The following is a 144,179-nucleotide window of genomic DNA, read 5'->3' as shown; positions in this document are numbered from 1 at the left end:
CAGGGATTCAACTTCAGATGGATTCACAGCCGAATTCTACCAGAGGTACAAGGAGGAGCTGGTACCATTCCTTCTGAAACTATTCCAAACAACTGAAAAAGAGGGACTCCTCCCTAATGCATTTTGTGAAGCCAGCATCATTCTGATACTAAAACCTGGCACAGACACAACAAAGAGAGAAAACTTCAGGCCAATATCCCTGATGAACATCGACGCAAAAATCCTCAATAAAATACTGGCAAACTGAAACCAGCAGCACATCAAAATACGTATTCTCCATGATCATGTCAGCTTCATCCCGAGGATGCAAGGCTGGTTCAACATATGCAAATCAATAAACCTAATCCATAACATAAACAGAACCAAAGACAAAAACCACTATTATCTCAATAGATTCTGAAAAAGCCTTCAATAAAATTCAACATTGCTTCACGTTAAAAATTCTCAATAAACTAGGTATTGATGAACATATCTCAAAATAATAAGAGCTATTTATGACAAACCCACAGCCAATATCATATTGAATGGACAAAAGCTGGAAGCATTCCCTTTGAAAACCGGTATGAGACAAGAATGCCCTCCCTCACCACTCCTATTCAACATAGTATTGGGAGTCCTGGCCAGGGTGATCAGGCAAGAGAAGGAAATAAAAGGTATTCAAATAGGAAGACAGGAAGTCAAATTGTCTTTGTTTGCAGATGACATGATTCTATTTTAGAAAACCCCATAGTCTCAGCGCTAAAACTCCTTAAGCTGATAAGCAACTTCAGCAAAGTCAGGATACAAAATCAATGTGCAAGAATCACAAGCATTCCTTTACACCAACAATAGACAAGCAGAGAGTCAAATCATGAATGAACTCCCATTCACAATTACTACAAAGATAATAAAATACCTAGGAATACAGCTAACAAGGGATGTAAAGGACCTCTTCCAGGAGTACTACAAAGCACTGCTGAAGGAAATAAGAGAGGACACAAACAAATGGAAAAACATTCCATCCTCATGGATAGGAGAATCAGTATCGTGACAATGGCCATCTGCCCAAAGAAATTTATAGATTCAATGCTATTTGCATCAAAATACCATTGACATTCTTCACAGAATTAGGAAAAACTACTTTAAATTTCATATGGAATCAAAGAAGACGCCATATAGCCAAGACAATCCTAAGTAAAAAGAACAAAGCTGGAGGCATCATGCTACCTGACTTCAAACTATACTACAAGGCTACAGTAACCAAAACAGCATGGTACTGGTACCAAAACAGATGTATAGACCAATGGAACAGAACAGGGACCTCAGAAATAACACCACGCATCTACAGCCATCTGATCTTTGACAAACCAAACAAAAACAAGCAATGAGGAAAGGATCTTCTATTCAATAAATGGTGCTGGGAAGACTGGCTAGCCATGTGCAGAAAATTGAAACTGGACCCCATCCTTATACCTTGTATAAAAGTTAACTCAAGATGGATTAAAGACTTAAATGCAAAACCCAAAACCATAACAACCCTAGAAGAAAACCCAGGTAATACCATTCAAGACATAGGCATGGGCAAAGACTTCATGATGAAAATGCCAAAAGCAATTGCAACAAAAGCCAAAATGGACAAATGGAATCTAATTAAACTAAAGAGCTTCTGCACAGCAAAAGAAACTATCATTAGAGTGAACAGGCAATCTACAGAATGGGAGAAAATTTTCCCAATCTACCCATCTGACAAAGGTCTAATATCCAGAATTTACAAGAAACTTAAACAAATTTACAATAAAAAAGGAAAAGACCCTATCAAAAAAGTGAGCAAGGGATATGAACAGCCACTTCTCAAAATAAGACATTTATGTGGCCAACAAACATGAAAAAAAGCTCGGGCTGGGCATGGTGGCTCATGCCTGTGATCTCAGCACTTTGGGATGCCGAGGCGGGCGAATCACGAGGTCAGGAGTTCAAGACCAGCCTGGCCAATATAGTGAACCCCATCTCTACTAAAAATACAAAAATTAGCTGGGTATGGTGGTGTGTGCCTTTAGTCCCAGCTACTCGGGAGACTGAGGCAGGAGAATCGTTTGAACGCAGGAGGTGGAGGTTGTGGTGAGCTGAGCTCAACACCACTGATCATTAGAAAAATGCAAATCAAAACCACAAGGAGATACTATCTCATGCCAATCAGAATGGTGATTATTAAAAAGTCAAGAAACAATAGATGTTGGTGAGACTGTGGAGAAATAGGAATGCCTTTATGCTGTTGGTGGGAATGCAAATTAGTTCAACCATTGTGGAAGACAGTGTAGCAATTCCTCAAGGATCTAGAACAAGAAATGCCATTTGACCCAGCAATCCCATTACTGGGCAGATACCCCAAATAATAGAAATCATTCTACTATAAAGATACATGCACATGTATGTTTATTGCAGCACTATTTACAATAGCAAAGACATGGAACCAACCCAAATGCCCATCAGTGATAGACTGGATATAGAAAATGTGGCACATATACACCATGGATTACCATGCAGCCATGAAAAGAACAAGATCATGTCCTTTGCAGGGACATAGATGAAGCTGGAAGTCATCATACTCAGCAAACTAACACAGGAACAGAAAACCAAATACAGCGTGTTCTTACTTATAAGTGAGAGCTGAACATTGAGAAAACATGGACACAGGGAGGGAACATCACACATTGGGGCCTGTTGGGGGGTGGTGGGTGAGGGGAGGGAACTTAGAGGACAAGTCAGTAGGTGCAGCAAACCACCATGGCACACGTATACCTATGTAACAAACCTGCATGTTCTGCACATGTATCCCGGAAATTAAAGTAAAATTTTTAAAAAACATAATTGCAACTGAAATATTAAAATATATTGTTTCTATATACTGAATACATATATTTCACATATATTTTGTATTTTAATATATATTGAAATATAGTACTCATGGAAATTAAAATAAAAACAAAAACAAATTTGGCCATGCTTTTCAAGAAATGATTCTCAGCCTCACAGTTACATCCAAAAATCAGTTCAAGATTTACTGTGGATCTAACTATGCAAGATAGAACAATCAACTTTCAGAATAAAATAAAGGAGAATTTTTCATGACTTTAGGGGTAGGCAAAGATTATATAACTGGGTCAAAGGTGCTAACCATGGAGGAAAAATAATAAACTCCTTTAAAACAAAGACTCTTCATCAATAGACACCATTATGAATGTGAAAAGAGAAGCCACAGAGTGGAAAATGCTTCCCATAATACACATAGCCAACAAATATCTTGTATCTAGAAAAAAAAAACCAAGAGGAAATGGGCAAAAGACGTGAATAGGCACTTTGCAAAAGAGGATATCCACATTGCAAAAAAAAAAAAAAAAAAAAAAAGAAAAAAATGAAAATGTACATAGCTTCATTAGTTTGCAGTAAAATACAACTGAAAACCCAACAGGATACTAACACATTTTCACTGGAAAGACTAAAAAGAAAATTCTCAATACCTAGTGTCACTGAGGACATGGGGGCGCTGAAAATCCATTCATTGCTGATGTTTGGGTAAGTAGATACAAAACTCTGAAAAATTATATACTAAAATCTCTTAAAACTGAATACATCCACACCCTTAGACTTTATAGTGACCCCTCTGTATTCTCCCAACACCGATATGTACTTGCGTCCATAAATACACATGATTTGGAATGTTCATAGCATCACTATGCATAGCAGCTGCAGGCCTGAAACTATTCAAGTGCCCATCAGCAATAGAACAAAGTGTGGTACAGTCGTTCTCTCTCAGTTTTGCTTTCTGAGGTTTCACTTACCTATGGTCAACCTTGGTCTGAAAATAAGTGAGTATATCACAATAAGATATTTTGAGAAAAAGAGAAACCACATTCACATAACTTTTATGACAGTATACTATTATATTTGTTCTGTTTTATTATTGGTTCTTGTTGCTAACCTCCTACGGTGCCTAATTTCTAAATTAATGTTATTTTAGTTTTATATGTATAGAAAAAATAATATACATAGAGTTTGGTGCTATATTGGTTTCAGGGATCCCTTGGGGGCCTTGGGATGTATTCTCTCATGGAAAAGGGAGAACTACCGTATATTTACGTGGTGAAATATTACACCACTTTGAGAATGAGCAAATGATAACTGCATGAAAGAATGCGGACTAACCTCACATGGAGGGAAAGAAACCAGACACAAAAGAGTGCCTAGTATTTGTCAGATAATGTGATAAGCAAATCATACACATTACTGAATTCATTCCTTACCATGACACCCTTAGTTACTATATTTATTCCATTTTACAGATGAGGAGGCTGAGGCCCAGAGAAGTTAGGTCTCTTGTCTATGTGCATAGCCAATAAGCTTGAGTAGTTCTGAGACTTGGAGTTGCACCAAGAGATGGAACACAATGTCCTGCCCCTACCCACTGAGGTCCTCGTCCCAGGGCTGGGAGGCATTTCCGAACTCCAGGGGGTCCCCACTTCCTTGCCTCTAAAGTGGGAAGACAGACTTCACTGTCCCAGGGTTCAGAGGATAAATGAGGTTACCCACACGAAAGGGTACATTTGCTTATGGCTAAAGAACAGTGCTGTTTGCAACAGCCAGGGGAGAAAATTCTGTTCTCCAAGTATCATTCTTTTTCTGATTTCTCTTTGCTTTCTAATATTCTGGAAGGAAATCTAGACTTGAACATGGAGTGATTTAATGTCTGATGAAAGGGATTTTTTCATTCAGGATGGGTAGATGCAATTGCAATGCATAATTTTTCATCAATGTGCTGTGGGTACTGAAGACTTGTGTGGTTCCAGAGGAGTGTTTCAAGGCTGGTAGCCCTTCTCCCTAATTCATTGATTATTCATCTTTTGGCCTCCAGACCTCTAATCCAGCACTGTTCCATAGACAATTAACATAACCCACAAATGGAAGGCACATACAGAATTCTAAAATTTTTTTTTTTTGAGACGGAGTCTCACTCTGTCACCCAGGCTGGAGTGCAGTGGCCGGATCTCAGCTCACTGCAAGCTCTGTCTCCCGGGTTCACACCATTCTCCTGCCTCAGCCTCCCGAGTAGCTGGGACTACAGGTGCCCGCCACCGCACCCGGCTAGTTTTTTGTATTTTTTAGTAGAGACGGGGTTTCACCGTGTTAGCCAGGATGGTCTCGATCTCCTGACCTCGGAATCCGCCTGTCTCGGCCTCCCAAAGTGCTGGGATTACAGGCTTGAGCCACCGCACCCGGCCAATTCTAAAATTTTTAATAACCATATTAAAAAACAGACAACACTAATTTTAATAATTTTAATTTTATTATACTCAAAATGTTATTATTTTGATATGGAATCAATATATAACATATTAGCAAGGAGGTATTTTATATTCTCTTTTCTTTTTTTTTTTTTTTTTTTTTTTTTTTTTTTGAGACGGAGTCTTGCTCTGCCGCCCAGGCTGGAGTGCAGTGGCCGGCTCTCAGCTCACTGCAAGCTCCGCCTCCCGGGTTCACGCCATTCTCCTGTCTCAGCCTCCCGAGTAGCTGGGACTACAGGCGCCCGCCTCGTCGCCCGGCTAGTTTTTTGTATTTTTTAGTAGAAACGGGGTTTCACCGTATTAGCCAGGATGGTCTCGATCTCCTGACCTCGTGATCCGCCCGTCTCGCCTCCCAAAGTGCTGGGATTACAGGCTTGAGCCACCGCGCCCGGCCCTCTTTTTCTTAAGAAATCTTTACGGAGTGTTTTACAGTATATAGCACATCTCAATTGAGACTTTCAGGTGGTCAATAACTGCATGCCAGTAGGGGCTACTGAACAGGGAAGCTCTAGTGTAATCAATTTCATACAATTCCCTAGATAAGATCCCTTAATCTACACCTAGAGGTAACATTTATGGAACATCTGGTGTGTGCCCATGCCTTCTCTCATCATAACTTTAAGAAGTAAATGTTATTATTCTTTCTATTTTACATACGAGGAAACTGAGACACAGACAGGCCAAGATGAGTGCAAGGTCTTGGAGGTTGTAAATGACAGAGCCATAATTTAAACCCAGGCAGTCTGGCATTGCAGCTCAAGCACTGCTTGCCAAGTACATTTTCATTGTAATATTAATTTGGTCCAAATACTTTTTTGCACCAGATGGTGCCTCTCTTCCCACTTTAGAGGCAAGGAAGTGGGGACCCCCTGGAGTTTGGAAATGCCTCCCAGCCATGGGATGAGGATCTCAGTGGGTAGGGGCAGGACATTTTGTTCCATTTCTTGGTGCAACTGCAAGTCTCAGAGCTATTCAAGCTTATCAGCTACGGACATAGACAAGAGAGCTAACTTCTCTGGTACAAAAATATTGTACTGGCAAAAACCTGCTGGCAAAAACCTGCAAATACTTTTGCACCAACCTAATAGAGTAATATATAGGATTCCTTTATAATAATTATATAAATATTATTCAGAATTTTTTACTATTTCAAGAATCCATTTCCTGGGTTATTGAATAGCATTTTGGCAACAAGGCATCTTTCTCCTGAGACCACTTATCCCAGTCACTACAAGGAGAATATATTTTAATACATACTGCAGGACACAATCAAGGCAAAATTCTCAAGTTCAGGCCCCGAGGGTCACCTGGCACATTCTAATGAAATGCTAAATGGAGCAAGGTACAGATATACCCTGACTGATACAGCAGACCTGGTACTGAAATTAGGGTGACCAACCCTCCAGTTTTCCCAGGATGGCATTTTCCCTGGCATGGGACTTTCAGTGGTAAAGGTCCCAGACAAACTGGGACAACAAGTTGGCTTCCCTACTTGAAATGGTGCAGGTGGGTAAGGCCCTTGCAAAAGGCATTGCACTTGTTCACCAGCTCACCAGAGCACTATGCTTGAGAACTGATTCTTTTCCATTCTGCTTGGCAGGACCCTGAACACCCTGGCTTTCAGTTCAAATATTGGCCTTTGTCCATGTGACTGACGGTCAGATTGGTACCATCCAGTGGACTCCTAATCTGTCTCCTCTCACTGACTGTAGCCCCTCTGACTTCCTCTCTCTCACTGCAGCAAGGGAATCTTTTTTTTTTTTTTTAAGGGTATAGCTTCTTTTTTTAATTTTTATACTTTAAATATTAACCTTAAATGTAAAGGGAATCTTTAAAAATGCAAGCACATTTGATCAATGGACCTCCTCAAGTGCCTGGGGCTGAAAACCTTTCAGTGGTTCCCCAGCGTTCCCGAGATAAACAGCAAGTCCCTGAATGAGTCCCACAGGACAAGGCCTAGCTCCTGTCTGCTGCTGGAACTTCGCCTTATGCTGTGTCCCCTCTGCTTACTCTGCTCCAGCCCCACTGGCTTTTGCTCTGGTCTCAGACGTGTTCGTCTCCCTTCAGCCATGGGAACTTCGCTCATGCTCTTCCTAATGCCTAGAAGATTCTTCCTGCCTCTGTCCTACTAACTGATGCCTATTTATCCTTCAGATCTCAGCTCACAAGTGACTTTCTTGGGGAAAGCTTCCCTGACCTCCCAGTCCACATAACAGCCACCTCACAGCATGCCCTCCACCTCCCCTTCATAGCTCACAAGTTCACATGTATATGTGTGTATGTATGTGTGTGTGTATTTGATCCATTCTCATCTCCGCCAGTAGAGTGTAAACTCATTGAGGGAGTAGCTCTGCCTCTTTTGCTTGACCTTGTATTTCTAGCACCTAGCACCAGGCTTTGCAGAAAGTAGATGTTCAATAAGCATTTGTTATTGGAATAAATGATGCATAGTTAAGTGTTCAATGTATGTTTGGATTTTCTTTTTTTTTTTTTGGAGTAGAGCAAAAACATTGCTAAGAATAGAAAGTTACCAACCTAATTCTTGTTGGATTGGAGTGAATTTCCTCCAAGCTCAGCACTATATCTTGATCATCAGGAGAAATGCTCTAGATCTTGGATTTTGAGGGCTTAGAGAGTGGGAGGAAAGACAGAGGATGGCAATTTTTAAATGTTGCTGTTATTATTATTATTATTACTTGAGACAGGTCTCACTCTGTTACCCAGGCTGGAGTACAGTGGCACTGTCACAGCTCACTGCCACCTCAACCTTCTGGGCTGAAGTGATTCTCCTTCCTCAGCTTCCCGAAGAACTGGGACTACAGGCACCTGCCACCATGCCAGGTTATTATTATTTTTTTATGGTTAGTAGACAAGGTCTTGCTATGTTGCTCAGGCTGGTCTTAAACTCCTGAGCTCAAGTGACCCTCCCACTTTGGCCTCCCAAAGTGCTGGGATTATAGGCGTGAGCCACCATGTCTGGCTCTTTTAAAAAATTATTGGCTGGGCGCGGTGGCTCATGCCTGTAATCCCAGCACTTTGGGAGGCTGAGGCGGGCGGATCACCTGAGGTCAGGAGTTTGAGACCAGCCTGACCAACATGGAGAAACCCTGTCTCTACTAAAAATACAAAAAAATCAAACACGCATGGTGGCGCATGCCTGTAATCCCAGTTACTTGGGAGGCTGAGGCAGGAGAATCGCTTAAACCCAGGAGGGGGAATTGTGGTGAACCGCGATCGTGCCATTGCACTCTAGCCAGGGCAACAAGAGTGAAACTCCGTCTCAAAAAACACATACACAAAAATATTATTAAGGGCTAGAAACAACCACAACAAACACATCCACTTTCTCCATCATGTAATAAAAGAAATACCATTTTAATCCCAAAGAGTAGGAAGGCTATAACTTCAGAAAACAAACAAACAAAAACAAAAACAAAATTATCCCTGGGCAGACAGAGATAGTTGGTATCTTTGCACTTTTGCAGTGACAACTTCTGACACTAGTTTATGGATTTGAATCTTGTCTCCATTACTTCCTAGCTTATGACCTTGGATAATCAACTTCCCCTCTCAGCAACTCTCTGCCTCCGTCTTGGGGTTGTCGTTAGAACGAAATGATTGGATGTATATGAAGCACTATCTGACTCCACAAATCACAGTGGTTAATACACATAGCAATAGCACCATCGTTTCTAACTAGAGACAACAGCGCCACTTAGTGGTTTGTTTGCCCCGGCTACAGACAAGCTGAGCCCGCGGAGCCATAACGAGGCATCTACAGGCGGTGAATGGGAATCTTGTATCGTAGCCAAAACTGAGACCAGAGCAGAGAGAAAAGTCATAAATATTCATGGAAACATTCAAGGTTCAGGCACGTCCGTCCCCCTGAGAATAAAGTTTGTTTCTGGGAAGCAACTATCCAAGCTGTCAGTCCCATAAGAGAGAGAAAAAATAAAATCTCTCTCCCTGGGCCTCCCAGCAACTGAGGAGCCGCTTTACTGGGGGTGGCGGAACGCTGTCTTTTCACAGTGGCTGGCAGGACAGTGGGGCTTTGGCACCGTCCCCGTGGGGGTGGGTGCTGAGAAAGGGGTCGCTGTCAGCCAGAGCCCTCCCTGCCTCCTGCTTTCCTTCGAGGTCTGAAGAATGAAAAAGGATAAACAAACGGAATGTGTTTTGTACTGGTCACAAAACAGCAACAAATGTAAGCTCTGTGCAATCCCTGATAAGGGTTTTGCACGGATGGAGCCATTAACCCTAGGAAATAACACTGTCCTCGGAAAAGCAGTTGCAGGAGAGTCTATGAGACCTGAAAGTAGACGTGAGCACTGTTTTAACCTTCCTTCCCCAGTGTGAGAGATGGACAGGGATTTTTTGTTTCCTCCCTCTGCTTGCAGGCTTTTTCGCCTGTGATAGGGAAGGAACCTCAGTGAAGGGCAGAGGAGATTGGCTCTGGATGTAGGTAGGCTGACGTTCAGATTCCAGTTCTGTCACGTGCTGTGTGACCTTAAGCAAGTCACATCTTCCTGACCCTATTTCTGTATCTGCTGGGGATGATCATAGTATATCCCTCAGTTTGATTTGATGAGATGATTTGATGTTGAGTGGCCTAACCTCTTCTACAACCTCAGATGCCTATAGGGGCCAGGCAGACGTCATGAATGAGAGAAGTGGGTCAGATACAGGGTAGTAGGGAGTGGTGGGAACTGCAGTAAACCAGGGAGCACAAGCCCCATGTAACGGGTGCAGCTGGTCAGCATGATCTGACCCAGGCACTCTGGCATTTGATCCAGGGTGTTACAGATATCCTCAAAATCTTGGAGTCTGTTTCTTTGTTCAAGAGTTTCTTGGTGGGTTTTGGCATTGTTGGGCTCAGCTGAGCTAAGAGACTAGATTTGGTTAGCAGTGAGTATGGTAGAAGGAAATGTGAGCTCAGTGCTGCCAGGGTTTTTAAATGCTCAAGAGAAGCAGGAAATCAGTTCCATTTTAAAATGCTGCCACTTCAGCAACATTTTTTTTTTAAAGAGACAAGGTCTTGCTCTGTCACCTAGGCTGGAGTTCAGTGGTGTGATCATAGCTCACTGCAGCCTGGAACTCCTGGGCTGAAGCGATCCTCCCACCTCAGCCTCCTGAGTATCTGGGACTATAGGCACTCATCACCACCCCTGGCTAATATTTTAAAGTTTTTGTAGAGATGGGGTTCTTGCTATGTTGTCCAGGCTGGTCTTGCATTCCTGGCCTCAAGCAATCTTCCTGCCTTGGCTTCTCAAAGTGCTGGGGTTACAGGATAAGCCACCGCACCCAGCTCAACATTTAAAAATTAATCCACTACAATCCAGACAAAAACCCTGTGCCAGCTGTGTAACCTTGGGCAAGCCCCTTAACATCTCTGAGTTTCTGATTCTTCATGAGTAATGAGGACAAGAATACATCTAGCTCCTGATCTTAGCAGTTTATATTTAACTTTTACCTTTTTATAATGAAGTAGTTTTACAATTACCTCTTATTTCACAGATGAGAAAACAGAGGCACAGGAAAGCTAAGGATTTACTTGCACAGGACCCTACAGCTAGTAAGTGACAGGGTTATCGTGAGGCTTTAGAAGGAGATAATGCATGCAAAGTGGTCAGTGAATATTAGCTATTGCTGTGTTGTCATCAGGTCATTATTACTGTTATTAATAACAAAAATGGTTCAAGGCCAGTTCTCTCACTTAATTCAGTGGTCGAAGGAAGCTGCAGAACTTCGATCTGTCAGACAAAGATGAAGGTTTGAAATTATGTGGTATGTACTTTTGCAGGTAGCTCTTGGCCATTTTAATAGTTTCTTTCCACATAGGCATTGGACAGCCTTGCCAATGGGTTTCCTGGGACAATAATTAAATTTAGGCCTGTGATCCAGTCAATAGATTCTCATCTCGGGATGACCAAGCTGATCATGACCAGTAATTGACAGCTCGAGTTGTTCTGAAATCAATATGAATTTGCTTTTCATCAAGAGGGCTGTAAAACATGGGCGACAGGCAGCCCCCAAAAGCAGTTGACATGGGAGTGGAGAGCTAACAGAGCCTGGAGAGAGGCCAATTTAGAGGGAGATAAAGCAGAGGGTAGAGGAGGCTGACCTCTGTCCAATGGGCCGTGGTCACAGCCGGCCAGAGTTCCCAGTGGGACCTGCTCAGGATAGTCTTGGTGAGAAAGCAGATTTGATTGACAGTGAGGTGTGGTAGAAAGGGAGTAAGTTTTGGAGTCAGATAAAACTGGATTTATATTTCAGCTGTACAGTTTTCTACTCTAGGGAGTTGGGCTCAATTCTTCGAGACTATTTTTCTAATCTGCAAGATGAGCAGATAACTGAACCTGTTGTACAGATGAAGGTGAAATGAAGCTATGTTTGCAAGGTGCTTATTTTACTGCATGTGAGGCTGTCAAATGCACTTGTTAAGAGGAAAGGACTGCAGAGTTGGGTGGACCTGGGGGCAAATCCTGCCTCTTTTACATACTAGCTGAGTAAACCTTGGGTAAGTCATTCCACCATTTTGAGCTTCAGTTTCCTTATATTGGAATAGTAATAGGAATGTCTGTCCAGGGTGGTTGTTATAATTAAATTAGATTACATGATGCACATAAAGTTATATTAGCACACTGCATGTAACATGATGTGAATTCAGCAAGAAGAGGGCATCATTTTTGTCAACCTGTTTCTCATCTATCCCAAACAGGGCACAGAGGAAGCTTTCTGTTAACGCAGGCTCAATTGCATGATAAATTAATGTTTTTAACACCCTTAAATTGGGTAATTTGAGGAGAGTTTAATACAAAAATTAATGACAGCAAAACATATTTAAATAATAAAACAACCATTAAAATTATACTTGCATGGTCTATTTACAAATATGTGGATGGAGCTCTGGAAAAACAAGATGCATGCTGAATGCCAGGAATACACCAGTGGGGAGCCATTGCCACTGTGAAGCCAATAAGAGGATTGTTCTAGCACTTTCTTTCTGAGCCATTGCAATGCCTCCCAGTAGAATAGGAAGAATGAACCTGCCCATCCCATTTGTTGTGAGCTTGACCGTATGACTTGCCTGGGTCAATAGAATATAAAGTAGGAAGCGATTAGAGCAGAGGCTAGAAATATGCTTGCATGATTTGGCTCACCCTCTTGTGCTTCTATCATTTGCCATGAGAAGAACATGCTCCTGGTATCTGATGGCCTTGGATTGAGGAGACCCATGGAGCAGATCTGAGCCCAGCTAGCAGCCTGACCAAGATCAGCTGAATCCAATAGCACCAAAGACCTCCTACGAATCCTTGAGCAAAGAAATGAATGCTTGCTCCTGTAGCCACTGAGATTTTGAGGTTGTAATGCAGTAAAATCTATCACCTGCCCCCAGATGATAATGGGTGCAGGGAGGTGAAGTTACTGGATTGGGTTGCCTGAGAGGAGCTGTGGCCTTCAAGAGGGGAAGTCAACAGCTCCCCCACACTCCTTTCCCTCCCTTCCGTCTCCTCCTGGTGCTTCCCATTGGCTGAACTCAACTAGAAGTGGAGAATAAGGGAATCAATGAGAGAACCGCTGAAGACCAGCTCCCTGGGGCACAGCATGTGGTAGAGAAGGATGGAGAGTGGATGTGGAAGGGCAAATGGGAATTATCTTGTATTAGTTCATTCTTGCGTTGCTCTAAAGAAATACCTGATACTGGGTAATTTATTAAAAAATTATTATAATTTAATTGGCTCACGGTTCCATAGGCTGTACAGGAATCATGGTGGCATCTGCTTCTGTGGTGGCTCCAGGAAATAATCATAGCAGAAGGTGAAGGGGAAGCAGGCGAGAGGGAGAGCGGGGAGGTGCCACATACTTTTAAGCAACCAGATCTCGTGAGAACTCCCTCACTCATTATCACGAGAACAGCATTGAGCAGATGGTGCTAACTCATTCATAAGAACTCTGCCCTCATGATCCAGTCACCTCTCCCTAGGTCCTACCTCCAACACTGGGGATTACAATTTGATATGAGATTTGGGCAGGGACACAGATGCAAACCATATCATATCCAGTGCAATTAGGGAGAAGGAGGGTATGTGGGGCTCACATATTAACAAATAACTGTGCTAAGACCTTTGCCCAGGGGCTCCATCTATGGCCCTTTGGGCATCTTCTTCCCAACTCTTTCTTGGCCTCCTGGATTTCCCTTGTTCTGCTTGGTCACCAGGAACATTCTTTGGGAAGTGAAGCTCAGTGAAGTTAGCCAAGAGGGCTCCCTTGAAGAACCCAATTATTTCAGAATTTTTGCCCTTCTTAATCCATCAGCCACACAGGAAGTGTTTCCAAAATTGTCATGGCTGAGAGATTCGGGGAATATTTTCTTCTGTCTGTTCCCGTTATTTTTTCCTCCTGTTGGCTCCCAACATCTTTAGCAAAACCATATGTTCTAGGGTATCATTCACAGGAGTCCTCGCTCCATCCTGTGCACTCCAGTTTTTTTGCTAGTCAAAAAAAAAAAATTGACTTTGACAGGAGCACTTTAGCACAAAAGTGCAGAGAAAGATTTTGAAATCAGATCTAAGTTGTAGAGGCCAACTTATCTTCTTAGCAGCTGTGTGACCTTGAACAGAGGAACCTGACCTTATTCCTGAGCCAGCAGAGATTATTTCAGCACCAGATCCTAGAGTCACTTATGAGAATTAAATGGGATATCCATGAATGCTTTTAGCACTTTACTTTGTTAATGCTTAATAAATTCGTTACTATACACTTCCTAAGTGAGGCCAGAGGTAAGACTGACTCTAGAATAGAGTGGCACCGAATGCTTTAGCTGATGCCACAGCACTCAGCTACCCACTCCTGGTATTGGGCAGGCTATGCACAGTTCTTCTGTCAGTGAAATTCCATTAGCTCTTGAAAAAACAAAATTCTTCTTTACAGGCAGGTAGAAGCTGTGGCATCTCTCAGTCTTCCAGGGCTCCTGGCTGTACTGGGAAGGGGATTTCTCCGAGGATCACCCTGCTGGTGGTCCCTCTTCTGATGCCATCCACCAATTAAGCAGCCATTCATTTCACTCCATTCTGGAGAAACAAGTGTTTGCCAAACCCTATAATATCCTGGGATTTGTGAATTATTAAATATAAATATAGATTTATATGTATCAATTCAATGGTGAATTTGGGTCAGCCTGACTCTTGTAGATAAGTGATATATGTACAATACATGATGATTGCAGAAGAAAAGTAGAGATGATTCTAGGAAGCTATTCAAATGCGAGAGAAGCCATTATCTGTTTCCACTGTCACCTACCTCACGACCAACCCTATCCATCACCAATCTAGCTGCTCATTCATCCTTCCCCCCACCACCTTCCTCATTTTTCACCTACTACACAGACCATCCTCCATCCTTCCATTCCTCCATCTACCCGATTCCCCTTCAAGCCCATATGCCCACCTATCCACCCACCCATCAACTATGAAACCTTTATTCCATTGACTCCTCTACCTGCTCCATCTGCCACCTTCCCATTCACTACCCACCACCCAGTCTCACAGCCACCCATGCATCCATTGCACATTCATCTATCCATTCCCTCACTATGCACCCACCCAATCTATCACCCTGTGTCATCCATCTTTCCACTAACCACCCATCCTAGCCCCAATCCCATCCATTCACCATCCACCAACCTTTTCCTACACAGGCACCCACCCTATCCATCCATCCATCTAAACATTCACCACCCACCCAGTTCATCCATCCACTTAGCAAATATTTATTAATTACCCATTATGTGCCAGGGATCATGCTATGGACCTGGTACACACATGCCTAAGAAATGACTTTTTTCCCCAAGAACTTCTACACCAAGTGTGAATGATACACTCTGAAATAAAAAAGACAAAATAAAATGCAGCTAAGTTTTAATAAGACATGACAAACATGAGGCAGCATCTTGTAGTGATTATGTGCGTATGCTTTGAAGCCAGACCTATTTGACTTTGATTTGGGCTTTGCCATTTGATAGATGGATTTCCTCATATCAATCACAGCACTTCGTTAAACCTGTTTCCCCACCTGCTAAACAGGAATAATAATTGCATTTACTTCAGAAGATCATGGTGAACCCTAAACAAGTTAGTGTTAAGTAAGTTAATGCATTGTGAGAAGGGGCCATTCGCAAGGAACAGTGGACGTCCTCTACCAACCTAGAGTGGCCCAGCTGACAACTGACAAGACAATGGGAACCTCAGTCTGAATTCTGCCAGCAAACACGTGGCCTTGGAAGGGGACCCTGGGCTCAGAAAAGAGCTTGCTAACACTTCAATTGCAGTGTCGTGGGATCTTGAGAAGAAGACCCAGCAAAACCACACCTAGACTTCTGACTCATGGAAACTGTGAGATAATAATTGTGTGTTGTTTTAAGCTACTTAGTTTGAAGTAACTTGTTATGTGGCAATAGATAACTAAGACATGGAGTTACTCACCCAAGGCTGCATAACTCCTCAGTGATAGAACCTGGATTCAGAACAAGAGTGAACCACCATACCTCCTGAAAGATAACCAGCCAGAGGGGCTAAAAAGCCAAAGATTTTCTGATTAGCCCTCAGCTGACCAGAAAATTAATTAATCAGAATCTCTAATTCCTTTGACCTTATGATTAATCAGGGATTTTTGGCATTTGAAATCAAGTTTTCCATGGCAATTGCACCAAATACCATGGCTGCCCTGATGCTGCTGTACAAGTGCAGCAACTGTAGCATTGGGGGAAGAAAGTTCCACTTTGGATATAATCCAAAGGTCTGATTCAGAACACCTAAGTGTTTCCATTTTGAAAATGTGATGAGCGTTGCTTCCTGAGAAGTAGCCATCTGGTTTCATGCCTCCGCTGCATTCCTCCCTATTGGGCTACATGGGCTGAAGAAATTAGATCTGTGGACATAAGACTTACTCCTTTTTAAGTATAGAGAATGATTCCGTGGGGGCAGTGGTCTACCAATCAGACAGCCACGACCACCACTACTACCAAAATGACAATAGCAGCTCCCAGTCATTCAGAGCTTTCCTGAGCCTGATGCAGAGCCCAGCTGTGAGACCAATGGGTTACCCAGGCAGGCTCATAATTAGGCACCCTTTGTATCATTCTGTTTTAATATTTATTCATCATCTATGTGTTGGGTGTCAGGAAAACTCAGTTTCTATGAACGAAATCGCCTGCTTTTTTCTAACTCCAAATGTGGGTCAGATGTTTCACTCAGAGTAGGAATGGAGAAAAAGTCACGTGTACTCATTCACACCCTGGGGCCAGCATGGAATAAATGAACTGAAAACATTGGACAACATGTTTCTGCCTTGTCTATCTTACCTTTTCTCACTTCAGTTTTCCTTTTAGCTTCTTAGGAGACATATTAAAGTGATCAACATTTAGATCATGAAATAAATCTCCTTTCTAGCAAAGAGCTCTGTGGGCTGCACAAGCGCAATGCTAAATTCTCAACAGACCAGAGTTGATGCCAGTGACCAGACTTTTAAAGTTTTTTCACTTGTTCATGCTGTCTGCTCCAGAGCGAGGGCTCTGGTTTGCATTTGGCCAGTTATGAGGATATGTAGCCCTGCATTGACTGGGCCCACATTCTAGATCTAATCCAAGGGTGCTTTGGCACACACTACATGACTGGTTTGTCCCTCAACCTCATCAGTCTCTGCTGAACACGTTGAAGAAATCATCTCGTCTTTTCTTCCCTATCACGTTGTGGGACAAGTACTATAATTGGCCCCCTTTTCCTGATGAAAAAATGGAAGCTTAGAGAGGTCAAGAAGCTTTCCCGAGCTTAGACAGCCATTAAATGGCAGAACTGGGATTCAACTCCAAGACAGGCTGCCCCCAGAGTTTTTATTCATTATATTTGATGCTCAAATCCAGCACTTTGCAGGTGCACCTTTGTTTTTATGGAGAAGTGACTGTATCAAGGATAAGTCCCATTGTAGCCAGCATGAGCTGCTTTGTTGGGGGAAACAATGCAAGGGAAAGGCGTGTGGAGGTGCACACTCACCTGAGCCTCTAGCACAGGTGTCAGAAGTACTGTGAGGTTGAAGACTCTCAGCTGTAGCACACCTCAGATTTGGTCAGTATTCATTTTATTCATACATGCAATTCAATTCAATTCAATTATTCATTCATTCATTTGAGATTCATTGAGAACTCACAATGACAAACAGTGTTTCATGAACTAGCCGGTGAATTAGACAATGTTCCTGCACTTATGGCTTGCATTCTAATATGGAGGTAAAAGAAATAAGAAAACCAAGAAATAAAATACTTTTAGAAAATAATAAGCAACATGAAGGAAACAAGGGGGATCAGACAGAGCAGCAGTGGGATCTGCGTAGAGAAAACAGTCAGGGAAGACCTATCTGAGGAGGTGACAGCAGAGCTGAGATATGAATGGTGAGAAGGAGGCAGTGAGGAGAGAACCTGGAGGAGGAGCATTCCAGGCACATGGAAGAGCAGATACAGTGACCCTGGGCTGGGAGTGAGCATTGCTTAGATGAAGGAGAGAAAGGATGCAGTTGAGGCAAAAGCACAGTGCATGTGGTAATACACAGGGAAGCCTGGTGTGGCTTGAGGCCGGAGAGGTGGGTAGGGGTCCCTAGGGCATTTTAGGACCAAAAAAAAAAAAAGAAAGAACTTGGACTTTGGCCTGGTGTCGGCAGGGAGCCATAAAAATGAACAGCAGGACCCCAGTGATACTTTTTTCAATGATTTCTCTGAATGTCATGGGAAACATGGAAACAGAGGTCCAAGAGTGATAATAAGAACAAGTGGGAGACTACTGCAGAAGTCCTACTCCGTACAGAAGGCACATCTGAGGGATTTCATGTTTCACTTCACTCCAGCCAGACTGGAACCCTTGCCAGTTCCTTTAACTCACCAAGCTCTTTCATACCTCAGGGTTTCTCCCTCCTTTCAGCCCCTTTCTTTAGCTAAGTCCAGTTCCTTTTTAGGCCTAAAAAAGGCCCTCTTATCCAATGTCTTTTCATCTATGAAGCCTTCTCTGACCGCAAGTGCAGGTGAGCGCTCCTTGCTTCTTATTCCCATGGCAACCAGCTCTTCCTCTTAATGGCACCCATCTGCCTTGCAATTACTTAAGCAAGTCCACCTTCCCCTGCTTTCCCCTTTATGAGCCCCATGAAGGCAATAATTACATCACTGCAGTCGCAAATAGAATGCACGAAGAAGGCTCTTGGCAAATATTTATTTCATGAAGTACTATTTGTTGAAGTTCGTGGCAACTTGAGATTTATGCTACTGATCCTAAATGATTTTTTTTTTTTTTGAGACAGAGTCTCACTCTGTCACCCAGGCTGGAGTGCAGTGGCTGGATCTCAGTTCTCTGCAAGCTCCGCCTCCCAGGTTTATGCCATTCTCCTGCCTCAGCCTCCTGAGTAGCTGGGACTAAAGGCGCCTGCCACCTCGCCCGGCTAGTTTTTTGTATTTTTTAGTAGAGACGGGGTTTCACCGTGTTACCCAGGATGGTCTCGATCTCCTGACCTTGTGATCTGCCTGTCTCGGCCTCCCAAAGTGCTGGGATTACAGGCTTGAGCCACCGCGCCCAGCCGATCCTAAATGATTTTTAAACAATTAAGTAGGGCCTGTCTTTCAAACAATTTTTTTGTGTGTGTGATGGAGTCTTGCTCTGTTGCCAGGCTGGAGTGCAGTGGTGCGATCCCAGCTCACTGCAACCTCTGCCTCCCAAGTTCAAGGGATTCTCCCGCCTCAGCCTCCTGAGTAGCTGGGACTACTGGTGCGTGCCATCATGCCCAGTTAATTTTTTTTTGTATTTTTAGTAGAGACGGGGTTTCACCCCATTGGCCAGGATGGTCTCAATCTCTTGACCTCGTGACCCGCCCTCCTTGGCCTCCCAAAGTGCTGGGATTACAGGCGTGAACCACAGCACCCAGCCCTCAAATTTTTTTAGAGCAATAACTATGATTGGCTACATGCCTTATACGTGCCAGGAACAATATTAAGCACATTACGCTCACTTACTCATTTAATCATCTCAATAGCCATATAGTACAAGAAAGTTCACCACTGTTTTTCAGATGGGAAGCTGAAGATAAGCATGGTTACTTAAGTAACTTACCCAAGAAGACATTCTGATTATGTGATGGAGATAACAATTCAAATTCATGTCCATTTAGATGCAAAGCCCATGCTTTTTAAACTAATCACCCCTGAAGACAGGCCCAATCATACCCTCAGCATGTATTTGAGTGTCAGCTTCAGTGCAGGGGAAGATATGATGTTGAATTAGCCACAGTTCCTGCTTTCTAGGAGATGAGCATCTGGTAAGAGAGCTGAGGCCTGGAATGAAGAATCTATGTAATGTTCGTAATATGGGAATCCATATGGCCCAGTCTAGTGAACTGTTAGGATCAAGAGAATTCAGTCTAAAAATCTTGAAAATAATTTCAAAGTAACCCACATTCACTTATTGTAATTCTCTAACAGGATGAAGAGGACTCATAGTCTATAGAAATATTTCCTAAATCTTTTCCCTTTACCACAGCTTCCCTCACATACTATAGCTTTTCCCAAGCCCCTCAATCCCAAATCCCAAAGCCTCACCCCAAATCTCTTTCTCCAGTTAACTGATGCACCTCTTTCCCTTATTCCTACTGTTTTTTTTTTTTATCTCCTTAAGATTCTGTATCATTGAATCTCAAAACAGTTGACAAAACCCAAGCTAGCCCTTTTGCCAATCCTGTGAAAACCATGGAGTTTATGCTAGAGAAATACTCAAGTGCATATACATGCAGACCGCCCCCTCCTGCCCCACACACAGACATACACTGATTTTACTGGTTCATCTGTAATTTCAAGGGTTCCACCGACCTTCTAAATCTTACCCACAGTTTCTGGATGATAAACCTTGGCATTGGTAGTCTGAAAAGCCATTAGCTACTTAGCATTTGCCAAAGCAGGATAGCTCTTCCTCTTTCCATGTGCATGAGAGGACTTCAGAAATTTGTATAAAAATAGATGCCACCCCACCCAACCAAACCCCATGCCTGCTGCTTCAGATGCATGTCTTTCTTCACAGTTTCCAGCTGTAAGTGACTTTATCTTGCAGGGAGAAGGAAACTCTGTAATTAAGATAGCCAGACAACAAAGGACTTAGCAGCTCTCTAGCTGCTGACATTCTAATTAAAAGAGCTGGACCCAACTCTCTCCTTTTTAAGTCTGGGTTCAGGCTAAAACCTGAACCCTGATACCGAGTTATTTTAATTAGCCCATGGTATGGTTCTGAAAACCAACTGTTCTTAGCCACTGCATTGTGTCACTAGTGGATGGCCATCACTTATCAGAAATGTTGGAAAATAATTGGAACTATTGGTTAAATCCTAGAGTTGGAACATTATTTGCTTAAAAAGTAAATTTGTAGAGACTTCTGGTTCCAAAATGGCAGTGTAGAAGCAAGCTGGCTTCACTACCCCACACAGAAAACCAAAAACATATTTACAGTCCTGAGATTATTACCAGCAAGACCCCAGTACTCAAATATGAGAATGAGACATCTCCCAGGGCCACAAAGAAGTGAAAAAATTCTGAGCAGATGGTTAGAGAATTGGATTTCTATATCTGCAATGTTCCTACACCCCATCTGCCTGGCATGAAGTACATGGAAAATTTCCCCCCAACTCATGATTTCTACATTGAAAAAAGTGAGACCAAGGGGACAACTAACTTCCCCACTATCTTACATTCCCTGGCAGGACACCTGTCCCTGCCTCAACCTACAGGAAGCATCAGGAGTGCCTGAGGAAGAAATATTTCTGAGGACAGACAGAGACAAAGCAGGGAGGCAGGAGTACCATCCGCAGTTCTGAAAGCTCTACTCTATAACTTAGCCAAAGGAGATGCTAAATCAGAGTGGCTGTTCAGCTGCACCATGCAGAAGGAGGTTTGTTCCACAGGTCTCCTGGGCATGAACCCCTAGCCAGCCTTTTCACACTACTAGAATATTCCCTTTGAGACCTCATCCATTCAGGACAGGCAGCACTCTGATTGTTTACCAGAGCTTGGCGTGGACACCATCTAGTGCTGAAATGGAGGCAGCAACTTAGCAGAAAAAAAATAAACAAATAAATTGCAAAGACTGTCTAAGCAAACATACCCAGTAAAAATGAAAACAGGCCACACAGAGAAGACTGGCATAAATAACTAATCATTCAATGCAAGCACACACACACATCCACAAAAACAATAAGAAACAAGGACCAATGCTCTCCCCATACAAACCAAGGAAACAGTGATGAACCCTAATGAGACAGTGATATGTGAGCTCTCTAACCAATAACTGAAAACAGCAGTTTTAAGGAAACTCAGTGATCTGCAGATAACAGAGAAAAGCAATTCAGAAAATTATTGAAGGAATTTAACAAAGAGATTGAAATAATAATAAACAAATCTTGGAACTGAGAAATACATTTACAGAACTGAAAAAATTATTGGAAGGTCTCAACAGTAAAGCGATCAAGCAGAGGAATCAGTGAGCTCAAAGACAGCTATTTGAAAATACACAGAGGAGAAGAAAGAGAAAAGAATGAAAAGAAACAAAGATCATTTACAAGATACAGAAAATTACTACAAAAGTCCAAATCTAAGAATTATTGGTGTTCAAGAAGGAGTTGAGCAAGAGCAAGGGGTAGAAAGCTTATTCAAAGAAATAATAACAGAAAAATTTCCAAAACTTGAGAAAGATACAAATATCCAAGTACAGGAAGGTCAGAGAACACCAAATAGATTTGATCCAAATAAGACTACCCCCAGGTGTATAATAATCAAACTCTCAAATATCAAGGACAAAGAAAGAATCCTAAAAGCAGCAAGAGAAAAGAAACACATAGCATGTAAAGGAACTATAATTCATCTGGCACAGACTTCTCAGTGGAAACCATACAGGCCAGGAAGAGTGGGACGACACTTTCAAACTGCTAAAATAAAAGACCTGCTGTTTAAGAATACTATATCCAGCAAGGCTATACTTCAAACATAAAGGAAAGGTAAAGTCTTTCCCAGATGAAGAAAAGCTGAGAGAATTCACCACCACCAGGCCCATCTTATAAGAAATACTGAAGGGATTTCTTTAATCTGAAAGAAAAAAGAAAATACTAATGTCCAAAAAGAAAACATGTGAAGATACAAAACCTATTGGTAAAATTAACTATATGGACAGACCTAGAATACTCTAATACTGCCATTGTAGTATGCAATATAATAATAACTCTAGTATGAAGCCCAAAAGACAAATTATCAAAAAGCAATAATAGTTACAGCAACTTGTTAAGATAGACAATACAAAAATATGTAAATTCAGGCAACAAAGAATTTAAAATGTGAGAGAGATAGAGTTAAAATGTTAGAGGGTTTTTTCATTTTTTCTTTGTTTTTATTATTTTCTTTGTGATCTAAGTTGTCATCTCTTTAAAATATCTTGTATCTACAAGATACAGATCTTTTTGTAAGCCTCATAGTAACAGCAATGCAAAAATTTTGTAATTGAATCACTAAAGATAAAAACCAATGAACTAAAACATACTATTAATAATAGATAAAATCACTTAACAAAGGAAGGCCATAAGAAAGGAAGAGAGGAGCTACAAAATGATTAGAAAACAAGCAACGGAATGACAGTGGTAAGTTATTGCTTACCAATAATAACATTGAATGTAAACTGACTCAATTCTCTAATTAAAAGGCATACAGTGACTGAAGAGATAAGAAACAAGACCCAAATATATGCTGCCTACAAGAAACCCACTTCACCTATAAAGAGACAGATAGACTGAGAATACAGGAGGTGGAAAAATATATTCCATGCAACTGGAAACTAAAAGAAAGCAGGAATAGCTATTCTTGTATCACATAAAATAGACTATAAATTAAAGACTTTAGAAAAAGACAAAGAAGGTCAGTAAATAACAATAAAGGGGTCAATTCAGCAAGAGTATATAACAATTACAAATATCTATGCACCCAGCACCAGAGCTTCCAAGTGTATATAGCAAACATAAATTGATCTAAAGGGATAGGTACACTGCAATACAATAATAGCAGGGGATTTCAACACCCAACTTTCAGTAATGAATAGATCATCCAGACAGAAAAAATACAAAAGAACATAGGAGTTAAACTATATACTAGTTAAAATAAGCCTACCTGACATTTACTGAACATTTCACTCAACTGATGCAGAATACAGATTATTTTCATCATCATATGGAACATTGTTCGGAGTAGACCATTTACTAGACCACAAAATAAATTTCAACAAATCCAAATAGTATAAATCAAATCAAGTACTTTTTCTGACCACAGTGGAATAAAACTAGAAATAAATAAAAAGAGGAACAAACTAGAAATGAATAAAAAGAGGAACCTCAGAAACTACACAAACACATGGAAATTTAAAAATATGCTCCTGAACAACCGATGAGTCAATGAAGAAATTAAGAAAGAAATAAAAAAAAAAAAGAAACAAATGAAAATGGAAATACAACATACCAAAATCTATGAGATACAGCAAACACAGCATGTAGAGGGAGATTTATAGCAATAAACTCACAGGGCAAAAAGTAGAAAGACTTCAAATTAACAGTCTAAGGACGTACCTCAAGGAACTAAAAAAGCAAGAACAAATCAAACCCCAAATTCAAAGAACAAAAGAAATAATTAAGATCAGATAAAAAATAAGTGAAACTGAGATTTTTTAAAAAAAATATGGAAGATACAGAAGAGCAACAAAACAAAAAGTTGGGGTTTTGAAAAGATAAAATCAACCAACCATTAACTAACCAAGAAAAAAAGAAAGAAGACTCAAATAACTAAAATAAGGAATGAAAAAAGAGACATGACAACTGAGAACACAGAAATAAAAAGAACCATTAAAGACTATTATGAACAACTATACAACAACAAATTGGGAGACTAAAAAGAAATTGATAAATTTCTGAATTAATATCCTTGGTAGATATTAATCTACCAAAATTGAATCATGAGGAAATAGAAAATCTCAACAAGCCAGTAATGAGTAACAAGACTGAAGCTGTAATAAAATGTCTTCCATCAAAGAAAAGTCTAAGACCTGATGGCTTCACCACAAAATTTTGCCAAACCTTTGAAGAAGAACTCATATCAATTCTACTCAAATTCTTTAAAAAAAAAAGTGAATAGGAAGGATCACATCTGAACTAATTCTATGAGGCCAGCATTACTCTGATATCCAAACCAGACAAGAACACAATGAAAAAAGAAAACTAGGCCGGGCGCGGTGGCTCAAGCCTGTAATCCCAGCACTTTGGGAGGCCGAGACGGGCAGATCACAAGGTCAGGAGATCGAGACCATCCTGGCGAACACAGTGAAACCCCGTCTCTACTAAAAATACAAAAAACTAGCCGGGCGAGGTGGCGGGCGCCTGTAGTCCCAGCTACTCAGGAGGCTGAGGCAGGAGAATGGCGGGAACCCGGGGGGCGGAGCTTGCAGCGAGCTGAGATCTGGCCACTGCACTCCAGCCTGGGTGACAGAGCAAGACTCTGCCTCCAAAAAAAAAAAAAAAAAAAGAAAACTATAGACCAGTATTACTGATAAGCATAGATGCAACAATCCTCAACAAAATACTAGCAAATTGAACTTAATAACACGTGAAAAAGAACATTCACCATGATCAAGTGGGATTCATCACAGGGATGCAAGGATGGTTCAATGTATGCAAGTCAATAATATGATACATCATATTAACAGAACCAAAAATAAAAGCAATATAATTATTTCAATAGATGCTGAAAAAATATTTGATAAAATTCAACATCCCTTTATGATAAAATCTTCAACAAACTGGGTGTAGAGAAACATACCTAAAAATAAGAAAAGACATATGAAAACCTATAGCTAACATTGTATTAAACTGGGAACAATTGAAAGTCTTTCCTGTAAGACCTGGAACAAGAAAACAACATAATACTGGAAGTGCTGGGCAGAGCACTTAAGCAAGAGAAAGAAATAAAATCCATTCAAACTGGAAAGAGGAAAAACCCAAATGCTCCATCAAAAATTACTTAGAACTGATAAATGAATTCAGGAAAGTTACAGGATACAAAATTAGCATACAAAAATCAGTAGCATTTATATATACCAACAGCAAGCAGTCTGAAGAAGAAATCAAGAAAGCAATCCCATTTACAATAGCGACAAATAATACAAAATACCTGGGCATCAATTTAACCAAAAAAGATAAAGATCTACACAAGAGAAACTATCCAACACTGAGGAAAGAATTTGTAGAGAACACACGAAAAATGAAATTGTCATTTTAACAATATTAATTCTTCCAATCCATGAACATATATCTCATGCTTATAGATTGGAAGAATTAATATTGTTAAAATGACAATATGACCCAAAGCAATTTACAGATTCAATGCAGTACTACAGAAATATCAATGACATTCTTCACAGAAATAGAAAAAACAGTCCTAAAATGTATGTGGAATCACAAAAGACTCTGACTAGGCAAAGCAATCCTGAGAAAAAGAATAAAGCTGGTGACACTATACTACCTTACTTTAAAATATACTACAAAGCTATAGTAACCAAATCAGCATGATACTGGCATAATAGACACATAGAACAATGGAACAGAATGGAGAACCCATATGTAAATCCACACATTTATAGTCACCTCATTTTTGACAAAGTCTCCAATAACATACAATGGGGGAAAGACTGTCTTTTTAATAAGTGATGCTGGAAAATAAGATACTCCATTTCAGAAGGATGAAACTTGATGCTTTTCTCTCATAGTATAAAAAATCAAATCACAATGGATTAAAGACTTAAACGTAAGACCTAAAACTATGAAACCAATAGGAGAAAACATTGGGGAAATGCTCCAGGATGTTGCTCTGGGCAAAGATCTTTTGTGTAAGACCTCAAAAGCATAGGCAACCAAAGCAAAAATGGACAAATGGGATTATATCAAGCTGAAAAGTTCCTGCACAGCCAAGAAAACATTCAACAAAGTGAAGAGACGACTCACAGAATGTAAGAAAATATTTGCAAACTATTTATCTGACAAAGGATTAATAATCAGAATTTATAAGGAGCTCAAGCAAATCAATAGCAAAAAACCAGCAATCTTGATTGAAAAAACAAATAACCTGATTAAAAAATGGGCAAGAGATCTGAATAAACATTTCTCAAAGGAAGATATGCAAATGGCCAATAGGGATACGAAAAAAATGTCAACACTGCTAATCGTCAGAGAAATGCAAATCAAAACCACAATATGGTATTATCCCAGTTAAAATGGCTTTTATCAAAAAGACAGGCAATAACAGATGCTGGTGAGGATGTGGAGAACAGAGAACCCTCGAACACTGTTGTTGGGAAGGTAAATTAGTATAGCCACTATGGAAAACAGTATGGAGGTTTCTCAAAAAATTAAAAATACAACTATCATATGATCCATCAATGCCACTATTGGGTATATATCCAGAAGAAAGGAAATTAATATATTTAAAGAATATCTCCATTCCCATGTTTATTGGAGCACTATTCAAAACAGCCAAGATATGAAATCAAGCTAAGTGCTTATCAGTGGATGAATGAATAGAGAAAATGTGGTATATATACACAATGGAATACTATTCAGCCATAATAAGAATGAAATCTTTCTTTTGCAGCAATATGGATGGAACTGGAGGCCATTATGTTAAGTGAAATAAGCCAAGCACAGACAGACAAATATCACATGTTCTTACTCATATGTGGTAACTAAAAAAGTGGATCTCATGAAGATAGAGAGTGGATTAGTGGTTATCAGAGGCTGGGAAGGGTAGGGAGTCGGGGGGATGAATAGATACAAATACATGGTTTGATAGAAGAAATAAGACCTAGTGTTTGATACATCGGTAGGGTGACTATAGTTTGCAATAATCTACTGTACATTTCAAAATAGCTAGAAGAGAATAGTTGGAATGTTTCTAGCATAAAGAAAAGACAAATATTTACGGTGATGGGTATCTCATCTTTACAAATTTTATGAATGTGTAAAATTATTACACGTTTGCCAAAAATTGTCCATTATGTATCAATTAAAAGTATTTAAAAAAATACATTTGAGAACATTAAAGTTTATCTTTGTAATGATACTGCTTTCAATGCCTTGTTATCAGATGTGCTTTCCTGTAGGTAGGGGATGGGAGGGAATGGGCGGTGGGTGCCATCCGGTGAATTCTGAATAACCCTGGGATTCCTGCATGACTCAATCTTGCCCTTCGTGGTTTCTGATTTTAAAAATGTTAAAAAAGGCCTTTGGTAGCCCCCCAGTTTTTATGTTGTTTTTCTCCTCCCAGAATGGTGCTTACCAAACCCTAGTTATTTTAACGTTATCTTCAAGATTTTTTTTGTATCTTGACTTATGCCTCTTTAATTTTCAATTTAAGATTTGTTCCAATAGTCAATCCTCTTTAGCCATATCCTAAGCAATAATAATCATGAAATCATGGGATTGATGTGTTTGTTATTTCCACACATTAAAATAAGTACATAATTTTAAAAATAAAAATCATGGTTCATGTACCAACAAAAATAATTCCCTTCACCCCCAGTGGTGTGGTTACCACACTTTGAAGACACACTGTTTCAGTAAGTGCTCTCATGAGTTGAAAACTTTGTCTTTGATCCACTTATTCATTTATAAATTCCATTTTTTCTTTTAAAATCATCTATTAGGTGCTTACTGTGTGCCAGGCGCTGGTCTAGGTGTGTGCGTTGCTTATTATTTTATTTAATTATTTGAACAAAACTTCAAGATTGTTATTGCTATTCCCGTTTCTCAAATGGAGAAAAGGAGGCTCAGAGATGTGTCTGCGGGTCTTGCCTAAGCTCACACAGCCTGCGCTTTTTCCAGGAGGACAGAATCAGGTATCTACCTTGTGAGAAACATTAGCAGTGATGGGGAGGCTTGTTGACCTCCTCAAGAATGCAGGCACTGCGTTTCTAAGATGGCCTCAGCTCCTCTAAACAGTCAAATCGCAGAGGGGACATTTGTTTGTGAAATATGTCGCAATGTTCCAGCAGCCTAGGTTCTTTCCAAGAGTTTCTCAAAATCCAGCAGAATAAATATCAGATTTTTTATTGCCTACCACATAATAGGAATATAACTTATTACCGTTGGAGCGCCAGGCTTTCGGCAGCCTCCATAAATCTGGCGCTCCAATTGACTCCATATGCGTTTAAGCAAAACTCAGCCCATGTAGGGGAGCAGTGGATGTAATTGGAATATGGAATGGGGCTTTTGGATTAATCACATTCTGAATATTAACTGTGTATTATGCTGATTTCCTTGCGAATATATTCAGAAGTCCCAGCATGTGTACCTGACTCAGGCTTATACAATCAGAATAGCAAATGTCCTGATTGTGAGGTTGGAAACAGTTCCAACTGCAGTGTATGAGGCCGAATTTCATTTCCCCTAAGAAAAAGAATATTTCAACACTCTCCGGGAGGCCTCGAAGCACAATGTATGGTTTTTCGACATCAGGGAAAGAAGCAGTGTTTGTTTTCAACTGCCTAGTTCAGAATGGATTTTGCCAAGGAACAAGACCACGTTTTGTAGTGAATTCTTGGAGGATTTTTCTGACCCAGTAACTATTTTATTTTTAAAGGAATAAGCACTCTATGATTGTCTTTACTGGGTGGAGGAGGCAGTGGGGTCAGAAAGTGGTAGAGGAGGGAACAGGAAGAGGCACAGTGTGACCAAGGATTAAAGTTTAGAGGGGAAAATTGGGACAGCCTTGCTGCATGACTACAGAAAACATCCTATGTTCGTTACACAATTCATCATTCACAAAGCAAGACTATACCTGTAGAATCTCATCTAGCACTCACAGCAATTCTGAGAGGTAGGTAGTATGATTCCCATTTCACAGATGTAGACACTGAGGCTTGGACAGTTTCTGCCTTGAGCAAATGTGAATGAAAAAGTCATGGGAGGCCGGGTGCGGTGGCTCACGCCTGTAATCCTAGCATTTTGGGAGGTTGAGGCGGGCGGATTGCCTGAGCTCAGGACTTCAAGAGCAGCCTGGGCAACATGGTGAAACCCCGTCTGTCCTAAAATACAAAGCATTAGCTGGGTGTGGCAGCGTGCGCCTGTAGTTCCAGCTACTTGGGAGGCTGAGGCAGTATAATCGCTTGAACCCAGGAGGCGGAGGTTGCAGTGAGCCGAGATTGCGCCGCAGCACTCCAGCCTGGGCTGCAGAGCGAGACTCTGTCTCCAAAAAAAAAAAAAAAAAAAGCCATGGGAGAAGGACCTGAACTGGGCGGGAAGCGGGATGGCAAGTGAGGCCCTTACTTCAGGCACAATGTGAAGGGGCACCCCAAACCTCAATAATTGAGAAAAATTATATTTTAATACAATAATGTTTTAAATTACTACAAAAAATCTATGGGGAGCAAAACATCAAAATTCTAAATAAGGACAGGAGTAGTAATAGTGCTCTGATGAACCATATTGGAGTCTAAGGCAAAAGGAAAAATCAGCAATTCTGGTCCAGTCTTCATTTATTTTGATGACGTAGTTTTCTTTTTCTTTCTTTCTGTTTTTTTCTTTTTTTTTTGGCTTCCCTTTCAATTTTGTGCCTGAGGCCAGCGCCTCACTAGCTTCACCCAAGTCCTAGCCATGCAGGGAAGCCAAAATTATCTCCCTAAAGCCTACATCTGCTCAGGCCAGGCCTCTGATCAAAACCTTCCAGGGGCTTCCTGTCACCTAAAGGAAAGAGTCCAGATGCCCAAGCTTGACTCTGGGAGCTTCTGAAATTGAAGGTGCACAGATGGCAGGCTCTGAACTGGGCTCTGCGGTTTACATACATAAAGTGGCTGAACAGTTCAGGCCTTAGACTTAGGGACTTAGACTGCCTGGGTTTGGATCCTGCTCTGTAAATGTACTAACAGTGTGACCTTGAATAGTGAACTTAAAGTCCCCAAGCCTCAGTTTTCTCACCTGAAAACGGAGATAGCAATGACATCCGGCTTATAGAGTTGCTGGGAAGATTTAACAGTAAAAACAACAAGAATAATGAAAACAAGAACAATAGCGTCTAGCACTTAGTAAGTGTTCAGTTAATCCACTCAACAAACATTTATTGAGCACCTACTATATTCCAGGTTCTGGAGCTTTTGAGACTCAATAAACTCTAATTGTTATTACTATTGTTTAATCTTTACAACAGTCTCATGGAATAGGAACTACTATTTTCATCCTTATTTTACAGATAGGGAAACTGAGGATCAAAGGGATTAAGCAGTATACTGGAGGTAAGCCAACAGTTAAATTGAACAGCCAGGGGTGGAGTCCTATTAATTTTGGCTCCAAAGTCAACAGAATTATTTGTGAGGTCTAACGAAGCCTTTCAGAATGTGTTTGTCTTTTCCACAGGATTGTAGGCTTCCAGAGGGCAGACTTCGTGGTGTATTCGTCCTTGTGTTTGTCTCAGGCCTTGCAAAGAGTTTTGTACACAGCAAGTGCTCAACAAATGGCTAACAAAATAAACTGAATACTGTCTTAAAGCTTTCTTGAAGGTGATTTGTAGTTTGTGTCTGAGTATTTACCCCCACCACGTCGAGTGCATATGGTGCTTTTCTAGTTCTTTGCAAGGAAAGATAACTTGGCTTGGTGGTAGAGACAGATGGGTGTCCAAAGTGAAACTTATCTTCTTCCTCCACCCACCTGCTCCTGCTCAAGGTTCCTATCTCTGTGAACATAGCACAGTCAACCCACTGCTCATACAAGATACCAGGGATCTTTCCTCCCCTGGTCTTCTCTCTCCCTCTTTGTTGATAGGCACTCAACTGCCATGTGCTGGGGATCCCTCCTCCTAAATCTTTCGTCTTCAGCCATATCTCTTCATCTCTGTCCACCCCCAACTTAGTTTAGGCTGCCACCAACTCTGGTTTGGATCCCTTCTCACTTGTCTGCCTGCTTCTAGCCTGGGCCCCCATCCCCTCGTCTCATTCCATTCTCTACTGGGCAACCAGAACCATCTTTTTCAACCACAGACAGATCAGACCAGCCTCCTTCCTGCTTCAAACTCTGCATGGTTCTGTTTACCTAGAGCAGTGGCCTCCAAAATAAAGGACTGACAAACTGGGGGCAGTGAAGAATGATCCCCTTAAGTATGAGAAGAAGGTACTGGAATTCCTTTTTCTGTTCATTTTCTACTTTATCCTTTAAAAATTATATTTCTGTACATGTTTTATATATTTCATTATATTTCTGTGCTTAGTTTACGTTCAGTAGAGTCTGAGGCAGTGATTTGGATGCATGGGGCTTACTGCGAGACTGCGCTCAGGAGAAACCTATCAGAGAATAAGAGAAGTAGGATGGAATCTCATGCCTGTAATCCCAGCACTTTGGGAGGCCAAGGGGGGTGGATCGCTTGAGCCCAAAAGTTTGAGATGAGCCTGGGCAACATAGTGAGACCCTATCTCTGCAAAAAATTACAAAAATTAGCCAGGCGTGCCAGCACATGCTTGTAGTCCCAGCTACTCAGGAGGCTGAGGTGAGAGGATCACTTGAGCCGGGAAGGCAGAGGTTGCAGTGAGTCAAGATCATGACAGTGCCACTGCACTCCAGCCTAGGCCACAGAACGAGACCCTGTCTCAAAAAAAAAAAAAAAAAAAAAAAATGGAGTAGAGGAAAATAGGTAAGCAAGGGTGTGGCCTCAGCTGGAGTTCTAGTTTCAGCCTGAACCCAGGGGGAGCTCTGGAGGGTAAATTACATTACAAGGAGTTGAGTTGACTTTTTGCATACCTATGTCAGCCACCTGACCTTACGGTGGTGAGGGGTGTCAATTTCCAAGTGAGGCCATTCTCCTTGGCCAAAGGAATTTCATTGGATAGGAGGACGTCTGTGAGCCGTGAGCAGTAACACTCCTGCTATGTCCACAGGTATGAGGGACAGATGGGACCCATTTGTTAGTTTCATATGTTCTTTATTTGAGAAAAGACCTTCAAACTATAGGTGTAAATATTTGTTTTATACCATTACTTTATTTATCTTTTTTGGAATAGTAATATTGTGTATGTTGGATTTTATTGTTTCTCTTCCATATCTGTTATTTTTCTTTTATTCTTTTTCACTTCAGTTTCTTTTGTTTTTCTCAAATTTTTTCTATGTCTCTTGTATTTTAATCATGTCAGTTTGACTCTGTTTACTTCTATTTTTACAGTACTTTTCATGTTCACACTGAACTTTGTGAGAACCCATTTCATCCCCCTCTGTTGCCTTCGAATTTCTTCCCTGAATGCTTTTTGCTCTGAGTTAGACCCCAGCTGAGGAGTCTACACCTTTGCTTAGCTTTCTTCCTCAACTCCATCCTCTTCCCTTATTCTCCCATAGGGTTTTCCTGAGTGCATGCCCTCGGTAAGCCCCATGTATCCAAATCCTTGCCTCAGTCTCCACTGAACTTGAAAACTAAGACAGTAACATGCAAAGAAATATAACTTTAAAAGGACAAAATAGAACTAGATATTGTCTCTTGTTTCTTAGAGGCAATGGTTTTTTGTTGTTGTTGTTTTGTTTTGTTTTTTTGAGATGGAGTCTCGCTCTGTCACTCAGGCTGAAGTGCAGTGGCGCATCTCGGCTCACTGCAAGCTCCGCCTCCTGGGTTCATGCCATTCTGCTGCCTCACCCTCCTGAGTAGCTGGGACTACAGGCACCTGCCACCACGCCCAGCTAATTTTTTGTATTTTTTTTTTAGTAGAGATGGGGTTTTGCCGTGTTAGCCAGGATGGTCTCGATCTCCTGATCTCGTGATCCGCCTGCCTTGGCCTCCCAAAGTGCTGGGATTACAGGCATGAGCCACCATAACTGGTCAGCAGTGGTCTTATTAAGCATTTTAAACAATCATCGTGATGTAGTTTGCCTTAATTATTTTAACTTTTTATTATAGAAATATCTGGATATACACAAAAGTGGGCAGACTTGCATGCTAAACACCCAGGTATGCATCATGCAGCTTGAACACGCAGTCTGTCTGTTCAGGCCAAGTCTAGAAGCTGGAGCTATGGCCTGGGAGGGTGGTGGAATCAGAGTGGACACCTTTGCAGTCTGTTAACAGCAGTGATGTTGCGAGACATTTGATAGGGGATTGATATGTCATTCCTAGAACAAGGGCCCCAGAATGACCTTGTCTGTTTCGCATCCTGCTAAGTATTCAAAGCCCAGCCAAAGTCCAGCACAACATGGGCATCCAAACATTTGTTAAGAGAATAACCATTCTCAGTCTTTTGTTCCTGGTCTATCATTATTACTATTTTTATCATTATTATTGACAAAATCATATATAGCACTTAGTGCATGCCAGGCACTATTCTCAGTGCTTGACATGTATTAATAATTTACCCTCAGAACAACCCCGTGAAGTAGATATTATTATTGTCCCCAGGAAACTAAGGTACGGAGAGGCTAAGTCTCTTGTCGGAGGCCACCCAACTGGTAACAGAGCCAGGATTCTCACCCAAGCCTGCTGGCATCTGCGATCTTGCCTGAGAATGCCCTTGAATTTCCTTGTCTGAGGGCAGCAGTCAGCAGAAGGAGGTTGGGCGGTCCCTGTGGATGGCGTCGGGATGCAGGCTGGAGGAGAAGGGTCAGGGGACTCAGAAGCAGGGCTAAAGAGGGGCTGAGGGGCAAGGAGGGTATGGCAAGGGGGAGGAAGGCCTAGCAGAGTGGTAAGGGTGGGATATTGAAGGAGACAGACCAGGGGTGAAGTCCAGCTGCCCTCTCATCGGCTGCATGTCCTTTGTCAAGTCACCTCTTTCTTGGGAACTTCATTCTCTTGATTTATAAAACAGGCTTCATAATCTGACCTCGGGGTTATTACTTTGTCACTGTCTTGTCTCTGATACCCCTAGGTGGCTCCTGTTGCTCACCCACCCATTCACTGAACAAATGAACCAGCACAGCCTTTGATAGCTGTTTAAATCTCTTGCTGTAGTATTACTTGGTGCTGGCTACTGCTTGAAATCTGCAGATTTTGTCAGGATCTGGTGGATATTTTGGTTTGAGAGAGGTTTTCTCAGGGATTCTGGGGGTGCAATGACATGTATTTTGGGGGCTCATCTCTCAGCATGTGGAAGGGACATAAGACTTGCTTCTCTTCAGCTTCCTCTGAGGTTGGCAGACACGTTGGTTCACACTGGGCAAAGCAGAGTGTATTGGTTGACAGTGGCAGCTCTGGGTTCAATCAGACAGGTTCAAATTTCAGGCCACTTCCTACACACATGATCTTGGTTAGCTGATTTAACCTCCCAGGGCCTCAGTTTCCTCATCTGTAAAGTGAGGATAAAGAAACATATTCCAGCCCTGGTTTAAGGATTAAATGAGGAAATACAGGTGAACACAGCTTGGACAGTTCCCAGCACATGGTGGTGCCTGGTAAATGCACACACACCGAATTCCTGTATACATCAAGGAAGGGGTGATTGTGAATATTTTCAGATGTGTCCTTACCCACACCTGAGTAGACGCAGATCATTACAGGGCTTTGTCCACAACTGAGGAACTGCCTTCTTGTCATATAGAGTATGACTAAACACCTATAAAACAATTGCCGTATACCAGGCACTCTTCCAGATACTTTATATTACTTAATTTAATCTTCACAAAAATCCCAGGAAGTAGATACTATATTACCCTATTTTTCAATAAAGAAGCAGAGGATCAGAAATGTTAAGTGACTTTCCTGAAGTCACACAGCTAGTATGTGACGCAGATGGGTTTTAAACCCAAAGCCAGTACACTGAACCAAAATGCTATCCTGCCTCTCTGAAGCCAGCGAAACTCAGTGGGTGAGAGATACAGTAGCTTTCTGGCTGTTCCCTGTTGTTTTATCTTCTTCAGACAGCAGCTGTTCACCTGCAGTCTCAGAGGGAGGAAAGGGCCCATTAAGGGAGTGAGGACAGCATCATTTCTGAGCAGACTCTCCAAGTCTCAGATGATGAGCTACTGCACTTCTGGACTGAGTTGATACCTCTGGAGCAAGGCACAGAGAAAGTGAAATGGGCAGAGCTGGCGAGATGTGCAGAGCACATCTTGTGTCATCCACAGAGCTGGGAGTGCTTGGCTGGTTCAACTCAGAGAATAAAATTTCCCATTGCTTAGTTCTCAGTACATAAATATTTTTAAGTGAGCAGTATGAAAGAACAGCAGAAGGATTGTTGAATATGAGGGTGGAGGGTGGGTGAAGACAACCAGTGGAAAATGGGCAGGAGGCTGAAGGTGAGACCCATCAGGGTGGCCGTGGTGGGGAAGACAGGTGGGGTAAACTGGCCAGAGAAACAGCGGTCAGTCAAACTCTTGAGAGACCTGGTAACATGACTCAGAGGAAGAAACTGGGCTTGGAATTGGAAAGTTTTTAACTTGCCACTTCCTGGGTAGGTAATCTTGGGTCAATGACTTCCTCTTTCTGACCTCAGTTTTCCTATCTGTAGTGTGGCGAAGAGGGTGGCTTGATAATCTCTGTGCTCCCTGACCCAACGCTCTTGTTTTCTGAGTGTCACCATATTTTGGGGCATGTTAAAGATGTGAGGAATGGCAAGAGTGGCTTCCCTCAAGCCCTCCAGGGATAGAACCGGTCATTCTGCCTCTGTTAAAGTTCCTCGCTTCATTTGGCACATGAGGCTGCTGAAATGCAGGCCTGAAACTGGCACTATTGCCTGCCAGGAGCCGGAAGCTTTTGCAACCAAAGGGAGGAGCCTCATTAGATCTTGCCAGAGAGCAGTGTCCCTGGAATAAGTCGAGGGCCCCAAATTGCCCTAGAATCTTGAGCCTCGAGAAATGTGGACAATGGATAGGCTATGGGAGGAGCCCAGGACGCTGCATGCCCTAGCACTCCACACGAGGTGCTGTGGAAGGTGCCCAAGTACAGGGAGGGCAGCCTGATCTGAGGCCCCAGCGACAGCTGATAGGGTCAGACAAAGGCACCATGGAGAGCTCCTCAGGGAGCCATGGTCTACGGGGTGACTTGGCCAGAAGCTTTGCCCAAGTGGACCGTACCAGACTGAATGGTATCAGACTGGGCCAATCAGGGTCTCTGTTTATAAACGTAAAAGTTCTAGGTGAATAAAGAGAAAATGAATATCTCGGGTCAGGCTGTGACCCATGATGTTGACACCACGCTGTCAAGATGGAGGTTCACCAATGTTTTGGAAGCTCTGGGACCAACTGCAGTGTATGAGGCTGAATTTCCTTTCCCGGAGAAAAAGAATATTTCATCACTCCCCAGGAGGCCTCGAAACACAATGCATGGTTTTCTGACACCAGGGGAAGAAGCAGTGTTTGTTTTCAGCTGCCTAGGTCAGAATGGGTTTTGCCAAAGAACAAGACCACATTTTGAGTGAATTCTTGGAGTGTTTCTCTGGCCCAAGAACAACAACAACAGCAACTTCTTCTTCTTCTCCTTCTTTTCTTCTTCTTCTCCTCCTCCTCCTCCTCCTCCTCCTCCTCCTCCTCCCCCTCCTCCTCCTTCTTCTTCTTCTGACTAATCACTCTGTGATTGTCTCTACTGGGTGGAAGAGGCAGTGGTGTCAGACAGTGGCAGAGGAGGGAATAAGAAGAGGCACAGTGTGACCAAGAATTAAGATTTAGAGGAGAAAATACTGAATGACTCCGTGCTATGCCAAGGGCATTGCTGGGACGGCCTTGCTGCATGACTACAGAAAACATCCTATGCTAGTTACACAATGCATCATTCACAAAGCAAGGCTATACCTGCAGAATCTCATCTAGCACTCACAGCAATTCTGAGAGGTAGGTGGTATGATTCCCATTTCACAGATGTAGACACCGAGGCTTGGACAGTTTCTGCCTTGAATAAATGTGAATTAATGAGTCATGGGAGAGGTGTTGTCTGCCCATGGGTCCTACAATGAAAACCTTCACCAACTGCAAAGAATCTGAGGCCCAGAGAGGTTAAGTGACTTGTCTGTAGTCACACAGCTAGTAAATGGCAGAGATGGGGTTTAAACTGAAAACAGTCACCTCCAAAGCCTGTGCATTTAACTATTATGTTACATTGTGTTCTGGTTGATCCATCCATCCATCCATCCATCCATGCATCCATCTATTTTTAAATTTATTGAACACCTCACTGTGTGTGTCCAAAACGTGATTTTTCCTTGACTGCCAAGAGCTAGCTCTCTTGTATCATTCTCTTCCATCCACCCATCCATCCATTTATCTATCCATCCATCCTCACACTTACTGAGTTCTCTACTAGGTTGCAGGCACTGTGCTAGGCTTTGAGGGTATAATGATAAGCATCACAGGCATGGCCTGCCCCGAAGGGTTAACAGTCTATAGGGGAAGACAACAAACAAGGCAACAAATGATCACAAGCCATGATAACCCACAAAGGAATGAATTTGAGGATAAGAATCTCTCTGATCCTCAAATTAGGGAACATTCATTTAAATGAAGAACAGGTAGGAGTTAGCAGAGCAACACAGTAGGAAGAGGGTTCCAGGCAGGGAAAGCATGTTCCCAGCCTTGAGGTGGGAAAGACCATGGAGGCCAGTGTGGCTGGAGCAGAGTGGCTATAGGAGAGAGTGTCCAGGGATGACATCAGAGAAATATGCAGGACCAGATGTGCAGGGCCTGGTGACTACAGTACGTGTGATAGAAAGCCAGGAAACGTTTTATCCAGGCAGAATGACATGAATGGACTTGAAGGCTACTGTACCACTCTCATCCCACCTCCACCTGGTTTCACTTAGGTGTTGGACACATTTCAATTGCCTTCGGGGATGGTGCTGGAAAAAAATATTAGCTGTCATTTATTAAGTGCTTACTGCATGTTTTATGTGTTTTTCCTGTATTATTACATTTATCCTTACAACATCCTATGGAGTAGGTACTATTATTATTTCCTTTTACAGGGAGAAACTGAGGCTCAGAGAAGTTTAGACATGTGCTCAAGGTCAGCTTAAGGGGGATTAGAATAAAGGCTCATGTTTGTTTGACTTCCTTATGGGTATACATGAACTTGCATCCATGTCTCAGTCCCAAGCCACATGGCTAGAATCAAATCATTCAGAAAAGCCAGGGCTGGTATGAGAAGGAATGTATCTCAAGTAGCTGAAATTTGGCATTAGAGGAGACCAAGCTTATTCAGCTTGGAATCCAGCATTAGAACACCTTGACCCTGTGTCTTCTGTGTGCCTCATCATTCACTGGGAGTGTGAGAAGGGAATAATTGCACCAAGGGGAGTTGCTTCAGCTGTTGTTAGAAGACCTGATGTTTCTGACCTTTTCCTACCTCTTCCTATGCCTCAGCCCTTAGTGGTTCCTCCAGATGCTATGAAATCCACAATTCATCTCATCCTTGGCCAAGAACAGCAGCCAGAGTGGAAAGCCCCATGGGACCAGAGCGCCAACGATACAAAAGTGATCTGCTTTGTCATAGCAGGAGCTCTTGCTCTGTGCCTGGCTGGCCCTCGACGCAAATTACTCTGATCTGAGCAGCTGGGCCTCGTTCTGGGCGATCTGAATTCAGACAAATCTGCAATAGAGTGCAGTGAAAAAGGAGAGACTCAAAAGTCAGATATAGCTGGGACCCAACCTCACCTTGGCCAAGTACCAAACCTTCTAGCTGTGTGATCTTGGATAACTTAGATAATTTCTCTGAAGTTAAAGTCTTTACAACATCTAGATCAGTTTCCCAAAGCCAAAATCAGTACAGTGAGCTGTAAGCAGAATACTCATAACTAATAATAACTGAGCACTTGTTATATGCCCAGGACTGTGCCAAATGAGATGTGTATATATTTGAGTATATATGTAATGAGTGTGTATGCATATGCATATATATGTATATATTCTAATTTAATAATCTTGAAAACTCTATTCACTGCACATACTGTACTTATTTTATAGATGAGGAACTGAGGCTCAGAGAGGTTGAGTATTCATCACAGTTTAGTAAGTGGCAAAGCCGAGATTTGAACCAGGGCAGCTTAACTCTTCATCACCCCCTTTCGATGCCTTAAATATCCTCCCTTTTCTAAGTTATTAGCACTTCAAGTACAAACTCCAAAGCCTTCAGAGACAGCAAAGGCCTTATTTATAGGCATCTGGAAGTCATAATTAGAAAGTGGAAGTCATCTTTACTAAATTCCACGTCATAGTCAGTTGACTGTGGAAACTACACAATTCCAATGGTTTGAATGTCTTCTTTATCCCAGTTGGTGCCCGCCCTAAATTAAAATCCCCTGAAGGTACTGCTCTCTTAATTAACTGTTTGCCTTGTTAGGATTGTAAACATTTTCCTTGTTGTGGAGTGGGTCACACCAATTAAAGGCAGAGTCCATGTTGAGCATGAGGGCAGTGCATCCAAGCCTGCTGGGAAGCGAAGTCTTCTCTTGCCTGCTGCAGTCCTTGCATTTCTGCTGGGAGGTCACAGAGACATAGAACCCTGGCATGACTGCTTCTCTCATACAGCAAGCAGCTACTGCATGTTATGGGCTACGTACAGAGGTTGGAAACGGGTTTGGAGCCACTGAGACCTGGGTGTGAGTTCTGGGATCTTCCTGTGCTTCAGTTTTCTTAGCAGTGACATGGAATGGGACGGTATTTGCCTCACGGGTGGAGATGTGGCTTGAATGAAGAGATATGTGCACTTAGTATAGGGATGATGCTTAACCATGAAAGCTTTTCTACCCTCCTCCTTCCATCTGCTCCAGTTCACATTTCTTATGCTTTTTGACCAGCCAGCAACATTATAATGTTCTCCCTGTGTGTGGGTATTTCCCCTTGTTAAGAGTCCTACCTTCCCAAGGAAAAAAGCCAGAAACTCACTTTGCCATCTCTTTTTCAATCTTGTGACCCTGTGACCCAACCCTATGACCCAATTCAGATGACCTGAATTTTTTTTTTAAAGTCTTATTAAATAATAACAGATATGCAGAAAATCACACAAAGCATTAATATATTGCTTGTTAAATATTTATAAAGTGATTATATTTTGGTAATCAGTGTCTAAAACAAAAAAAGAGAACACTACCAGCTTCCCAGAAGACCTCGTTGAGCCCTTTCCAGTCCTTATTCCATGTAAGTATCTACTATCTCGACTTTTGAAGCATAGGCTAATTTTGCTAATTTTTTTTTCATTTTTTTCTAAAACAAAAACAAAAATGGGATACATGTGTAGAATGTGCAGGTTTGTTACATAGGCATATATGTGCCATGGTGGTTTGCTGCAGCTAATGACCCATCCTCTAAGTTCCCTGCCCTCACTCCCCACCCACCAACAGGCCCCGGTGTGTGTTGTCCCCTCTCTGTGTCCATATGTTCTCATTGTTCAGCTCCTACTTATGAGCGAGAACATGCAGTGTTTGGTTTTCTGTTACTGTGTTAGTTTGCTGAGGACGATGGCTTCCAGCTTCTTCCATGTTCCTGCAAAGGACATGATCTCATTCCTTTTTATGGCTGCATAGTATTCCATGGTGTATAAGTACCAAATTTTTGAACTTTATATAGATGGGATTAAACAGCATGTGTTAGTATGTATCATTTTGCATCTGGCTTTTTCAATAACCATTTTTGTTGTTGCTGGAATTTTTGTTTGTTTGTTTGTTTTTGAGACGAGGTCTCATTCTGTTGCCCAGGCTGGAGTACAATGGCACAATCTTGGCTCACTACATCCTTGAGCTCCTGGGCTCAAGTGATCCTCACACCTCAGCCTCCTGAGTAGCTTGGACTACAGGCATGTGCCACCATGCCCAGCTAATTTTTGTATTTTCTGTAGAGACAGTGTTTTGCCATGTTGCCCAGGCTAGTTTCAAACTCCTGGGCTCAAGTGATCCTCCTACCTCAGCCTCCCAAGTGCTGGGATTGTAAGTGTGAGCCACCACGCTGGGCCTCACTCAACACTTTGTAAGATTTATCTATATTGTTGCATGTGGTTTATTCATCCTCATTGCAGTGTAGTACATATTCCACTGTGTGAATATACCTGTTTATTCTTCTATTCAACTGTTAGTGGACATTTGGGTTATTTCTAGTTTTCAGCTAATACAAGTAGGGCTGGTATGAATGTTGTTATACATGTTTATTGGTGAACACATAAGCATTTCTTTGGGGCATATAATATATATGAATAGAATTGTTGAGTCATAGGTTATGTATGTGATGGCTTTAGCAGATACTGTGAAACCATTTTATAAGTGTTTATAGCAATTTATACTGCCACCAATAATATATGAGAATTCCAATTGCTCCACCACTCAGTGTTAACTGTCTTTTTAACTTTAGCCTATTATGGTAGTGATAGGTATTGCATTGTGGTTTTAATTTGCATTTCCCTGATATCCAAAGACCTTCTCATGTATTTATTGGCCAGTTGGATACTGACTTTTATGAACTTCCTATTTATGTCTTTTGCCCATTTTTTCTCTTGGGTTGTCTGGCTCTTTCTTATTAATTTGTAGGAGTTCTTTTTATACTTTGGATAAAAGTCCTTTTTGATTTTGCAAAACATTAATCTTCATTCTACTTGTTGTCTTTTCATCGCTAGTAGATTATAGCTTTTGATTAATATTAAGAGTTGTAGTTGCAGTCTAATGTGATATTTCCCCTTGGTTAGAACTTTTGTGATCTATTTAAGAAACATTTGCCAGTGTCAAGGTCATGAGAATATTCTCACATGTTTTTGCCTAAACGCTTTATTGTTTTACCTGTCACATTTATGCATAATCCATCTGGCATTGATCTTTGTGTATGCTGTGAAGTAGGGTTCAGAATGAATCTTTTCCTCATATGAATGTCCAATTAACTTAGCACCAGTATTTGAAAATAACACCCTCTCTCTTCTGCTTGCGGTGATACTTTTGCTATAAATCAGATGATTATGTATGTATGAGTTTGCTTCTGGACTCTATATTTTGTTCCATTGGTCTCTATATGTAACCTTCAGGAAACTTTCACTTGGAAGAGAGATTTGTGAAGAAGGAGGTGCCCCGAGGAACCCATTTTTTTGGTGATGATTGTGGGAGAATCATAGAGAAATGTATTCAGCTTCTAAAGGTAGCTGTGCCACAGTCCTCAAGCCTTAGTAATTTGAGTTACAGTGTGTAGGGCCTCTGTGGCACTGACCATAGTGTCTCCTTGGAGCAGTCCATGGGTATAATGTGGGCATTGCCCTTGGCTGTGTAGGCTTTAAGCTTAGTTCTTGGTTCCTTCCATTAAGGATGAACACAAAAAATTTGAAACCTCTGTGCTTGCCTTCCCCTGAAACCAATTTGCCACTGCATGCTCCTTTCCCAGTAAGCTGTGAAATACAAGGTCTCCTTGTAATGCTTTTATACACTGCTCACTGCAGTTTAATATATGAGACACTGCATCATAGTCTGGAGGTTCAAAATTACCTCGAAGTAATCATTTCCTAGAGGGCAGGTAGTAAACATTCTGTCACATAGCTATAGATTGTTGCCTGTCGCCATCAATCAGCCCCCCAGGGAGATATTAGGGAGACTGATACAGGAGCGAACTGAGAACTGGTGAGTGTCTGACGTGGCTGCCAGGTCTCTGCAAAGGGAGACAGGCTTGGTGGTCTGTGGCAAACTGGCTTTGTTGGGGGCAGCTCCTTCAGCACTAAGGAGCTGGAGGTGTGGGTCTGGGCCCTGAGTGGCCTGTTGGTCTAACTCAGCTTCAGGGTCATGGGATCCTTTATCCCTAACCTTGGCTCTCTGATACCTTCCCTAGTGATTTGGACCAAACCCATCACCTGTGTTTGCAAAGTAATAATGGTTGCCATTAATGAGCACTCACTCTGCCCCAGGAAATTTTCTAATCATTCTCATGCATCATCTCAATCTTCAAAGTAACCCAAGGATAGAGTTACAATATTAGCCCTATTTTAAATCTGAGGAGACCAAGGCTTGGAGATCTTGTCTAACTTGCAAGATCATGGCAAAGTCAGGATTTGAACCTGGGGTGTTCTGCTTCCAGAGGCCGGGTGCTGAGTCACTGCGTACTCACTCTCTTACACATCCAGCTCTGCGCTGGGCCCATTAGCCTGTGATCTCACTAAATATTTAAGGATGCTGCTTTTGTCCTCATTGTATAGATAAAGAAACCGAGGCCATCAGAAGTGCAGCTGTTCATCCAAGTTCAGTGAGTAGATGGCATTACTGAGATTCCACTCCAGGGCTCTCAGGCTATACATCTAAAACTTGCTTCTTGGGTAGGCAGATAAAACATCTCTGTTTGCAGAGGGAAGAATGCTTGCAGGTTCATCTCATGGACCTAATGTCTTGGTGAACTTAGGCTTATGTCCCCAAAAGGGGCAGATCAGGTTTTGGCAAACTGACATATAAACAACTTAAATGACCCTCTTAAAACACAAATTATTAATAAAACTTAGGTATGGACATATGTATTTATTTAGTAGGTGCATTCAAGTAAGGGGCCCTGAAACTTATACTTCATAAATGTCATGGTAAATCCACTCTAGTCTCCAGTCTTCTGTGGACTCCCACCTTGGAGCAAATCTCTAAAACTCAGAAGACTCTTCCTGCCTCTGTTGGACTTTTAGAAATCTGAGCACGGAAAAAAGCACTGTGTGGATCATTTGGAAGTGTTCAGCATCTCAGTGTAATCTGTGGTCCCAAACCAGGACTGGAGTTGCAAGGGGTGAGGATTCTGACTGACTCTAAGCTAATGTCACTCAAAGTGTGGTCTCTGAGCTGCGGGTCTATGAGATGTTTGTTACCAGTCCAGGACAAGATCAGTCAGACACCAAAAACTGCCATTTGGGGACTTTTATAGCAATTCAGTACTGCAGACAGTCCAAGTGTCCTGTTAAACAGGGTGTAGACAAGTTTGCATCTGACTTTTTAAAACACTGACGAGTTGCTTGTGGTGCCAGCTGGTACTAGTCATGCACAGTAGAACCATGTATCAGGCCATAATATATTGGGAGAAAACCAAAGCTGGTCCTTTACCATAGACAGTTTGAGAAGCACTGGTCTAAACCTTATTGGGGATGTCATTGTTTTGAATACACCCAGTCATCAATCATTTCATTTCACAAACAAGCAAACCTCAAACCAGACCACACCAAGGCAATGATAACAGCAACAACAAAATCCCAAATCTGACCCATTCATAATTTGTTGGTGGTCTGGTTTAGTTTTGATCTGGGTAATCTCATTGGCCTCCATTTTTGTGCAGGCTTAGAAGAAAGTAGTTCTAGTCTCTTTCAAAGTGTAGCCCAAGGACAACTGCCTTTATCCAAATTGCCTAAGAAGCTGTGTTAGTTCCTATTGTTTTGTAAGAAATCACCATGTACTTAGCTTAAAACAACACAAATTCATCTTGCCATTTCAACAGGGACAGAAGTCTGAGTCCTATGCTCAGGATCTCATCAGGCTAAGATCAACATATTGGCCAGAGATGGGGCTTGAGGTCCTTTTCCAAGCTTACTAGTAGGTAGCAGAACTCAGTTCCTTGAGGTTGTAGGACTGAGGTCCTCAATCCCTAGTGGCTGCCCACTGTTCTCAGCCATGTGGTCATCTTCATAGTATGAAAGTTTGCTTCTTCAAGGCTGGTAAGAGTGTCTCTGTTACTTTGACCTCCCCAATGTCTTCCATCTCTGACTTCTACATCCTCTTCTAAAGGACTCACCTGATTAGGTCAGGCCTGCCAAGGATAATCTCCCCTTTGATTTGCTTGTTAACTGGTTAGGGGCCTTAATTACATCTACAAATCCCTTCACCTTGGCCACATAATGTAAGCTCATCAGAAGAGTGACAACCATCATATTGACAAATCTCAGCTACACTCAAGGTGAGGGAATTATACGGGGACAGAAAGGGGCAGCGATCTTGGAGGCCATTTCAGAATTCTGCCTATACAGAAGTCGATTTAAAAAGTAAGTTCTTGGTTCCAAACCCAAGAGAATTGATTTTGTAGGCATTGTGGGGCTCCAGAACGCACATTTTAGCAAACTTCCCAGCTACTCTGAGACTCTACGTTACACAAATCTGGGCTTGAGTGTCAGATTTGCCACTTACTAGCTGGGAGGCCTCTAGATAATCACTCGCTGTCTATGACATTCAGTTTCTTCACCTGCAAGGTGGAGTGGGCAAGCCCTACCTCGCAGGATTGTAGAGAGGATTAAATGTGATGCGGATTGGTGTGATATGGATTGGTGTGATGTGGATTGGTGGATTTTTCATCCCGATTGCACATTAGAATCACTGGGAAGTTGCCGTGAGTCATCTCAGACCAACTTAGTCAGAATCTCTAGGATGGGGTCTAGGCATCAACATTTTTTAAAGCTCCCCAAATTATTATTATTATTATTTGGGACAGGGTCTCCCTCTGTCACCCAGGCTGGAGTGCAGTGGTACAATCACAGCTCACTGCAGCCTCGATCTCCTGGACTCAAGCAATCCTCTCGCCTCAGCCTCTTGAGTAGCTGAGACTATAGCATAACCACACCTGGTTAATTTCTTTTTAAGTTTTAGTACAAATAAGGTCTTACTATGTTGCCCAGGCTGGTCTCAAACTTCTGGGATCAAGCAATCCTCCTGCCTCAGCTTCCTTCAATGCTAGGATTACAGGCATGAGCCACCACATATCTGGCCTCCCAAGTGATTCTGGTACACAGTTGATATATTGGTCAGCTACTGCTACAATAATGCTATGAAATGAATAACTCTGAAATCTCAGTGGCTTACAATAACAAGCATTTTTCTTACTCTTTTTTCTGCAGATGGGCTAGGGTTTGTTTAGTCAGGCTTTGCTCCAGGCAGTGTGTGTCTGCTTGGTTTCTCATCCTGAGACCAGGAGCTCTGTGGGACATGCCCTTATTATGGTGTTGATGGCAGGAGTGTTAGAGATTGGAAACATGTGCCACCTCTCAAAGCTCAGCTTAGGACTGTCCTCTGATCACATCCTCTTACATTACATTGGCCAAGGCAAGTCACATGACTAAATTCAACAACAGCAGGGCAAGGAAGTAGACTCTACCCACAATGGGAAACACTGCCAAGTCACGTGACAAAGAACTCAGATGGATGAGTCTGTTGAGAGCGGATGTGGAGTTGGGAACAGTAACCCAATTTACTGCGGCTGATAACCATGGATGCTAGGAAAAGCACTTTGCAAGATACCTGACCAGTACCTGCTCAGTAAACATCATGTACTCCCCTAGAGCATATACTCCCACAGCTTCCTCTGAGTCTCTTAGGTGGGAGTGATTCTCCTTCTGTGACTGGTTCCAGGGATGAGGCGCTTTCCCTCACTGGCGTGAAGTCCGTCTGCAGGAAGAGGGGAGCTCGCCATAATGCACCAAGTGCTTTGAGTTCCTAGGAAGAAAGATCCCTATTGGAGGCTGCAAGAACTATGATTATCTACTTAAATATCCATTTTCCCATCCACCACTCACAAAGTGCTCTATTTATTTGCACACTCTCCGTAATATAGCAGCGGAGGGAGAATTCATTAAGGCAAATTGTGAGGATAGCTTTCAAAAAAAATTTCATTGCTCTGTTTTATGCAGTACATAGTTCCCTGTTTAATGAGAACTCGGCAACTCCATTTTCCTTAAGGGTTTAATAAAAGTATAATTTAAAAAATTAAGACAGAGGCGGAAAGTGCCGAGAGAAGCTATTTTCCCCATTAACTTGCAGAGTAGACCTTCTTGATACTGCAAGATGGGTGGGGAGAAGAAAAACTCCAGGAGCTATCAAGAGTTCTTTAAGGTTACATAAAACTCCGGCTGGGGTTTATGTCGCCTAGGGATTCTTGCTGAACAGATAGGAATTAGATTTATCGGTTGAGTAATGGGGCTGTTACTCGCTGGCAGTTTAATTAATGCTGATATAGGAGCTTTGCTTTCTCTTAGAATTTGAACTACAGAGCACTGGAGGAGGAGACATTTACATTTCTAAAATTTTCTGAATATTCTTGATTGCCTTTGGATGAAAGAGGGAGGGATATTCTTGGGGTGGCAGTGGCCAATGTCCAGGTGATTCTCAGCTCTCTGCATGTAGCATGTCAGGGGAAAATTGTTAACCACAATTTGGTTTCCTTCCATCCTGCTGCTGATATTGGCTTCTTGAAGCAGGGAAGAACCTGAGAGAGAGTCATTTTAATAATAATGTTATTAAAGAAGCTAACACTTAGTATTGCTGCCAGTTTTGAGTGCTTATTTTGTTAATTTTCACTGGGAAGCTAGTGTTATCATCATCAGGAAACCAAGGCTCAGTCACACAGACGAAAAAATACAGAGCTGGGATTTGAACACTGTGTCCACATCTCAAATTCTCTGCTGCCCCATCCTATATGACAAATGGTCCAACCGAGGCTCAACGAAGTGGGGTAAAATTCTCAAGGCTGAATAGCAAGTGAATGCAGAGTGGGAACTAGATTTCTACCTAGCAGCTTTCCCTGGTACAGCTCTTAAATTTAATATGGGGATTCTGACTCACTGTGATGTTAGTCTGCATGACTCTCATTGAGAAATATAAATATGCTCTCCTTCCTCATCTAGAACACATTAAGCAGAACTCACATTGATGGAGGGCTTACTATGTTGCAGGCACTCTGCTGAGTGCTTTATGTTTATTATTACATTTAATTCTCACATTAAAGGGTAGGGGGAAGGTATGTTACTACCTCCACCTTAGAGATGAGGAATTTGAGGCTCTGAGAGGTGAAATGACTTGCCCAAGATCACAAATCAGGAAACGGACCAGACAAGATTCTGACCCAGATCTGTCTGACACTCCCCAGTCTTTGAACTGGCCCCCAAGAAAACATTGCTTGGGTTTTCCACTACTTCATTTTACCAGTGTTCCAGGCTGGCTTCATCCATGATCACTGGGAGTTGACTAATGCAATTCAGACGGACACTTTTGGGAATTAGTTTCAGTAACTTCCCATGCAAATCCTTTTTCTCAAAAGATAGAAGGGGTCTGCTTTCCTTCCCTGCATTCCCTTGTTGGCATGTGGTTTTATGGCCTCCTTGATGTGCTGTGTTGTAAATCAGGAGGCTCTTGGACCTTGAAGAGATGAATGGGTCCTTGAGTATGGAGTAAGTGGGTCAGCAGTTTGGGAAACACGCTCTTCTCTGTCTCTCTTGGGCTGCTATTTATTACATGATCCTTAAGAGAACCACATTCCTTTCCAACCAAGAAAATGTGTATGGTTTTCCTTTATGTTTCATTCAAAAGTAGTTAAAAACTTTTTCTTGACCATGTTAAAGACATTTCGGTTGATGACTAAAGGTCAAGAAGTAGATAATATCCAGAGAATGGAGAGAATGCTTCCTAAATTTATGTTCACATTATCAGGGTTGGTAATTGGCTCTAAGTATGTTAAGTTGCTTTTTACATTGACCAAATAAAGTAAGTTTTGATTTTGCGGGGTTGTTTGGCTTTCCCATTTAGGACCAGCAGAAGTGACTTTTACACCACACAGACCCCTACTCTCCATGTCCTTATCCATGCCAGACATCACTAATAGATCATGGCACTATTGCCTGCTCAGACCAGCTGTGATATTAAAATCCTTCCCAGTAGAGGGCTTCAGGCAGCCACTGCCACTGATCAAAATTGGATTATTGGTCAAGTTTGACTGGATGTTATTTTATGTCCCTTTTGAGTTTTCCTGCCAGACAGCCTCAGCTACAGGCCAAACTGGATTGAATTAAGATGCTAATCAAGGCATCGTATGGGAAATTAAATGATGCTCCAATTCTTAAATGATTATAAATGAAGGCTTAGAAAAGTGACTCGTTGACGATCACATAGCCAATAAGCCAGGGAAGAAGTTTAGTAGATTGGGAGTCAGATAGACCCAGGTTCAGGTCCTGTCTATACGTGACTTCCTAATTTAGTGATGTTGGGAAAATCACTTCAACTCCCTGAGCCTCAGTTTTCTTATCTGTAAAATGGGAGTATAATCTACTGACCTTGTTGAGCTATGGTGAGAATTAAATAAGATAATGCATATGAAATGCCTAGGGGAGGACACAGTAGATAGAAGAGGTGCCTAATAAATATCAGAAGTTACTTAACAGTGTTCCTAAAAGTATCTTGTGAACAAAAAGCTTAATACACATTATTACAAGATCTGAAAACTTTATGAAGTGGGTACAACTATCCTCATTTACAGATCATGAAATGGAGACTCAGAGAAATAAGATGGCTTTCCCAACATTATACAGAAAGTAAAATAGCAAAACAAGAATTCAAATCCCAGATCTGGCAAGGCACAAGTTTTTATCTGCTTAGCCTTATTTAGGTATCCTCATTTCCATGAAACTTACTCTGACCATCCTTTATAAATTTCTTTCTTCTTCCTTCCTTTCTTTTTCTTTTCTCTCTCTTTTTTTTAGATAGAGTCTTGCTCTGTCACACAGGCTGGAGTGCAGTGGTGCAATTTTGGCTCACTGCAACCTCTGCCTCTTGGATTGAAGCCATCCTGTCACCTCAGCCTCTCAAGTAGCTGGAAATACAGGTTCAAACCATTATGCCTAGCTAATCTTTGTATTTTTTGTAGAGACGGGGTTTCATGATGTTGCCCGGGCTGGTCTCAAACTCTTGAGCTCAAGCAAACTGCCCGCCCCGAACTCCCAAAGTGCTGGAATTACAAGCATGGACCACCGTGCCTGGCCATCCTTTATAAATTTCAACACCTCTCTCTGCATGACTATTTTCCCTTACTCTTCTTTATTTTTCTCTGCAAAGCACTTTTTAACTGTCCAGCCTACTATCTTACTAAATAATTTACTTATTTGTTACGCATATATTTTACTCTCTGTCTGTCTCCTACTTGATTATAAACCCCACAGGGTAGGGAATTTTATTTTGTTAACTGCTATGTTTACTGCTCCTAGTACAGAGCCTAACACACAGTAATAAATATTTGTTGAATAAATGGATGAAGTATACCTGGCTCAAAAGCTTCCATTGTACCACACCATGTCCTAAATAATTTATAATCAGAACTATCATTAGTTGAATGCCCGCCATATTCTAGGCATCATGGAGGCATCAAAAATATATTGTTGCAAAGTTTGACCATAACCTTTAGTGGAAGAGATGATTTTCTAGGCTTCGCAGTTGAGGAAACTGACATTCAGCATGGTTATGTGATTTGGTTTCATCAGACAGCTATTGAACAGTGAGTGAGGAGCCAGGTCTAGGTCAGCTGGTCAGCAAGACCTATTCTCCTTCCCTGGCTCACATACTATAGGAGACTTGCTTCACTCACAGGGAAAAGGAGTGTGCCTCAACACCTGCAAGTGTATGTAAGTATGAATAAATTATATGCAGGTACCACTCTACTAAAGTAATATGGGTTGTCCTAGTTTTCTAGGGTGGCAGTGACAAAGTCCCACAAACTGGGTGGTTTAAAAGCAGAAATCTAGGCCAGACACTGTGCCTCATGCCTGTAATACCAGCACTTTGGGAGGCTGAGGCAGGAGGGCTGTGTGAGCTCAGGAGTTTGAGACTAGCCTGGGCAACATAGGGAGACTTTGTCTACTACTAAATTAACAAAACAAAACCAGAAATTTATTGTCTCACAATTTTGGAGGTTAGAAATCCAAAATCAAGGTGTTAGCAGGGCTAGTTTCTTCCAAGATCTGTGAGGGAAGGGTCTGCTCCACGACCTTTTCCTTGACTTGCAGATAGCCATCTTCTCTCTATGTCTTGTTCCACTGTCTTCTCTGTATGCCTGTTTGCCTTCAAGTTTTCTTTCTTTTTTTTTTTTTATAAAGACACTGGTCATATTGGATATAGGGCCCACTCTACACCAGTATAACCTCATCTTAACTAAATATATCTGCAATGACCCTATTTCTAAATAAGATCATATTCTAAGGTACTGGGAGTAAGGACTTCAACATATAAATTTTGGGGAAGGCATAATTCACCCATAACACAGATTTTTATATATAAACTTATATATAGAATATATATATATAATTTTAAAATGATAAGATACATAGAAAGATTCTAGTATTTTTTTCCTGGTGAATTAAAAAGTTAGCTTTATTGACACATCATTCCCATACTACACAATTCACCTATTTAAAGTGTACATTTCAATGATTTTTAGTTTATTTACACAGTTCTGCTACCATTACAGGAATCAATTTTAGAACATTCTATCACCCCATAAAGAAATTCCATGCTGTTAACAGTCACTCCCCAACTTCCAACTTCTTGCATCCCCTGGCAACCACTAATCTACTTTCTGTCTCTATAGATTTGCCTGTTCTGAATATTTTGTGTAAATGGGATCTTATAATATGCAGTCTTTTGTCTTTTTTCTTTCACTTAGCATAATATTTTCAAGGTTCATCCATATTATAGCATTTATCGGTTCTTCATTCCTTTTGATGACTGAATAATATTCCATTGCATGGACATACCACATTTTATTTATCTGTTAATCAGTTAATAAGTATTTGGATTGTTCCCACTTTTTGATATTTGAATGGTGCTGTTATGATCTTTTGTGCACAGATTTTTATGTGGACATATATTTTATTTCACTTGGTAAAATAACTGTAAGTGTAGTTGTTAAGTGATACAGTCATTCTACATTTAACCTTTGGAAGCAAAATACCTTCCAGACTAGCTGCCCCATTTTACATTTCTACCAACAATGTATAAGGGTTTTAATATATCCATGTCCTACCCAACACATATTATTATCTGCCTTTTAAATTAAAGCCACTCTTGTGTGTGTAAATGTGTCCTAGTATGGTTTTAATTTGCATGTCCCTGATGACTAACATTGTTGAGCATAATTTCATTTGCTTATTTCATATCTTCTTTGGAGAAATGTCTATTCAGATTCTTTGCCCATTTTTAATTGGCTTATTTATCTTTTCATTATTGAATTCTAAGAGTTCTTTACATATTTTGGAAGTAAGTCCCTTATCAGATACAAGATTTGCAAATATTTTCTCCTATTCTGTGGTTTGTCTTTTCAGTTTCTTGATGGCATTCTTCAAAGCAAAAATATTTTAATTTGATAAAGTCCAATTAATTTACATTTTTTATAACTTCTGCTTTGGGTAATGTATTTAAGACATCAAATCTGAGGTTGTGAAGATTGTTTTCTTCTTCTAAGACTTGTATAGTTTTAGTCCTTACATCTAGATCTGTAAAACATTGTGAGTTAGCTTTTGTGTTTAGTATAGTGTAGGGGACCAATCTCATTCTTTTGTATGTGAACATCCATTTGTCTCAGCACTATCTGTAGAAAATATTATTGTTTTTTCATTGAATGGCCTTGGCACTCATGTCAAAAATCAATCAGCCATTTTCAAGTATACAATACATTAACTAGAGTCACCATTATGATGCAGGACAAATGAGCCCCAAAATTGGGGCTTAGCCCAGGAAGGTTTCTGGCTTTGCCCAAGCAAGAATTCAAGGGTGAGCTGGTGGTGTTGGATGGCAACTTTGATTAAAGCAGCAGTGCACAGCAGCAGCAGAGGGACTGCTCCTTGTGTAAGAGGGTTACCCCGTAGGCAGTGTGCCCAGAGCAGCAGCTCAGAGGCAGGTCTGCAGTCACATTTACACCCATTTTAATTATATGCAAATTAATGGGTGGATTATGCAGAAATTTCTAGAAAAAGAGTGGTATCTTCCTGATTGCTGGGTTGTTGCCATGGGCAGGGGTGATAACTTCCAGCTGCTGCCCTGGCAATGGTAAACTGACATGGCAATGGTGGGCATGTCTTATGGAGAGGTGTTTTTTTTTTTGAGACAGGGTCTCATTCTGTTGTCCAGGCTGGAGTGCAATGGTGTGAACTTGGCTCACTTGAGCCTGCACTTCCCAGGTTCAAGCAATCCTCCCATCTCAGCCTCCTGAGTAGCTGGGACTACAGGTGTGCACCATCACACCTGGCTAATTTTTGTATTTTTTTGTAGAGATGGGTTTTTGCTATGTTGCCCCGGCTGGTCTCAAACTCCTGGGCTCAAGTAATCCACCTGCCTTGCCCTCCCAAAGTGCTGGGATTACAGATGTGAGCCACCGTGCCCAGCCTGGAGAGATACTTTCACTGCCCTATTTCAGCTAGTCTTCAATCTGGTCCAGAGTCCAAACTCCACCTCCAGAGTCAGTTGGGTCCCGCCTCCTAACTCAATTATGTACAATAAATCTCTTGAACTTATTCCAATCAATCAGACAATCAATAAACAATCACTTGGCCAAAATATAAGAGTTTATTTCTGGATTCTCAATTTTATTCCATTGATCTGTATGTCTATCTTCTACTGCTACCCTGTCTCAGTTTCTGTAGCTTTATAGTAAGTTTTGATTGAAACTTGTGAGTCCTCCAATATTGTTCTTTTTTAAGATCATTCTCCCTATTCTGATTTCCTTGCATTTCCATGGGAAATTTAGTATCAGCCTGCCAATTTCTGCAAGGAAAAAGTCAGCTGAGATTTTGATAGGTATTGCATTGAATCTGTAAATCAATTTGAGGATTATTGCCATCTTAAAAATCATAAATCAACATGAGATATCTTTCCATTTATTTAGGTTCTCTTTAGTTTCTTTCAACAATATCTTACAGTTAATGAACTGTCTTTTGCATCCTGGGGTAGAGGCTACCTGCTTTGATCATCTCTGGTTCAGAGATTTAGGCACATTCATGAGGCTAATTCTATTACTTGCTATACAGTATTTTCTTTAGCCACCCTTTACTTGACAGCAACTAAGATGGCTCTCAGTGTGACTCTTGGCAGGTAGGAGGATGAGCTGGGTCCTCTGCTGAGTGTGCTATATTTCTTATCTATCACTACTGATGATGATGATGACGAGGTGAGTACTGTCCTAGGTGTTCGTTTTTTTTTTTTTTTTTAATCCATGATCTCATTTTATCTTCAAACCATCCCAATGAGGTAGGAATGATTACCTCTGTTTTGCAAATGGAAAAGTTGAACTTCAGGGAAGCACACATCTAAAAAGGAGCAGAGCACATAGTTGAATCAGGTGTCTTGATATCCAACTTTGGCCACTTCTAGGCCACCCCACTACGCCATCTCCCAGATGGGTGTCAAATTTTGCCAATGAACTGTCTTTCCATTCCCTTTCGCTTCTACTGAAGACATAATAGTTATGGAGTACAGTACATATAGCTTGGCCCTGACTTGCTAGAGTCTCCTCTTCAAATTACCAAAACAGAAGCTGGTTTTATTCTCAGCAGCTGCTTCTGATTTCCATTCTTAGACCAAAGTTTTTGTTTAAGAACCGGAAACTTGTTCAACTCATAAAACTCATCAGACCTCATGGGAGGATTGGACTATATGTATGTTTCAGGATGGAGCCCACCAGAATTACTGAAACAGAATTGCTGGGACAAGCAGGAGTTAAAGGGAGTCTAGGATTTTGAATTTTAATAAGAACGTCAGGTAATTTATGATCCAGCTAATCTGGAAAACATGAGTAATGGAATCCACCCACCCATCCATCATTTTATTCCTTCATCCATCCATCCATCTCCTCATCTTTAAGACTGGGGTAGTATTAGTACCCAGCTTATATGGTACATAAGTTAAATGAAGATATATGTGGGACATGCTTAAGAATGCCTGGTATGTTGTGAGAGCTGATTAAGACTTACACGGGGGCATCTCCTATTGTCCTGGCTTTTTTCTGGTTATTAAAGATACATTAGAAACAGGCAAGGCCTTGTCCTCCTGGTGATGACCATCTAGCTGGAATGAGGACAAATTTGGGCATCAAATCAAACTGGGTTCAACTCTTGCCTCTGCCACCCACACTGAACATGGACACACTACTGGTACTTCCCTGGATCCATTTTCTCAAATGTAAAATGAGAATAATGATAGAGTTATTATTTAATAATAATCAGAATTAAATAAGATAATATATATAAACTGTTTCACTACATATTAAGGATATTAAGGATACTTTATTTATTTTTCCTTCTTCACTGATAAATTTTTAAAAAAGCAGGTAACAGTAATAGTGATAATGATGTCTGCCATGGATTGAATACTTACTATGTGCCAAGTGCTTTACATTCATTCTCAATTTATAAGAATAAGGAAGCAAGTACTTATATGGGGCTTATCACACACCAGGCATTGTTCTAAGCACCTTATGCTATTAATTAACTCATTGCATGTTCACAACTACCTTATGAAGTAGGTATAATTATTATCCCTATTTTATAATAAAGGAGGCTGAGGCTCAGAGAGGCAAACCAACTTGCCTAAGGTCACACAGCTAGTAAGTGGCAGAGCTGGGATTTAAATCCATATCTCTTTTTAATCTGTGGATGTTAATGTTTAACTGCCATGTTATGTGACTTCCCACAGAAGGGTGGTTAAATACCCACAAGAAATTTGTGGAAAGGATTCCAAACTAACTGAGGGCTTCAATCACCACACCTGCAAATTGAAGCATGTTCCACGGAGCCCCTGTGGAAATTCTCTTGTGACAAAAAGATATGTCCAGAGGTGCCTAATTTCCCCTCAACTTTGCACAGAGCCAGCTTTGCCAAGTTCTGCCACGCAGGAATCTAGAGAGTCCCTTGGAGAGATTCGATTTCCCTAATCTCGCCAAGCACAAGGAGAGTGTGGGAGACATGAAAGGCAGCAATTATTTATTTCATGAATAGATAACGGCAAGCCATTTAGAGGGAGCAGTGGCAGGAAGATGAAAAAGCTATTAATGCAGTCGGAAGCTCATTTCTTTCAGAGTGGTCAGCAGCGGCGGAGAGGACAAAAACGAGAAAATATTGCAATGGCTGCTCAAGACAACACAAATTATTCAGGAGATATTAAAGTGCATTGTTCACCATTGTAAACATTTTTTAAATGTTTATGAGCTCTGTTCAAAGGCATCTTGATGGATGAAACCCAATAACCTTTATGGGGGGTGTGCATGCACGAGTGTGTGTGTGTGTGTACTTGCATTTCTTTTGTTCTAGTATCGTAGTATTCTTTGTAAATCCTTTCTTTGAGCTGATCCACTCAGCAGTGGATAGACTGGGTCTACATAATGCAAAGAGTCCATGCTCCCTAGTTCCCTGAGCAATTGTCCTGTTCTTGGTGTCTGCTGTGTTACAGATGAGGCTCTGGGAAGCTGGGAGCTGATTTGAAGCAGACTAATAGAAGCAAAAAAAAAAAAAAATTGCTCTGATTCCGGGAGGAGGGAAAAGAGGCAGAGTGTAGAGATGAGATGTGGCTATATTTCCTTGCATGTGTTGGGAATTGTATGTTCCTATCCAAAGAGAGGCCTACCAGGACAGGATTTGGGGAATCCTTGCACCACTGAGCCCTGTGAGAGATTCACAGCATATGGGATCTTGTTCGAGGCTGTGTGATTCTTGAAGAAAAATGATCCCTTTAACAAAGCTTAGTCCACTTTTTCCAGTCATTGACCATAGCACAGCACCTGTAAAACTAATTCCATAGAGAATTCTTTCTGAAACACTACAACTTTTTAAGTGAAAAAAATGAGCAAAGCTGCTAAGCATGGCAATTAAGCCATGCTATCATTTCCATACACAATTATCAGCTGAATTATTTTGAATAAAATGACTTGTCAATTTAGGTTAAGTAACTGACCAAATTAGACAACTTACTGATTTGATAGCTTTTTCCCCCATACTTGAATTAGTTTACTTTTGATCTGGGACTCATGCACATAACCAACTGAATTGTTAAGGGTGGATTAATTTTTGAATCCATTAACCAGTTTTGTAGACTGGTTGAAAACACCACTGTGGGAGTCCAGTGCACCAGGGTTAAGTCCTGGCACTTTCATTTTCTAGAGGTGTGACTTTGGGAAAGTTACTAAACCTCTCTATTGAAGCTTCAGTTTCCTCATTTGAAAAATAAACAGTAATAATTAGACTTGTTTGATTGGATTGTGGGGTCTCATGGAAGTAATTCAGATTAAAAGCTTAGCATGGGGTTGGCACATAATGAGTTTTCAGTAAGTATTGGTTATCATTATAATTATTTATTGTCATATAATTAGAAGGAAGGGGCTGAGGATAGCAGGTGAACTGTAAGTTTTTCTTTCAGTCTCAGGAATGCTTGAGGAAAGTTGGACTCTTGGTGGTATCAATAAAAGGAATGTGACCATTAGAGATAAATGATGGTCTTGCTGGGATGGCTATCTGCTCATCAGTGACCCAGAGATGTCCTGAGCACACTTTGTTGTTGGGTTCTTATTTGTTGGTTGTAATTACAGATGATGTAATTATGGGCTGCAGGTGCACCGAAAAATGGGAGTGTGACATGCACCCTTCCCATTTTCTATAGAATATCCTAGGTTCTATATCACTAGCAAGATATTCAAGCTGAGGGACCTGAGATCCTGCAGCTTCCCTGCACTGAAGTGACCCACAGTCACACCAGTGCCCATCCCTAAAGACCAAAATGGTGACTGGGACGTTGGACATTGGGTCTAGTTGTCCATGTCCTTCATGATACTGTTAGGCTAACATGCTACACTGCTTCTTATTCCATATTCCTTTTTTCTTTTTCTTTCTTTCTTTTTTTTTTTTTTGAGACAGGATGTTGTTCTATAGACCACACCAGAGTGCAGTGGCATGATCATGGCTCCCTGTAGCCCCAACCTCTTGAACGGAAGTGATCCTCCTGTCACAGCTTCCATAGTAAGTGGGACTACAGATGTGCACCACTATATCCAGCTTTTTTTAAAAGTTTTTATAGAGATAGGGTCTCACTTTGTTGCCCAGGCTGGTCTCAAACTCCCGGACTTTTAAAATGAAGGAAACCTCATGACTGGTAAGCCTATCGTGTCTTGTGAGTTTCAGTGACAATCCAAATCTGAAACTTGCTCCAGTGGCCTTGAAAGCATTATGTGATTTGCAGTTAAAAATATCTGGACTTGAATTAGCATTGTCATTTATTCACTGCATAACTTTGAGCAAGTTACTTATCTCCCTAAACCTCAGGTTCTTCTTCTGTAAAATGGGAATACAAATACACATTATAGAGCTGTGACTAATTAAACGAGATAATATATGGCAATGCCCAGAACAATGTCTGGCTCAAAAATTGAACAATAATTATATAAAATGCCCACTATAATGCTCTGAGCTGAGTCTGGCCAAGGGGGATTTTCTGCAGGCTTCTCTTCTGCTCATCAGGGACCATCCTGAGCCAGGCATCACATCTCTGATGAGTTATAAAGTTGCCCCCTGCCTAGCATTTAGCCTTCTGTGGACATTGACTAGGGGTGTTTTAATCTACAAACAGAGCTTGAGTTCTATGAGGCCAGAACATCTAATCCATGTCTAGTTCCCTCCCCTAGCCTTTGGCAAAATACTGTAAATACCTATATTATTTTATGGCTGAAATGTAAGACACATGTTAGAGGGCTGAGGACATTAAACCTGGACTGACTTGATGATGTCATGTAGTAAAGGCCAAGCTAAGGAGTTTGAACTCTATCCTGTAGGCAGTGGGGTGCCATGGAAGGCTTTTGAGCAGGCGAGTGCTAGGATAAGATTCATACAATATTAATAATAACGATGATATTAATAATGACATTGGTGCTGATGATGAGAAAATTTGAGCGTCTCCTTTGTATCAAGAACTGTGCTAAATATTTTACACGTATCATGGCACTTAGTCCTGACAATCACCCTATGAGCTTAGAATATTGGATATTTTGGTTGTGTGCTGGACAGATTGAGGGCAGAATGACTGGAGTCTTTTGAGACTTGATATAGGCTTCCATTAAGGAAGGACAGTGAAAACGGAATTGACAAGCCCTCAAACACATAACACACATTTGTCAATTTTACTGGTCAGCCAAATATTCCCTTAGTTCAGTAAAATGTTCAACCAAATCAATTTAATCCTTTATGTCAGAACAGCCAAAGTAGTCATGGCTTGTATAGAAAGAACCTTATTAGGTTTAAAGGGATGTTGTGACTCATTTGTAGCTAGGTCACAATGTCCCCCAAGAGGATATTCTAGGGAATGTCTGTGGCAGAGGTTTTCATGGTCTAATGCATGAAGTCACTGATTTGGGGCAATTTCTCTTAGCTAGAGGCTGTGCTCTCCTGATATGAGACTTTCCTATCTCTTTAGTGAAAAGCTCTTCTGGGACTATTCTGAGAATTCTGATTGGCCACTGGTTATGTTGTTTGTCTTTCACAATTCCATTCTGCATGTCGCCACTGTTCCCTCACTTACTTAAGTCAGAAACTAGTGTCATCCTAGCAGCCCTCTCTGTCCAGTCTTGTTAATCACCAAGGTTGCCAAAATAAATTCCCCAAGAGCTCTTACATCCATTTCCATCTCCCCATTCCCTTTGCCACCTTCATCCAGGGCACCATTATTACTCATCCCAGGACTGAAACAGCCTCCTAACTGGTCTTCCTGCCCCCAGTCTTGCCTCTCCAACCTGTTCTTCACATTGCAGCTGGAATGCTATTTCCAATATTCAAATCTGATATGCCATTCTTTTGCTTCAGAACCCAAACCCTGAAGGTTCTGAATGACATGTTCTGTCATTCCAGGCTAGTAAAAACCTGGCCGATTCCCAGCTGGCCCCTTCCCAGCTTCCTGTTCTCAAGCAACAATACTATGTATGCCCCAGCCCTGCCACACCTTCATGCAGGTCCCCAAAACACCAGGCACTCTCAAACTCTTCCAGGGAATCTAGTTCTTAATCTGACACTGAGAAGCCACAGTAGGTGACCCCATTTCCCCTGCCGCTCACTCCCTTTTTCATGCCTCCATCAGCATGGGGGTGGGGGAGCTGGTAAACGAGTGCTGTATTTCCTTGGGAGGTTCCTCTAGGGCTGTATCTACAGTTTCAGTGGAGATTGATGAACTTTCAAATGATGAGATTTCTGGGGGCATTTATTGACATATAAATCAAAATCCAATTTTTGTGAAGGAAAATCCCAGCTGGTTTACATGGCAGGATTATGAAACAGTTTTTGCTTTGTGCACAGCCTCCTATATGATGTAAAATGATTTTATCTTCCACAAAGGAAGCCTGGCTTTTTAACTTCTGGCATTTTCCTGGGGTAATCCTGGCACTGGGTTCAGTTTGAATATTTCCCATATGATTGGCATCCTGAGATTGCCAACTTATGAGGAGAGGAAGATAAGTGAAATTTATCAAGTGCCTGCTATGTACCAGGCATGTCCCTACAATATCCTATTTTAACCCTTACAGCAATTAATGGGGCCTTACTGTCAATCGTGTGACCATCTTTCCATCTTCTTCCTAAGAAAGTGTGTTCATTACCTATCATTACATATCAAATTGACACATACTTAGCTGCTTCCAACAAACTCACACTTACTTCCTCACAGTTTCTGTGATCAAGAGTCTGGATGGAGTTTAAGTAGGTTTACTGCTCAGGGATTTCCAAGTTTTCAATCCAAGTCTTGGCCAAGGCTGTGGTCTCATCTGAGCCTCAGCCGGGGGAAGGATCTGCTTCCAAGCTCCCATGGCTGTTTTTAGTGGTCCATTCCTAATAGGCTGTAGAACTGAGGACTTCAGTTTCTTGATGCTTCTTGGCCAGAAACCCTCAGTTCCTTGACACATGGCCCTTCCCAACACAGTCGTCTACTTCTTCTGATCCAGTGGGAGAGAGAGAGTCTTTAAGCAAGATCGTTGTTACAATCTTATGTAACATTATCCCAGAAGTGACATCGTTCCACAATCTTTGTCAAATTTTTCAGTTGGAAGCCAGACACCGGTCTCACCCACACTCAAGGGGAGGGTATCACACGCAGCATGAGTACAATGAGGTGGGAATCATGGGGGCCACCCTAGAGTCTGTCTGCCACATAAAGATTAGGACATAAAGTAGGACTCAGCTACTAAGACTCATGTTGTACCACTATGCTCTCCTGTCAACTGATTCTATAGACTGTGAAAGCCGAAGTCAAGCACTGCCTAGGGGCTTTACCCTGAATGCTGATGCCAAAGTCATTTATTCATCCCTGGAGCTGCTGTGTTTATTTTAAACCTGAATCATTAAAACAGTGACGGGAAGTGAAGCAATTCTTCAAAAGACAACTGGGGTATTGTTACCCCAAATGGAGAAAGGATCCTGAGTGTGTCCACTCTTGCTGGAAACAGGCCTGTAAAGGCAAAGATTCTGTGATGAAGCCCAAGTGACCACGATGCACTGTGGCCTTTGGAGAAAGCACACAGGGGTCTTGTGTGCTTTCAAACCCCTGAGAAAGCTCAAATGCCAAACACAGACTCTTTCCTTCTGGTCACACTTCACAACAGAGGTCCATGCCATCTGGCTTATTTAACTAAGTCTTGCTGCTCTGTTTTTATTTTCCCACCAACACTCACAGCCACCAGTTTGATGTTTGGAGTTCTTCCAACTCTTGAATTCTGACCAAGACTTGTAAATCCTACATAGCTGTCATATGTAGTTGTATGGGTTGTGCACTGCATAAGAGATGTCTGGATGAGAGGGTGAATCATATGGAAAATCAGCATATTGAGATCTTGTTTCCAAAAGCAATGAACACACACATCATCATTTCCCCTTCTTTTTGTGATAACACCCCAGTATTGTTTTGTTTTGTTTAAGATGCCTTCTCCCTCCATTCTCCAGATTTTGTACTACTCATTAAGCCAGGGAATGCTTTCTGCCTGAGGGAAGAGTCACCTTTTTCCAATTCACATACACAGACCCATCTAGGCTTGCAGCAACCTTGATGACTATTTTCAGGATAGTGAGCCTTCTGCTGGAGTAGGTAGTGACATAATCTACCTAAGCTGACTTTGAAAGCAAGTGACTCACAGTTTCTAAAACCAACTGATAGCTACCCAATCACGGTGGAAATTCTGCTTTCAACACACTGCACCTAAACTCCTAAGTCCATATGTAGAATCAATTAAGCTGAAGAACGTGCAGCTCCAGCTGTCATGTGCCTTTAAATAAGCCTTAAAATCGACAGCCAAGATTGGACTCAATGCTGATTTTCAGACATAAAGGCTGTGCTAGGGGTGTGAGTATTGAAAAGCCACATTAAAAAATATACAATCAACACCAGCTGTGGTCCAATTAAATTCAACCGATGACAGGTGTTTATAGAGATTACACAGATACATTTTACCCAACAAATCACTTCCTTCGAAATGTGAAGTTTGGTAAACACAGCAGTGGTTCTCATAGTGAGGTCCATGGATCATTCACACCAGAATGAAGTCCTTAATAAAAATGCAGATTTTCGGTCCCCAGCTCAGACCTACTGAGTCCAAATATTTTAGGAGAGGGAGGTTCAAGAATCTGATTTCTAACAAGCACTATGCAAAACGAGGCACTATTTTAAGGCTTCCAGGAATACTGAGATACATTGCTCTTAACTCTCAAGCCAGAATAAACTGTTTTAATTGGATTAAGGTTTTGGTCTCCAGGAGAAACCTCTGGAGATGCCCTTAGCCGAGTAAATCTCCTCCATTTTGGGCCTTTGAAACTTTATAAGAACGTATTCCTCTAAGCCTTTGCTCCTGTCAGTTCGCCCAATTCCCTGACATCTCCAAATGACTGCATCAGGAACTTTAAAATTCACCAAGTATCAGGACCTGGGAGGGAACATTTAAAAGTGACACCTACCTGGGCCCCAGATTTGCAATCAGTTGATGCATCCATCTGGATATATTTGGCCTTAAGTAATAGAAAGCCTAACAGTGGTGGAAGCTGTAAGCACATTTACTTCCATTAAGAAGAGATCTGGCTGGGCGTGGTGACTCACACCTGTAATCCCAGCACTTTGGAAGGCCAGGAGGTCAGGAGTTTGAGACCAGCCTGGCCAACATGGTGAAACGCTGTCTCTACTAAAAATACAAAAATTAGCCAGACATGGTGGTACACGCCTGTAATCCTGGCTACTTGGGAGGCTGAGGCAGGAGAATTGCCTGAACCCAAGAGGCAGAGGTTGCAGTGAGCCGAGATCATGCCACTGCACTCCAGCTTGGGTGACAGAGCAAGACTTCATCTCAGGAAAAAAAAAGAGATCTGTAGCAATCCCATTACTAGAGTGTACACTCAAAGGAAAACAGATCATTATACTAAAAAGACACATGAACTCATTCATCACCATGCTATTCACAATAACAAAGACATGGAATCAACCTAGGTGCCCATCAGTGATGGACTGGATAAAGAAAATGTGATATATGTATACCACAGAATACTACATAATCATAAAAGAAGAATGAAATCATGTCCTTTCCTGCAACGTGGATGGAGCTGGAGGCCATAATTCTAAGTGAATTAATGCAAGAACATAAAACCAAATACTGCATATTCTCATTTATAAGTGGGAGCTAAATATTGAGCACTCACAAACATAAATGTGGGAATACTAGACACTGTAAACTACTAGAGGTGGGCAGAAGGGAAGAGGTCATGGGTCAAAAAACTACCTATTGGGTACTGTGTTCACTACCTGAGTGCAATATACCCATGTAACAAGCCTGCACATGTACCCCCTGTAACTAAAATAAAGGTTGAGAAAAATAAGTAGGGAGGTTCCAGGATTCATTTGGGACTTTGGGCTTCAAGATGGCTCTATAATTCTTCTGCCATTCCCCAGCCCCCTACCACATGGTCGTGAGCTGACTGCAACGGCACCAAACCTCATAGCCTCACACAACTGCTTTCAAAAGGTAGAAAGTAGGGGTTGAAGAAGCAACAGGGATTTGGAAGCCATGGTGGTAAGACAGCTCTCCTGAAATCCTCTGTCTTTTGACCATGGAGCATCTAGAAAACTTCACTCTATGTTTCACTGGCAGAACTGTGTCACATGACTCCCCTAGCTGCAAGGGAGTCCGAGAGAATGAGGATCTATTGAAGAGAAATGTTTGGCTTACCAAACATGCTTTATCTCCTAGGGCATATACAAACAAAATTGGGATTCTGCTAACATGCTTTATCTCTTAGGGCATATCCAAACAAAATTGGGATTCACTAGTAATAAAGAAGAGGGAATGCTCCAGATGAAATGGAGCAGGCCAAGCTCTCTAGGTGAGTCTAATAACACACCAGAGAAGGCAGAGGAACGCAGCATTAAATGCCATTCATTATTCGCGGCCAAGGTTAGATTATCATCTCTTCTGTGAAGTTTCTACTAGATCATTTAAGCTCGAAGTAACCTTTCTCTTTGCCATTCCCCTACCACAGTTGGTCACAATTCTGACTGCATATTAGATTCACTTTTTTAAAAACCACCAATGCTTCAGCCTTACCCAAGACTAGTTGAATTGGAGTCTTTAGGGATGAGGTTTGGAGCATTTGTTCTTGGAAATATCCTCAAGAGATTGGAATGTAAAGCAAGAATTGAGAGCCACTGTCCTAAAATATTCTACCTTACCTCTTTAAAAACATGGATACACTAGTTGGCAAAATTAGGTTATGCTGCAACAAGAAATATCTCCTAAACTCAGTGACTTAATACTCAGATATTTATTTCTTGCTCGTGCTACTTGGGAACATGGGTTGGCTGGTATCCGGTGCTCTGCTGATCACTCAGTACCTCAGCTGCCAGAATAGTTATTGCCATGTATGCTTCTCCAACCACCTCAGCCAAGGGAAGGGAAGGTTGATGTTGAGCACTGGTCATTAAGTTATTTCACTTGGAAGTGATGGATCACCTCTGTCACCATTTCATCGGCCAAAGCAAGTCTTATGGCCACCTCTAACTAACTTCAAGGAGATAGGGAAATGCAACTTTACCAGGAAGCTGGAAGGTAGAAAGCTGGAATTTTTCATGACCAGCACTAAGGACTATCAAAATAAAGTTCATGGGGCTGCATGTGGTAGCTCACCCCTCTAATCCCAGTAGTTTTGGAGGCCAAGGTGGGAGGATCACTGAGCCCAGGAGTTCGAGACCAGCCAGGGCAACATGGTGAAGCCTTGTCTCTACAAAAAATACAAAGATTAGCCGGCTGTGGTGGTGTGCACCTGTAATCCCAGCTACTTGGGAAGCTGAGGCAGGAGGATTACCTGAGCCCTGGAGGTTGAGGATGCAGTGAGCTGTGATGGGGCCATACATGCAGCCTGAGTTACAGAGAGACCCTGTCTCAATAAATAAAGTTCATGAAGTATAAATAGGTATTTTATGGTTCTTTCACAAGAATGTGCTAATATATAGTAAATACAAAATCTAAAGAAAAACAAGTAATATGGACTGATTATGGAAATTCAGTTGTGCAGAAATGTGGAAAGTAAAAAATGTATTTTCTATTTCCTGCTATTGTCCTAATCTTCTGATTCTCCTTTTCTCGATGATTATGACTTCTTCCAGTGTTTGGTATGTGTTCAAACATACCATTTCAGAGATTTTCTATGCATTATAAACACACACACATACACACAAACATACAGAGAGAGTTTTCTCTTTCCCCAGATGTGGGATTTTCTATGACTGCTCCATAGAGTTTTTTTTTTTTTTTTTTTTTTTTGGAGGCAGAATCTCGCTCTTTTGCCCAGGCTGGAGTGCAGTGGCGAGATCTCAGCTCACTGCAAGCTGCGCCTCTCGGGTTCACGCTATTCTCCTGCCTCAGCCTCCCGAGTAGCTGGGACTACAGGCACCTGCCACCATGCCCGGTTAATTTTTTGTATTTTTAGTAGAGATGGGGTTTCACCGTGGTAGCCAGGATAATCTCGATCTCCTGACCTCGTGATCCACCCGCCTTGGCCTCCCAAAGTGCTGGGATTACAGACATGAGCCACCACGCCCGGCCGACTGCACCATAGTTTTTTTTTAACAATGTCCAGGTGATTCTAATGTGGAATCCTGTGAGATTCATAATGAACATGGAGATGAACCCCAGTTTGTTCCTGCCACAAACATTCTAGTAAGTGAGCTTCTCCAGACACATGTAATTGAGTTTGTAGTAAAATGAAAAGCTCTTGTAGCTGGCTAAGCATTGGATGTACTTAATGAGCAGGAGCTACTGGGCACCTTCTCAAAGGGTTGTTTTAAGAACTGAAATTAATAAACATAAAGTAACTGGTAACCAGTAAGAGCGTATAGAGACATATACAACTAACTGGGATAAAACAATCCAAATGTCAAGACCATTAATGGTATGTGTATCTTACGCAGATAGTGACACGTGGTAAGTGCCCCAAATATGTACATGGAAGAAAGGAAGGGAGGAAAGGAGGAGGGAAAGAAGGAGGGAAGGAAAGGATAGGGAAAGAAAAAGAAAGAAAGAATTACTCCAGAGAGCAGGATAAATGTAAATGCTGACTGGTGTGAGTTGTAAGATTTTAAGATTTCCTACAATGGGAATGTGTGACAAGACAAAGGGAGGTGGGTCATGAACTGAATGAAGGAGAGGAGAGGGGTGGATGCCAGGAATGACTCCAGGTAACTGGGCAGATGGTGGGTAGAACACTTTTGTATGGTAAAGATGTTTGTTACCTGGCTCTTCTTGACTTGAGTAACATACTTAGATGGGGGTGGCTTTCAGGCAAGGGAAACTACATGTATGAGGGCGCAGGAGATGGTGGAATTTCTAGGATTGCAGAAAAAGTACCTAGTTTTTAGTGGAGGCCGGTTAACATGAGGGAAAATGGGAAAACAACATTAATCTTATATGTAGAAACAAGTAGAGAAGGATTGTACTAATTAGCCATATTAAACGCATATAAAATGTTCACTTCTTCATTCTTATGAGCCTAGTGGCAGAAAACAGAATGTGTGTGTTTTGGCAAGAAATGTGCACTGCAGATCATAATCTCAGAAAGAAAGATAAAACTTTGTTTATTAATTGGGATGCTGTTTACTCTTGTATTGACCAGGCTAATCATTTAAATATGATGCTTTATCTTGATCTGAACCCATAACTAAACAAAATATGTTTACATTGTGTAATTGTATCACATATGCCATATTCTACATTTTGTAGTGGGGGATCAGGTAAGGACTATGTAACCTGCACTCAAGCAAAATGATTTTACTTAACCAAACTCACTGGCTGAATGACCTTGAATGAGTTATTGACCTCTCTGTACTTCTGCATTCTCATCTGAAAGGGGGGATAGTGATAGAAGCTACTTTATTGGGTGGCTAAGATAAATAAGTGAGCTAAGTTTAACGCCCTTAGTGCAGTACCTGGAACAGAGTAAAGTGTTTAATAAACACTGGTGCTTATTGATTCTCAGCAAATTTCACCATTCACAACTTTAGTCTATTGAGAATGACCAATTCATGAATTTGTTCCACGTCTGTGCCTGATGCAGATATTAGTTACTGTTCACTTCTAATCCACTTCCAAGAAAATCCTGTAACTGGAAATAGTTACTTTAGTTACTTCTTTACCTAACCTGGAAATGGGAACTGGTTCTTCCAGCTCTCTCTCTGATTCATTATCAGGAGGTGCTGCTCAAAGTCTCTTGGTTAGTTTGCCTCATTCATTCCCTCAACCACTTACCCTAAGTCAGAGTCTGTAGTACACACAGAGATGAAAGAAATAGCCCCTGCCTCCCAGAGCTCATTGTCTAGTGGTGGAGGGAGGGAAGAGAAAAACAGTGACACCTCTGAGATCAGGGAAATGGGCAGGAAGCTGAGATCAGGGAAGGAAACTATGCCATCTAAGGGAAGACCTAAAAAGAAAAGAAATAGCCAAGCAGTAGAATAGGGAGTGGAGAGACTGCTTCAGCTCAAGAATGTCCCAAGCCTGGGAACTGCAAATAGTTCAGTATTACAGGAAAGGTGTGTTAAAAGAAAAATCTTAGCTGAATTAAACTTAACAGAGTATAATTGAGCAAAGAATGATTTGTGAATGGGGTAGCCTCTTGAGCCAGAGGAGGCTCAGAGAGACTCCGGTGCAGCCATGTAGTGGAAGATTTACAGACAGAAAAAGGAAACTGATGTAAAGAAAATGGAAGTGAGGTACAGAAACAGCCAGATTGATTAAAGCTTGGCGTCTACCTAATATGAACACGATTTGAACAGTTGGCCACCTTTGATTGGCCAAAAACTCGGTGATTGACACAAGAGTAGGCTACAGTCTGTTTACAACTCCATTTAGGTTATAGTTCGCAATGTATAGAGAAATCTTTAGGACAAACTTAAAATATGTAAGGAGGCAGCTTTAGGCTAAACTTGATCTAACAGATGTATTTTGGTGAAAACATACAGGGAGAGGTGAAGTAGGAAAGCCAGCAGGGGGCACACACAGACCAAGAAAACCTGTCGAGCAGCCTGGTCCCAAGGGCAATGGGGAGCCACTGAAGGCTAGCAAGGGAGGGGTGATCAGACTCATTCTTTGGAAAGATGACACTGGCTGCTCTAGGGAGAATAAATTGGAGGTTATGAGATTAGTTAGGAGACTAGTTTAGGAAGCTGAACTGGTCATTCGATTCTAAAGTAGGGCAGTGGCATGAAGTGAATAGATTGAGATATATTCAAGGAGCATAAGCAACAGGACATGGGGACTGAGTGAGGGAGAGGAGCAGCATGGTTGCTAAGAATGACCCTGGGGTAACTGAGTAGACAGTGGATGGAGCATTTTTGTAGGGCAATGGAGTATGTGTGGTAGAGATGTTTGTAACTATTAGCTGGCTCTTCTCCACCAGGCCACACATCTCTTTAAGTCAAATTTAAGAAGTGCTATTGATCTTGCCAGTAATTCTTACTGAAACTTGAACCAGGGTGATAATTATCTGAAGAAGTAAGTTGGGCAAATTCCCCTGAAAGTATACTCCTGAAAGATAAGAAATAAGTCCACTGCCATTACCTACTCTTAGAGCTCTGTTTTATGATTACTTTTATATCTGGTAACAATTAGGAGCAGATGAGTCCTTGGAGTATACATTCAGAAGATGTTCAACTTTCCGCATAATCTTGACACTCAATACAACAAGATGTATTCATCCCCTGCTCTGTATCACCTGCTTCGCTCAGTGGGTTGAACCAGGTAAACATGGCTCTTGCCCTCATGAAACTTACATTCTAACATAGAGTTCTGGTATCTTCTCATTGAAGTATAAATCCTCCTTTCCTATAGGGGTGCCTGAACAAGAATAAGAGTGTGTCATTTAGGTATCACTGTATAACAAAATGTCCTCAAAACCTAGTGGCTTAAATTAACAACCATTTCATTGGCTTAAAATTTTGCCATTGACAATTTAAGCTGGGCTCAGCTGGGTGGTTCTTCTGATCTTGGCTGGGTATGTTCTTGCATCTATGTTCAGCTATGTTGGGTAGGCCACTTTACTGATCCTGACTAGGATGTCACACATTTGAGGGCCTCAGCTGGGATAGCTGTTCTGAATGGACTCTGGTCCACATGTGTCTCATCCTCCCATAGGCTAGCCCAGGCTCTTCATGTGGCAGCTGGGAAGGTATCCCAGAGAGAATGAAAGTATACACAGTTTCTTGAGTTCTAGGCTTGAAACTCACATGTTATCAATTCTGCCATTTTCTGCTGGCCAAAGCTAGTCACAAGGCCCAGTCCAGATTCAGGTAGTGAGGAAATAGGCTTCATTCCTTGATGGGAGCACTAGCAGAGTCTCATTGCAAGGGCCATGGGCAAAGGGAAAGGAAGAATTGGGGTAATTTTGGCAATATACTCCAAGGACTCATCTGCTCCTAATTCTTACCAGATGCAAAAGTAATCACAAAAGAGAGCTCTAAGAGTAGGTGATAGCAATGGACCTGTTTCTTATCTTTTAAGACAAAAACAAACTTATTAAGCCCTGCTCTTTCCCTTGAAAGAATTTTCAGTGTCCCTTTTGGCTGCTGGATCAGTCAACTTTTTCTATTTTAGTTTTCTGACTGTAGCCATCCTCTCCTTTCAATCCCCAGGACAACAGCCTATGGTTCTCAGCACAACTGTCAAAGAAATGAAATGTCAGCAGTGTTCACTGTGACCCTGGAGGCCATTGCCCTCTCCCTCACTCTCCCATCTCCTCACAATTGCCTTCAGCAGGGCTGGTCTGCACTATTAATAAACCTTCCCTCTCAGCACTTTCTCTCAAGGGGACAGTATCAGAAAGGCTCCATCTATCTTCCAGCTTGACTCCTGCCAGGCTGGTGAGAAGGTCTTCTGACAAGGAGATAAGAAATCCCAGACATCACCGCCATGTAGGGGAAGCTCGGGAGTTCCATTTTCCTTATGAAAGGTCAAATCACTTCTTTTGCAGTGTTTGGAAAGAAAAGAGCTAACACAATGTGCTTTCTAAATGCCAATGATCTTGACATTCCTGATAGAGAGAAGTCAATGAAGGAAGAGAGTGACTCAGTAGGAGAGCTGACTTCTAAGTGCCAGTGGGAGAAGTAAAACGTTTTTAATAACTCACGTTAAAGGCTGTGGTTAATTCGATCCTGGGTTGTGGTAATGCAATTATTGCTGCTTTAAAAAAAATTCCTGCATGTTTGCAGTGAATATATTGTATTTTATTGCAACAGTAATAGTTCTCCCTCAAGAGGCTGAGGAAGCAGGCAGGCCAGTCACAAACTGGTCCTGTCAACTTTTCATTCCTTCTTTCCTTCATCACTAATCTGTTGAGTGGGCACTGTGTGCCCGGAACTGAGCTGAGATGTAAAAGAGGTAACCAGCACAGCATTCGGCTCTTAAGGAACTCACAGTCTAATTGGAGAGCATGACAAGTCAACAGACAATCCTATAGAAAGTGATGCATGCTACCCCAGGAAGTGCAAGATGTTATGGATGTATCCCCATTGGAGAGTATGGGGAATTATCTCCTGCAGTTCCTTCCTCAAGCAGTAGAGGCTCCATGAAGTTACGAGCTAGGTCCGGCACATTTGTTACTGGTATCCCTGGTGCCTGGCACTTAGTGGGAGCTCATTCCTTTTTGCTGGTCGATTTGCTGGTGTGGATCCTATATTCTCCTTCCACAGGGCCATCACCCTTCTGCAAACATTCCAAGCAGTTTTACACATGTGACTTGGAAAATGTGCCTTAGAAAATACTGCTGTTTCTGTCTGAAACGTCTTTTTCACCATTTAGCACCTGGAAAACTCTTATGCACCCTTCAAGACTTAGACCAAATGCCCTCTCTTCTGCAAAATATTTTCAGATTTACTGAGCAGAATTTATCGTCTCTTCATAATGGCTCTAAGAATCTTGTTTATATATCGGGTTTGCTTCTTGGCTATTGTGAACAATGAAGCAGTAAACATGGGAGTGCAGACACTTCTTTGACATACCGATTTCCTTTCCTTTTGATATATACCCAGTAGTGGGATTGCTGGATCTTATGGTAGTTCTACTTTTAGTTTTTTGAGGAATCTCCATATTTTTGTTTTCTGTAATGGCTATACTAATTTATACCAACAATGTGTAAGAACTCACCTTTCTCTGCATCCTCCCCAGCATTTGTCATTTTTTGTCTTTTTGATAATAGCTATTCTAACTGGGGTAAGATGATATCTCATTGTGGTTTTTGATTTGCATTTCCTTGATGAAAAGTGATGTTGGCATTTCTTTAATATACTCGGTGGCCATTTGTAAGTCTTCCTTTGAGAGATGTTTATTTAGATCATTTGTCCATTTCTAAATCTATTTTGAGCTCATTTTTTGTATGGTAGGAGATAGGGGTCTTGTTTAATTTTTCTGCATATGGATATCCAGTTTTCCCAACATCGTTTATTGAAGAGACTATTTCTTCCCCAGTGAATATTCTTGGCACCTTTGTTGAAAATCAGTTGGCTATAAATATGTGGATTTATTTTTGGGTTCTTGATTCTGTTCCACTGGACTGTGTGTCTGTTTTAATGCCAGTATTGTGCTGTTGTGATTACTATAGCTTAGTGGTATATTTTGAACTCTAGTTGAGTGATTCCTCCAGCTCTGTTCTTTTTGCTAAGGATTGCTTTGGCTACTTGGGGTCTTTTGTGGTTCCATATAAATTTTAGTATTTAAAAAAATTTTCTATGAAGAATGTCATTGTTATTTTGATAGGGATTGCATTGAATCTGTAGAATGCTTTTAGTAGTATGGTTATTTTCACCACATTAAACTTCCAATTCATGAATATGGAATGTCTTTCCATTTTTATGTGTCTTCTTCAATTTCTAAAAAATCAGTGTCTTATAGTCTGTCTAGAAGAGATTTTTAACCCCCTTGGTTAAATTTATTTCTAGGTATTTTATTGTATTTTGTAGCTATTGTAAATGACATTGCTTTCTTGATTTCTTTTTCTGCTAGTTTGTTGGTGATGTATAGAAATACTACTAAATTTGTATGTTGATTTTGTATCCTACAACTTTGTTGAATTTGTTTATCAGTTCTAAGAGATTTTTGGTGGAGCTTTTAGGGGTTGCTAAATATATAAGATCATCTTGTCTGCAAACAGAAACAATTTGACTTCCTCCTTTCCAATTTGTTTGCTCCTTATTTCTTTCTCTTGCTTAATTGCTCTAGCTAGGGCTTCCACTACTATGTTGAATAAACATGATGAAAGTGGGCATCCTTATCTTGTTCTAAGTCTTAGAGGGAAAGCATTCAAGTTTTCCCCCATTCAATATGATGTTGATTGTGGATTTGTCATATATGCCCTTTATTGTGTTGAGATAAGTTTCTTCTATACCTAACTTGTTGAAAATTTTTATCATAAAGAGATGTTGAATTTTATCAAATGATTTTTCTGCACCTATTGAGATGATCATACGGTTTTTGTCTTTCATTCTGTTGATATTATGTATCACATTTATTGATTTGCAAACATTGTATGATTCTTGCACTCCTAGAATTGATTCCGCTTGATCATGGGGAATGTGCTGCTGGATTCAGTTTTCTAGTTTTTTGTTTGTTTGTTTGTTTTTTGTTTTAAGGATTTTTGTGTGTGTATTAATCAGAGATATTGGTCTTTAGTTTTCTTTTTTTGTTGTTGTGTCCTAGTCTGGTTTGATATCAGGGTAGAATGAGTTTGAAAGCATTCCTTCATCTTCAATTTTCTGGAAGAGTTAGAGAAAAATTGGCAATAGTTCTTCAAATGTTTGGCAGAATTCCGCAGTGAAGCCATGGGGTCCTGGGCTTTTCTTTGATGGGAGACTTTAATTACAAGTTTAATCCTGTTACTTGTAATTGGTCTTTCAGGGTTTCCTTATCTTCTTAGTTCAATCTTTGTAGGTTGTATGAACTAGAAATGTATCCATTTATGCTAGGGTCTCTAATTTGTTGGCATACGATTTTTTTGTAATAGTCTCTAGTGACCCTTATATTTCTGTGATATCAGTTGTAATACAACCTTTTTCATTTCTAATTTTATACTTTGGATGTTTTCTATTTTTTTCTTGGTTAGTCTAGCTAATGGTGTGTTGACTTTTTTTATCTTTTCAAAAAGTCAGCTTTTCATTTTGTTGATCTTATTATTGTTTCATTTAGTCTCAATTTTCTTTATTTCTACTCTGATCTTTATTATGTCTTTCTATCTACTTATTTTGGAATTGTTCTTGCTTTTTTAATTCCTTGAGATACATCATTAGGTTGTTTATTTGAAATCTTTTTACTTTTTTGATATAGGCATTTATTGCTATAAATTTCCCTCTTAGTATTGCTTTTGCTCTATCTTGTAGGTTTTGGTATGTTATGTCTCTATTTTCACTTATTTCAATAAAACTTTTAAGTTTTTCCTTAATTTATTGACTTTTTGGTCATTCAGGAACATGTTGTTTAATTTCCATGTATTTGTACAGTTCCAAAGTTCCTCTCATTATTGATATCTAGTTTTATTCCATTGTGGTTGGAAACGATCCTTGGTATGATGTCTACTTCTATAAATGTGTTGAGACTTATTTTGCGGTCTAATTATTGGTCTATTCTGGACAATGCTGCATGTGCTGATGGGAAGATTGTATATTCTGCAGCAGTTGGATGACATGTTATATAAATGTATATTAAGTCAATTTGGTCTAAAATTCAGCTTAAATCTAATATTTCTCTGTTGATTTTCTGTCTAGATGACATTTCCAAAGCTGACAATGGGGTGTTGAAGTCCCTAACTATTATTGTATTGGAGTATATCTACCTCTTTAGATCTAATACTATTTGCTTTATATATCTGAGTGCTACAGTATTGAGTGCATATATATGCACAATTGTTATATCTTGCTGAATTGACCGCTTTATCATTATATAATGACGCTTTGTGCCTGTTTTTACAGTTTTTGACTTAAAGTCTGTTTTTATCTGATATGAGTATAGTTATTCCTTCTCACTTTTGGGTTTTGTTTGAGTGGAATATCTTTTTCCTTGCTTCACTTTCAGAATATATGTGTCTTTAAAGGTGAAGTGAGTTTGTTGTAAGTAGTATATAGTTGGGTCTTGCTTTTGTTTTTGTTTTTAACCCATTCAGCCAGTCCATATCTTTTCAGTGAGGAATGTAATCTGTTTACATTTAAGGTTATTAATAATATATAAGCACTTATTTCTATCATTTTATTAATTATATTCTCGTTATTTTTTAAATCATTTCTTCCTTTCTTCTCCTCTTAATGTTTATCATTGCTGTTCTGTGGTTTTCAGTAGTGATGAGGTTTGATTCTTTTCTCTTTCTCCTTTGTGTATTTGTTGTACCAGTGAGTTTTATACTTTTGCATGTTTTCATAATAGCGATTATCATCTTTTTGCTTCCAGATGTAGGATTCCCTTGAGTATTTCTTGTAAATCTAGTCTAGTGGTGATGAGTTTCCTCAGTTTTACCTTGTCTGGGAAAGACTTTATTTTTTTCTCATTTCTAAAGAATAGCCTTGCTGACTATAGTATTTTTCACTTGCTTATTTTTTTCTTTTAGTGTTTTGAATATATCATACCATTCTGTCTTTGCCTGTAAGGTTTGCAGATAAAATCTGTTGTTAGTCTAATGGAAATTCTCTTATATGTGACTTGATGCTTTTCTTTGCTGTTTTTGTCTTTGATTTTTGACATTTTGACTATAGTGTTCCTTGAGGTAGACTTTTGGTTGATTCTGTTTGGGGATTTTTGGGCTTCTTGGATCTAGATGTCCATATCTCTCCCCAGACTTGGGAAGTTTTCAGCTATTATTTCATTAAATGCATTTTTCCCTTCTCTTATTTTTCCAGAATTTTTGCAATACAAAAATTTGTTTGCTTAATGTGTGTCATAAGTCTTGCAGGCTTTCTTCACTTAAAAAAATCATTCTTCTGTCTTTTTTTCTCTGACTGGGCCATTTTAAATTGCCTATCTTCAAGTTCAGAAGTTCTTTCTTCTGCTTGATCAAGTCTGCTGTTGAACCTCCCCATTGTATTTTTTATTTCATTCATTTAATTCTTCAGCTGTAGGATTTCTGTTTGATTCTTTTATTTATTATTTCTATCTAGTTATTGTATTTCTTATTCATATCATGAATTGTTTTCCTGGTTTTCTTAAATTGTCTATTTGTATTTTTTCTCATTGAGTTTCCTTAAGATCATTATTTTGAATTTTTTTTTTTTTTTGGCAAATTATTGATTACTTTTTCATTGGGTTCTGTTACTAGAGAATTATTATGTTCTTTTACTGGTGTCATATTTCCTTTTTATTTCATGTTTCTTGTGTTCCTGCACTAATGCCTATGCATCCGGTAAAACAATTGCCTCTTGTAGACTTTCTAGAGTGTTTCCGGTAAAACAATTGCCTCTTGTGACTTTCCACAGAGAAAGTCTTTCACTTGCAGTTGGGTTTTAGTGTGTTAGTTGGGAAGGGTGTGGTGAGTCTGTTTCCAGATAGGTGCAGTGGTGTGTAACTTCTTCACCTGTGTTCAATGTCAGCAATGACCGGGAGTGTCTCAGCAGGAGACTAAAACCACTACAGAAGGACTGGGTTCTGGATGCAGGTGTTTGGAGCAGCTGTCGGCGGTGGGGGCTCGTGGGGGGAGCAGGGTTAGGCTCAGAGTCTCATGAATCTATTGTGGCACCTAGGTCTTGGGGTTCAAGGTGGCATCCCTGGTGGCAGAGTTGGATGTAGTTTGCCCACAGAGCCAGGATCTGTGACTCTGAGGCATCTCCTAACATTTTGGGCCCCGGGAACTTAGTTGTAGCTGTGATTATACCTCTGGGAAGAAGAGCTCAGCACTTGCCTGGCACCAGTGAAGGAGGGGTGCTCTGGAGCTTTGGGCTCAAGGAGCAGAGCATGATTGCACTTTAGGAACTGGAGACAATAGAGCTTAGTGGCAACTCAAGTCCTAGGAGATGAAGCACCACATAGTAGTAACTTTATACCCTTAGGTAGCAAAGCTGGAAAGTATCCCAGACTCTTTGAGGTCAGGTACAGTGGCAGCAAGTACCCCTGAACAGTGGAAACAGCTGTTTGTATCCTAGTAGGGACAGGGAACTACACAGTGATTCTTCTACTCCTCAGCTGAGTCAGTAGCTCCAACTTTAGGAAGAAAGTCCATCTCCAGGGAAGCAGAGTGTTAGAGCTGCTTGGCCTAGTGGGTGGAGTGTCTCAGATCAGCCACTATTCTGTTTCCCTGGGATGCAGGGTACTACATCAGCTAAGCCCTGGGATGTGCAGTTTCTCAGCTCCGCCAGGGCACCAATTCCCCCAAGGGGGTGATATCCCACTTCAGCTGAGGTCTCAGGCACCATTTCCTTGAGATTCATGGCACTGCTTCGACTTAGGTACTGGGGTGCATAACCACTCTGGGTTGCCAAGCCAGCATTTCCTCGGATAAAAGGTGCTACTTCAACTTAGGCACCAAGGAGGCATGACTACTCTGAATGGCCAGGGTACTGTTTTCTCAGGAGGCAGGGTGCTCCTTCATCTCTGGCTCAAGGGAGTTAAAGAAAGAGTAAGTGGGGTGGCTCTACCTCCTCTTGGGCCCCTGAGGAAGAGTGTAGCAGCTGCTTGCAGCTTGGCTTGGGGATATGCCACTGGGCTGTGGTGTTTTGGCAATGGCTTGGCCTCAAGGATGAATGGGAACCATTGCTATTCACCCCTAGAACAAGACACACTCTAGCCATGGTTACAACTCCAAGATGGCATAGTGCAGTAGCCACATGGGGTACAGGGAGTGGGGCACATTGCTGACTCCTTTTCTAGGGGAATCCCAGCCATGTGGACTTCAGATACTTTCCTCAGCCAGTCTTAGTGCCTGTGAGGACCACAGGGAACCTCAGTGGTGAGGTCTGTAGTGTCGAAGGTCTTGATAGGAGTGACTGGGATCCTCTTGCTTACCTCCTCACTGCAGGGAGAAGTTCTTTCTGGTTCCCAGGTAATCCTGGTTGGGGAATGGGGTGGTAGAGGCCCAGAATTTGTCCCTTTTTTATGTGGCCAACTCAAGTTTTTGTACTTACCAGGGTTTCTGTTACTCCTCTGATGCACTGTAGCAATCTCCCTCAGTTATTTTCATGAAAATATAGTTGTTTATCTATTTTTCTGGCTGTGTCTTTGTGACAGGAATGAGTACTAGGGGCTTCTAGTTGTCCATCTTGCTGACGTCACTTTCCTATAATTATTTGTTTTTGATAAGTTTCTGTCTCCTTCACCAGACCATGAACTTCTTTGGGGAAGGGTCTGTATGTAAGGAATCTGTGTATTATCTGTGCCTGGTCCACATAGCAGCTCAATAAATGTTTATTATATGAATAAAAGATTGCATGCAATAATTGGGAACACAGATCAGTGGATGCCATAAAAATGGTCATATTTTCTTACTCATGGGGACAGTAGGATAAAATATGGTACCTAGTGAGGAGTACTAGGAGAAGGACCATCAGTTTATTTTACTATCTGCTGCTGTAGGGATGGCATCTATTATCTTTTCTAATCTTAGGGGTAGAGTGGAGGTCAAGGCTCATGTCTTAGTGCCATGGCCCATGTCCAAGAGGAGATGAAACATTTCCCTCAGCAGAGACTGTGGGGGACCCTTGATCGAACACACCAGACCTCCACCCCTTAGCCAAGCACAGTGGTAGGTGTGTGCTTTATGTGCGCAGTTCTCACAATGCACGTTAGAAAAACCTACAAGCCCTACCTTCAAAATATTAGACTGGTGCAAAAGTAATTGAAATTTTTGCCATCAAAAGCAATATTTCCAGAATCTCAGAACTTCTTATCATCTCCACTGATACTGCCCTGGTCCAAGCCACCATCATGTCTTGTTTGAATGATTATAATAGCCTCAACTGATCTCTTTTCTTCTGTCCATATTCCAACCTCCACCTCACCCCCTTTCAGTCTTATCTAACCCCAGCAGCCAGAATGATCTTGTGAAAACAACATCCTTTCTCTGCTCAAAAACCTCCCATGCTTTCCGTCTCACTCAGAGGAAAAATCAAAGTCCTTATGGTGGCCCTTGAGGTCCTACAGGATCAGCTCTTCACCTCGCATCCTGATCATATCTCTGATCATGCCCTTCTTCTTTCACTTTGGTCCAGCCACATGGACCTTTGTGCTGTTCCTCTATTATGCCAAACGTGCCCCTGCCCCAGGGCATTTGCCCTTGCTACTTCCTCTGCAAAGATTATCCTCCCCTAGATGTCCACATGGCTCATTTCCTCATCTCCTTCAGGTCTTCGCTCAAATGCTATCTTATCAGAAAAGCCTCTCCCAAGCACCCTATAGGAAATAACACACATCACATTCCCAGAAATTATCAATTCTGCCTGATTTTTCTTCATAACACTTATATATATTCGTGTGGTCTTATCTGTCTCCTCCTGCTAGGCGTAAAGTTTATGAAAGCAGCAGCTTGGGCCATGCCTAGCCACGATTGTATCTTTGGTGTCTGGCATGCAGTAGGTACTCGGTATTTGATAAATGAATAAAGACATGAAGAAATGAGCTCATTAAACCCACTAACCAGCTCTGTGAAGGAGATATCAGGAGTATGATCCCCTTTCTTAGATGCAGTGGTGGAAGCTCTAAGTGGGGAGGGACTTGTGGAAGCTGCTCTCTTACTCAACACAATATTTGGCTGCAGGACTGTAGAGAACAATTCCTTTTGACTGGCTGAAATAAGTGGCAAGATTTTACAGAGAGGTACTGCATTCCTTATAGAGCTTCCAGAAGGACTAGAAGTGTGGATCTCCTGTCTCTGTAAACAATGTGCATCAGCCTAAAGCAGCATGTTGGCACCATTTTGTGGACCAATTGCACCCAGTGCCATTAAGGAAATACCACACTGGGGCTAGCAGAGACTATCAGCTTACTAGGCCACAGGACCCAGAGCAACTTTAATCTTTGGAGCATCTGGTTGACACAGTACATAGAGAAAAGGTTCAGAGAGAATCATGCGGGGTAGGAGCAGAGACTGGAGTTCATACATCTGGTCTGAGTTTGGAGTACCCTGCCTGGATGGCACTGACAGACCCAGCAAGTTTCAGGCTCTAGAGACAGGACTTAGAAAGTTTCCAGAAGGAGAAGAAATATCTCCAAAGTGTTAATTCTGCTGATATGTGGGGCCTGGGAAGGGGTCCTGCTATCCCAGGTCTAAGGGAAACCTCTCTGTTTGTCTAGCAATAACTCTGTCACATGTTCCCTGGGTCCCAACTCTGTTCTTTATTTTCTTCTTTTCTCTCTCAATCTGTCTGAAAACTGGTCTGAGGAAGGCACTCTTTTTTTCTCCCTAGCTACCCTGCTTATACCATTACCAACAGATAGCACTGACTGACCAGCACCTCTCAATCCTAATTCCAAATTTCTGGGAAAGGTGGTTTGATTGACCCACAGACTAATCAGCACCTCTCAGTCTTAATCCCAGATTTCTGAGAAAGATAGTTTGATTGGCCATTAGGCATAAGTGCCTGGCCCAATCACCAGTGGCAGAGGGGAGGGCTATGATGCAGGATAATAGCATAACACAAATGCAGCTCTCAGAGGAGGGGATGATGGTTAAGGGGAGATGCCCTCAAAATAGTCACTGTAGCTCCAGCTGATTGGGAGGGAGGGGAAATCAAGGATTAATCCTGGATGTTCCAACATTCAAAATCTATATCTAGAACAACAATAGTGCACCTGAACACTCCCTTCTTAGACCCAGTTGAGGAGCTGACAGGGCCACAGAATTCTGGTGACAGCTGCAAGATTTTAAAAAGGATGAACTACACACTGGATTGCAAATCTCCATTTATTTCTGCAAGATGAGATGTGGGGGCCAAAGAAAGTGGGAGCATTCTGCCTGGAGACATGCTGATGTGAACAGCAGGCTACCCTCTGGATACCTGGGTGCTGAGTGCATGCACACACACATTCATAAAAACTGGCACATTACACTGGGGTGAACGCAGGTTAATTGGGTTGCTTGATCCCTTGGGCCTACTCAAGGCACTTATTGCAGACTCTAACTGAGAAGGGCTTGGAACTGCTTAGAACTGAATATGCAGATGCTAGCATTAGCCAAGACTTCCAGCTCAGCAATTTTACCTCCATCTCTATAGGCCACCTGATGCTCAATTGGGATGTGCTGAGGCAGTGCTAGGAGAAAACAAACAAACAAACAAACAAACACTGTGCTCAGTGATTATTTAGGTCCATGGACAGCAACATGTGTTTGCACCTCCTGCAGAAACTCAGGTTAGGCTATATCCAGGTTGTCAGGGGGTACATTTAAGCAGAAGTTGTGTGGCCACCTACCATAGTTCATGCACTTGGATTCCTATTTATTCATGTATTACATCCATTTGTTCGTATATTCATTCCTTCTGTCACACGTCTACAGAGAGAGAGGGAAGGCTAGAGAACATAGTCTTCTGATGACTTCTGATGAGATCCACCTTTATCCACCTATCAACTCCTTTTGCTTGGGTTAATATAATAAAATGTTCATTTATTGCAACCAAATGACTTCTTATAAAGACAGCATTGTTTCATGCTAGGATAAGAGCGCCCACCCCATCCAAAAAATGACCAGTCTTATCTCTACCCCATTGGGCTTTGAGTATAGCAGGTTCTATGATCCAAACACCGATATCATGGGTGAAGGACAGAGCTTGGGACTGACCCTTATGAGACAAGTGTTCTAGTCACAGCCAGAAATGGGCTCACTCTCTGTGCGCACGTGGGTAGAGGCAGTCCCCATCACTTTGGGGAAGCAGATGTCAAGCAGCAGCAATAAATTAAATCCCAGTGGTGTTTGCTGTACTGAAGCACTCAATTTAATGAGTCTTTCTTTGACACACAAAATTCTACTTACTACTTCAGCAAATGTGACCTGTTTGGTGTGAATAATTCAGTATTTTGCAGGAAGCCTGACTTCCACTGAGAATGCAGCACTGTCAAAGATTGTTAACTAATCCTATGGAGCAGAACTGAGCTCTGGTCCACTCTGAGCCAGAAAACACTTGGGAAAACAGTCTAAAAAGAGAATAAAAATGAAAAATACTTCCCCCAACTAATAACAGAAACCACCCTCCCCCAAACTCTCCCAACACATACACATCAGTGTGAGGCTCTTCTCTCCTTAAAGCTCCAAACCTTGCCTGGGGAGGTTTTGGTCCAAAAGAAACTTCTGAAGATGCATTTATATGCTAAATAAAGAATTTTAAATGGAAAAGTTCAGCTTTGGATGAATATACTGGTTGTCTCTGCCCCGAGAAATTGAGGGGTCTGGGAAAATGAGAAAGACCTGACCACTCGCATTTCAAAGAAGGGATTCTTTTCTTTTTGTTTCGTCTATCTAATTTTGGGCAAGTCACTTCCCTTCTCTGGGCTCTTTTTTTTTTTTTTTTTTTTTTTTTTTTTTTTTTTTTTTTTTTTTTTTGAGACAGAGTCTTTCTGTGTTGTTCAGGCAGGGTGGAGTGCAATGGTGTGATCTCGGCTCACTGAAACCACTGTCTCCCAGGTTCAAGTGATTCTCCTTCCTCAGCCTCCGGAGTAGCTGGGATTACAGGTGTGTGCTACCACACCTGGCTAATTTTTGTATTTTTAGTAGAGATGAGGTTTCACTATGTTAGCCAGGCTGATCTTGAACTCCTGACCTCAAATGATCCACTGCCTCAGCTTCCCAAAGTGCTGGGATTACAGATGTGAGGCACCATGCCCGGCCCTCTGGGCTCATTTTTAAAACCAGAATCTTGGATTAGATTCTTAACCCGGAACTCTGGGGCTGGTCCATGTGTGGTCAAAGAAATCTCTGCATTATTGGGCAAAATTATGTTCATATGTGCAGCTGGGGAAGAAGAGAGGCCATGTAGCTTCTGTCAGAGTCTCAAAAGTGTCCCTGGGCTCCAGAATTGTAAGACTCCTGGGCTAAAATGATTGCTCAGACTCAGTTTGGCCCCAAATTGGGATGTGATCGTGATGTCTTCTGTGAATCTGAGCGGTTGTGTTCTGCACTTGGACTCCTTATGATGGGGGCTGAGGGACCCTGTGAGAACTTCCACCTTTCAAGCTTAAAACCAAATTAGGGAGCCCAACTGCTGGATGCAGCAAGCATGTGGCTTGGGTGGGCTTCTGTCAGGAGAGAACATATTCATTCATTTGTTTAGTCATTTATTCATTCCATAAATTGTCATTTATGTATGCCAGCTGCTACCCACTGCCCACCTGGAATTCATAGTCTAAGACGCAGGCAATGGAAAAACAATCACAAATGACTGTGATCACAAAGCATGACAAGGGCTCTGAAGGGTCACCAAGCATTGTAGTAAGAGATTGTAAGAGGGATCTCTTTCTCCTTCACTGCCGCATCCCATACATCCAATGAGTGGGTGACACTTTGGTCTGCCTCTTCAATCACCATGGCCAATACCCTATTCCAAGTCCCCATCACCTTGCACCTGAATGTTACCAGAAAGGGCTCCCAATCCAGACCCTAAGAGGGGGTTCTTGGATCTCGTGCAAGAAAGAATTTGAGGTGAATCCATAAAGTGAAAACAAGTTTATTACAGAAGCAAAGGAATAAAGAATGGCTACTCCATAGGCAGAGCAACCCCAAGGACTACTGGTTGCCCATTTTGATGGTTATTTCTTGATGATATGCTAAACAATGGATGGATTTCTCATGCTTCCCCTTTATAGACCATGCCTGATGTTGCCATGGCATTTGTAAACTCTCATGGCACTAGTGGGAGTGTAGCAGTGAGGACGACCAGAGGTCATTCTCATTACTCTCTTGGTTCTGATGGATTTTGGCTGGCTTCTTTACTGCAAACTGTTTTATCAGCAAGTTCTTTATGACCTGTATCTTGTGCTGATCTCCTATCTCATCGTGTGACTAAGAATGCCTTAACCTCCTGGGAATGCAGCCCAGCAGATCTGTCTTATTTTACCCAGCCCCTATTCAAGATGGAGTTGCTCTGGTTCAAATGCCTCTGACACCTGCAACTCTCTTTTTGGTTGCATTCTTGCCCGTTGACTGAAATGGGGAGATCCTGCAGGGGAGAGCGGGAGTGAGTAGGATCCAATCACATGCTATGGGTAAGAATACAAAGTCAAACCAGCACAGTCCCTGCGCTGGAAGAACCCTCAGAAGCTCAGGAAAAGGACTGAGAAGAGGGGTGCTGCAGGGGTGCTCTGGCTACTCAAAGCAGAGGTGGGTGGGAGTGCAGGGAAAGTACCTTCTCAAGATGAGAACTTTGAAAGACAATGTTCACTTGGATATGTAATTTATGGTATTGCAAAAAAAAAAATCATACATTTGGCATCACACTTGGTATTGCACAGAACAAAACATAATACAGCCAGTGCCTACACACTTATAGCTGATGCTGTTGATTCTCAGCCCACAACAGGATCCAAAACAGTCTAAATAAAGCAAGCAAGCAACTCCAAGCCCACAAACCAGGCAAATTAGGAGGTGATTACATCCATTTGTGTTTCAGAAGCGCTCCTTGATTTACAAAGGACTGTCTTTAAATAGCATCCCTGGAGTGTTTACAGATCTGTAACTGCTTGCTTGAAGGGCTGCAGGTAGAGACGAAAACCAGAAACACAAGTTGTAGAATCCCTTGCCAGTTGAAGCCATCCTGAGCAGTGTATAACCTGATTCAAACCTATACACATAGAGGGATCTATCCCTGCTGTAAAGAGAAGACCTGCAACCATCAACCCTGGGGAGCAGGCTGGGGTCTGAGTTCTTATCTGAGAAAATGCACATGAAAGATTTGTATGCACATAGCACATAGTAAGTGCACGGTAAACATCAGTTCTCATCATCATTCCCTATGTTCCAGTACCAGCTGGGTGTCCTACAATTCAATTCAATTCTGACACTAACTACCTGGAGTTAGCACAGGTCCCATAGGTTAAGATACTCAGTCTCACAAGACTGTCCTCACTTCAGGCAGTAACAGGAAATCCCAGGTGTCCCCAGGCTGCCTACACTTCTGCTCAGCCAGTCACCAATTTGGGAGTTCCTATGACCCCCTTTCAGTTTCAATAATTCACAAGAATGACTCACAGAACTCACTAAAGGGATTATATTTAACAATAGCAGTTTTATTAAAGAAGGCAACTCAGAAATACCCACATGGAAGAGATGCATGGGTCAAGATCTGGGAGTCAACGCAGGGGGAAGGAGCACAGAGATCCCATACCATCTCCCATGGAACCAGGGTGTGGCACTCTTCCAGCACATCAATGTGTTCATCCACCTAGAAGTGCCCCTAAGCCTTGGTGTCTAAGACTTGTTATGGAGGTTTCAATATGTAGGCACGATTGATTAAATCGTTAACTATGTGATTGAATTAAATTCCCATCCCATCCCCTCTCTCCTCTCCAGAGATGGGGTGTGGGGCTGAAAAGTTCAATCCTCTAATTATGTGCTTGGTTCCTCCAGAACCAGCCCCTACCCTGAGCTACCTAGATCCCCACCCCTCCCATAAGTTGTCTCATTAGCCTAAATTCTGGTATGGTCAAAAGGTGCCCATTATGAATAACAAAAGATACTTCTATCACTCAGGAAATTCCAGGGTATTTTGAAATACTATGCCAGGAACTGGGAATAAGGCAGATATATATTTTTACTATATCACATTCCCTTAGCCATGCTATATCCTGCAAAATAAGGCTGAAGGAAGGTCTTAAGAGGTCAAACAATTCACCTCTCTGCCTTCAGGTGAGCCTGTATTTTAATTATTGAAGACAGTTGATTATCATTTTTACACACACACAATCTAACAGAATCTTGCAGGCCAGAAAGCTTCCCAGTCAGTACACTGTGGCCATACATTTCCGGATTTCCGGGAAAGCCTCACAGTGGAAACCTTTTCACTGGGACTGGCCATCTCCTTCCTCCATCTCTTCCCATATACTTTTATTAAACCTCTCAGTTCTCCTCCATATTCAGAAAGAGAACTGGCCACCAAAGCGTTAACTCTGGCCTGATCCCAGACAGGAGAAAAGGCAGGTCCCATGTTCCACCATGTTAGGATGCACTTCCCCATTGTACGTGATTTTGGCTGTTCCTAAAATACTTCACACACATGAAGGTCTGTGTCTGGAAGAATTTTCAGATTTATTACTTCTGCTGAAGGTATCTTCCCATGCCTAAAAATGCACTTCATGCTCTTTCCCTGCGATTACTCTGAAGTTACACAGTCAGTAGTACATGTCATCACAGGTACTATGACCCACAGTCTCCTCCTGACATTCTCCAAGGGCTTACTCATTAGGACCTCACAAAGATGACACTATCCTCTCTCACTGGGCATGTTTCTTCACGAAGAATCTTCTCATGTTGTCTTCATTCACTCGATCCATCAATTATTATTATTATTTTTTGAGACAAGGTCTTGCTGTTACCCAGGCTGGAGTGCAGTGGTGCAATTGTGGCAGGCCAGGTCTCACTAACGCAGGTCTCCATAACAACTATTTTAGCACTGACTGAGCGGTGAAGTTAAATATTAAAAGCTGAAAGAGCCAGTGTCCTTATATAAAGGCTGGAAAGTAACGCAAGTCCACCAAGAGTTTTGCCCAGGCCTTTCCTGGGCCTTGAAGCATGGCAAGATAAGGAAGGAATTCTTCACAGGACCCATTTAGGATTAAACAAGTTTATTGGGTGTCTGAAGAAACTCCCTAGGCCTCCACAAACAAGTTTATTGGGGGTCTGAAGTAACTTCCCAAACCTCCATGATTTAGCAGGAGATAAGATAAGGGTAATCATCCCAGCACCTGGACCCATTTAGATTAAGTAAATTTACTAAGGTTCCGGAGGAAGGTCTTCAGAACTTAGATCTTAGTTATAGATTAAAAGAAATGAATCACTTATGTCTTTAGGTAAAGGCACACTTACACGTAGACATATAGCTCAGAAGGTATATAAGTTCTGAAAAACTTTGTAACTTTGAGTTGGTTTGGTGATATTTTTCAGGCCTTCTCCCTGTAGAGAGGTTACAGAAATGAAAACTCTCTCCCTCCTCAGTTCATCTGCATCTTGTTATTGGTCCACAAGAAATATCAGCCTGACCCTCAGTTTGGTCCAGGAACACAATCACTGCAGCCTCAAACTCCTAGGCTCAGGCAATCCTCCCACCTCAGCCTCCTGAGCAGCTAGGTGTGAGCTACCACACCTGGTTTTTTGTTTTGTTTTGTTTTGTTTTTTTGTAGAGAGGAGGTCTCACTGTGTTGCCCAGTCTGGTCTCAAACTCCTGGACTCAAGTCATCCTCCTGCCTAAGCCTCCTAAAGTGCTGGGGCAATTCATCAATTCTTTATTCATTCATTCTGCCTTTCTCTGGATTGCTTTCTCCACATTGTCTAACTGATAAACTTCTCAGCATTCATAATCCAGCTTAGATGTCACCTCCTCTGAGAAGCCTTCCCTGGTTGCCTTCAAGTCATATATGTAATGTAGACATTGATCTGCATGCCAGAATATATAATGTAGATATTGATCTGTGCACCTATCATAATCACTTACAATGTTATTTTCTGCATCATATAATGGTCTAAAAATTTCCATATCTTTTTCTATTAAAGACAATTTTCATTTTTCAACTGGGCCATTGGTGCCTTTCCATCAATGACATAATGCATTATCACTCAAAGATAATCCTGTTTGTAACATTTGTTTCCAGCATTATATTCATTTCTCATAATTGAATTGCTGCAATTAAGTATTAAACCATAGTATTTCCTATATTTATAAAAATGGAATTGTCTTGCTCATGCAGTTCCATAGCCTGCTTTTTTTAACTTATAATGTCATGGGCATCCTTCCATGCCATTAAGCATTCTTTTACGGCATCCACTTTAATGCCTGCCTAGAATCCCAACATCTGGATGTATCTTCATTTATTTGACAAATTCCCTGCTGCTGGATGTTTGGAGGTTTCCAATTTTTTAGCACTGAAAAAAATGTCCTTGTAGTGAATCTTTCCCTGTATCTATTGCTTTTTCTTTAGAATAAATCCCTAAAAGTGGGCTTCTCCAAAGTGTATACTTAAGGCTTCCTCTATATTGGTAACTTGCCTTTTCTAGAAAGATTGTACCAGCCTACATACATTTAAGAGTGTTCTCTTCTCACTCCTGTTCACCACATTCTTAAAACCGGTAGGCAGAAACCGAACAGGTGACAATCTGACGTTCAACACATAAATCTCCTTTGGGCAGGCTTTGTAGGTTTTGTGATTAATGCTCAATAGCCACAGTTGACTCTATTTTATTTCTTTTATTTTATTGACTACATACTCAAACTCAAAGAGATTTTTAAGTAGATTGCATGCATGTTTCCCATGGTTTTAATTCCTTCATTAGTTGCATCTTTTGACTCTCATGCGGGGCTAGGGGGGCTTGATTTCTTAATGTGTTCTATAATTTTTAACTGTGAACTCATCTTTAGTGGGATTTTTTCTTTGGGATTCCCAGGGGCTCAAGATTGGGGAAGCTCATGGTACAGGCTTGATGTTTCCATTTCTCTCAGGGGATCTTTAACCAACTTCAGTCTGAGGTGATCAACCCACTTGTATGCCTTGAGCCTAAGCCAGTAGGTAGAGCTTTCTAGTGCCACTTTCATGGATGGAAAGCCCTTTATGGTTCCTGCTTTGATCTTTATAGATCCCTTCATATGTATGTGACTCTGCTCTCCAGGCATTGGTATTATGACTCTCTATGGGTATAAAGTTCTGATATCTCATGGACCATTTGGCTCATTTAGTTTTCTCTTCCTTTATGACAACTGGGCTTCTCTTTTCTTTTATTTTTGATCCAAGCTATGTATTTGAAGCTTTTGATGCTACATTTTATCCAGTATTCCTATGTGTTCAGAGTATGAAAGGGCTCCTCATGTCAGATCACCTACTATATTGGCTGGAAGTCTCTGAGCTCTTCCTATACCTTTAGGGGTGACTTGACACTCTTTGATGATGGCCAGAGGCAGAAGAGCAGTTGAAGCAACAATCACAGCAATTGCTAACAATTCAACACAGGTAGGACACTTGCGACTACATGAATTAATGTATACATGGCTTCCTTGCAAGAGTCACAGCCATGTTACTGGGGAAAGAAAAGAAGAATGTCCCATGTCAAGAATTCATGCCTGAGTTCCTGGTTCAGTGTATACCTTTAGAACATTGCATAGATTAACCTATTTATTCATCACACAAAATCTGCGAGATAACAATTGTTGTTATTCCCATTTCACAAATGAAGACACTAGTTCAGAGATGTTAAGCAATGTGACTGAGGTCACAAATGAAATGGCAGAGAAGGGGTTTGAACTCAGAAAGTCCAAGTCCAGATCTCAGAGTCCTGACCACTGTGACACTTGGTATGATTTTTTCCTTGTCTTTTGCAAAACATCCTTCCAAACTCCACTCTGCAATCTCCTTTCTTTTGAGATGTCCTTAGTGCTCAGTATCTGCTTCTTTATCATTAGACTCTTTCATCTAATTCTACTGACCCAATGCACTTTGTTGCTACCAACAAGAGAAAACATAGACAATCACCTCTCTCCTCTCTTCTTCTCTCCTCCTTTCTCTCTGACTCTCCCTCTCTCTCTTGCACAGAACTACTTATGAGGTACATGTACGATGCATTCATTCTATTACTGCATTTTCTTTTTTGTATCATGTTAAGTATCCTTCCTGAACAGTATCACCATCACCTCTCTGCAGCAACTGGGTGAACCTCAAAAGGCTAAATTATCAAGCAAAATTTCCAGGTGTATTACTTCCTTGCTACTCTTGCCACACAGTCTATATGAAATAGAGACACCTGCTTCTCCTCCAAGTCTATATAGCACAATCACAAGGGGAGGTTTTAAAAAAATATGAATTAATTGGTCCCATCCCCAGAGCTTTTGTTTCATTGGTCTGGCATGTGGCCTGGACATTAGGAATTTGAAAAGCTCTCCAGGTAATTCTAATGTGCAGCCAGGGCTGCGAAACGCTAAGAAGAAATTAGTTATGCCCCAGGATTCTGTCCTGATTGCCTTCTAGTTGGATTTCGGCAGACATCCCACCCTTTTTCCCCTTATAACTTTAGAACTTGAGCATGTGTAGAAATGTCTGGAGGGCTTGTTGAAACACAGATTCCTGGGCCCCACTCCCAGAGTTTCTGATTTAGTAGGTCTGAGATTGTGCCTGAGAGCTTGCATTTCTAACAAGTTCCAGGTGATGCTGATGCTACTGATCCAGGGACTATCCTTTGGAGACCATTGTCTTAGAACTATTCTTGCTCTTTCAATGCCCCATCTAGGCACTGTTCACTGCCATCGTTCAGAACGCCATGCCTCCTGTTCCTGTTTTCCTGACTTATTTTTCAAGATCGTGTTCAAGTCCTTCCTCTTTCAGGTCTTCCAGGACTAGCCTAGCTGGATGGCATCTCTTCCCTACTCTATACTACTGAGGTTTCTTCTCTTCTCTACCACTAATTGTGGTCGTTGACTACAGGTTATAGATTTTAGAGCTAGCAAGCTTCTCAGAGTCCCGCAATTCAAGACTTTGCCTTTAAACTGAAGGGTTCTTTTTCTTACAAATGAGATCTTATTGCAAGTGGCAATACTTAAAATACGTGGATGGGGTGAGGCTAGGAGACTACAGACGTTACTATTTGTATCTCTTTCTGTCTGTGGGGTCTTAAGGTGCTTTGAGAGGCCACTTGGTTCCTGGGGCATATAATTTGGAAACCACCCATAGCCTGAGTCTTCACTTTACGGATGAGAAAACTGAGACTTAGAGAAGGCGAGTAATTTCCCCATGCATCCATGTGATATTGTTGATCACTGACTCTGTGCCAAGCCCCCTGCCAGGCCCTTGGGGGCTGATAAACAGGATGGGCAAGCCTCTACCCTTATGAGCTTATATTCTAGCTGGGGAGACAGACAATGCGTAAGTAAACACATAGATAAAATGATCACAGATTGTAATAATTGCTTAGAGGGAACCCAACATTTGCTAGAGTCACGTGAGTTCAAAGAGGGTTTTTATGAAGCAGTCTTCATTCTGAGTCTTGAAGGATGAGAAGAAACCAGCTAGGTGAAGAGCTGAGTGGGGTGGAGGAGGCTTCTGCTAAGCCTTGCTTGTAGGCCACAGTGAAAATTCTGGGTTTTATTTTCAGTAGGATAGAAAGCAAGTGAAAATTTTTAAACAGGAAATGACAAGAGCTGACTTTGTTCCTCCTAATATTTGTCTCTTTGAAGACTTGGATGGATATTTATCTCTTCAGTTTTTTCACAGCACCCCATGAAGAGTAGGTACTGAAAATCTGTGTTGATCACCGATTGCTTCCTTGAAGTCAACAAATATTTATAAGATGCAGTTTCTCATCTTCTATTTGGGTTTAAAACCCCTTCAAGTGTGTGTTCAGAGCTGTGGACTATTCCTTAGAAAACATTCCCATGTACACGTGCACACTATGTTTTGCGTAAATAATTGGTGAATGCCCTGAAGGCCAGCTCGGGACTTTGTACCCTGAGATACCTTGCTGTAGAATCTGCTGTCTTGATACTTTTTCTCTGAAGATCCCTGGTTTGGATGGAGATCATTACTGTCTTGGATTTAGAGTCAGGTTATCTTAATATTTTTAAGTCTTAGCTATCCTGCCTGTAAAATGGGCAAATAAATGTATATGTCACAGGGGGAATTTAAGAATTAAATATGATAATGTGGAAAGGTATCCAGTACCTAGATATATGATAGATATTAATTACTTCCCCTCACTTTTTGGAGAGAAAGTATTTCCTTGTGAGGCAGAATCATGCAATTGTTAAGAACCTAACTGTGGTGATGAATAAATGAGAATTGAATTCTAGTTCTGTTTGTTACTCAATTGTCTCATCTGTAGAATGGGGACACAGATGTAAAGACACTTAGGGTAGTACTTGGCACCTGTAAGAATTTTTGATAATTAATTTCTGATAATTTTGATATGAATGATGTCACGCTATGTCTGCTTGGGTAAGGAATAGGAAGACTTCTAAGACGAATTGAAAACACAGACCTGATTCTAAGGAGGTTGGACTTTTGGCAGTGTGGCTAGCCTGTGGAAAATGCTTTCAGAGTGTTTCCTTGTGGGAACCACCTCAGCTAAAGATGGGCTGATGCTCGTGAAATCTGCGTCCCTTACATGGCTCTGCCAGCTTTCTGGCAGAGCTTTCTGGTTCAGCTTTCTGAACCCAAGCAAATCAGGGTGGAGAATAAAATTCCTCAGGTATCAGAAATGGATCTGCTTTTCCCTGGGAACACTTGGTAATGTGGAAAAGATGCAACACCAAGAGAGGGCATAAAACCAACAAAATGAGGCCAATGCATATGCAAGAGCCTGCTTCCTCCCCAATTTAATTCCATCTTGTTAAGTAATGATGGAATAAAAATTCCGGATGGTGGAAGATGAGATTTGCAGCCCTATTTGATCAAATGCCTATCACTGTTGCTTCAAGCGAAATGGGTCACTTCATAAACAGCTAAATAAATCAGACCTCAAAGGGAAATGAAAAGTCACGGCCGGCCGAGAATGAAATGAGATAGAAATCATTCCCAGCGCTGATGTTTGTTTGGGGCATCGCTGATGGGGAGGTCATACCTAGGCTGCAGTAGGAATCCCAAAGTGCCCAGTGGAGGATTATTATGGAGTGGGGATTCAACCTGATGAGTAAACCCTTATTAGGGAGCCCCACCTACCTAAGCCAAGCTTGTCCCAGGGAATTGAGAAAGGCCAGCAATTGATCTTCCACTATTAGGGCTCTATTTGTGAAATTAACTAGGCGGTGTGGGTAATAATTTATGGGGAATCATTAACCTAATGATATTGCTTCTCTATAAACTGCTTAGCCTGTCTCAGGGAAAATGGATTTCATAAATCTAGGTGGAAAATTCCAAGTGACTCATGGAAGGCTTATCAGCAGGGTGGGGATGGGTTACCAGACAGTGCAACTCTGCACTTTTGGCTTGGTTGAAGGGCCTTGAAGGTGGCTCCTTCACTTTCTTTTCTCTGCTAGCCCAGGTAGACACTTAAATTAAGACAGGAAGTGTCCAGGGTTGAAAAGCACATGATGGAAAAAGGTGTGTTGATTTTCCTTGTCTTGAGTTTTAAATCCTGCAAGAGACCTGCTCTGGGGATTTTGGCAAAGGGGAGAAAGTGACATCCTAAGTGCAGGAAGTTTCTAAGCTGCAGAAATCATATCTTTCCTCATCTGGAAAAGAATCAACCTCAAAGCTTTAAACAAGTCAGCTTCTGTGTCTGCCATGTGCCAGGTAGGGAGTTCTTCCACCTTGGATGGGGATGGTGCGGAACCTTTGAGAAGGTGGCTTAAGGCACTAAATGATGAGGTGGAGCCAGCATGCCAGGGTGGGAGGGAGGGGCGCTTAGGATGGATAACAAGGCAAACTCAAAGTCCCTGAGGTCAGAGCAAGTTTTGAGATCAGAGAATTTATTACCGTAATAAGGTAATATTTATCCCCATTTGTGAGATGGGAAAACTGAGGCCCAAGGAGATTAGGTAGATAAGCCTCATCCTACACTAAAAGATGGGCTAACTGGGATTTTGTTGACAACCACCTGGCTAGTTGTCAGCAAACTAGGACTCCTGGGTCAAGGCAGGACTTCCTCTGTTTTTGTAATAAAGTTTCATCAGAACATAACCATTTATTTACATATTGTTTACAGCTGCTTCATTGCTAGAGGCAGAGTGGAGTTGGCATAACTAGCCTGACAAGCCTAAAGTGTGTTCTGTCTAGCCTTTCCAGATCAAGTTTGTCCACCCCTTCACTGGACAGTGATGCCTTTGCCTTTTGTGGAAGCAAGTGACAATCGTATGGTCCCTGGGAATATGTATCATCCAGTTCATTGTGTGGGTCCAAGAAGGAAAAGGAAGAAGAGGACAAGAAGGAGAAGAAAATGAACACATTTTTCAGAAGGGAGAAAACAGAGTTGTTTGAGAGAAGAAACATCCCTTCTAAGTGGGCAGAAGATACTGATATCCAGAAAGAAGCATTTGATTCTTAGGCCCCTGGGGTTACCTGTGATGCAAACAATATAGGGACGGCCACTATAAAGTATCCCAGATGAGAAGCAGTGCTTGGATTGAGAATACCAGCGGGTGTCTCCGTTGGCAGCAGCTAGGCCTGTGTGTCTCATTAGCATGAGGGACACATATGGAATCTTGGCATTTCCCCAAATACTGTCAGGGGTTGGTGCACATGACAGAACCAGCCCAGGATGATAGGGAAGCTGTGATGGTTGTCTCCAAATGCATGGATTCAGAACTGAGTGGAAGGTATCTTCCCCACAGTGAAGCCTTGTTTAAAGAGGATTCTCCTCCCGCCTTCTGCTGGCATTACAGCATGGCATAGGGAAGGATAACTCCTAGCTTTAGGATTAAACCTTCCTGCATTTGAATCCTTGATCTAACTGCCATGTTAGATCATCTAACTGATTTGAGCAAGCAACTTATCTCCTCTGAGTCTGTTCCTTCATCTGAATGTGCAGATAATAATAGTACTTGCCTCACTGGGTGTTGTTAAGGTTAAGTAAGAAAAATAAAAACATGTGGCAGTTGGTCGTTTACATTCTTGTTCTTGGTGGCAAAGGCTGCTAATATCGTCTTGTTCTCCATACTCCATTATGCATGTCTTCTTAGTTAGGGTGGGGAGTTTAGGGATAGGGTTAAGAATAGGGCTCTAGCCTCATCTTCTGTAATAAGAGAATCTCTGATTTTGAAATTGCTAATAAAGACTACATTTCCCAGTCTCCCTGGAGTTGGATGTGGCCATATAAGTAAGTTATGGCCAATGACAGAAGGACAGGGGGCAAAAAAATGGGAGGTCATTTCTATCTCCATGCACCCCCGAATACCTAGAGCTATGAGGTCCTGTCCACCATGGATAAATACTGCCATAATCTGTTTGCCGTTATGCAAATCAGTCTAAATTTTGCTGTGTTTATTCCATTTTCAGGAGTAAATGCTCTTGTCAGGATTCATATATATAATATACAAAAGTTTTAATGATAATCTTTTAAAAATAACGTAATGCCACATATCATCAAAGCCTTACAAGTTTATATTCTTCTGTTCTTTAAATATGAGATGATGTATTACCAAAAAGAAGAGCCATTTGTATCTAATACTTCCAGGATGCATCTTCCTTTTCTTCTTTCCTGTGGGCTGGAAAGTGAGCATGATGGCTGGAGTTGGAGCACCCATATTGAGCCATGAGGAGGAAGCCTCATGTTGAGGCACCAGAGTAACATGCTAAAAGGAGCCTGGGTTCCTGAACTTCTTAACTCCAGCTTTTGATTCCATGAGAGAGAAATAAACTACTGTCTTGTTTAAGCGATCTCTAAATTTTGCATTTTCTCCTAGAGCAGAGTTAATCCTGGTATACTAGTTGTGTGAGCATGAGTAAATTTTCTTAAATTATCTGAGCCTCAATAACCTTATCAACAAAATCGGTGTTAAAAGCCCTAAGCCCTCAGAAGTGTGTTGAAGATTCAAGGACACAATGTGGTGGTCTTCTGCCGCCTCAGTAACATTTTATAATGCTCTTGAAGTACAGATCTTCAGACCCCACATCTAGTACCAGGTCTTGTGATGGGGCCAAAGAATGTCCATTTTTGTCAAGTCTCCCAGGTGACGTGACACCAAACCATGTTCAGGAAGCTTGGAGTTGAGAGATTCTTCCTTTCTTCCTTGCTTTCAAAGTTGGAGTGATCATTAAGAGATGCAGCCTGCACATATCCCATAAGGAGCTCAGCCTCTCTAAGGGGGCCTTACAATGTCTCCTGCCTACTCCAAAATACCCTGCAACAAACACCCCTCAGCCCTTGCTTTCCTCCTCCTGACTGCACGTGTGCCCCCAGCAACCACCAACTGCTTCATCCCATCTGAACGACTTACTCTGAAATTCTGTTTAAAATGCAGCAGCGTCAGTGGATTATGGCTTGCTGGTTTACATACTCGTGATGAATCTTTTAATCTAATTAAGGAAGGCAAGATTTTCCCTGGATGCTTTCAGCTGCACAGAGCTCTGGTTTTTAAGCGTAGTATACTGGCTGAAAGCACTTTTTTTTAGGGCCAGGAAAACCTGAGCCATAATGCTTACTGTGTAGCCCTGAGCAAATCACTTAACCTCTCTAAAGAGTCAGTTTCCTCCTCTAGGAGCTAGGCTTTGGGCCAAGTACTTTGCATACATAGAAAAATCCTCCAGCAACCCCGATGAGGCAGGCATCTTCATTATCCCCATTTTGCAGATAAGGAAACAGAGGCTCACAGAGGTTAATTACGTTGGTCAGCTCACATAACAAGTAAGTGGTGTAAATTTAACAGAACAATAATATCTGACGGGTGGTCTATTCTAAGGACAAACTAGTTGAGGTCCAGTAGAGTTTAGTATGGCTGTTCCCCAGGGAGTACACCACTTACTGTTGTAACAGTAACTGCTGTTACTGTCATTATTACATGGTTGACCTCAATGGAGGAGGCAGGAGATCCCAGGAGTATGAGGCTAGGCCATGGAAAGCAGCATTCCTATTGCAGGTGGAGGAGCCCAGGAGGCAGAACAAGACCAATTGGTGCATTCTCTAGGCCCACAGACTCATCTGATCTGAATATGGACTCATGTTCCAGGGGATGGACGTCTCATCAGAAACGGTCTCTTGGTTCTGAAAGTCTGGGTGGTGAAGACCCTGGTTTTTCGGTGATTGCCTCAGTTACCTTCATTCTAGCCACATTCAATTCCCTAAGGACCTGAAGCCAGACGTGTGCACTCTCTCCTTGTTGTTTCTCTGTGAATCAGGATTCTCAGAGGAGGAGAAGACAAACACTGCGGTGGCCAGGGAAGGTGAGGGAAACTGAAGGGATAGAGTAAAAATTGCAGAAGACGTAGTTACAGGGGTTTTTTAAAATCTGATATTTGATTAGGAAAATGTTTAAAGTTAAAAGAACATCCCAATGATCGGCCGATCATAAACGTAAAATCTACTGCTAACATTTTACTGTACTTACTTTATTATGTCTCTTCATCCATGATGCATTTCCAAGAAAATTTCAGATGTCTGTAATAAACATTTCAGAATTTAAAAAAAAAAAAAAAACCTTCAGAATCCATTGTGCCGGTGAAACCTGCCTTGGCAGCCCAGTGTGTGTGGTTTAGATGGACTTGGAATCCCTTTGGTGGAAACGGAGGTGGGAATCTGAGCCCTTGAATTCCAGATCCACCTTCTCGTCTGAACAGATCCTCAAGACACTGCGACTCTGAAGAGTATAGTCTGAAAGTCATTAATGTGGTCCAAGTTACTCATTTTAAGGAAGAGGAAACTGGGGCTTGGTTGGGTATGGGGAGGCTTATCTCAAGTCATTTAATTCAACAAGGATCTGTTAGAAACTGACTCCAGAATTCTTACACAACCCCTTTGATAATTTGATAAATGTGGTGAAACTTTCTGCAGAAAAGTGCACATAAAGAGGATGGGTGGGAGTCGCAGACCTCTGAATCCATTCATGTTTATGATCTCTGAATCATTAAGATCCATTTGTGGACACTTCAGCCACGTGGTCTCCACAAGATGCTGGGGGCAGAGGTTGTCCCTCATCTGAAGGCCTCTCAGACTATTAGGCCACCTTGTACAACCTTACTGAAGAGAGTGTGAGAGGAGAGAGATGGAAAGATGACTGGGAACAGTTAGAGAGAGAGAGAGAGAGAGAACGAACAGAGTAGAGAAACACATGGAGAGAGCAAGAGAAACCTCCATTGCTAGGAGACTCAAGGCTGGCAAAGAGAAGAAAGACTCACTTGGAAAGCAGCTGCCTGTTGGTCCTGCCCTCCAGCAGCCTTCTAAACTGCTCCCATCCTGCCAGCTTTCTGCCAATGCCAAAGCAAATATTCCCAGATAAATTCTTGAAACCTAGAAGGTGGGAAGGGATTGCCATCTCCAGCAGCAGCCCAGCCATCACTGGCTCTCAAAAGCATAATCAATTTCACTACCACTCCTTCATCCACTGCCTCTGAATCTAGAGTTTCCCATAGGGAGCAGGCTCAGTGGGAGAGGCACTGGCCCAACACTTGGGGACTATGCTTCATAGGACAGGAGCTGGGAAAGAAGGGGTTTCTAAGCAGCCTTGAGTGGACTCTTGGGGTGAGAGGGTTAGGGTAGAGTGGCCCATGATTCCAGAGAGTGTGGCCAGATCCCAAAACCCAGAAAAGCAAGTGAGGGCAGGGGCAGAGAACGAGTCTCTGGTCTGAGCTCATCTGCTTAGTCAACCTTCAGAGCACAGGGAGGGTGGTAGAAGGGGTTAGATTCAATAAACAATGAGAAAGCAAGAAAACAAGGAAGCATTATGGTGGTCAGGGAGGTGGCTAAGAACTTGGTCTTGGAGTCTCTCCCTCCTTCCAACTATCCGTCCATCTGCCCATGATCCACTCACTCATCCATCATTCCATCCATTCTCCAACCCACGTATTCATTCCTTCTCTCATCGTTCATCATCCACTCATCCATCCATCCATCCATCCATCTATCTATCATCCATGCATGCAGCCATCCATCCATCCATCTTTCCATCATCCACTCATTTATCCATCATCTACTCATTCATCCAATATCTACCCTTCAGTCTGCACCCATCCATCCATCCATCCATCCGCACAGAATCCGCTCACTCATCCATCAGTTCATCCATTTTCCCATTCACTTATCCATTCTTTCTTCCATCATCCATCATCCACTCATTCATCCATTCATCCATCATCCAAACATGCATCCAATTATCCATCTATCCAACCATCCATCTGCCATTCACTCATCTACCCATCATCCATCCATCCATCTGCCCATCATCCACTCACTCATCCATTTCCCATCTGCTTACCCATTCTTTCTTTAATTCATCCATCATCTACCCATCCATCATCCACCTATTATCCATGCATCAAACCATGTATTTGTCCATCCATCCATCCATCCATCATCCATCCATCCATTCATCCATCATCCATTCATTCATTCATCTATCCATCCATTTGTAATTTTTTTTTTTTTTATTTTTTGAGATGGAGTCTCACTCTGTCACCAGGCTAGAGTGCAGTGGCATGATCTCGGTTCACTGCAACCTCCGCCTCCTGATTCAAGCAATTCTTCTGCTTCAGCCTCCCGAGTACCTGGAACTACAGGCATGTGCCACCATGCCAAGATGGGGTTTCACCATGTTGGCCAGGATGGTCTTGACCTCTTGACCTTGTGAGCCACCCGCCTCGGCCTCCCAAAGTGCTGAGATTACAGGTGTGAGCCACTGCACTTGGTCTGTAATTTTTATTTTCGTTGAGATAATTCGGCCGGGTGCGGTGGCTCAAGCCTGTAATCCCAGCACTTTGGGAGGCCGAGACGGGTGGATCACGAGGTCAGGAGATCGAGACCATCCTGGCTAACACCGTGAAACCCCGTCTCTACTAAAAAATACAAAAAAAAAAAAACTAGCCGGGCGAGGTGGCAGGCACCTGTAGTCCCAGCTACTCAGAGGCTGAGGCAGGAGAATGGCATAAACCCGGGAGGTGGAGCTTGCAGTGAGCTGAGAACCGGCCACTGCACTCCAGCCCAGGCAACAGAGCGAGACTCCGTCTCAAAAATAATAATAATAATAATAATTCATGAACATAGTTTAAAACTTAAAATAGCATACAAGGGCTTATAATGTAATTCAGAAACTCCCAGCTCCTTTTACTCTTTCTACATCTCTCAAGGAGTGGGGAAAAGCTTTCAATCTAGAGAAGATGGTCAGGAAAGATCTCTCTGAAAATGGGACATTTCAACACAGATTTGAACAAAGTGATGAAGCAAACCAGGCAAATATCTGAGGGAAAGGTGGGCTAAGCAGAGGGAACAGTAAGGGCAAAGATTCCAATGGTCTGAGTGAACCTGCAGGAGAGACACAAGGCTGGTGTGGCTGAATCCCAGGGGGTGACAGCAATGATGGTGGGGCATGAGGAGGGGTGGCAGGGGCCAGAGCACAGAGGTTCATGTAAGCCTTGAGAAAGACTGGACTTTTCATTGTGATTTGCAACCTAATCCAAGACTAAGTAGGAAAGGAATGCACTTTTATTTGTGTTTTTATTTCTGTCCGATGAGAGGGGACTGGAGTATAAGGTAAAAGCGTGAAAGCCAGTTACCCCGGTAAGAGATAATGATGGCTTGGACTAGCATGGTAGAAGTGGACATGGAGAGACGTGGATAGATTCATAATATGTCTTGGAATTATTGCTGATAGAATTTAGTGCCCAATTAGATCTAGGATTGAGAGAACCAGAGGAACAAGGATAAATCTCAAGTTTTAGCTTGAACCATTGAATAGAAGGTGAAGTTGTTACTGAGATGGAAGACTCTTGAATGACTAGGTTCTTAGAGAAATTGTCAGACAGACCTGGGTTCAAGTCTTAGCTCCACCTCTTTCTAGTTGTTTTATCTTGGGTAGGTCACTGCATCTCTCTAAGCCTCAGTTTCTCTACCTGTTAAATGGGTATAGTAAACATACCTACTCCACAGAGGTTTTGGGAAGACCAAATAAGTTTTGGATGGAAAGTGCTCATCCTCGTGCCTGTCACATAATAATTAGCCAATACATAATATCTGTCTTTATTAAAAAATGAGAGGGGCTTGGGGAGATGATAGGGATAGAGATTAGATAGATAGATAGATAGATAGATAGATAGATGATAGGTAGATAGAGTATATGTTTTGTTTTGCCCTCATGTTCAAAAGCCAGGCAACCCTATCAAATCTACTCATATTACCAGCTTTTAATGGCTTCTGGTATTTTCTTTTAGTGGTTTCCTTTAGGTTTCCAGCTTTTAGTGGTAACTGGCATTTTTTCTGCTACACTTACCCTTGATGAGAAGGTGGGAAGAATGGGTAGACAGAGCCTCTCCTTCTACCTGGATGGCATCACCTATGATGCTTAGAGAAAACCCACTGAGACATGTCCTACCACACATACATTGATGGGAAAATGCTGCCAAGACCAAGCCTTGGGTCTACAGATCTTGCTCCAACTCATCAAAGCAATTTTACATGTTATGTTATTTGACTCTCACGACGACCTATGAAGTAGGAATTATCAGCCCCATTTGACAGATAAAATGGAGACTCAGGGAGCTTAAATAGATTTCATAAAGTTACATTCTTAGAAAATATTGGGACTGAGTCCTTTGGGCCTTGGCTTTTATATGGGTTACATACATGAACTGTGGCCCCTGTGATTAATCCTAAGGAAATCATCTTGAATGTGTACAGAGATTTAGTTACAAGGATGCTCACCATAGTGTTGTGTCTAAGACCAATAAATGGGAGGAAAAACCCTAAATATCCACCAATAGAAAATTGGTCAAATAAATAGAGGCAAGGGGAATGTAGGCATGATACTGTTATCTATCTATCTATCTATCCACCCATTTAGCTTGAAAGCAATACAGATCTTTACTAAATAAAGCCTCTCAAGGGACCAAATGCAACTCTGTAATCCTCAGCAAACATTTAAAAAATCATCTTTCCCCATTCCTGTTTTCTCACATCTTTGTCTTTTTAGCAAACAGGATCTCACTTTGCTGACCAAGCTGGAGTACAGTGGTGCAATCACAGCCCACTGCAGCCTTGAACTCCTGGGCTCAAGCAATCCTCTTAGCCTCAGCTTCCTGAGTAGCTGGGACTACAGTCACATGCCACCACCCCTGGCTAATTTTTCTATTTTTTGTAGAAACAGGGTCTTGTCATGCTGCCTAGGCTCATCTCAAACACCTGGGTTCAAGTAATCCTCCCACCTCAGTCTTCTGAATACCTGGGATTACAGGTGCATGCCACCGTGACTGGCTAATTTTTATATTTTGTGTAAAAATGGGGTTTCACCATGTTGCCCAAGCTCATCTCGAATTCTTGGGCTCAAGCAATCTGTCCGCCTTGACCTCCCAAAGTGCTGGAATTACAGTCGTGATCCACAGCACCGGGGCATCTTTGTCATTTTCTTGATACTTCTCTCTGAATGACTCTACTTTTTCTGACACCCAACTGTCTTAGTATCTTGCCTTTGCTTCCTCTTCTCATTTCCTTCCACCTATATTCTTTTTCGTCTTATAAAAATGAGAATTTCCTGTCCTCTATTACCTAGTTATTTCTATACCAAATGTTGCATCATAAAAACTCAGGAACCCAGAAGGTTAAGAATTCTCCCTGTTGGGAGAAGAAGGGGAAATGTTAAAGGGGCAACCACCAAACTGTCTTTAGCAGGTGGAGGACAGTAAGAAGATGTTAACAGTCAAATGTTAAGATTTTTTTTTCCTCTATCACACTTACATCCTAAAAGCTTTGCTATTTTTGGGCAAAGTCCCTTCCAGAAAATACATGCCACTGGCAGCCCCATAAGTGTGTATGACAGCATCAGGAATCCTCTCTGACTGTGAAAATCTTCAAGATGAGGTTTCTGAACTAGGGAAATAATTCTGAAAATATTCAAAGTCAGTTGTCCCACCATGGTCACTGGCTCTCAGAGAGGCAGAAAGAGCTATGCCCCAGGCAGCTGCTCTGAGCTCTGAGAATTGGATCTGAAGCAATTTCCTGGTTCTGGCCTCTAGATGAATGAAAATAAATCATGCTCTTTTGGCACCTGCTTCGGGAGGGAGATGTTCCACAATCTTGTCTCTATTCAGAATCAATTTAACAAGGTATTGACATTCCTGGATGGAGGGAAGTAGCCAAAGACAGATTGACTGGGCAAGCTCTAGGAAAACGTGGAGTTTATATTTCAAGTGACTACTGGAAAGGGGCATTTAGTGGGCTCACCCACACCTGTCTGGGGAAGGTCTTCAGTGTGGGGATTTGAGATGTGTTCCTGCTGGAAACTTCCCAGCCCTCTTCTCCTGGAGTGCAAACCCCTCTTTCCTGGGGTGAGCCCATTTTAAGCAGCTTGGCTTCCTCCTGCCAGCCACAACTGTGGGCATGAAGCCATGTGTAGTTAATCAGAATATCTCCTTCCTCAGGCTACAATGATTGGGTCAATGGTGCAATCATGAACCAAGCCAGCAATCAGAGCTCTCTCCAGGATTTTTCCATAGAAGCTCTTAGGAAAGATGATTTTCCTACTGATGTGTCTTTTCAGGACCATGTGACTCCAGGGTTACCAATGGCTATGTTTTCCATCACATCATGCGAGTCAAACACAGAAGAGAGGTCAAGAGGCACAGTTCCTTGACACAGTCTAACTTGAACTCCTGGATCCAGCTATATCTGAATCCCAAACTTACTTTGAGATTTCCTGTTTCATGAACCAGTATATTACAATTTTAGTTGAAGCTAGTTTGTGTTGGGTCTCTATCATTTGCAACTCAAAAGAATTCTAATACAGGTCCAATATGCAAGGGGTTAAAGCATTTTGTGTGGTCTCTCTGACCCATAATCTCAGTCTCCACCTACCTAATGGCCAGAGTTCAATTCAGTTTAATTTAATTTCGTTCCATTCAATTCCATTTGATTCCATTGACTCTAGTCAATTAGATTGAGTTCAACTCAACTCATCTAATTTGTTTTGAGCACCTACTGTGTACTAGGAATGCAGAGATGAAAAAGTGTCCATCTTTACTCTTCAGGAGTTTAAACTGATTTATAAATAGTTGCTGACCAATGTGATAAATGTTCTTATGTGCCAAGTGCAGTAGGACCAGAGAGAAAAAATGAACTTACACAATTCTGATTTTTTAAAATGTATTATTATTATTACTATTACTCTAATAGGAGCCAGTGTGGTTTTGTACTCAAGAGCAAGGGAATTGGGACTGTGTAGATTCAACTTCTACTGTTTTTAGCTGGGTGACTTTCAGTGAAGAGGCTTCACCTATCTGAACCTTACTTTCCTCATTTGCAAAATGGGATGATAATAGAATCTATGCAGTCTTGTGAAAAGTCAGTGGAAGAATGAACAAGTCAAATGCCTGGCACATAGCAAGTGCTCAATAAATGATCATCACCTCCACTCGCTCCTCTGCCCATCTGGAGTGGTAGTGGCAGACAGCAGTGGGGGTTAGTGACAGAACTCTCTCTACACTGCCTTTGACACACAGCCCTAAGGCCTTGCATATTTCTTAGCACATAAAAGGTGCTTAAAACAAATTTAATAAACATGTGTTGAATGAAAAGTCTTGAGTAGTGTGCGTACTGGAAGAATTGGAAGCAGACAGAGGTCTAAGCCCTCAGGAGGGGCATGAGCGTTAACGTTAGTGAATTTCTCCCAATGGGGGCGGTTAGGGGTGCAGTTAGCCTGGAACAATCTGCTGGAGGGATTGGCTTGGAGAGGCATGGTGGGCAAAACCCTTGGACTAACATTTAGAAAATGTGAATTTACATCAGCAAATGCAGGCAGGTGATGGGGATTCTAAGAGGGGTGTCTAAATCCACTGAGGAGGTTCACTCTGTTCTTCCTCAGAGCTCAGAGAGCCTCTAGTTACTCAACCTCCTCCTTGGGAGAAGTGACAAGGAGCAGAGGTCAATAACTCGCACAGCAGCCTCACTTTACAGAAGGGGAAACTGAGACATGGAGGAACTCATCCATGGTGATCCCTCAGGTTAATGACAAAGCCAGGCAGGGACCCATTTGGCCTGCTACTCTGTTGGGTGCGTTCCACCCCACCCTCACCCCAGAGATTTTTATGAGAGCTCATTTTATTTGCACTCGACTTGGAGGGTTACAGAGGCAGAGGTGGGTTGGGGCAGTGGGACAGATTGAGTGAGACCTATATTCTCTGACAGGTTTTTCTTCTCCCTACCAGAATTTCCTTACTTTTTAAACAAGCTTTTCTTCATGTTTCTTGGCCGCACAAATGTCTTCTTTTGAGAAGTGTCTGTTCATATACTTTGCCCACTTTTTGATGGGGTTGTTTGTTTTTTTCTTGTAAACGTCTTTAAGTTCTTGTAGATTCTGAATATTAGAGCTTTGTCAAATGGGTAGATTGCAAATATTTACTCCCATTCTGTAGGTTGCCTATTCACTCTGATGATAGTTTTTCATTTATATATTTATTTATTTATTGCTGTGCAGAAGCTCTTTAGTTTGATTAGATCCCATTTGTCAATTTTGGCTTTTGTTGTAATTGCTTTTGGTATTTTAGTCATGAAGTCTTTGCCCATGCCTATGTTTGGAATAGTGTTGCCTAGGTTTTCTTCTAGGGTTTTTTATGGTTTTGGGTTTTACATTTAAGTCTTTAATCCATCTTGAGTTAATTTTTGTATAAGGTGTAAGGAAGGGGTCCAGTTTCTGTTTTCTGCATATGGCTAGCCAGTTTTCCCAGCACTGTTTATTGAATAGGGAATCCTTTCCCCATTGCTTCTTTTTGTCACGTTTATCGAAGATCAGATGGTTGTAGATATCCAGCACTTATTGTAACCGGTCTTGCCTTCTCCAATTCAGCTCCTATACTAAGGGACAAACATTCAAGTTTGTACAGGGGCCATTCCTATAAAAAATGAGAGAGCCAGACACAATAGCAGGGAATGGTGGGGATTGTGTCTAACTGGAGAGTTCCTGCCTGTTTAAAAGGAAGAGCTGCTACTCAGTTAATATCGATGCACCTACATGAGAAAAGGTGGGCTTAGTGTAGCCAGATCTTGCAATTTTCAAGTGCAGCCAGAGATGGAGATTTTTGTATACAATTTACTGTTTAGAGAAATGATACATCTGCTGGGGGAATTAGCCCATGGCCCTCAGTTTACAACTCTTAGTGGTGTCTCCTATCCATTGTTGACCGAGGCCTCAGAGTGTGCAGAGAAGCCCTGTGGATAGAATGGGAAAAATGGAGCCAGCCAGAGGCCTTGGCATAAAGTCAGCAGCTGAGAGGAGGGGGCCTCCACAAAGTTGCTGAGTTTCTGAAATCCCAGGCACTCCATGGTGCAATTTTTTTCTGCTGCCCGTACCAGCCCTCCACCAGGCTCCTGGAAGCTGACAGCCCTAGATGTGGAATTTACTTTGAAATGTTAATCATGGGGAAAAAGTGATATCGATATTGCTCACTAATTAAGGGCTGGCCTATTTTAAATTTTGGAGGGCTCCTGCCTGTCTCCAGCCTTGGCAGGAGCCAGGGAGGATGCTATTTTTATTAAATCAGAGAGATGAATCAAATCGCCTAAGTGGACAGGGAAGGCAGAGGGTGGAATCACAGTGGCGTGGAGACCTATGAGTTCTTCACAACTCATTTACAGAGACAGCGGGGACACGGGTCTCACAAGATTAGCACTGGCGCCATCTCCCTTCCAGGGTGGCTAATCGTGGTGAGGGGACAGCATAATGGGTCAGGCAACAGGCCCTGGCTTTATTGGAACTGAAAGCGGCACAAGCAGACTGATTAGAGTGGTCAACTGTGATTTACCAGAGGCCTCATTTGCAGATTCTTTCTGCAGGGTCTGAGTTACGCTTGGAGACTGTTCAGAATTAGTAGCTGCCAAGACGACTACGTTCACGGCTTCTGAAGACTGGCACTCTGTTAGGAAGGAAAATAGGGGGGCTCAGGGCTGTCTCCCTACTTCCCAGTGAAGAATTTACTGGTCTCTGGATCCGTACTGACAGTGAATGCTTACTGCAGGCTGGGCAGCTGGTGCTCTGTTTGTTTCTACTTTACAGATAAGGAAACTGAGACCTAGAGAGGATCACATGGCAGATGAGCAAAGCTGAGCTTTAGACACAGTCTGACTTAAGGTTTTCAGGTCTTAGCCCCTTGTTGCTATAGTTTCTTGGTCTCTGCCCAGTGCCTGGCACAAAGGACACAGATGCTGAATATGTTTATTCATTCACTCACTCATTTACTCTCTTACTCACTGATGCCTTCTTTCACTCACCAACCTTTATTAAATGCTTCCATATGTTCTCTTATTAGATCCCACAAAAATCCAGCCAGGAAGCATGATTCCCATGTTACAGACGATGACCTGGAGATGGAAGCATGTTAAGTGACCCTGCTCAAGGCCACAGGGTTGTAAGCATTGATGGCAGGAGTCCCATCTAATCTTCTGGCCTTGAGTCTATCATTTCTACTACTCTAGAGTTTTGCACTAAAATTTAAGTACCTTAAAGGCAGGAGAGGGATGTCATATTAATTTTTCATGCCCCAGGGTGCCTGGTGCCAAGCTGAGCATGCTCACTCACTCATTTGTTCAACAGACATAGATATGAAATGCTTCTGTGGCTGTGTCATTATCTGTAACATGGGAATCTTGCTTCTTGGCTGGGTTCTTGTGGGATAAGGATAGAGCTGTTAGCTGGTGGACATGGTCCTACCCTTTGGAGCCTGCGTCCTGGCAGATTCACAGACAGGCAAACAGACAGTGATAGAAGCAAGGGATGGAGATAGGAAAGGGCTATGATACCCCAGAGAAGGAGCTTTTAATTTGTGTTTATGTCTCTCACACCCAGTGCAATAGTGTCTCTCACACCCACTGCAATAGTGAGTGAGAGGATGGAATCAGGTCAGTTGGAACCTGGGAAGGAGAGGTAGGGTCTGAAGGTCACAGAAGTCCCCTTTGTATATTAGAGTGGTTACAGGTATAGCCTTTGTATCCAGACAGGTTTGAGTTAGAATCCCATCTCTTTGATTTAGCAACCCTGTGTCCTCAGGACAGCCACATCACGTCTCTGAACCAGTTTGCTCTTCTGTAGAATGGGCGTCCCTAATACCTACCTCCCAGGACTAAATGAGAAATAGTATATGACATGCTGAGGACAGTAGCTGCCATGTCAGTTGAACTATAGCTATTGTTACTGTTGTTGCCATCACTGGACTACTATGACCAACTCCTCTCTCAACTCTGAAGGCCACCAATCACATTTGTAGGCCTCCGCCCCTCTTGTTTTATTCTTCCAGCTCTTTCCCTCCTTGGCTGGCACTGACTGACACTTGCTCTGTGTCTGATGCTGGGTTGGCCCCAGAGAGGCCAGACAAAGAATAAGCTGAGAGCCTAAGTCTTGACAAACTTCTATTAGATCGTGACTGAATGACTTCTTGGTTCAGCCAGAAGTAGATCTGAGCTGATGTGTGATTAAAGGAATGTATAAAATAAATGAAGTACATTTCTCAAAAAACTGCAAAAGAGATCTCTGACCCTGTGGTAAAATGAGCGGTTCAGACTCTAGAGCACAGTGGATGTCTGGATATTAGCAGCTCCCAGTGAACCAGGCCTGCCAATATTTATACCCTTGTGCTGTCCCCTCCCCTTGAATCTGGTCCAGCCCTGGGACTTGCTTTAACCAACAGCATATAGCAGAAAAGATGCTGTGCCATTTCCAGGCATAAGCGTAGCAGAGGGTTGGCAACTTCCATTTTTGTGTTTTTGGGAGCCCTGAGCTGCAGCATCAGATGTCTGGCTATCCTGCTGGAGAGGCCACATGGAAAGGAATAAACCATGGAAGTACACAAAGAGAGAGAGACCTGTTGCCCCAGCATGCCAGCTGGGCTCAGTCTCCCAACTGTCCTTGCCAATGCACCAAAGATGTGTGTGTACCATCTTGGATATTTCAGCCCAGTCAAACTCCCGGATGACAGCAGCCCTGGCTGACCTTGTGAGCCAGGTCAGCTCACAAAATTGTGAGAGACAACAGATTGCTTGTTTTAAGCCCCTACATTGTGACGTGGTTTGTCAGGCATGCAGCCAGGTAATGGACAAAATGCTGTAGGCCTTCAGAGAAAAGAGAAGGACCCAGGATGTGAAGGAGAAGAGTTGGGGGTGGGAGGGCATTCTAGAAGAGGGTAGGAGGTGAAGAGGTGTGAGTCTGACCAGGAGAGAGGGCCTTTGCTGGGGAATATGGGAAGTTCTGAAGGCTGAGTAAGCCAAGGTCAGATCAAAGGGGTGTTGAGACCCAGGCAGCTCTAAGGACAATGGAGATGATAGTGAGTGAGCTAAATCTTCAATTTTCAGGGCAAAGGGTCAGTAGATAATTCTAAAGCTGATAAATTAAGAAACTGAGGTATAATCCTGTTGTTTAGGGGTGGGAAGGTAATGACTGCAAGAATTAAAAGCCTTTGGGAATAGGATTAGAGGTGAGGGAGGAGATGACAGTGTCTTATCATAAGTTTTTCTGCACTATTTTGTTTACCTTGTATGTGCATTACTCTAATAAAACTTTCAACAAGTTGAACATACACACTTAATTTATTCATTATTATTACTTTTTATTTTTGAGACAGAGTCTCGCTCTGTCTCCCAGGCTGGAGTGCAGTGCACGATCACAGCTCACTACAGCCTCTACCCCCAGACTCAAGCCATCCTCCTGTCTCAGCTTCCTGAGTAGCCGGGACTACAGTTGCGCACCACCACACCTGGCTAATTTTTTTATTTTTATTTTTGTAGAGACGGGGTCTCGCTATGCTGCCATGGCTGGTCTTGAACTCCTGGCCTTAAGTGATCCTCCTGTCTCAGCCTCCAAAAATACTGGGATTACAGGAGTGAGCCACCAGGTCTGGTCCCATAATAGACTCCTCTTCACATTTCCTTGGAATTTTCTCTCACCAGCTGCCTGTTACTCTTTCATTTTTCTCATTAACCCACTCCCTGAGGGCAGGGACCACATACACTCTCATTACATCCTCATGCCTGGCATCATTCTTGGCACACAGAGAACGCTCCATATATTTTTGCAGAAAGACAAAAGTAAGGGGATGGAGCATGTCGATCATATGGGTTCAGGTCTTTAAAATGAGGGACTGGCCTAGGTCAGAGTCTTTTAATGATTTTACAATTTCTGCCACATCCATGCATCCCCTGAACCTTCACTAGTCAGCATTTTTTCTGAGGTGATTCACCTTTTGAATACTTAAATACAATTATTTAAAAAGAAAACGACATTATCAATACCTTCAGTGGAAAACCTGCATCCCTTGCTGTGAATGGAAGGTTGCCATAGAAACAAACAAGAGGAAAACAAAAGAGTTAGTGAATTCTGGCTAGAGACTGTTGCCTGCCCAAGGATCTTCCCCCGGGCCTGATGCTTTTGGTTAAATCAGGACAGATTAGCAAGTGTGAGGGATTAAAGACCTAATCAGAAGGATTAAAGGAAATTGAAAAGGGAATGATTTTCTTACTACTATTTAAGATCCCATAGGGGGTGGCTTTCTTGAAATGTTATTTCATGCCCTGCCCCCACCCCCAGGCAGCTAGAGATGACCACTGCCCTTTGAGAAATACTGGCTCAGGCAACTGACCCATGGTTTCCTGTAAATTCTGTCTAATCATGGCATCTTGCATCCTACTGGGAGTGGTTCCCTTGGATGTCCCTGATTCCCAGGGCTCTGGGAAGGACACTGTTTGCCCATTGTCTGAGTTCTCCATCTGGAATTCCATGCCTTCCCCCTGGACTTCTGGTCAGTTGGCAGAAAATAGCATTTATGGCTCAGCAACCAGATGGAGCTGGGGTGTCCTGTATCTGAATATAGCGGTGAATGAAAAGCCAATGGATCTTAGGCTGGAGTTCGTCTAGTGTGGTTGAATTGCAGTTTTTGCTCTTGTCCCAGATGGGATATCCATTTTGTGCCAGTCACGTCAGTTTCCTGTTAATGCACTCACCAGCTCCTGTAGGTAGGAAAATAATTGGTTGCATAGAGGGGGGTGTGCTCGTGACATTTTCAAACCAGGGACTTGACTCAACCAACCACAGTCACTTGCAAAGGATGTGGGCACTTTGGTTTATGTGCCTTCCTCCTTCGTTACTCCCAATTCCTGGCAATTTTCTGTTGAAATCACATACAGGATATTAATAACAATGCTGATTACTCCCCTGTCTTTCTGCTGCTTGGGCCAGGGACCTTTTTAGCTTTCAGCAGTTAGAAAGATGTTAACTTTAGATGGAAACTTAATCACAAGGCATTGAAAGGTCAGCTTTTCAGGGCCATTGGGGATATGCTGGGAGTTTGACTGGACAAAATGTTTCTCATTTGGGGTCAAATTCCTTGACATCTCTTCACCTTGGTCATGCTTTGAATTGACTTGACTTATTTTCCTATAAACAAAATTATTTCATGTTGACGTGGACTTTAATTTGATTGACAAGCAGGGATCTCTGCTTGAGCCTAGTATATGACCCCTGCTGTCATTCAGGAAGTCTCAGCAGGAGCCTTCAGGGAGAGAATTCACCCTGAGGGAAGAGATGGCTTAGCATGATGAGACTATTCTGACAGCAGAGCCTGAGTTGTGGGAGAGTGAGGATCCTGAATATGTCATGGTGACTGTTGCCCAGATCTAGCCCCAAGCCAGGTCAGCCTGAGAGGAGCAGCTTCTTGAAGCTCTGTAGTGCCTTGATGCCCAAGCAGCAGCACCGAGACCCCTCCAATATGGGTGTCATACACAGGGGAGAAATCCATTCATATCCCCCTCTTCAGTCTTGGCCAACAGACAATATCAGCACAAAGAAAGTTCAGGATATTGGAATGGCTCCTAGTGTTTCACTGGGAGAGATGATGGTGCCTGTGGAAGATGAAATAATGCCTGGTGGTTGCTGTGCCCAGTGGAGCCATTTGGGGGAAGCACCATGCCTGGGGGAGATTTTGGGGTACACTGATATTTCCCCAGTAAGAATTGGTAAGAGGGCCATGTAATGGCCCAATGACCTGTATATCTGCACTAAGCTCAGGAGAGAAGAAAACTAAAGAAGAAAGATGAAGAAGCTCCTTGAAGAAAGTGAATGGGCTTGCAGATCAGGAAACTGATGGGTTTCTCAAAGTCATGGCACTATAGGGGTAACCAGAGAGAGGCACATAAAAGGGCTTGAGAGAAGTCAAAGCTTCCTGCAGAGAACAGCCAATTAAGAAGGATAATTTTTTCAAGCCAGAAAGTTGATGTCCAGTGAACAATCAATGTCACATCTTGAGGTTTTCTCATAGCACAAGCCAGAGAGAAAGAGACCAGATCAAAGGGGTCCTTGGACAATAGGCTTGAGGTATGAAAGGTCATGCAGTCATATGGCAGGAGCAGTGACTGTTACCTGGTCCTCAGGTGACTACACCTGGTGAACAGCCCAGAGAGGGCATTGCTTTCCCAGGAATGAGGGCTCCTTAAAAGAGGGGCTTCCCATTCAGATGTTGAGGGGCAAAGTAGAGGTATAGCATCAAAGGAGGAACTTAGCTTATATCTGGAGATGACAGCCCAAAGGTTTGCAGTGAAAAATGAGACAACACACTAATAATTGGGAGCCCTGATCTAATCTGTGTCGGGGAAATGATTTCTGCCTTATAAACGGCCACATCAGCACAAGGCACACAGAAGACAGGAGGAGGAAGAGATCCCATGAGGAAGATGTGGAATATTAGATCATTGTTCACCAAATGTCCAGTTTGTCCCCCATCACCAGGGGAGAAGTGTACTTCCCACCTCTTGACTTGGGCTTGGCCATGTGATTTGCTTTGGCCAATAGGAAGTTACAGGACATGATGCAAATGGAAGCTTGATGTGTGTTTGTGCAGTTGGGCTTGCCATCTCTTGCACCTGCCTTTGGCATGAGTAGAACATGCCTCTCAAGGTTCAGGTTGCTGGTCTAAGGAGGATGAGAGACCTGTGGAGCAGATGTAGATCCAGCCTGTCCTGAACCCAACCCAGCTGAGCCCAGCCTAGATCAGCCAAACCCCAACCAAACTAAAGATGTGTGAGTGAGAAATAAACGCTTAGGTGGTAGAAAGAGAACTTTACCCACTTCCAGATACAAATGCTTGGAACCCTTGTAAAACTCACATCTACTGCTAAGCATGAAGTGTGTCCCACAGACAGCCACACTGGACTTCAGTAGACAGTTCTGGGGCCTCTTTTCACATCACCTTCCTTTCCCTGGGGTTTAAAAGTCAATGCTTCCTGGCTTCATATCCTCATTCCCACTCTTTCTAGATTTGTGACTTTGAGCCTCAGTTTCCTCATCTGCAAAATGAGAGTTATGATGACCAACTTCAAAGGGCTGTGAAATTTAGATGGGATAATACCTATAAAGCATTTTGAACATTACCTGGCACATAGTAAATACATTTTCAACAAATAATAGTTGATAATTACTTTTTTTGTTTTGTTTTGTTTTGGTGGGTGGCACTCATTACTCAATTGCACCCACTACTTTTGGATTTTACTCATGGTTCATTCAGACTTGGGGGTTTGAATGCCTCAACTCATGTGTCCTTGCTGGTGAGTCTGACCTAGTTTCCCAAGTGCTGTTTCTGGATAGAAGGAGGGCACAGTTCTGAAATGCCCATACACTTTGAATTCCCGCTAGAAAAGCCTCAGTTTCTGGGAGGTGGATATCAAATGTTGAGAAATAAGACATGAATCATGGCTTTCCAGGGAGGTTCAAATCCAGGTTCTAGGCAGTTGCCAAGGATTACAGAGAGTGGAGTCAGGTTCTGAGTGTCTTGTAAAGCTGGATATTTTTTCTCACTTCTGTGAGTCTGAACCCTGTAGGATGAATATCAAAAGCACAGTCAGCCAGCCAGGTACATAAACACACATGCTGGGTGACTGGAGGATTACACCAACCTGGGCCAGAAGAGAAGGTACATCCATTTCATTTTGCCTGCTTCAGCCTCAGTAAGGGAAAGGCCACCATTTTACCTTGCCCAGGACACCTTGGCTCTCTCTAAAGTGAGAAGGTTATGGGGGTTTTGTTTGGATCTGTGCTCTGTGGATGGAGGGGTGTGTGGGAAGGGCTGCTCATCAGAGGCACAGAATTGTCCCAGTGAGAGTGTAATTGAGAAAGAGAAAGACAGAGATATCTCTATACTGCAGTTATCGATGCTAAGATGCATATTTTCCTCCACATTTTAACAGCTTTGAAATCAGGATGTTTCTTGCCATAACTGACATGAAATTGTTGTGTCAGAATAATTGATATCATTTTATTTTTATCAGTGGTTCATGCAATAACAGTGTGTCTTACAACCTATGGCATCTTAGATTTGGGAAGTATGGTCTTTTTTAACAGCTCATATTTCTATAGATTTGCTCTGTGCTAAATGGGGCAAAGCTAGTGGAATGACTGAAAGGTAACCTCCTAGACTGAAATTTGGTAAGGCTGGACAAAAATCGCAGCCGGCATGTGCCAACATCACCCAAATCCCACATTGGAATCTTCTTGATAGCTAGAGTGAGGCACATTCATTTCACAGAATCTAACATCCCCCTGGATATCCCCTACTCTTGAAACAGCTCCACAGGGAAAGAATAGCTTGAACACATCCGCTGACAAAGTGAATGTATTGAACTGATCTCAACCCTCACACTGTTAAAAAAAAATCCTACTGCATTAGGAAACACTAAGAAATTAAATCAGACTGATTTGCAAAGGCCAAATGAAGTTCCTTCATCCTCCACAAAACATGGTTAGAATGCATCCATCTGGAGAGATGAAGGCTGAGCAAAGGGATGACCAGAAGCTGTAAAACCAAGGAATATGGGAATCAGAAATATAATCCAAATCATTCATTGTCACTGCTGAATATCAGGAAAGTGCTACTTCTCTGTGTCAATATGCCTTGGGATAGGTGAGTTCTCTGGCCCACAGGTTACATTGCCCCTACCCAGTCTGCACTCCACAGCCCCCTATACATACCTGACTGTAGCACTGATCACACCCTGCTATTGTTTCCCTGCCCCCATGTCCTGTGATCTCCTAGAAGGCAGAGCCTGTGGTGGCCATCCCAGTGGACATCGAAGGTGCTCCATCAACCTTTTTGACCACACACATGCTTGATGAAGAAGAGGGCACAGGTGAGACTTAGATCTTGCTCCTAAAAGATGACATTCCAGGACCAGTGAAGGGAATTATTGCATCATGGTTGTTGAACAGGCGAAACTTGTTACCCTATGATATATGACAATGAGGTTAGATAAACAACTAGATTCAAGAAGGGGCTGGGGCTATCTGCGGACCACAGAGCCCTGGGCACTGTGAGAAAGGCTTCCACTTTGGAGACTGAGGCACAGTGAAGCCTGTGTCTCTAACAGATGGTCTGCTGGGAGTAGCACCCTGGCCTGGTGGTGGGGTCTGACCAGAAGATATAGCAATGAACATTCATTGTGGGGAGTGAAAAATACATACATACATACATATATATATATATATATATATAATTTCATATATAGATATATCTATATAGGAAATTGAAAAAAACACAAAATCATCTAGTTGTATCCCCAGTGCTTAGCACAGTTCTCAATGCACAGCAGGTGCTCAACAAATATTTGTGGATTGAATTGTCAAATGTATAACACAGGTAGAGCTGGGGAAGAGGTCTTTCCAAAATGCTTCTTTCAGAAAATCTCTTCTTGCCCAGAGATTAACTTACAGCCACCACCATCACTGACATTTTTGAGCTCTTCCTCTGTAGCTGGTATGGAGTGTCAGAGTCCTCTAAGTTGAGAAAGAAGGCAGAGAACTAGCCTGCATAAAGCCCCTCTCTCTGCTGCTCCTCATTACTCAATTAGTTGGGTCCTATTATTATCATTATTTTATAGATGAGGAAAATGAGGTAAACTAACATCTCAACATCACACAGCTTTTACATGTGTGATAGACATACAAACTCAAGTCTGCCTCCACAACCCACCACACTTTGCTACTTCCATCCCAGAGGATGGGAGGAAATCCCCTTCTCACCAAAACAAGACCCATGATAATGACATTGCAACAGTAATACTCTACATTCCCCAGCATGTTCCACTGTCATACCTCAGGAACATGATGGGGTTCACATTCCCTTTGAGCACCTGTTTTATGATACACTATAGGAAGAAAATGTGTAAATGGGGATATTTCCCCACACTTCAGCCCCTGACAGCCTCTTTCACACCAAGGAAGAAGTTGTTAATCTGATTAGTCAATGCCTGGGATACTGACTAGGCTGCATGTTATTGGGGGGTGTGATCACTGGTTCTTAAAGACAGGACCCCAGACCCCACCTTTCTCTTTGTCCTCATACTTGAGTCCATCTCCCTTTAGTCTATGCTCTCTGAATATTCAGCTTGTCAATAAGTTAGATGAGGACTTACTTTGAAGATCTGTCTATCTATCTATCTATCTGTCTATCTATCTATCATCTTGTCTATCTAATCTATCTATTTATCTATCTAATCATGTTCTCATCTATCCATCTAATCTATCTTTTCTTTTTTTTGAGATGGAGTCTTGTTCTGTTGCCCAGACTGGAGTGCAATGGCTCGATCTCAGCCTGCTGCAACCTCCACATCCTGGGTTCAAGTGATCCTTCCACCTCAGTCTCCCAAGTATCCAGTATTAAAAGTGTGTGCCTCTGTGCCTGGCTAATTTTTGTATTTTCAGTAGAGGTGAGGTTTCACCACGTGGGCCAGGCTGGTCTCGAACTCCTGATTTCAAGCGATCTGCCCACCTTAGCCTCACAAAGTGCTGGGATTACGGGTGTGAGCCATTGCGCCTGGCCAATCTATCTTATCTATCCATCCATGTAATCTATCTTATCTATCTATCCATCTGTCTATCATCTGCCTATCTATCCCTTCCCTTGTCTTTCCTCGGCTCCTTTTTCCTCCCACAAATGCATGTAGGCCTCAGGAGTTCTTGAGTACCTGGTCCCCAAATCTTTCTTTTAACCTATAACACTCCTGATAAATTGACGCATTTTCTCATTCAAAACACATTTATTGGGAATCTACTATTATCAAGGCCCTGGGAAAAAATTATTCTGTGTGAGTTTAATGAAAAAAAATCCTGACCTCATGAAGTTTACAATCTTGTATAATGTACAATTTTTCTTTGTTCTAGGCCAATTAAAACCCATTTAAAATGCACTAGGAAAACCTATCATCAAGAAGTGAATTGCACCACTCTGTTTTCATGATATAACAGATACTCACAAAAGGTATAAAACACTCACTCACTTGGGCTAGCAGAGGCTGAAAAACTCCCATTTTATAACTGGAAGCAGATTTCTGCCTGGCAAGTGGTTGGGATTTAAACACCCTTTGGGGCCAACTGTTCCTTTGTTCTGGAAAAACCACCTGAACAGGTCCTTTAGCTATACGAAGTACAAAGCAAGTGGGTGTCGAGTGTTTCAAGGAAAGCTGTGAATTATCAGCTATCTTAAATGCAGATGGTTGAGCCAAGCTCCTCCTCATTCTCTGGATGAGGGTGTTTGGGGTGAATGGGGGTATATTTCTTTTTTTCCAGTATGGATTTGGGTGGCACCGTGCAGGAGGCCTGGATCCCACTGCTTGTCTTCAAGGCTTGCTGCATGCTGGTGACAGAGCATAGCTGATGGGGAGCTGGATCTGAAGCCCCGGTGGCTGCAGGAAAGATGGGAAAGTCCAGCTTAAAAAGTATGTGGTCCAGGTTGAGGGATCCCAAAATGTGGACTCTGCAGTTGAGGTCATAGATATGGTATAGTAAAAAATACACGCATACCACATAAGCTGAAAAAAAAAAAATACAAAACTGAGTCTATTAAGTTGTCAAGCAAAAGAATGCCAGTGAAAAATTTCACTGAGCAGGTCACGCACAGAGGGGATGAAGTCAGGAGTTTTAAGTGCTCAAAAGGGATTTTCATGGTACTATCGTAATGAGGCGTTGAAAGCTAGTCCCGTGGACAGGATGAATGAGTTCATCAGTCTGCGCACAGATCCACTGGTCAGGAAAGTGTCTTCAGTTACTTCCAGTGAGTGCTGGCATGCAGGGTCACCAAGAGCTTGTGGTCCTTTATCAGCTTCAGTTAGTTACAACAATTTGTGATGAAACACAATGGTCAGTTTGGATATCTCTAAGCAAGCACTGATATAAGTGGAAATTTTTCTTTTGACAGTGCTATTGAAGACTAAATAAGTCAGGCTTCAGGAAAGGTGCTGATGCTGGCAGATTTTATTGTTATGTGCCAACTGCACCCCATTGGTATTGATGAAGCTTCTCATAAAGGAAGTTGACCAATCTGAGACTGAACATACAAATGGACAGTAGCCAGATCATGTATAAAAATAGAACTCTGACCTACAACTTCTGCAGCAAGCAACCCAGGAAGCCAAACCACAACCTCTGCAGCAATTAGCCCCAAACAGCAAGGACTTGATCAATAACTGCCAGGTTCCCTAATTTTCACCCCCACTTCCAATTTAGGACCAACCAGGAAAGGAAAATAAGCTCTGCTAACCAATCCCATAGTGTCTTACTCAATTTTTTATTGCTACAAAGGAACACCCAAGGCTGGATAATTTATAAAGAAAAGAGGTTTGTTTGACTCACAGTTCTGCAGTTTGTACAAGAAGCATGGTGCCAGAATCTGCATCTGGTGAGGGCCTCACTCAGCTTCCACTTACTGTGAAAGGTAAAGGGGAGCCAGAATCATGTGGCAAGGGAGGAAGGAAGAGAGGGAGGAGAGGAAGTGCCAGGTTCTTTTCAACAATTACATATGATGGGAACTAACAGTGAGAACTCACTCATTACCGTGAGGACAGCACTAAGTCCCATGATCCAAACACATCCCTTGGGCCTCACCTCCAACCTTGAGGATGAAATTTCAACATGATATTTGGAAGGGACAATATCTAAACTATATTCCATAGGATGCCTACTTTTAGTTAGCTCACCTACAGCTTCCCCATGCCAACAGCCTCCAATGAGGGCACACCTGCTACTTTTCATTTTTTCCCCTATAAAGCTTTCCCACTCCTTTGCCAAATGCATGTAGTGGTGGTTGACTCTCTTGCTATAGCAAGCTATGATAAACAGCTTTACTTTTCTCCTTTGGGTATCTTTTGTTTGTTTCTACAATTCCCACTGTTAAATTAGGGATAAGGAGGACAGTGAAGGTGGCATTTTAGACAGGGGGTTCTGGACCCCAGGAGTGCAGGTGTGCTCCAGGGCATCCCTGATGGGGCGGGGTCAGCTGCCTCTGGCTCTTGGAGGCAGGACAGAAGTCAGGCAACAGATAGCCAGTAAAGGCCTCTAGGGTAGTCTTGGAGCCTGGAGTTCTGAGACAAGCCACCTCTAACAGCTGAAATAAATTGCACCCTTGATTGCAAATCCTTCCTGGATGTCCAGCAACTTCTTGACAAACTTGATGGTCAGGTCTTGCCTGACCATGGAAGATTTAAAATAGGGATTCGTTTCCAGATGGGAACAGAACAATAAAGGGCAAGGTCAAGTCAGGGTAGGCCTTGAACAAGACAAGAATACTAGAAGGCATCGAGCTTCCACATCTATCATGTTAAAGAACCTTGGTACATCCTATGGTCTCTAGTGATGAGATGTTGCCCTCGATGTCAGAGGTAGACTTCTTTCTTCCATGACAAAGATTAAATATGGTGTGATCACCCTGGAGGAACATCAGAAATATCTGGGGGAATAGAAAGTCTGTGAAGAGACTATCAGTCTGGCCAGTAATATGATTTATAATAATAAGGGCAGAGGGCAGGCAACTAGCCAACAAGAGGAGATGGTTAAAGCCATCCAATGAACCATTACACACTCATTAAAAATAATGGGAATTTATTTGCAAGGCATGAGATGATTCTCACAATACATCAAGCAGAAAAAAATGACATGAAGGTTTGAACAAGATCATGCCATTTTTATAATGAAAAATGACTACAGGTATAGAAAAAAAAAAGAAGATCATGAGGGTATTTACCGAAATGTTGAGTTACAATCTCTGTGTGGGGGCCTGGGTGACTTTTACTTACTTCTATTTGTTTACTGGCTTTCTCTGAAATTGCCATAATAAGTAGAAATTATAGATTGACACCAGAAAAAGCAAATGTTATTTCAAGTGCTGTTTTAACAATGGAGCTGCTTTGCGTCTTTGAGAGTGGGACTTGACCTTACCCTTAACACTCCCGTGTGCATCTCTCTGGGCTCTGCCTGTCTGGCCAAAATGCCGGGAAATAAACACAAACTGCAGTTTGAGGAGATCTGTTCAGGAAAAAGCAGGGAGGAGAGCCAAATTCTTCATCCAATCCCTCAACCAACTGTGTCCTTGTAATAATAAAAATGCAAAGCTTTGAGAAAAGAGAGATTTGAGGCTCTGGGGAGAGAAAAGGAAACAAAGAGACCGTTTTGGGGGTCGGGGCTTGCTGACACAGGCTGGGGTGGTATGGGTTTTATTCTCCCTGCAATGATCTCAAAGGCACATCTCAAATTATATTATTCATTGACATAAGTGATGGATATTTTCTCTATCTTATGTAGGTCAGATGTGGATAAAAAGACAATTTGGCTATAGCAATTGAGATAAGATCAATGTACCTGAAGCCCCCAACTACTGAAATCATGCAGCTTTCACTGCTGAGTTTGCACGGAGAGGCAGTGGAGCGGCAGTGGAGCAGCTGACAATGGCTGGCCTAATACATTTCAGGAATGTGACCTGTCCCCTTCCACACTGATACAGACACTGTGAGCACCCTGCCTCTGGCCAGCGATGGTGCAAGTCCCTCCCGTCACTCACAGAGAACACAGCCAGACTCTCAGCACGGCCAAGGCTCCGGGCTGTGCAGAAACGGTGGGGCCGTGTCACCCAAGCGCTGATGCCTATCTCCTCTTCCCTGGGTCAGGATGTCTCAGAGTGTGCTGTTTCGAAGCCCCCGGTGGGCTGTTTTTGGTGCTGTATGAAGAGAGCAGAGTTTTGGCCTTTATTATTACATTCTGTTGTGCAGTTTGATCTTGGCCAAATCTATGTTCCTCTAGGAAAATTTTCATTTTAGATATTCTTCCCCCAGCAGCCTCCCAAATTTCATTTTGTGCATTTGCTATTTCCAGGAGGAAAAAGCAAACATCCCTTTGGAAACCGCCGGATGGGTTTGCACCAGGATTAGATCCATATGATGGTCAGGCAGAGCCTCCCAGAGCCACCAAGGACAGTAAAAGCCCCAAGAGACAATCAGCAGCTGAGGCAAGTTGAGGTGAAGAATCCACATTTGGACCCAAAATTGTTCAGGCAGCAGTTTTGACAACGAGCTAAAGATGTGCAGTGGAGAGAGAAACACAATTGGCTTTAGTTTGTCTTTTTATAATTTTTATGTCTGCATTGGAATTAGCTCCTTTTCCCCCTCTGCCTTACTTGAAAAGAACTAACCTCTGATAATTAAACTTAAAGTGTGCTGTATGTATCCACCATGTCACATACATACATTTCCAGTCCTTGGTTCCCTTATTTTTAAGTGGTACAATTATTTATTATATATGGTAATGCATTTCTTTGTTCTCTGGTACCTTCTAGACCCTAAAGCTGAAAAATGCTTTAATAAAAATGTGAATAGTGTATTATTGAAGCAGGGAGGCTGTATTATTATAGATCGTAGGATGGTTGAGCTTTGGGATGTTTTGATGAATCATTGCCTAATATTTCTCTTCTTGTCACACATATATGATTATTAAATGTCGTCTGCTCACTGGCTAACTTTGTTTATTTCCTAATTAAGTTTAGGATCAGTTGTCTTGTGGTTAGAGAAATAATTGTTTGATTAATATGTGGGAATTTACATTTTCATTATACTTCTGAGTAAGTTCTGTCCTAATTAGCCACAATGCCCCATGCTGATCTGGGGCACCAGAATTGCAATTTTCACCCATTAAGTAATAACTGTTAAATTGATTGATGATAATTGGGTGTAGATAGTAAATACACATTAGCCGAATTTAAATTATATAGCAACTACTTCTTTCAATTTGCTTCCAAAGTAGCAAAGTTCTAGAGATGGGCACTCATGACTTGGATAGAGTGGGGGCTCACATACTCGCCAACACTCTTTTTGATAAGTAAGTTCCATAAAGTTTCAAGAGGAGCTCTAGAAATCAGCCAATCTGCTGAAATTTGATGTCTGGGTTTGTGAATGAGTGTCTCCCCAAGTTTCTCCCTAGGCATCTCTCTTACTTTAGCCTAGTGCCTGTCTGCTACTTATGTTAAGAACCCTCAATGGCCCCTGCAGGGCCTGCTCTTAGAGGCTTAAAATACGCTGGCTGATGCCCAAGAATCCTCAAAATAGGGTTCCTCCTTCATAGGCATTCATTGTGTTAGGCTTTCTGCTGTGGGACCCACTCAAGGTATCTCAGGAAGAAAAGCAGGATACATTGTAAGAATGTGTGGAGTGGAGGTAGATCCAGGGAGTCCATGAAAGTATAACTCAGGATATCTCTACCTGTCTCCATTTCTGTCTCACCGCCTTTCGCTTTGTCTCTGTCTCTCCATCTCTACCTTTGTTGTTACCTTTGTTTTCTCTTCCTCTCTCTCCTCTTTCATGCACACTTTTTCAAGTCTCCTATCTCACCACCAATCAGTTATCCTAGCTTCTTTGTTGTTTACTTTCGTTTGCAGCCACTCATGGCTTTAGTTTGCTGCGGTTCCAACTCAACCCCTTCACCTTCAGCCCTCACCAACTACCCAGCCTCTCACTTCCCTGAAGGAAGAATGCAGACCTTGAGACTTTGTCGTGTGTTAGTCATTCGCCTGCCATTGTTTGCCAAAGACATCTACCACCTGGGCTAAAAATTTACTTAATACGTTTTCAAAAAACCAATTTTTTATACGTCTTAATATTATGTACCATAAAGGGAACTTTATATCAGTATCACAAATGGAAAACCAGGATTTTCCTGGTATACATTACAATGAAAGCATAACAACCTTTTTTTTTTTTTTAGTCATGTGTTCTCACTAAAATAGTTTCATGTCAGGTACCACCAGCTGGGTGCGTTCTGCCTTTTGGGAAGCAGTCCTAGCCCATCCTTTCCAAGCTGCCACGCGTACTGTTTGTCACCAGCCTCAGGATTGGTTGATCTTCAGTCATGTGACTATGCTGGTTTAATCAGCTGTGCCTGGAGTTACAGGCTGTGGTCACATGATGTACAACAGAGCCGCGTGGGTACTGGGCTTCCCTGAGAGAGCGAGTAAGATGCTTCCAGCAGCCAGGTTTCAAGCTACATGGTGTGCGTACACGATCACAATTCGTCCTCATAGCCACTCCATGAGGAGGGCGTTAGTAGCCCAGTTTCTCTGTCCTTTAAAGCCTAAGAGAGTGGGATAACTTCCTGAGGGTCAAAGGAACCCTCCACATGAAGCCCCGGGAAGACGCTGCTCCATTTGGGACCATTCTCAAGCGGTTCTGTAAGAGCTGCATCTCTTTACCTAAAATCTAAGGTCAGCCACAATGGCCTCCAAAAACGGAACTCCTCTCCTCCAAATTCCGGAAAGGCAGAATTTGGAGCGAGGGAAAGGCCATTTGCAGTCGGCCAGGGAGGCTTTTTGCTGAGCTGAGAGGAAAAGCGTTTGGGGAGTGCTGAGAATGCTCAGCGCACTGTCTGGTACAGAGACTGCTGCCTCTGCTCCATCCTGATTGCTGATGACCACGCCATCAGGATCCGGCGCCCAGGGGAGGACGGCTCTGGCTGCAGAAATTGCTGTGTTTCCTGCATTTGTGTCTGGACGGACCCCAAAACAGCTCTCTGTTCTCTGCTTTTAATTTACTCTGACTTTGAGGGTTCTTTTGAGGATGTTTCCTGCCTGTATCTTGTTTCTCCTCTCTCAGCACAGCCTCCAAATTAAAAAACGAAACAAAACATTGATCTTTTCTGAAGGGAGCTGAAAATGCGCTAACCACCGTGTAGATTGTCGACTCTGGAGGGAAAAAGTGCAGCTATATATTTGACTGTGGTGACACAGTGCCTGACACAGCACTTGACCCGCGGTAGGCTCTCAGTTATGATTTGTGAATGGATGGATGAGACAGAATGGTAGGTGGGGCCTCTGGAATAAATAGCCAAGGAGGGAGAGAAAATTCTTTTTAGTAAGTATGTGACCAAAATAGAAGAAGTCCAAAATAGAACAGAAAACCAGAGTATTTTTTCTGATGACATCAAAAATATCTACTTCCCTTGAAGGAAACCAGAATCATCTTTAGTTCCGGCAGAAATTCTTTCTTGGAGGCTCAGCCAGGAAACATTGCATAATGTAGTTATGTAATGCCTTCTTTCCAAAGTGTATCTCTCAATGGTCTCCATACTTTCCAAGGGACCCAGTATGGAGTACAGGTTGACAGGGCATGTTCTGAAGTCAGATTGCTTGACCTTGAAAGCCAGCATTAGCTGGCTGCGTGACCCTGAACTACCAGACTTAACCTTTATGATACTCAGATTCCCCCAACTGTAAAATGGGGATTATAATAGTAATTACTTTATTGGAATATTGTAAAGAATAAAGGAGGTAATTCATGTGAGTCATCTAGCCCAATGCCCAGGGCTCAATAATTGTTCATGGTAAATTCCTACATCTCCCTTTGAGACTGTCTGAGTTTCTGGATTTGATATACTCTTTTCCTCCAAGGGTGGAAGGCTGTTATATTGTAACCTTGTATTTCAAGGTCACTGGCTTAAATTAGGGGAGGGTGTTGGGCATGGAGCTGTGGAAGGATAGGAAAGAATGTTCTATCCTGACTTGAGACTGTCTGAGTTCAGCTCTAGTCCTATGCAGGTGATGCTGGTGATATGAGTCATGAGTGAAACACAGAGCTGAGTATACCATCCCTCCCCTCTAAGAGCACACAGTCTTCTAGAAGCCAAGATTCAAGATGGTGGCCTTTGGATGGTTCCAGCATGTTGGGCCACCTTGTAATTTATGATTAGAGTGCTGTACAATACGTAGTAACTATCCACTTCCTCCAGCATTAGAATAAGTCTTTGGAATAATGTGGAGGGTAACCTTCTAGGAGAAATAACAGTATTCCTTGTCCTCTTCAGGGAAGAGCAACTTACTTTTGTTTTCCAGAGACAGGGCGCTGCCTGGCATGTTGCAGCTTGCTACTGTGGCTTCCCTTTCAACATTCTTTTTCTGATGTGCCATTAAATATTATAGCATGAAGGAATTTTTATTATGAACTTCAAGTAGGACAAGACAGCACCCAGAGCCAGGGGAGAGGGCAAGAGTGGGAGGCTGGGGACTTGAAAACATGTGCTCTAATCCTGAGAGGGCTACTGTAGTGGTCAGTGGGAGACAGAGAACCAGGCCAATGGCTGTGAGGGGCACATTATGAGCCCAGCCTTGGGCCAGCCCAGTGTCCTGGGGATGGCTCACCTAGCCTGAATGTCCAGCATGGACAGGGAACCAGCTCCTGCCTAGGTCTCCAGACCTTCCCAGCTTATTGTCTTGCCACTGGGTAAATGACATCAAGGCCCTCCCTGTGCCATCCTATTCATCCCCTTTTAGGAATGCTGCCCTAAGGACACTCATTGACAAAATCAAAGAATATATGGGCTTAATATAACCAAAAAGCCTAGAGGTAGAGTATAGACCCAGCAACTTGGCATTGTCACCAAGGGTCTTATTTCCTCCCACTTCTCTTCTCTCTGCTTTTCATATATTGGCTTAATCTGAAGATTGCCTTCCCTTGCGGTCAAAAGAGAGCTGGAGTACCTTTCCTGGGTACACAGGTTTTCTTATTTATATCCCACGAGGGAGGGAGAGGAGACTTTTGGAGGAATCCATGTACATCTCGGGGTCTTGGGTCTTACTCGCTCTCATTTCTCAATAGACCAAATTCAGTCTGTTTTGTTTATTTGTTTGTTTGTTTGTTTGTTTGTTTTTGAGGCAGGGTCTGAAGTGCAGTGGTGTAATCATGGCTGACTGCAGCCTCGACCTCCCAGGCTCAAGCAGTCCTCTCACCTTAGCCTCTCGAATAGTTAGGACTATACGCATGCACCATCATGCCCAGCTAAGATGCATCCGTTTTCTAACAAATAAGTATAGCTGAGGGAGGTGGGCATTGATTGGCTCAATCTCCCCTTGAGCTGGGGTAGAATCAGTGCCAGTCACACCATGTGGTTGCTACATAATGGAAAGGTGGTAAATCCCCACACCCAAGGGAAATCAGGAGGAAGGAAAGGGAAAGTGTGTTTTGGAGGCATCCTAGGTGGGTTTCCCGAAAAGCCAGTCCTGAAATAAGGATTCCAGTGCAAGTGGTTTGTTCAGAAGGTGATTTCAAGGAAATAGAGGAAGGAGATTGGGGAGCAGGTGGGAAACAGAGGACAGTCAATATAGGGAGGGCAGCTGGAGTTTCATCCCAGGGAGAGTTACTGGGAAATGGTATAAAACACACACCAATGAAGGACAAGCAAGCTAGGGTATCTATACGTCCACTCTCCTCACTTATTGGTTGAGGGTTGCTCCTTCAAGGAGTGAATTCCCCGACACTTCCTGCAGAGCAGCCTTCTGAGGTTTGTGGAGGGGGAAGGGGGAAGCTGCAGATAGTGGTGTAGAAAGTTATCTGAAGCACACTGGAGTGCTTGGGTGTGAGGGATGTAGGTGAGGAACTGAGTATCTGTTACAAGTGGTTGCCTGGAGGTGTCTAGAGTCCCCTGCTGGACGTGGTTCAGCTGCAGAATATGAACTTCATCTTTGTGGTAACAGGGAGCCATTGAGGATGTTTTAAGCAGGTGGATGGCAGTCAGATCTGAATTTCAGGACTAAGTCTCGAGAGCCCCAGTCAAATCCCAAAGAGTTTGTCAGCCTCAATTAGTGCAGAAATCATACTGCTCCTGGCTGTGTGGTTCAGTTATAGAGAGAGCTGAGAGCCACAAGCCAGAAGGAAGGGATTTGGTAGGCAGTAGGGGCATCAAATTGTTGCAGCCCAAGGCTCTCTGTGCCAGCTGGAGCAATAGCTAATTGCAGAGTTGTTTCAAAAGGCGCTGAAGTTCCACAGCTGTCCCAGACTCCCAGAGCCCAAGCAAAGATCTGTGTAGGCTGCTGTCTCCAGAAACAAACTTACTGGGCACATGGCCTGGTTCCTAGCAGGAGGCACAACTAGGAAACCCTTCTACATGGGTCAGGTACATCATCAACGCCTGGGTTCCCTGAGGCCTCGAGGCTAAGGCAATCGAGGCAACATGACTACCACTGGGGACAGCCCTCTTATGTTCCATGAAATATTGGGTGAGAAAAAAAAAATGGCTATTTTCCTGTTTGGTCTAAATTCATTTTTTTTCCCCAGTGTGAAAATATGTTTGAAAGGAAAAAATGTCTTCCAGCCAGCTCCTCTTTCGCTAAGGAAGAAAGGGCATAGGATTTGGACACAAGAAAACTAGGACGTGGTCCTTTATCTGCTGTCAAAAGTGATGTGACTCTAGGCCAGTCACTATGCCATTCTGGTGGACAATTTTCTTACCTGTTAAAAATGATGGAATTAGGGCCAAGCACAGTGGCTCACACCTGTAATCCCAGCACTCTGGGAGGCTGAGGTGGGAGGATTGCTTGAGCCCAGGAGTTTGAGGCTGCAGTGAGATAGGACTGCATGCCTGCACTTCAGCCTGAGTGACAGAGCAAGGCTCTATCTCTTAAAAAATTTTTTTATTAAAAAAAAAAAAGATGGGATTAGAATGAGTGGCTGAGCTCAAGACCTGTGTCATCCAACAGAAGCATTTACGAGCCACAAATGTGAGCCACTTTAAGATGTGTAATTTAAGATGTGTAATCTTAAATTTTCTGGTAGTCACATTAACAAAAGCAGCAAAAGAACAGGTGAAATCATTTTTAATAATATATTTTATGTAAGCCAATATAGCAAAAATATTTTAACTTTAGCATGCAATAAACTTAAAATATCATTAGTGTGATATTTACATTCTTCTTTTCCTAGTGCATCTTGAATTTAGATTGTGGAATTCTAACATGAACTGTGCTTTTGCTGCAACAAGGGAGTATAGGTTAAATACAGGAGAGAGCTTCTTGAGAGAGTAGACATTAAAAATGCAGACACTGGTCCTGAAGGAGGCTGTGGAAGCTCCTCTACAGAAGAGTCAGACAGAGCTGGGTTCCAATAAAACCGGACCCCACTACTTACTGAGGGTCCCTGGGCAAGTCACTCTTGTCTTTTTAAGGTTGAATTTTCTTATGTGTCAAATAGTTGGGATGATATCCTATGGTAGTAGTACAGGTTAAATAAGATAATATATGTAAAACACTTAGCTCAGGGACTGGCATATTTTAAGCGCTTGATTATGATAGATATTGCAATTATTCCATTGAGGCAAAATTAAAGCCAGAATTACATGCATTGGGGAAGACAATACATGTTGTAGGCCTCAGAACAAGGATAAAAAACTGTAGCTCCAGACCCTCATCGTCCCCATCATATGTCCTGCAAAATGTCACTCATCCATCACAGTTTCTCTCTATCTGAGCCCTGAGGAAACCTCAGAAACCTCAATACAGGTAACCACTGTCCATCAATCTGAACTGGCAAGTGGATCAAATTTATGTGCCATCCCTGCATTAGCATTGCATGATAGAAGGAAGATGTCAGAATCCCAGGAGGCAATGCTAAACAATGACAGAAAATGTGGGGAGGAGGAGAGATTGATGGCGGGGGGGGGGGGGGTGGTGGTGGAGAGAGAGAGAGAGAGAGAACGAACAAGAACAGAAGAGTTTTCAGCAGGGAGCTGGATGTTTCTTTCATTTTGGGGTCAGCATGATTGAGCCTGCACAGGACTGCCTGTGAATCCTGCATTGACTGGAGCGTGGGTACGAGAATCTCTCTGCAATGCCTTCCATGCAGTGCCTTCCAGAGCCATGCATTCTGGCTGGAGTTGAACCCTGGCTATTCCACCCAGGGAAGCACTTTCATTTAGAATTTCAAGGACCCAATTTATCTGTGCCACACTGCCGGCTCCTCCAAGGCTGGTAACAAATGGCTGATCATTTCCCCCAGCACCCTGCTTCCCAATCATCACGCTTGCTCAGCCCCTCAGTCATAGAGGGTCTCACATGGGAGAATCACAGAGCCAGCCTATCCATCTCCTCCGATGGAGGGGAAATCTCCTTACAGAGCCTCAGGGCTTTCTCACAAAGATGAGAGAAGGAGAGTCAAGTTGACACTCCTTTCCCTCTGAGATGATGTGGCAGAAACAGGAGGAGGCTTACAACAAATTTAGGGGAAACATGTCCATCTGTCTTTTCTTTGTTTCTTTATTCATTCGACAAATATTTTTGGGAGCCCAGGGCAGTTTCTTAGTACCAGAAGGATGGCATTGCAGATGAGCAGGCTTGGTGTCTGCCCTCAGAATTCACAGAACACCAATGACTAGAATCCAGCTCCAAGCTTGGAGTAAACAGATGAAGAAGCAGAAGAGAGCCCTAGGGTGGCTATGGGGGACATCTGTGGGTTTTATTTTACCCAGAGAGGCTTGTTGAGTGCTTTACTTGCCATTTGTTACCAGGAAGGACAAGGTTGCAAGGATGGATCAGGCTTGGTGTCTGCCCTCAGAATTTACAGGACACAGGAGCCAAATGGAACAACGACCACAATCTCCTAAAGAAGGTCATATTGCCCCTTGCTTGCAACTCTAAAAAGCCTTCTGTAGGTCCCTGAATGCAATTCAATCTCCTGACCTTGGCTTTAAAGCGTGATCCACTGGGCCTCACTTACCTTTTGATCCTGTCACCTGCTTCACTCCAGCTGCAATGGCCAAGAGGTTCCCAGTCTCTCCTCAGTTCCCACCTCAGGGCATTTGCACTGCCATTCCTCCTGCTTGGGGTGCCCTTCCCTGACCTCTCCTTTCTTGTTCATTCCTTCTTTTCATTCATATCTCAGCCCAACAGCCTCTCCCTATAGCAGCCCTATCTGACCCCCAGCTGACAGTGACTACTCCTCAGCTTTGATCACACTGTCCTATATCATTCTCTGTAAAGCACTTCTCCCTGGCTGGTGTTTTTTTGTTTGTTTGTTTGTTTAGTGTCTGTCTGTCTCACCTCTAGAATGGAAGCTCCAGGGACTCAGGGACTTTGTAGTTCTTGACTCTCCCTTGAGCCTGACACCTAGTAGGATGTCTGTAAATACTGGCTTATTTAGTGAATGAATAAACTAATAGTGAACGTTTTTGAGCACCTATCAGACATTAGGAAGAACGTTTCACATGAATTAATCTCATTGTCCTCCTAACGTTCCTAAAAGGTAGATGGTGTGATTTTCCCCATTTTACAGTGAGGAAAATTAACTCACAAGAGGTTGACCCGCTGGCCTGAGTGCCCAGCTGTTGGGTGGTAGAATCAAGATTCCAAGCCAGGTCTTGGGAGCCCAAGCTCTTAACTCCTAGTCTACACTCTCTCTTCATGTAGACATGCCATGTATCTCAGTCCTTCATCTTTGTAATGTCACTTGCTCAGGAGGCTTCTGTATACCTGTGGCCTCCTCTAACTGGAGACCTGGTTTGTGTCTTGAGTCCTGGCTGTGACATATGAGCTGCTGCTTAACCCTCCCAAAGCCTCACCCTCCCCAAACTGATGAGAAAGTGGTTAGATGAGATTGAGGGTTCTGCCATGGAGGTTGTCAACCTAAGAAGCTCTGTTATCAGCTTCCACATGACCAACAACAGAAACTACTAAGTAGGCCAGCCCCCCAGGTTTCCTTTACCTTTCACATGCTAGCATCCTCTTCATTCTATTCTGCATCAAAACATGTGAGTACAATCACGGCAGCAAACTATGCTTTAAAGTTTAAGCAATTTGGTGGGGAAGGGGTCGTTGCTGACTTTGTCTCAGTTGATTCTCACAAGAAGATGAGAGCATGTTTAAAATTATTTTTATTTCTTAGTATGTGTATTAGTCCATTCTCACACTGCTATGAAGAAGTACCCAAGTCTGGGTCATTTAAAAAGGAAAGAGGTTTAATTAGTTCACAGTTTTGCATTGCTGGGGAGGCCTCAGGAAACTTACAATCACGACGGAAAGCAAAGGAGAAGCAGGTACCTTCTTCACAAGGCAGCAGGATGGAGTGAGTGCAAGCAGGGAAATGCCAGATGCTTATAAAACCATCAGATCTCATGAGACTCACTCATTATCATGAGAACAGTATGGGGGAAACAGCTCCCGTGATCCAATTACCTCCACCTGGTCTTGCCCTTGACACGTGAGGATTATGGGAAGTGTGGGGATTACACTTCGAGAAGGGATTTTGAGTGGAGACACAGCCAAACCGTATCATTATGGTTCAATCAAAAATAACATTTTAGAACATTTAGAGAATGAATCAAGTTGGAGGACTTGTCACAAAAACTTCCTTTCCTCCTGACCCAAGTTCCATAAAAATAAGAGAAAAAAAAAAAATTAAGCCCAATCTATCTACAGCTTTGTTATGGGGGTGGGGAAGTGGGTGTTTACCACGGACCTGTCATTTTGAAGAACTTCTGAAAGATTTAATTCAGATGCTGTCTGGTCTGTAGAGAAGGGACTCTGGAGAAAGCCACAGCCTAGAATCCTGCTCCAAGCTTGGAGTAAATTGATGAAGAAGCAGAAGAGAGCTCTGGGGTGGCTATGGGGGGCCCTTAGTGGGCTTTGTTTCACCTAGTGAGGCTGGTAGAGTGCTTTACCCGCTTCACTTAGGGTCAGTAGAAGTGTGGACATCAGGACTCAAGTGAAGGCAGTGCCCCAGGTTGCTCTGAACCCAGGAGGATGGGACCTCCCACATGGAGAACCAAGCAGCTGATACTCCCCACCCACCCTGCAACGTCTCACCCCCACATACCTCAGAGGCAGTCATCAGGAAATAGAAACCCTATTCATAGGCATGCAGACTGTACCACAAATACAAAGATGAGCATAAACCCAGGATCTCTAAGTATTTGAAAAAGAAACCACATCTGAAAGAGAAAAACGAGTGCCCAAGTAAGCAGAGATCACAGAGCAAACAGAAGATGAAAGTCAAAGGTGAGGGATTATAAGGCAAATTAGAGTATGTCAGATTTAAAACATTTTTTTTTTCATTTCTAAAGGACATATACTAATTGTAGGAAGTGTGGAAAATACAAAATACACATAGAAGAAAACTAAAATCATTTGTGATCACAACATTGAGAGGAAGTAAGAAAATGTATTTTACTGTCTTTCTTTTCAATCTTCAAATACATATATGTAGGTATATATAAATATATGTATGCATATCATTTTTCAAATAATTTTTATACAAAAGGTATCACATTTGTTGGTAACCTGCTTTAGAAGAACTCTCAAACTTAATTTTATACATATGCTGAGCATCTTCCCATTTATTAACCATTTGTCTACATGTGATTTTCAATACATACTTACTATTACACTGTATGGATTTATCATAATTTATTATGCCAATCCTCTATCTTTAGACATCTAGATTACTTCCAGCTTTTTAGTTATGAATAAACAAAGACGGAATAAACATCCTTGAGCATGAACCTTTGAGATGGTAGTCCTTTTTTTTTTTTTTTTTTTTTTTTTTGATATAGGGTCTTACTCTGTCTCTCAGGCTGGAGTGCAGTGGTGCAATCTTGGCTCACTGCAACCTCTGCCTCCTGGGCTCAAGCAGTTCTCCCACCTCAGCCTCCTGAGTAGGGACCACATGTGGGCGTCACCATGCCCAGCTAATTTTTTATTTATTTATTTTTGACACTTTTTTTGTCGAGACAGGGTTTCACCATGTTGCCCAGTCTTGTTTCAAACTACTGAGCTTAAGCAATCCACCAGGCTCAGCCTCCCAAGGTGCTGGGATTACAGGCATAAGCCACCACACCCAGCCTGAGATGGTAGTCTTAAAAGCCTATTTGAAGTATGAGATCATCATCATAACAGTAACAGCTAACATTTTTAAAGCGTGTCACATATGGGCAAGTGACTCCAAACTAGTTTTTGTGTCTCCAGATTCCATGTTTCTGCCTTTGCTCATTAGTGCTGCCTTTATATACTATTTGGAATCTGAATTGCTGGCTTTGCCACTTGCTAGGGGCAAGTGTAACCTTAGGCAAGTCACTACAGCTCTCTGAGCCTCAGTTGTATCATCTGTAAAATGGGGATGATCATACTATTGAACTCACAGGCCTACTGTAAGGATGTCATGAGAGAGTAAAATAGTGAGCACAAGACTTGGCATACGGAAAAAACTCAATAAATGTTAGCCGCTTCTCTTAGTCTGTCCATGGAGCTAATCAGGAATTAACATTACTCTTTCATTCACACAGTGGGGAGTGCTTAACCAGCCTGTCTTGAGAGTCTCTTTGCCAATTACCTTGCAACTGGGATTTTTCCTCTTTTGGCCTTCAAATGCATCTAAAGAGGAGGGACTTGGGGGGCTGGGGGTGGGGATGAGAAAGGTCCCAGCATTCCCACCAGCCTCCTGCTGGCTGCAAAAATCCTATAGGAATCTGCTTCTGGAGGGCTGGCTTCCCCTGGCTGTAATCACCCGCCTGCTACCCGAAGCACGAGTGCCTCACAAATTAGGGAAATCAGAGGCTGCCTCTTCAGACCATGCACAGGCAGCAGGATGCCGCCGAGTGGCTGCAGAACCACTTGCTGAAGCTAAAATTAACAAGCTTCTTGGGTTGAAGGTTTTAATTAAAAAAGGCTAGAGAATTATTTCCTTAATTCAGATACTTCTTCTTAGTAATCACTTTCCCCTTTGCTGCCCTGAGATTTTTATCTACAGCAGCCTGAGCTGTACAGTACCCAGTGGTGGAATTTGAGGACTTGAGTGTTAGATGGAGTGGGTGCTCTTCAGGGATTCATTTTGGGGTCCCAGACCTCTTCATGCTGTGCATTTCCTCTTGGCCATTGCACGCTCTCCCATGATTTTAGATATTAGCCATGTACTGTTGGCTTCATACTTTGGAGCTCTCCATGAGTCTCTAAACCCGTATGTCTAGCAGGGACCACCATGGGCAGGGCAATGGGTCTAAAATATTCTCCGTTTTTCCTCTTTTCCCCAATTCAGTACCTGAAGTACTGAATACTCAAGCCAGGTTGCTGGGACACCCAAGATTCCTGGGGCAGAAACAGTACCTTTCCTGTATCTTTCATTCTTACCACTTCAGGATGCATCAGACAGATACTCAACCACCAGTTCCTGCATTTTGTGGCCTGAGGGTGTCTCTTGTCACTACAGCCCACTCTGCCACCTATATGGTGGCTCAGATGCACTGGAGAATATGTGCCCACCTCCCAGAAGTAGCCCTCAGCTAACACTGGCAGGAGCTGTGTATACTCTCCCCAGCTCCCTTGCTGTTCAAGTGGGATTACTCTGGGGTGATGTTCCACACTGTCCCTCACAGCTTCCTGGCAGGATTAAGCACCACTTTCACACAGTGGTAGCTGAGCAGAAAACATTTCCTTTATTTGTTGCTTTCTCTTTTTTTCTTTTTCCCCTACTCCTCCACCTTCACCTTCTAAATGTAATTCTCCCTCTTGAATCCCTATCTCAGGGTGTATGACTGGAGACCAAATTAAGGATTCTCCTGTCTCCGTTTGAGCTACTAGGTCCATCCATCCTCACTGCCTGTCTCCTTCAATATCTCGCCAAACTGACCTCTTCTCTTTCTTCCTGTTGCTGCTTAGTCTAAGTTCTGATTTTCTCTGATCTGGACCGCTGCCCAGCTTCTCAGTCTGTCCCACAGCTTGTCCCCCATCTCACCCCGGAAATCCATCATATAGATGCACTCAAGGCTATGTTTGTAAAATGAAACCCAGTCATGCCATGCCTCTGCTTTATCCCTGCAAGGGCTCCCCATTGCCTCTGGGAAACAGTCTAAATTCCCTAGTTTGACTCACAAGATCATCTGTGACATATTCTAAAGCATTCCACATGGTGTTCCTGGAGCCTAGGGTGTTCAGCTTCCCCCGGCCACCCCGTTTGTCAGGCTCCCCTACTGATGCTCAGTAACCACCCCTTAACGGAAGCCTTCTCTGACATATCCTCCACCCCAAACTGAATTAGGTCACTGTATTTGTTTTCTAGGACTGCCGTAGCAGAATGCCACAGACTGGGTGACTTCAGCAACAGACAAATTTTTTTCACAGTTCTGGAGACTAGAAGTCCGAGGTCAAAGTGTCAGCAGATTGAGATTCTCTCCTTGGCTTGCAGATGGCTACCTTCTTACTGCATCCTCACACGGTCACTCCTCCGTCTGTGTGTTGTCTGTGTCCTAATCTCCCCTTCTTACAAGGACGCCAGTTGTATTGGATGAGGACCCACCTGTGTGACCTCATTTCAGCTTCATGGTCTCTTTAAAGACCCTGTCTTCAAATGCAGCAATATTCCGAGGTCCTGGGGGTCAGGACTTCAACATGTGAATGGGTTGTGGTGCAAGCAAAACAATTTAGCCTGTTATAGACCCTTCTCTTTGTCCCCACAGCCCTCACTCCACATGTTCCTCTAAGTCAGAAACCCTTTATCATAATGTCCTGTACACTTATCTTTCTCCCTAACTAGACTACACCTGTGAAGGCAAGGACCCTTTCCACTGCTGCGTCCCCACAGTGACTAGAACACTGCCTGGCACAGAGTAAGTACTCAACATATATCTGTAAAGCACATGCATATAGTTGCCATCCTGGTTATCCTTAGAATCAAGTGAGGAGCAAAAGAAGGAGGTCCTGTAGACTCAGCTTGAGGCTGACTGTAGCTGGAAGACAGAGGTGAGATAATGTTGCACGGCCACACCACCATGCCCAGTTTCCCCTTTGGGACATTATCCCATGTGTTTTTCTTTCTTGAGCTGCTCTCCCTATCCTCCTCATTCTGATACCTCACCCAACTAGACCAGTGTGGTGAATATATCCAGCAGCACCCAACACCCCTGTAAACCAACAGGCTTTCTTTGACCGTAACCATCTCAAACAGATCAATGTGAGTCCCTTCCTTAGCAGTTGCAAGGAAAGAGCAGTTAATCTTGCCCATGGTGGGTCTCCCTGCTTTAAAGGCGTGAGTGGAGGTAAAGGTGCCTATATTGTTTCGTGTCTAGCTTTGGCAAATCAAGTGTTTTTTTTTGTTTGTTTGTTTGTTTGTTTGTTTTGAGACAGAGTCTCTCTCTGTCACCTAGGCTGGAGTGTAGTGGCACAATCTTGGCTCACTGCAAGCTCCGCCTCCTGGGTTCACGCCATTCTCCTGCCTCAGTCTCCTGAGTAGCTGGGATTACAGATGCCCACCACCACACCCAGCTAATTTTTTTTTTTTTTTGTATTTTTAGTAGAGATGGGGTTTCACCATGTTAGCCAGGATGGTCTCGATCTCCTAACCTCATGATCTGCCCGCCTCAGCCTCCCAAAGTGCTGGATTACAAATATGAGCCACCGTGCCCAGCCTCAAGTGATATTTTCTTAATGACTTAGTGTGAATGTTTCAGAGATGACTTCTTTTTTCTCATTGATCCATTCACCAGCTGCCATCATCCCTTAATTATAAGTCTCCACTTCCTTCCAGCCTCTCTGACAAATAGATAATAATGATCTGTAAACAAACACGTATGTGCACCAGGGGAGCAACTCTTGAAAATAATTCTGCATAGCAGGAGGCAGGCAGGCAAGCAAAGCATGAAGTCACTCAGACTTCAGTTAGGATCACAGTTTTGCCATGCCATCTGATAGAGCATTCTGTGCAGAGGGAGATGTAGTATACCTGTACTGTACAATATGGTAGCCAGTAGCGACGTGTGGCTGTTGAACACTTGACGTGTGGTTAGTGTGATTGAAGAACTGGATGTTAATTTAATTTAATTTTAATTAATTTAAATTTAAGTAGCTACATGGGGGTAAAGTGGCCACTTTGCTGAAAAGTGCAGCTTAAAGACCTGTCATGTCACATCTCTGAACCTCTTCTTTCTCCCCTGTAAAATGAAGGTTAAAATCTCTATTGCATTAGGACAATACTAGCTGCTCTTACAAACAGGCTATGTGGCATTAGTGGCTCCAACAAGTCGGAAGTTTATTTCTTGTCCATGTAACAGTCTAGGGCATGTCCCCTCCAACGAATATTCAGGGATTCAGGCCGATAGGGTTTGCTATCTTCAACACATAGACATTTTAGTTATTCCAATCTAGTCACCAGGAAAGAGAAAATAGCAGAATTCCAAAACTAGGGATTTTTTCTTAAGCAATTGAGGTAGAATTTATAATGTCATTTCCACTTTGCCAATTCTTGGCAAGAAAACACTCACATTACCACACGTAACAGCAAGGGGAGCTAAGAAATTTAGGGCTTAGCTGGGTACCAGTGTTCTAACTAGAATTATCTTAGTATAGAATAAGGAAAGAACATACTTTGGAAGACAGATAACTGTATCTATTACACCTACTTTGGAGGACTGCTGTATGGGTTAAACATGTTACGTATGTGACACAGTACTTGTGTAATAGTCAGCTTTTGCTGTTAATAAGAAAACAACCCTACCATTTGGTGTCTTAAGACAACAATGCTGAGTGAGAGTTAGCAATTTGGGCTGGGTTCATGTAAGTGGTTCTAGACTCAGCTGATCTCAGTGTGGCTTCCATCAGTTGCTGGGTCAGCTGGGGCTGGCTGATCTAGGATGGCCCTGACTGGACCATCTTTCCTTGCTCTATTTAATTTTTATCCTCCAGCTGGCAAGGGATGGGGTCCAAGACAGTGAGGGAACACTCACAGGGCCTTTTGAGGTTTAGGATTGGAATTGACACCCAATCACTACTGTCACATCCTACCAACTAAAACAAGCTACAAAGTGAGTCAAGAATCAGGGGCAGGAAAACAGACTTCATCTTTTAATGGGAGGGGATGCAAAGTCAAATTGCAAAGGATTGTAGTTACAGGGAGGGGAATAATTAGAGCCATTTTTGAAACAGCCGACTATAATTTGGTATACAATTTATTCAGTAAATGGTGCCTAATGTTATTTTGTTAATTCATCTGTTAGTTCTATATGGTCCTCTCATTCAAAAATTTATTGAATGTTTACTATGCATCAGGTTTCAGGCCAAAGATAGTGACTGCATTTGGATGTGTTAGGCATTGAACTCTATAAGAAGTCAAGTTAACTTTTGTGTCATAAAAAGAGGACAAATAAACATCAGAATAGATGTGTTTTTTCATTCTTTAGTCCTTGTGATGCCCAGTGTCCTCTTGTCATTTCCTGGGTACCACTGATGAAAAGGCACCTTGTTAACCATGACCACTGTTGTTTTGACTATGGTACGGCCATCTCTCTGGGCCTGGGTGAATTACCAAGAAGGTTTGCCGCTTGTGGCCTTGTCTGCTGGAGGGAAGCACTTTAGGATGAACCTGGACAGATCCAGCATGAGCTGACAGAAGCCTTTGGAGAGAGAGAATAAACAGCCCACTGATTCAGAGGGCTATTAAAGGAATCTTTCTTGCTTCAGCGTAAAACGACTTGTCTTGCCTGCAAGATGAATCAGAAGCATAAAGGGTGATGAATGGAAGTGATTTCCAAAGCACTGGGAAATATCGTGGGCCCCACAGTGAAGTCACATCTGGTGGCTTTAAGATACATCTTGTGCCCAATGGCATTCATCTCTGTCTACCTCCCCAGGTACCTATGGTTGGCCTACTCCCACTTTCTTATCAAAGCCAGTATTCTCAATTGAAAGCCTTATTGGGGACTTGCTCTCCAGACCTGACAGCTCCCAAACAAAAGGAAAATGCAAAGAGAAGACTAAAGTACTTAAGATAGGGAATCCTAGAAAGATAAGTGCTTCCAGCCCTCAACTTACTCTGCTTCACCTTTGTCTTGCTTTGCATTGCTTTGGGCATCAAATTGACTTATCAAAGGAGCAGGCAGAGACCACTGCATCAAATGAGAATCACTTGGGAAGTCCATCCAATATTTTGTTATGAAAAGTTTCAGACCTATAGCAAAGTTGAATTTTACCCACCCCCATTTTCTTTTTCATGCTTTATCGCTATCTATCAATTTGCCTCTCCTTTTTTGATACATTTCAAAGTAAATGGCACTCATCAGTGCACTTTGGTGGGGGATTTTAAAAAATCATTCATGTCAGTAATCCATATTCAGGTCCCTGAATCACTACCCAAGGGATCTGCATTTTAAATAATTATTAACCCTACTTTGCAAGTGAGAAAAGAGGCCCAGAGAGGTGACAGAACCTGCACTACAAAAGCTGCCTAGGAGGGCCGGGCGCGGTGGCTCAAGCCTGTAATCCCAGCACTTTGGGAGGCCGAGACGGGCGGATCACGAGGTCAGGAGATCGAGACCATCCTGGCTAACACGGTGAAACCCCGTCTCTACTAAAAAATACAAAAAACTAGCCGGGCGAGGTGGCGGGCGCCTGTAGTCCCAGCTATTCGGGAGGCTGAGGCAGGAGAATGGCGTAAACCCGGGAGGCGGAGCTTGCAGTGAGCTGAGATCCGGCCACTGCACTCCAGCCTGGGCGACAGAGCGAGACTCCGTCTCAAAAAAAAAAAAAAAAAAAAAAAGCTGCCTAAGAGTTGAACTCCTCTCAGTCTCTTGGCCCAGAACTGCCTGGGTAGGAGGAGTTCAGGGCACCTCAGCTTAGTGACTACGTCTTGGAACTCCCCCGGCTCTCTTGCTTAGAGTATGGGACTTTGGCCAGACTAAGGTCACTCAGGCTTAGAGCCTGTGATTCATCTTCCCGGCCTAAACATTCCTTGAGGAGAGGAGCTGTGTGTAAGACTTTGCTTGTAGCCCTTGAACCAAGATCAACTCATGGGTTTAATGAGGTCATTCATAGAAATGTACAAGTGCTAAAAAGAAGTAGCTTTGTTATGATATTCATTAATAAGTATAGCCTTCATAAATCTCAGTCTATAAACTCAGGTAGGCATGAAAATGTAACTGCATTTTTTTCCCTATAACTAAACTCAGTTTTATTTTGAGCACCTGGTTTACATTAGAACGCTCGAAAAACACCCTGAGATGAAGATTCAGGTACAAGTGACTTATAAGGAAGTGGCCCCAGGAAAATCTGATCAAGGAATAGGTGAGTGAGAGCCCAAGGGAAGGAGGCAAGCAAGATCTCATGGAGGATAAGCTTTGCTCAGTCCTTTAGGGAGCTGGGGACAGTGATGGTCACCCTCAGAGTCTTTCAGATCGGGGGCATGGAAGCTGGAATATTTGCATCTCCCTCCTGCATATTATCAGGCGTTAGTTTAGGGTTGTCCTGGGGGAGTGACTACCTGGGCACTCTAGGTTCTCTAGGCAATAAAGCCTAAGGGGTTCTAGTAGCCTGAGGGTGGTCCTCCCACCAAGAGATTTAGGTGCTGGCCACACAGAGTCAAAGCACCCAGGAAGACTGCGTGCATGAAAATTATAAGGTGTCTGAGGGATGTAAGTGGAACACTAGTAACATCTGCTGCAGAGTCCATTCTGCCACAGCAGAAATCTAGTCCACTTGGGTTCCCTGGAAAGCATAGCTTGTACCAAATCATGGCAGTGAGATAGAGATCGAGTCCTTCCTTTCTAGTCTGTTTCTTCTGGCAACAGCTGCAACATCCTTGACCTGCCTGGCCTTTGTATATCTACCCATCTAGGTCATTGCTGAATTAGTCTGCATTTCAGACCCAAATGTCCTCTCAGGCCCCCAGCCTGGACTGTGAGAGCCCTTCTACTGCTATCACACCATTCTGAGATTTAGGAAACACCATTTACAGGACCCACCTGGACACCTGGATTATTCTTCTGCTCCCACACCATGCTACAGCACTGGAGTCTCAGAAGGATAGGGTTCTGGTCCACGCTTTTACAAGGTACACCCAGGGAAGGGCTGGGGCAATGCCTGCTGCTCTCAAATGCCCCAGCCTACCTGGGGGTGCTGCATCACCACCAAAATCGGCCTGAGAGTGGGATGGCTGAGGAGCAGAGTTCTTTCTCAGGCTCCTAATACTATCTGAGCACTTTGAGTCTCTTGTTACTCTCTTCTTCCTTAATGTCAAGGGAGTGTTTCTAAATATAGGACATCTTGTCCTTACTAAATATTTTTCCACATAGGTTTTATAAGCAGCACAAGACTGCTTCTCAAACTAGTGTATGTAAGAATTACCTGGGGAATTTAATAAACCATGGCTTTACATAGGTCAGATCTCCAAAGATTCTTATTCTGGGAAAGACTTGAAGACTCATGAGCCAGGGACTTGACTACTTTATTATATCTACTCTTCTGTGTCAATTCTTTCTTGGGCAGAGATGCCTTGCCAGTCAGTTACTGTCTCAATGAGGGGAAAGATGAGCTATAAGCAAATGCTGTGGGTAAAACAACTTCAGTTAATATTCTAGAACACTGTGCTACTTCACAAAGCTTTATCCTAATTTGTGAAGCCCTTTTTAAAAATTATTATTATAAACTCTTTGATTATTTAGTCTCCAAGTGCTTTCCTTACTTCTGTTCACATGTCCTCATTATACAGATACCCCATTGTGATTTCTGTAATTTGAGGTGGATTTCTTTTCCCTTCTTACAGCAGCCTCTTTGCCAATTCCTCCCCACTGGATCTTTATGATACAGGTGGGGGTACACAAAAATCCACAGGGCCTTGAATTCTTCTTAAAATTCATATTGAAAAGTTGCTGTGTGTAAAAGAGACCACTTGCTTTGGGGGAAAGGAGGTGGCAGAGCACCATGATCAAGAATGTGGATTCCTGTCTCTGCTACTTTTTAGCTGTGTGATATCTCAGCCAAGTTAATTTCTTTGAGTCTTGGTTTCTTCACCTGGAAAATTGGAGTAATACTATCATCTACCACACAGGGGGACTATAAGGACTTAAATGAGCAAAAGTGTGGACTGCTTTGCACAGAAAAAGTGTGCAGCTGTTACAAGTGACCATAAAGGTGTTTAAAGCTGGGTTCTCAGCTTAGGGTTTATCCTGGCTGTTTTCAAAGTACCATTTCATTTGGTTCCCACCACTGTTCCATTTGGGTATCCTTCATTCCCATGTGGCTGTAAATGGGGGAAGGACAGACGGAGTGGCTTTGAGAAACAGTGGGAATTGGAAAGTAGTCGTGGCTGGGAGGCCAGTGAGAGTGAAACTTCTTAGCTATTCTAGAGAATGTCCACTTTCCATTAGACTAGAAATAACTTTTGGGATTCCGTTGGCTCTGATCTGGCTTTGTTGGAAATGCCACTTACAAAGTGCAATGCATAGGCAGATGGTGAAGAGTAGGCTTAGGTGATTTCTAATTTTACATTTTAGAGAAATTCCAGTTTGGATTCGGGAGAAGAGGGAAGGGGAGTACAGAAATCAACCTTGCGGTGGGTACCATTTATCAAGGACTACTATATGCTAAGTATTCTTCTGAGAACTTAGCACATACACACATACTGTCTCATTTCATCCCTGCAACAGCAACCCTTTAGACTAGGTATCATCTTGACCCCCATCTTACAGATGAGGAAACGGCTTCGGATGGCAACCTACTCACGTAAGTTTATATCTCTATTTGGCAACAAAGCCAGGATTTGAACCAGTTCTGGATCCAGATCCCACGTGCTCTTCCCTGCTTTATGTGATGCCTTTCATCAAAGGGGAACCCCTGTTCTCTCTTCAAACAATCCTTTAAAGCAGCGGTCTGAATTTTTCTGAGGATCTGATGAAAGTCATGGATCCTCTCCTCTGAAAGCACATAAAATGCCCTGAACCACTGACGCTGTGCCTGTTAGGAATGCCCAACTTAATGCCAGCTTTTTGCAGCTCAGATATCTCTCTTGGGGTGTCACCCTCACCTTATAACCCCTGGGGGATTTGGGGCAAAGAATCAGCTATGAACTAAATATGTGGGGAAACATCACAACAGAATCATTCATCTATTCATTGGGGTTACGTTGTTATGCCCTTGTCCCCGTCATTTTACCCTGCTAAGCCTCAAATTCCTCATCTGTAAAATAAGATGGTAACAGTATCTATGTCTTGGGTTTTGTGAAGATTTAATAAGATATAGTACATAAAGCTTTTAGAATGCAGTACATATCTCATAAGCTTTTAGAATGCAGCCTGGCACATCATGAGTTTTTCATTAAGTATTTGCTATGATATTAATATTATTAGTCCAAATATAATAGCCCTTACTGCTTTCTCTCTTCTGTTGTTCATCGCATTTTTCTTGAGTATGTATGTTGCCTCTTCAGCAAGGCAGTGAGTTCTTGAGTGCAGCCAGGCTGCTTCGGATTGAATCCCAGAGTTATCCTTCTCAAACGTGTAGCCTTGGGAAAGTGTCTTCACTTTTCTGAGCCTCAGTTTCCTCTCCTTTCAAATGGAAGTTATAATAACATCTATCCTAACAACATGCTACAGCAGTACCTGAAACATAGAAATAACTACATGTTAGTTATTGTTATTGTTGTTGTAGTTACTGGTATTATTATCAGTAGTACTATCCCACTGAGAGCTGAGCACACAGATGGAGCTCAGTAAGTGCTGGTTGGTTGACAAATGATCCCTTTCAGGCCAGATAATCAGTTACACTCCAATCAGTAGATTTCCTCTTACCAGGAAGGAGCATGGGCCTGCTGTCATACATAAAGCAGGGAATTCTATATCCACCCTAGCCCATTCAGGAACAAGAATCTGGGGTAGATACAGACACTGAAATATGATGCTCCCGACCCAATAAAAGTGTCAGATGGGCTGCTCTGAGCAAGTGCCTGATGAAGCGAATCTAACTGCAGCTGCTGGTTACTCCTCATCACCATTGACAAGCTGGGAATCGATTGACTCAGCTAGAAGCAGAGGTGGTGTGGGGAGGTGAGGGTGTCCAGGCAGGCCTCCACCAGCAGAAAGAATTAATTATGTCTCCAGGGCTGCCTGGCAGGAGGGCCATATATCATGGTGATAATTAATGTTTGGTGAGGGTGGACAACCCTGAGATGGCCGTAGGGGGTCCCAAAGAGGCGAAAGGACCTGGATCCCAGCAGGGACTTATTACAAAAAGTCAGACAGCCCAAACCCAGCTCTGCTCTTTCTAGCTGTGTGACCTTGGGAGAGTCACTTAACCTCGCAGGCATCATTTCCTCATCTACAAAATGGAGCTGTTGATACCTCGTGGGGCTACTGGGAACACTAAGTGAGAATCCCATCATCTGCTACTGCCCTGTTCACAATGGCAGCCTCCTGTGTTTAGTGTGCAGTTGAAGCGCAGAAGGTCCAAATTAAGATGTGCTGTAAGTGTGAAAGTCCACACCCAATTCCAGCAATGTAGCATTAATGAAAGGAAGGTGAAAGAACTCATCAATACTTTTTCACATGAATTGCATATTGAAATTATACTTGGGACATATTGGGTTAAGTAAAACATATGAACAGAATTAATTTTACCTGTTTAGTTTTATCTTTTGAAATGGGGCTACTATAAAAAGAACAAGACTGTGCCCTTTGCAGAGACATGGATGGAGCTGGAGGCCATTATCTTTACCAAACTAACACAGGAACAGAAAACCAAATACTGCATGTTTTCACGTATAAGTGGGAGCTAAATGATGAGAACACAGGGACACAAAGAGAGGAACAACACACACTGGGGCCTATCAGAGGGTGGAGAGCAGGAGAAGAGAGAGGATCAGGGAAAATGAGTAAAGGGTACTAGGCTTAATACCTGGGAGATGAAATAATCTGTACAACAAACCCCCATGATGCAAATTTACCTCTGTAACAAAGCCTGCACATAAAATTAAAAGTTTAGAAAACGTCTTGAAAAGATGGAGAAAAAGTGTGGCTACTAGGAAATAATGAATGCAAA

At 42.4% G+C, this 144,179-nt stretch overlaps 1 long non-coding RNA gene across 1 annotated transcript; it reads left to right on the top strand.

The window, feature by feature from the left end:
- Positions 1-31,177: 31,177 nt before the first annotated feature.
- On the top strand, positions 31,178-120,793 carry LOC117089462. Its single transcript, XR_004439609.1, has 2 exons — positions 31,178-31,562; positions 120,464-120,793. It is a non-coding gene; the product is annotated as an uncharacterized LOC117089462 (long non-coding RNA).
- Positions 120,794-144,179: the final 23,386 nt, after the last annotated feature.

Source organism: Trachypithecus francoisi, unplaced genomic scaffold (assembly GCF_009764315.1).
Source record: "Trachypithecus francoisi isolate TF-2019V2 unplaced genomic scaffold, Tfra_2.0 Lachesis_group11, whole genome shotgun sequence".
NCBI classification, from domain to species: Eukaryota; Metazoa; Chordata; class Mammalia; order Primates; family Cercopithecidae; genus Trachypithecus; species Trachypithecus francoisi.
The sequence above is the reverse complement of the archived record's forward strand: the minus strand, read 5'-3'. Positions and strand labels throughout refer to the sequence as shown.